We start from the raw sequence: 143,011 nt of genomic DNA on the forward strand, positions 1-143,011 counted from the left end.
AACAGCAGCGGCAACAACAATTAAAGATGCCCACTTGGATTTGTAAAACTTAGTTCAACCGGTTCCTCTTTATCAGCAATAAAATATTCGCACTTTAACCCTCATCAAGGTGGCTATGCAGTGAAAGTAAAAAAAAAACGCATAAATAAACTTTTAAGTAGGTGTAGATAAAATTGTCCACAGCTGTTAACGTTTTAAACATTGGAAGCACATTTACTATTAAAGAACACCACAAAATAATCCACATTTTTCGAATTATTTCAAGTTAGATTTACAATAAATGAACTTAGAATATTTAAGTCTCTTTTAAATTCCAATTTCTTTTGGCAAATAAGATCCTTCTCCAAAATCTTTTGTTTAACTATTTTGATGTCTTTGTTCTCCACTTCAGTTTTATTTGCCGCATCATTTTAAGTTTGTTTTTCATAATCGAAAGAAACGTGCTTTGTGTGGGTGTTTTATGGGATTCAAGAATGTCTAACACTTCGTGATTGTTGATTGAGCCGGCAACAAACAAAACACTTTTAGCTATGAAGAATTTATTGGCATTTTTCATTGTTTTTGATACTTTAACTATTTCCCTATTTTGGCTTAATTAATTGGCACATCAATTATGATTTTAATATAAAGATGAGTACCTATACTTTCTGAACAAGTAAAGAACTAGATTTTGTAGAACATTTTTGTACTGACTTGCAATTTTATCTGTTTTAGTAAATCACATTGTTCACTTGGCAAATTACCAAGAACTAAAAAAACAAAAAAGGAAGCTAGCTTTAACCAGCCGATGTATATATACCCTTGCAGATCATTCCTATTAAATTAGAAATTCAAGAATAATAAAGAATATATACACTTTATGGAGTCGGAAACGTCTCCCTTACAGCGTTGCAATCTTCTGACTGACTTCTTTATACCCTCTGCAAGCCAAATAAAAATATATCGAAATACAAATAATATAATACATTTTTATAAAATTATAATAAAATACAAGGTTTCATAAAATCAAACTTTTTGGGGAATTTAAAGACATTAAAAATTGAAATAATTTTAATATTTATTACACGACAAATGTAAAATCCAAATTTTACATTCTACATGTCTAAGTAAGCATGCCCCAGTAGGCATGCAACAATTACTAAATTATAAAAGTCGATTAAAAGTAGGCTATATTTTTTTAAAAAGACTACTGACAAAGTTAAAGTCACTGCATACTTCCGGAAAATGTATTTAAATATATTACTTAATTTTTATTGATTGGTTCGTTTGGAAAAGAAGCTAGCAAAGTAAGAAATAGGTAGACACATATATGTGAAAAAAATAATTTTTTATTTCCTTATTGCTTATTGCTTTAACAACATTTAAACACTGTTAGTGTACACTTTGTGATCTAAAAATATATCACAATTTCATATCTCTGCGACTAGCTAGGAGATGGCCCTCTCCTACAGGCGCTTCTTGCTCTCGTTAAGTTTGTCGGATACCTCCCCTTTGAGCCACCACTTGTGGACCTTCCTGATCATCCGCCATGGCAGCCAGATGGCGAGGAAGGCACCCAGCAACAGGCAGCCCAAGACGTCGAGCAGCAGATACTGATGCAGGGGGATGAAGGCGCCCTGCGACTTCAGATGCCTGGCCCCGCGATGTCGGATTATGTACTCGATCCAGAAGGTGGCCTCGTCCAGCGGATGTATGGGATTATCGCGGAAACGCTGCGAGACCTCCAGAGCACTGCGTTTGTACTGAGGATCGTTGATCAGAGTCTCGATATTCCGCACCAATTCGTCGGTGGTGAGTTTGGAGAACACCAGGGACCGGGCATAACCCTCCCGCACCGATTTGATCGTGTTCCGGTGTTGATCTCCATAGAGAGGTATGCACAGCATCGGAACACCCCAGTAGATGCCCTCTTGGGTTCCAAAAATACCGCCATGCGTGATGAAGAGCTTCACATTTAGATGGGCCAAAATGTCGTTCTGGGGCATCCACTTCTTGATCATCACGTTCGAGGGCAGATCCCCAATGGAATCATTCTCAAACTTCCAAATCACTTGCTGCTTGAGCTGGCCAAAGGCCTTTAGGATCAAAGCTGTCTTCTCGGGCGGCAAGTCTGTGCTCTTCACATAGGATCCCATACTGAAGTATACCACTCCATTGACGGCATTATCCAGGAAGTTCTGAAGGTCAGTGGGCAGCTTCTTTGGTTTCTGAATGTGCGCTCCGCCCACGTCTATAAGTCCTGGCATACTGGGTCTGGGGAGATCTATACTACGATGAGCATTGATCAGGACAAGCGAGATATTGCGTTCGAGGTCAAGAACCTGAGGTAGAGGACCTTTAAGAAATATTTATTAATTAATAAGAATTCAACCAAGTCAGATGTCAGGAACTCACCCTTAATCGATCCTTTGAAATACTTCTCCGCGAGCTCCTGCATTTTTGGCAAATAAACCCAGCGCCGCATAACCACATCATACAAAGACAAGTAGGCATTATATGCACGCTGGCTGAAGGTCATGCGATCTGTATGCGACAACAGTAGGTGGGGAATCAAGGACCAAGGAGTTACAAGGCCCATTGCATGATCGATATTGTCGGCATAGCCCATGGTGCCAATTGTGACCACCGGACAATTGAACCTCTTGCCAAACATCAGAAAGGCTTCGTGGAAAAACTGCTCCAGTATGACCACATCATAATGGTCATCCTTGCTCTCAATCAGTTTCTTTACTTTGGGATCCTTGAAAGCGTGCTCCGTGGTCATGAGTCCGATGGTCCACCAAAGCTCAAGGTTATTGAAATCGCTTACGAATTGCATCGAGAAGATATTCTCCTTTGGAACTGGAAATTGAAAATGATTTATTTATGATTCCTTGCCATGTTATCATGCGACTTACAATGTTTGGGTATATCAAACGATGGGCTGATTATGATCTCCGTAAGATTTTCGTGAGGCTGCTTTGTGGGATGATTGTTCACACTGGTCACATGGTGTCCTTGTCGCAGAAGATCCTTTTGGAAGTGCTCCAGCCAGAGCCAGTGACTTGGGGCAGGAAAGGGGCCCATGAAGAGTATCCGGTAGCCAGATCCAAAGGCCGGCAGTCCGACCAGGAAGATCAACATCCAACACTTCCACTGCAGCTGCATCTCCATCTGATTCGAAATCAACATTGACAATTAACAGTCTCAATTAAATTGTCAGCCGAGTGGGGTCGCGTTATTAGCGTCAAATTAGCATTAGCTACAGTTTATGTTCGGTGTTTGATTTCGTTATTTGCATAGCGCAAAGTGCTTTTACACATTGTGATTGCAAATGACAGTGTTATTGATGATATTTCTGCTTTGATGGATCTTCCAGATGGAAAATAAATGTGCAGCACATGGATGAAAGGGAAACTGTTACAACTGAATAATTAATCAAACTTTACACCTTCAAGAACCGCTTTGTTCTTTGTTTGCCCGGCATAAATAAATATTTAAATTATAACGCAACTAATATGGGAATCATATCTGATCTGATATTTCTTCGTATTGCATCTGGCTAACTCAGTGTTTTATAGATTCAGTCTATAAAATGAACACACCTTTGGCTTTCTGATTGAAATGCAGCAAGGTAATTTCATCATTTTGAAATTAGCAATTAATATTGAAGTGGACCAGACTGCATTCTTGTAAGTTTACACGCCTTATATGGTAGGTCTCAACTTATCACTATCTTATAAACCTTCACATCCAGACAGAATAAAACTGTAGCAGGTCTTGCAATTTTCATTATATTGGACTATCCTAATCTTTTATTTCTTATCGCTATCTGAAAGTAGGCCAACATGCGTAAATAATAACAAGAGGGAACGTTATAGTCGGATGCCCCGACTATCAGATACCCGTTACTCAGGTAAAGGGAGTGCGAGGGAGATGGAGATAGAGATAGAAAACGTTGATCACGCATAACTTTTTAACGAATGGTCCGATTTGAAAAATTTCTTCTACATTTCGATAGGTATTGATAAACACAATAAAACTGCATTTTTACTTTTCCAAAATATTAAAATTTTTAAAATCGTATATAAGCGATGGTGGGCGTTAGAGGGGGCGTGGCACCATTTTGAAACAAACTTGCGCTGCGTAGGAATTCCTAGAATCTGCATGCAAAATGCCAATCTTCTAGCTTCTATAGTTTCCGAGATCTCAGCGTTCATACGGACAGACGGACAGACAGACAGACGGACAGACGGACAGACGGACATGGCTAGATCGACTCGGCTAGTGATCCTGATCAAGAATATATATACTTTATGGGGTCGGAAACGCTTCCTTCTACCTGTTACATACTTTTGCACGAATACAATATACCCTTTTACTCTACGAGTAACGGGTATAAAAAGATTTCACTGGTTTATCTAGCCTTGAAAAGTAAGCTCGTGCAGCCAAAATAAAATTAAGTTTAATTAGATTTAAATGAGTGCTTTGTCATTTAATCGCATTTAATTTGTTTGTTACCCTGACAAAGGGTACGATGAATAATAAAAAATGTTGCCCCATGGTAAAGTTTGCTTGTAGTTCACAATGTAATATACCCCAAATAATGAAATATTTTAATTGTCTTTACTAATCTTAATTAAACGAAAAATTATAGAGTATTTCAAGATTTGCCTGAAAGTTTTCCCATTTTAATTTCTATATAACTTATTGTTTAGGTTGACGATCTGTCGCAGACAGCTAACTGAAACACAAGTAAACATGCTACAAGTTGTCGTCATTGAGCCGTGCTGATAAATCGCATGTGGAATTAATTTTGTCATCGCAGCTCGCAGTTCGCATTGCATTTTACTGTTATACTTTAATAGCAAAATTGTATTTCCTTATATTAGCTGCCGCTCAATTTAGTTGTTGTATGTAGGTATGTAATTTCATTTGAAATGCAAGCTAACTAAGTTTTTTCGAGGCTTTGGTCAAGGTTGGAAGTTAGGGCATAATTGCGCTGTAATTTGTTTATTGCTAGCCACTACTAATTGTTTATTGTTGGGAATTAAAAATACTTTATTTTTTTAAGTGCTGTGAGGTGGTGGTCTTGTAACAATTTTAAAGATTTGATGGATGAAAAAGTCGAAGCCAATGCTATTTGAAAGTAAAAGTGATTTTTTGTGAGTGCTGTAAATGTGAAAGTTGTTTGTGCCTACGAAATAAATGTTTTCTTTACAAAAAAAGTGTTATAAATAAATTATATTGATCATTTTTAATTCATTTAAAGATTCTTCCCTTACAAATATGTAAATAGCACTACTTATTTTGTGCAATAAAAACTGGTTATGATTTTTACGATTTTAATTGCGACAATTAAAGCTGTTTAATTTAATCGATCAATTATTTTAGCTTTGCTCAAAAATGAAATACATTAAATTCTAGAATTCAGACTTCAGACAGTAAACGGTTTAACTAACTAATCATTTCCTTTTGTTTTTTATTTTAAAATCCTTTAAACAACTTTTAATTATTTCGTCAGTGCACATTTCATTATATTGTTTTTTCCAATATTCATTAACCTTTTAAAAATAAAGTTGACGTTTTTATACAAAAATAGCACTCGAATATATTTACACTTGGAATTCAACAAAATTAGCACGTCCCGAATTCAAACTGAAGTTTAGCGCGAAACGCGACCAGTGGGCACCAATGTGCGGTTATCACTAAAACTCGACGGCACGAAGCGTTGAACACCTCAACTTAATCAGCATTAGCCTCAGCCGAAGTCGCAGTCTCAGCCGACGCCAGCAGATCCACAAAGCAAATAGAAATAAAAGCTTAGCAGTATCTGTGGGATTCGAGTGTTGCTGCCGCCCTGGAAGCGAGATATAAAGATACAAAGGCAATTCAACCGGCGACGCCGTTTGCCTTAATCTTATTGCTTGATTGTCTTGCTCACACATATGTATGTGTACCGTGATAATTACAATATGGTTACAGTTGATTGCAAGTATTGCCAAAATAATTATTAGCTGTCAACTTCACCCTTTATCCATACAGATGATCGTTCACGTGTCGACCGACAGTTCAGATTGTGCAAACATATAATTTTGTACTGCGAAATAGACTTGGCCAATGAACTTTTGACAAAAGTGTTCATAAATTAATTAGAGTGCGGAATTTGACAACAAACAACAACGAACCAGCTTAACAAGACTTTTGCCTTATCATCAAAACAAAGAAATCAAATTCCAAAAAACAAATGAATAAATAATATTATTTACAATCTTAAGCTCCAGATGTACTGAAAAAGCTTTTACTTTCGTTTGAAGGAAAACTTATTTATTTTTCAACTCAGGTATAAATTTGCTAAACAGGAAAACAATGACTAAATGAATAATATATTTACCATTTCCTAAAGATTACTAACAGCAGGAATTCCACTAAATAGATAAGACTATAAGACTAGCAAAGAACAAAATCATACTTTCAATAGAAATCGCTTCAGGATACAGCACTTTGAATAAATCACGAATTTCTATCTAAGAAAACCACTTACTTTCCCAGGGGATTTCCGTAGCCAATTACTGACCGCATTTCCTTGTTCGTCAGAATTAAAACAATGAACTGCACACCGAATAACTTTATTTAAAAACGTGTTTCATATGTAAACGAAAAGGTAAACCGACATTTTTCGTGGGCAAATTACATTTAGTATAACACGTATGAAATGAATGTAATTTGTGCATTCACCTTGGGAGCGGTCAAGTTCACTGGATGATAAGTCATATCATTAAATGATAATTGATGTTTGTTGACTTTTTATGGTCGTCAAACAAATGAAGAGGGAAATTCAAAGATAACGCAAATGTCATAAAGCCCACCAAGAACATGCAACAAATTAATGAAATAAGAAAATACAAAGGAAACGAAACCAAAGCAACTCCACGTCGGCTAAAAAAGGGCACACAACACAAGATGCCGAAACATTTCATTGAAAATTGGCACGCTTCATTGAAGCGAGTCACAAAAAGCTGGAACCGCAGTCCAAAAGGGGCGGAAGGGGGCGCAGGGCGTGGCAGGGCGTGGGCGTGGGCGTTCACCCAAACCGGCGACGATGATGGACGACCATGCTCGAGGCGCTGTTTTGATGGCAACTCAAGACATGGCCAAGAACGGCACTTTTGATGCAAACGATCGCCAGGAGAGGCCACCAAAAAGAAAATGTTCATTCATAAGATCGCAGTGGACATGCCGCAATGAAAATGAATGGCCTGTAACAAAAATGTCGGAGGAGAAAAGCGAGGAGAAAATGGTGGAGGAACAAACAGCTCATTTAAGCAGCGGCAAATAAAATAAAACATAGAATATATTTAATTTTCCAAATGAAAGTCGTCAAACAAGCTGTTAGTGAAGGGGCTTAGAATGATTTAAAGAGATTTCTGAGGATTATAACTAAATGTTTAGGCACTACTGACAGTAATCGTCGACACTAAAACTCAATACCAATATATTTAAAATAGTATATAACAAAACCCTTAGCAACAATTGGCAATGATTCATTCTTGATCATTTACGAGGTGCAAACGACAAATTGCCTAAAACACCAGACCCCATATAAGATTGCTTTGATCAATGAAACTACAAACCATTTTATACCCAAAGCCCAGCCCAAATGAAAATACACCAAAATGGGAATGAAATACAGAGCACTATTTGTTAGTTTGCGCCAATTTAATGTTTACTTTGCACTTCAGTCCACGGGTCCAAATTAGGGTAAATCAAACAAAAACGCATAGGAGCGAGACCTTTTGTAACTCATGATGCCATTAGTCTGTATCTATCTATCTATCAATCAATTAAGGCAACGTGCGCTTTTCCCAGGCGCGCTTTAGATAGAGAGACCACCGAACATAAAATGGGAACCAAACCCCACGATGACACTGATAATTTCCACGGAACGATGGCCTTTCAATTCGATCGCGTTGCGTTGCGCGGGGCAATTAAAAATTTCACCCAAATAGCAAACGCTGCGCATGATTAGTCAACGAATTTGAGAACTTCGATCCGAACCCGCATCGGGAAAACCAGAATCCTTCAGTCAGCGGGTGGTCGGAGTGCCCACGATGGCAGAAAATTGTAGAGACTTGAAGGGAGAGAATCTTGTTTTGGCAGCTGTCAATGTGTCAATATTAATTTAATATGTCGAAAGCAGAATTTAGCAATTTAAAATTGAGTTATAATGTGACAGACGAGATGGTCTCGAAAAGTGTGGTACTCTAAGGGTTGTAAACACAACTCGAGTGGCTGGGGATAGTCGATGGTTCAGTGACCAACCCCGCAATCTCAATTACAAGCTTCTATTTCTGGTAGCCCTAACCTCGACCAATTTGTTAATGAGCAAATTACATGGTCTTTGCATATAAATTCCAAGTTCATTACCTTAACATAACATAAACTATTTAACCAGAGCATCGGACACGCCCTCAAAGTGATTCACTGCCGTAGGAACTCCCCCACATTTACCAAGAATTTCTGGCATTTTCTTTCGTTATAGGCAAACAACTATAAAAACTGCTGAGGCGTAAAAGGATGCACAGTCCCTTTGGAAAATATGTAGTAATGGTGGGTGTACTTACCACTTCCTTTCGAGATAGCGCTATCAGAGTTTACACGGTGGGTTCAAAGAAGCCAAAGATTGGTGATCCTCCATGGTTCACTTGCATCCTTGAGATATTGTGGGAAGTAAAAGAATGGGCTCTTTCCTGGGTGTTTTAAGTGGGTCCGGAAGTGACTTATGATTACCAATATACAATATTTATTTTAATGGAAATACCTTTTAAGAATTGCACATACATCATGTACCTGCGGGGTTGAATTTAGAATTTATAATTTATTAATTTTTCACTTCTAAAGGACTTAATCCCTTCAACAAATGTTATTTCATATTATACGCCGCTTTCGGGGTAAAATTTCAGTGAAGGCCCTATGGGGTTGTTTTTTATCTCCAAGTATCAAGAACTCTAATGTTAATATATGATTAAGATAGACTACGCAAATACACCGACATCACGTTAAAATTCAAGTTTTCCTGCCACAAACACATTATTTTCGAAACACATTTGACTTCGTATCTATCTCACTGGGGCTTTATTGTCGATTTGGTTTCGAATGTTTTTTCGGATTGCGTCCAAGGTATTTTCAGCACTTCTTGTTCTGTTTCCGATGGTGGTGCTCTTTTGCTTCCCTGGAGCAATTAGTAAAAGTGCAGTTTTATGTGTTTATTTTTACATATGCCACAGCTGTGTGGCCTAACCTAGATCCATCCACGTAGACGCTCTCGCAGGCACTCCTCCGGAACACTTTTCCCGAACACAAATTGTGCGTGATATGGAGTCGTTGCTGTCGCCGTTATCAGGAACAGCCCCTAAGGGTTTCCATTCGCGCTGCAGTTGTTCGGTTCAGCCTTGAAAGGGGGCGTGTAATCGATGGAACACAGGGAAAAATTCGTATTACCAAAATTGGTCATCAAATTTGTATACAGTTCATAACATTTAAAGAGCTGATATACACCCAGAAAAATGATGGACAACATTTTAGGTCATGCATAGCCTAAATCATTTTAAATGGACTAAAAGTTCCTTTTTAGGTCATGTACTGCCTAAAAATTTAAATTTTTGGTATATTTGCCCTACTATTTAGGTCCCGTATAGCCTAATATTTTAGGTCAGCGTGGGCCTTAAAATTAATGCCTTTTACCTAAATAAATTTGCACGGAACTCTGATACCGTTTTGGCGACGCTATAATTCCCAACCAGTTATAGCGCGGCTTGCATGGTAACCCACTTCGATCGTTAAATAAGACAGCGATTTCACTGCTGAACTGTGAAGCCTCCTCGCTCCTTTTTGTGTGTTGGCATAATGACGACTTCTTGAAGACTATGCCCGACATTGACCTCGAGTTAGCTATAAACTTTTCTGTATTTACTTTATAATATTATAAATTTTTCAGTACATATTTTTAGGCCAAAGAAGGCCTAAAATTTTGGATAGGGGTTTTCTCATATTTTTAGGCAGCCAATTACCTAAAATCTAGGCCAAAAATTACCCCCATTTTAGGCCTTTAATGGCCTAACATTTTAGGTCATGGTATCCTAAATTTTAGGCCATTCAAGGACTTAGCTCCAGTTTTAGGCCAATTTTACCTAAATTCTAGGCCATTTTTTGACATTTTAGGTCATTTTTTTTTCTGGGTGTACCTAAATTTGTACAAATAACTTATTAATTTATTTAATGCCAGCAATTTATCACAGAATAAGAATATTATGAATAATAATTTAAAATTGTATTAGTTAACAGTTAGTTAAAATTATTTTCGATTTTTCCTTATTATTCTTTTAAGCACAAATAACTGAAATTGTGGCATTTACCCCATATTTTCGTAGAACAAAGAACGGTTTTTTGCCGGTGCAGCTATAGATATGCTCCCGCCCAGCTGTCTTAGGAGTATCCCTAGGTGTTTTTGTGTGATTTTATGCATTTAATTTATTAATGAGCTAACCGCAGCGAATTCTTCATTCGCAGCGCCTGATTTATGTGGCATCTGCTGTCAGTAGGAATTTCTGATGGCTGTCAGGGAGGTCGAACAATTGCTAGGTGCGGGTAGCCGGTTGCTGATTCCTCCTGGTGCCAAAGGGTTCATTAGCACGCCAAAGGATATTTACACTACAGGACAGACGGCGGGCATAACAACAAGCAGGAACCGTGTGACTTATGTAACTTAATAGGCTGATGAAAAATGGTTAAGAGATTTTTATCACTCGACATGCGGAGACAGACAGAAGAAGGCAAACAACATGTGGCAGAGGCAAAGGCGATGCCCCAGCCAAATTGCAGCCACATGTGTGGGTGCACGGAAAGAAATCAGTACTATAATTGATCATTTATTTTCAGATTAATACTTATCTCAGCTATTTCAATATTAATATTTTTCAAAAAGTGCATTGTAAATAATAATGCATTTTAATTTATTTGAAATCTTATTCATTTTGACTTTACAAATTTAAAATTTCATAAAAACTATACATTTTTGTCCATGTATGAGACCCCTGCCATCCGCATTGAAGATGAAGATCATCAGAGAGCAGCGGCAGCAGCGTCCAAGCACCGCTAAACAAATTGAAAAATTTCAAGTCCTCAGCCTCTTGGCGCTCGCAATTGCTCAATCCGCGTATTTTCGCGTGCTGCACAGGAAAATGAAATGGAAAAGGAAAAGAGGGGAAAATGCGGAGAGCACCCAGCACTGAAAATGAGCAGAGGAACAGCAGAGTGTCATCAGCGGGGTCTTAGTGATGAGCAACGAGTCTTTTCGATTTGGTAAAGGGGTGAATGGATCTTCGGAGAATTATTGTATAGAATTAATGATGCCGAAAGCACGGAAAGAGTGTACAATATACCAGCTATGATTCACTTGTAATACCAAGAATGTATGACAAAGAGGCCCATATAGTGGGTGATGGTAATTAAAAAATGTTTCAAAATTAGGTCGTAATATATTTTAAGCAACAATATAATAAACATTTCTTGAAATCCTCCAAAGGATAATTGTTTGACATGCTATTTTATAAGACTTAAAGAGATACAAATTATTACGATTATCAATAATGCAAATGATATTTCTAGAAATATTTATTCAAAAATACACAAAAATTCAAAGACTGAAAATACGTTTTAATACATTTATTTCAAGGGACAATAAGGCACTAAACATGTGTTTTCAGTTTTATATTTTAAGTTTTCCCTTATTAAGCTGTCACATTATTTTGGTGTTTTAATCAAAATCCTTGACTCCTTTAAAGAGTTGGACGATTATATCGGACTCCGGCTGCTTAATCTTTCAAGATATATAATATAAATATATACATAAACATCCTAGTTTTATTGAATCCTTAATTATTTTTTGGGAATCACAAGATTCCTGGGTATTCCTTCCACATCCCTTGGCTCGCATCAGGCAGCTCATCACTGCTATCTAGATAGAGATACATATTGGGCTCGCGTTTGCGTTCGCGCGTTCGCAGAGCGCACAAAAGTCACTCGCGGGTGCGCCATGGAGTGGTGGCATAAAATCGACATCGGAGGCATCTGAGGCCTTTCAGGCGGCCGATGAGGGAACCATGGGGTCTGGGTCTCATTGGGCATTTCGAGCGAGCGCACTACTGCGTGCGGAATTTTCTTTCCTCTCGGCTCAGTCTGTGAGAAATCGTTGGCGTGTTCGGTTCGTTTGCTTATCGGAAAGTCGGAAATTTGGAAATTCGGTTGCTTCTTGGTGCGGGTGGCGGTAAACGGAAAACGCGGAAAACTCTGAGCGCGCCCCTTCAGAGTTTTTCCATCTTGAGTGGGCCAGTGTATGTGTAAAAAATAGAAATTTAATTTATTTTTAAGTTTCTGTTTTTCCTTCCCCATCTTTACGGTCTGCACTTTTCTGTCAAGAATTCCGGCTAAAAACTCATTGTGAATGGAAACGTTTGTTGTTGTGCCTTTGGATATCTTATTGGGGAAAACACAAAAGATACAGAACTTTGCAAATTGACCGTGAGTGCGGTTTGTTCTGATAATTCTGTGAAAATGGCTAAAGGGCTAAGTCGAACAAAATCAGTGATCTCCACGGAAGTAAACGAAAGATGTGTGCGAAAGCAGCTGAGAAAAATTAAATATAAATCATTTAATTTTAAGGCATAAGAGTGTGAAAAATGGGCTGCTGAAATCTTTGGCAGAAAGTCGAGAAAATGAATGAATCAAACTGTGAGAAATGAAAATAAAGGCCGCAAAACAAATGTGAGAAACGAAAACTGTGCCAAATTAAAGAGTGATATAAAATAAATTGTATAAATAAAATGCAAATTTGTTATCTGAAATCCGACATAAAAGAATAGCAAATAAATCGGAAGAATTGGATTAATAACTCAATAAATCAAGTAATACTTTCTATAAATCACAACATAAATTATAAAACTTAAAAGCTTAGTTCTGCTGGGATATTTCAACTGTACCCATTCTACTCCACAAGTGGATACATATTTGCACCAATAAAATTCATATTTGTGACATATGGTGCAGAAATCGCACCAAAGCACAACTCCATTCATCAATCGCAGTACTCAACGACCATAAATCAGAGTGCCCAAAAAGAGTGTGACTAAATCATCGAATGCAACTGAGACGGAGGAAAAAACTCTGCACACCTTGGAGGCTTTTGAGTTAGGAAAGCGATCAAATCGGCGTGGGCAGGCGACGCCTACCAATTTTCCATACGAATACAGCATTTTCATGGCTTATCAAATCAATTTTCGATTTGGTAGAGCGGTATTTTGTTGGCCTTTTGTTTCCCCAAAACTTATGTGTGCCACCAATTTTTAATTACCATAAAAAATATAAACTAGTATCACGGAAAGAACTTTCCCAAAAGTGCATATAGCGGCAGCTGGCAGACTCCGACTATCCGGTAGATACATTTATTAATTTTTATGTAAATGGGGAAACAAGTTGGGGGAAGAAGCGGGAACACGCGTCTGTCATAAAAGGCACCCTGGCGATTGTCACTTTATTTTTTCGGTTTCGGTGTCGTCTGCAAGCGGCAAGGCGTTTCAAATTGTATTTTGACTGCTGCGACGGGCTATAAAAATATTCGAAACGACAAGAACTTGGGCGGTGCATATAAAAATTAACAAGCAGAATTAGCAGAGCGAACTTAACAAGAAGGCAAGACACGACGACTGCGACTGCAGTTCCTGGAGGCTGTGCAATTGACCTCATGATGTCGAACCTGCCGCAGTTTCGTGCTGCATTTTCCCTCAGAAATACATGCATAAACATAGGAGAGTTGTCTGGCGGTATTTTTAGCTACCCCGGCGTAAATAATTCATTTTCCAGTCACAGTTGTTGACGTTTTGGCGTCGCCCGGAGTTTCCTTTTCCTTAGGGGATCTAGCCCCCTTGGGATTACCAGTCCCTCTCGATTTGCATTCTAAACTTGAAAGTGTCCTATTTTTGGGCTACACATTTTCTTGGCTACCCAAAGCCCATGAACTTTGACTGCTGTTGCAAAATCTCGAACTAGAAATTCCACTTTATAAGACAAAATCCCTCATATTGTCGGGAAAAGAGCTTAGGCTACCCGACCACTTAAGGCCACTTTTTATGGTGCGATCCCCCGCCCCGCCAGCCCCAAAAAAATACAATAAATTTTACTCAACTGTGCAGCAATTTCCACTGAAGTGGAGAAGCACACTCGTATCTCGAGCATGCTGCGGCAGCAACTCAATTAAGTCTCCATAAAGTATCTGTAGATACGCTAATCAATGATATATATGTATTTTCATATGTAACCCCAGAGCTTCGGAGGTCTTCGGTACTTGAATTTATTAGAGATTTGTTTGGCTTAAAATCTACGGCAATTAAAATAGCAATGAATGACTCAAGTGGGAGATGTATATAATATCCAAGGAATATAAAATCAAATTGATCATAAAATCAATGAAAACAAATCTTAACGAAACGTGAACGAAACTAAACCATGTGCACAAAAAAATAATTCTTTAAATTCTTAATCGAATTAAATATATTTATAATGAACCATTTTTTAAAGTCGGATATGAATTTTAAAAAATACCCTTAGTCTACCAATCAAAAACTGAAAATTACATTTTCCCAAATACACTTTTTTAAACAAGAAAACTAAATTTAGTGTTCAAATGCCTATCGACACTATATCACAATTTAATATTCCCTTCCAAAAACGGTTTATGGGCATTTAAATTATTTTCCTAACTGACCAATTAAAAATGCATAAAACGTGCCGTATAAATCCCAGTAAAAATTTAAATAAAAAGGAAAGCAAATACGTAAAACCCATAAATCTATTTCCAATTACAGTGAAGTGTAATTGCCAAGAAAAATAAAACAAATAAACGGCTAGGCGCATCAATCGTCAGTGTCAGTGTGTTTATGATAAAACTTCAGCGAAATTGAAACGTAATCGGGCGAAAGTTGGCTGGCAAAGTGCGTACATAAGCGGACAAGGAAATTAAGAGAAGCAGCCGCTTCAAAAGGAAGCCAGTTCGACTGTCAGTCAGTCCGTCAGCCGGCCGGATTCGAGGTGATGCCCCTTCCTGCCTAGAAAACTCATGAGTTCTGTCAACGAAATGACATGCAGCATCTGTCTATGTGGCCATCGGGCCAGGACGTGATGCTGTGAAGCTGTGCCGCTGTTAGAGAGGAAACCTCGATGCCCCGATGATGCTATTTTTATGACACGCAAAATTATTAAAGACGAAAAACAAAAACGAAACGAACGAAGCGCGAGTGGTACTTGGGGTTTCGGATCTGTGAGTCCCGGTCCCAGTCCCCCCATCATTTGATCATCCTTCCCAGCAACCATATATCTTTCGTAAATAACTTCAAAGCAGCTGCAACGGAATGTCGCGCCTCCGTGGATTAGGAAGGCTATGGCTGTTATTGCTCGCCATATTGCAATTGCAAACTGTCGCAGCCATGAAAGGTGAGTTAAAAAAATGAAAAAAAATAAAAAAAAGAGTTAACAAGAAGCTGCGACACAGAACGTACAGTTAATTAAATGTTACGACAGTCAGGTAGCCAAAGATACGTGCCCCAGAACTTAATACCGCGCATAAACATGAGATTTATCATGGCAAATGATCAACGCACGATTTATGCTCATTACAAATATGGCCAGCCACGAATTGGCCAGCCACAAAAAAAGCGGTCCAGAGAGGCAGAAGCAGCTGAAGCCAAATTGCATTTACTTTGGCTGCCATCGAAGCCGACATAAATAAAAGTCAAAATAAAGAGTTGCAAATGGTGCAGTGCCACATACATTTTGGTGTTACTCGCGTGCGCCAAGGAACAGATACAGTGGGTCGTTCTGGTCAGAATCGAGCTTAAAATGTGTTCTAAAACGGGTATAATATATATACATTTTATATTTTAAGATTTTTTTTAGCAATGTTTAACTAAAAAACTTTAATAGAACATAATTTTAGCTCTAATCGAAATTCAAAAATTTATTATGGTTTTTAATATTTTTGAAGTCTTTTGAACAATGAAGTCTCATAGGACAATAGAGAAATTTTAGATAATTCATTTAATGTTTAAATTTTTGAGTTCTTTAACTTAAACTTAAGTATTTCCTGTCATAAAAAAAAACCTACTTATACCGTAACTGTTCCCACGAATATTCCATTTTGACCTCTTGAACTTTTAAAGATTTATTTCAATCCATTTCTCTGACTAATTTGACCAACTGGTCGCTGTCTACTTTGGGCTTCCTTCCTGTTGCTATCTATCCCAGATATATATATATGTACGGCTTTCCCCGTAGTTTGGCATTCGCAATGCTCCATGGTAACCCCGGCCGGCCCATAAAATCCAACTACTTAACTACAATGCGCCGCTGCAGTGCACTTAACGCATTTTTCACGCTTGACATTTGACTTGGGGCGCACTTTTTTCGTTGTCGTCGTCGTTTCTGCTTTTCTGCTGCCTTTTGTTGTTGGGCCAAGGGAAACGCAGAGTATCTAAAACTCAAAAACTCAAAGTATCTGTGCGGTGCACCGCAAAAGCTATCCAAAGTCAGGCGTGCTCTTAATTTCGTTGTATCCGACACACAAGGAGACATACTGAAATGTGTGCGATATATATTTTGGTCTTGGCGCAAATGTGTTTTTAACGATATTTTTAGTCGGCATGTGACGTCACTTGGGGGCTAAGAAGACAAACGTGAATCATCCGCAGCAGGCGCAAATTGTTTTTCTTACTTTTTTTTAGTCTGCCTCATTTGATTTGTTCTACACTTGAATAAATATATAAATAAATTAAGTTCAAATAGGTATTGTTTTTCAAATGAGTTTAAAGATGTACTTGTGATACGTATTATTCCTTACAAAGATTTTTAATCGTTTTTGTATTTTCATTGATATATATTTTTTTTTCTTTTGCTTGAGGTAAATAAAATCTATCGTTAGGACACTTTTTTTTGCCTGTGTATTTAAATATATGTTTTTTATTTATACGTGAAATGTAAATCATTTACACGCGCAAAGCGTTGTGCCAAATTTAACATAGACGTGTGTGGATACAAATGTATCTACACGTTTGTATCCGTATTTGTATCTGGTGCGCGCCATCTGCCGATCTGTGTGTCGCCTCTTGATTATTCATTTGCATTTGCAATATAAATATCAACACATGCTCAATGCTAACTGCAGGCGCAGTAAAAAACGGTTGCGTGCATATAAAATACAACAATTTATTTTGGCGACTTTGTGTGCTCTCCATTTTTCCCCCTGAGTCATGAGAAAATCGTTGTCTTTATGACTTGTCGATGCAATGCTCAATTGTCGATAGTTGCAGTCTACCCTTCGCAGATACATAATTGAATTTTATGCGGCCCCGGAGTCTAATTAGGGCGAAGACGTTAGCAATGGCGACACATGTTCGACCATCGCAATACATTGAAGGCCATAAAACGAGGGAAGCGGCATGGAAAAGTCATCTCAAAGGGGTTCTTCTGTGCGGTTTTTATTTGATTTAGATTGATCTCTTAAGCCAACCGATGGGGCCTTAGAATGTGGCAACGATTGTAAATGGGCGAGGAAACTATTTTGACGACTACTTGGAGATCACAGGAATTACTGCAATGATTATAGCAAGCGAAGAAATTTAAGAAGGCTTTCTTGGAGCATTTGGGGATTCTCTAAAATAAATATTTCAGCCAATGAAATTTAAATGTATTCAATCTGTGGGAAGTGTCAATTGTGGGAAATTCATTGATGCAACCGTGAATCCTACTTTAAAATAGAGAAAAATAATACAGTACATTCAGTCTAAAATACTGATTTGATAAAATCATACTATTCATCATTATTACCAAGCAAACAAAAACATAAAGCTAGAAACCTCCAACATACATAAATCATTCCTAATAAAGAGTTTACAAACTGCTCCATTTTAATGCGCACTCTATTGAAGAGAAATCTTGGATACGGCCAACCTTAGAGAATCGTTTTTAATCCCCGATCACCTCAATTTCTTAGCCAATAAAGCTGGAATCCCATTCTCTAGCTCGACCATCAATTTCCCTACTCACGTCCATAAGCAGAACTCTCAGCTCCATAAATATTAACTGCACGTTGCAACAAAAATCCACTCAAGATCACGTAATAAGCCCACAAATCACAAGCACCACTAATAAACTCTGACATTATTAGTGAAATGAAAACTACGAGTATGAAAAAATAATTTATAAATTGCCAATGTCAGATAAAGCTTTAATGATCGGCGACTTCAGCGGGCCACCAAAGGAGCATTAATTAAAGGCCAAAACAGAGAAGCGAAAAGAAACATGATCATAAAATCTATAGAAAACCGAATAACTCCAAAGCCATGGAGACACCGGGCGACATATAACTCAAATAAAATAAACATTGGCCATAACATAAATATTCGCTGGCTACCTACCCAGCTCCACCTCCGTGCTGCATAAAAGATAAACATAAATTTAGCATTTGATAGGGGAGTTGCATTCGGTGGGGCTTTGGTGGTGCCGAGAGTGGGTGGAGGTGGAGAGGTGCCCAGCATCTGTGGCCATAAGTCTTGCGTCGTGTGCTCGCCTCTGATGTTTTCCCCATTTTTGGACGGACTTTTCCTGATGATGTCTCATTTGTTGCCGGCCGACACTTGAAATGACTTCTGACGCTGATGTTGATGCTGATGCTGATGCTGGGGCTGCTCTCCTCCGGCTGCACCACATTTGGTTGATGCAAATTGCATTTATTGTTAAGCGTCCAACTTCCTGAAAGGCATGTGTTTGCCCTCACAAAGGGGTGATTATATCGCACAAGATTGGCAAGAGAAAAGGAAATTTTTTGACAAGGCTTTTTGATTGTTTTGCAAAGCATTTCTGCAGTTAAGACAGCCGTTTTCACTTAATGTTAGAAATGTATGTGTTAAGTACTTTAACTATTAATTTTCAAAGGAATTAACTGTTGTCAAAAATAATTAGGTCTTTTCAAAAATTTCTTAAGATTATATACAAAATTTGACACCATTTAAAATGAACTATTTAATTAAATGGTGTAATATTTTTTTTAATTTTTAGTCAATAAAAGTAATGAACTCCTTTTAGTCCCATAAAAATGTTGTTGTTCTTTCATGTACGTTTTAAAATAAATAAATGTCCATTTTAATTTTTAAATTTCTGTAAAATGTATACTCTTTTCCATTTACATTTACAAAATTATTTTATTCAAGTTTGCAAATCTTGCAAAAATGATTTTGGAAGAGTATTACCATTTTCGGTTACCGGTCCCCTGACCAATTTGTTATTGTTTAACCAACGATAACGCCTCCACATCTTTGTTCGCCTTTGTTTTGGTTTGAGGCACGCGCATCTTGTGAAGATGAAAAAGTAGCATTTTTTACGGCAGCCGGGCATTAATGTGGGTCAAATGCTTGGGCCCGCAGATGGGAAAGTGTTTTTTCTTAGGTTTTCCGCCGCTTTTGACGCCTGATTGCTGCTAATTGGCGTCAAAATGGTCCGGCCAACGCATCAATGGTTGACTATTTGTTGCCCATTTCGTTTCGTCTGCCTGTTTATCCCGCCGTCTTCTGTTTGTCTGCCATTCGTATGCAACTGTTCCATGTTTATCCTACGTTTTCTATGTGGGTTAGGTCAATATGTCGCCTCAACGGCAGCGAAAAACATACGTATACAAATGGCCAGCAAACATTTTCCCTTTTGCCGCAGAGTTGTGAGAGAAATTCTTAAAATATCTCTGGCGCAAAGTTGAATTCCATGTTTTGACAAATTTGTGTTTCCAAAATAATTTATTGCACAAGCGTACAGCAAAATATAGAAAATCATTAATCATGCAATTTTTTACGAGGTGGAATCGTCTCGAAACCCGAACGAGAAATTGGAAATTATTCAAAGAACGTTCGAAGTCGACACACTCTTTTTTCGAGGTAGGGGAGAGTGGGGGAATTTCGTCACAGGGGCAATTTCGTCACATGCAATATCTCGGAATCCATAAGTCGTAAAAATATATAATTTTTTTGTTTTAGTCCTTCAAGACGGCCAGACACAACCAATGCATTTGTTTTGCACAGAAGGCCAAGATAATTAAGCTATAATATTAAATGTGTTTTAACAGTTCAAAAGCTACATTTAGTTCTCGACGAAATTTTTTCTGTATGCCACAATTCAAAAGGAATAAGATACACGATTTTTTATTTAATACACAGTGCTATAATGTGCATTTCTGCGTTAGTGATTTTTAACTTCGCGCCTAATTTCGGAAGAAAAATAATTATTTCTAAGAAAGTACTGTCTGGGGAAATTTCGCCACCCTACGCTAAGAGTAAATTCGCACCTATTTTAAATACATATTTTTATATTTGACGAGCTGGCTAACGAACAGACTACCAGCAGCAGCAACAAATATAGGACGTCAACAAAAATGGTACGCTTGATCAGTGTAGCATATTTACAGGCGTTAAACTCCCTACATTTTTCAGGTGACGAAATTTCCCCAGTTGTGTGGTGATTTTACCCCCCTGTGTGGTGAGATTGCCCCAGTATATTGGTTTTACATTTTATTTTTTTATAAATCACCAAGCTAATTAAAAAAATAGGGGAATGTCACATTTTAAAGCTTGGTGCTAACCGCATTTAACAATAAAAATAGAAATATGATAACGTGTCTCAAGATGGACAAAAAATAGCTTTGAAAAAATGCTGACGAAATTCCCCCACTCTCCCCTACGAGTATTTTCCAAGCAGAGCACGTTGGACTCAAACCCACAACTAATTAAGCAAATCAAGATACAAAAGATGGCTCTCAATAGATAAATGACTGATAAACTGACTGACTGACTGAGTGACCTCGACAGACATTGACTGGCAGCTCGACAGCTGATGGCCTGATCTCCTACGTTCCGATCTGGACAAATTTGTATACGGGTTGCAATAGAACGCGATTGCCATTCAAATTGGCGGCAGCTCTTGCAACATTATGAGTAGTGGACTGTTTAGTGTATCAATCTCCAGCAGCTGTAACTGTATCTATTTCGTTCGCGTGGATCAGTTTTATGGCCATAGAAATGACTAATGTAATGTGAATTAAGAACATTATTTTTATACCCGTTACTCGTAGAGTAAAAGGGTATACTAGATTCGTGCAAAAGTATGTAACAGGTAGAAGGAAGCGTTTTCGACCCTATAAACTATATATATTCTTGATCAGGATCACTAGCCGAGTCGATCTAGCCATGTCCGTCTGACCGTCTGTCCGTCTGTCCGTCTGTCCGTCTGTCTGTCCGTCTGTCCGTCTGTCTGTCTGTATGAACGCTGAGATCTCGGAAACTATAAAAGCTTGAGGATTGACATTTTGCATGCAGATCCTAGGAGTTCCTACGCAGCGCAAGTTTGTTTCAAAAGGGTGCCACGCCCCCTCTAACGCCCACAATCACTTATATGCGATTTTAAAAATGTCAATATTTTGGAAAAGTAAAAATGCAGTTTTATTGTGTTTATCAATACCTATCAAAATGCAGAAGAAATTTTTTAAATCGGACCATTCGTTAAAAAGTTACGGCGGATCAAAGTTTTTCTCCATCTCCTTCGCACTCCCTTTAGCTGAGTAACGGGTATCTGATAGTCGGGGCACCCGACTATAGCGTTCTCTCTTGTTAAATATTTATTAATGTAGCTAAATCTATTCATTTGTAAGATGTAGGGGAGAGTGGGGGAATTTCGTCAGCATTTTTTCAAAGCTATTTATTGTCCATCTTGAGACACGTTATCATATTTCTATTTTTATTGTTGAATGCGGTTATCACTAAGCTTTAAAATGTGACATTCCCCTATTTTTTTAATTAACTTGGTGATTTATAAAAAATTAAAAAGTAAAACCAATATACTGGGGCAATCTCACCACATAGGTGAGGGAACTTTACGCCTGTAAGTATGCTACACTGATCAAGCGTACCATTTTTGTTGACGTCCTATATTTGTTGCTGCTGCTGGTAGTCTGTTCGTTAGCCAGCTCGTCAAATATAAAAATATGTATTTAAAATAGGTGCGAATTTACCCTTAGCGTAGGGTGGCGAAATTTCCCCAGACAGTACTTTCTTAGAAATAATTATTTTTCTTCCGAAATTAGGCGCGAAGTTAAAAATCACTAACGCAGAAATGCACATTATAGCACTGTGTATTAAATAAAAAATCGTGTATCTTATTCCTTTTGAATTGTGGCATACAGAAAAAATTTCGTCGAGAACTAAATGTAGCTTTTGAACTGTTAAAACACATTTAATATTATAGCTCAATTATCTTGGCTTTCTGTGCAAAACAAATGCATTGGTTGTGTCTGGCCGTCTTGAAGGACTAAAACAATAAAATTATATATTTTTACGACTTATGGATTCCGAGATATTGCAGGTGACGAAATTGCCCCTGTGACGAAATTCCCCCACTCTCCCCTACAAAGCAAATACATTTTGTAAATACTCAAAAGTATCATGTATGTGTATCCCGAAAATTTACAAAATATACCGTAAGCAGATGAGGAATATTAGGTTTTTTCTTAAACTTAAAAAATACACATAAAACACAATAGACCTTGAAACGGTAAAAAACATATGATAAAATTTGTACAAATTTCGTCTATAAAGAATAATACTATTTTTAAAAAATTCCAAATCTCAAATTACCTTTTAAAGCTACAGTATCCATTCATGCCCTAGTATCTCTATCAATATTAATTCTACGATTTCAATTTGTCCTCGCCATCTTTCCACCCACAGTTTCGCTCTTCGGCGATGGCTATGTTTCGATGCCGCTGCAGGAGGCCAAGATGTCAACGAACATTCGCGTCAAGTTTCGCACCAGGCAGGAGAACGCCTTCCTCTTCCTGGCCGCCGGACGGACGGACTACTGCCTGCTGCGCCTGGAGAGCGGGCTGATCAGTTTCAGCTATAAAATCGAACGGGATGTGGTGCAGGTGAGCCATCGATTGACTCCCCTTACATATGAGCGCAATTACAGCGATTCCGGTTACAGTTGCGCTCGCCGAAAAAGCAAAAGCTCAACGACTTGGAATGGCACGATGTGGCGGTGCAACGGTTCGAGAATAATATCACCTTGCAGGTGGACGGCTTTATAATGCGCAAACAGCTCCCAGGCGATCTCACCGCCCTCAATATCCATTTCGGTACACTTCTGGGCGGCGTGGGGGACTTTACGGCCGGCTACTTGAATGATGTTATCGGTTTTCGGGGCTGCATATCGGATGTGAGTATATCAACCTATTAACCTTGAAAATTAAGATATTCTCACTATTTACAGTTTTATATATTTTTTAAGACCGTGCTATTTTAGATCCATTATGAATTCATAATTTTTATATTTTTGTTTATTTCAAATACCATGACAGGTCTTTTACAACAATATCAACATCATCAAGCGGGCCAAGGACCGCACGAGTCACACCACCAGCACTGGAGTTGCCTGGACCTGCAGCACCGAGTTCGATGGTTCGATACAGGATAGCATTAGTTTCATGAAGAACGATTCCTACGCACTGATGCTGAAGGAGTCGCATGCCATTGGAGAAACGTGAGTTCGAGGGAAATAAATCTCAGGCCTTAAACATAGAATTTTTCGCATACACACAAAAAAAAAGCATGTTTCCGTAAAATCGATATGGGCATGTAAATGTCAGGTCATGCAATATCGTTTTTACATGAAATACTCTATTCGAACAAGTAAAATTTACCTGGCCGCATATTAAATTAAAATCGATCTTAAGTAATGTAAAATCGATCTACGTTTCATATATATATATTTTTTTTGGTGTACCTTTTCCAGTCTCTCCTTGGATTTTCGCACAATGGCTAGTGCCGGCGTTATATTCTTCAATGGCGGCTTTGATTTTCTGCTCCTCGAAATAGAAGACCAGCGCTTGAAGGTGACCTTCAACAAGGCCGGCAGTCTGGTGCAGTTCATGACAAATGAGCACATCTCGGATGGCAAATGGCATCGGGTCTTGTTGCGATACAACGCGGCCATTGCGGAGCTAATCCTCGACGATGCCACGAGCGGTTATCGAGGAGCTCACGCTAATGAGACCAAGGCGAGCATAAATCTCGAGAAGAGCGTCTTCTTTGGCGGCGTCCAGGAGGAGATGCGCCGCCGGCTCATCGGCAAGGGACTGCGAATAAACGAGATCAGCTTCAAGGGCTGCATGCGCGATATCCGGGTCAACGATCTACCACTGGGCTTCCCCGATATGGCCATCTCGCGCAGCTTGGCCCTCAACTGCCTGTGGAAGTATCCCTGCGTGGAGCACAATCCCTGCCTGAAGAGCGGCGTCTGCAGTCAGCATGGAGTGGACGGATTCATCTGTTACTGCGACCAGTCCTACTGCATCAAGGCTGATTTTCAGGGACCTTTTAAGGTGAGCATTTAATATTTTTAGGAATTAGTTTTACATTTATTTACTCACAATTTTCTTCTCAGATCTTCACCGAAACAAGTCCAGAACTTGAGCTGCTCTATGTTGCTCCCATGCAGCTTTTAGAAGGTGGCACTGCCTTCCTTTCCCCCCAGTTCATAGACATAATACTCGATCTACGTCGCTATCCCAGCCTCAACGAGCAATCCATTATTTTCCACGTGGTACATCAACCAAAGTACGGACAACTGTTGCAAAACTCAGCTGAAAAAAGAGACTTTGTGCCCTGCCGCACATTTAATCTGGTTGACTTGGCCCAAGATAAGGTGAAGTATGTGCATAACGGCCAGGAGAACTTCAACGACCATGCCACCTTGGATATGCAGGTCTTCGGGGATGTACACAAGATACCGGAGAATATATTGGGAAAACATAGGTTCCTCTTACACGCAAATATAACACCCATAAACGATCCGCCGCAATTGAAGCTGCATTCGCATAAAATCCTGCGAGTGATAGAGGGGATTGAAAGGGTGCTGGATGTGGATTTATTTAACATTGACGATCCCGATAGCGAGCCCGGAAACTTGATCTACACCATATTGCCGGCGAACAATCCCCAGGAGACCTTTGGTTGTTTTATGGTTGGAGGTGCGACCACATCAACCTTTTCGCAGGCCGAAGTGAATGTGGGAAAGGTATCGTATCTTTACAACTCCACAACAACGGAATCCGTTAGCTATCAACTGCAACTGCAAGTATCGGATGGCATCGAGACGAGTGATACGGTCTATCTGCCGATTTCCGTCCATCCTCTGGAGCTTCGATTGGTCAATAACACGGGCCTCATAATGATCCACAAGAGCTCTTTGCCCCTCACTCCGGCCAATCTGTCGATTGGCACCAATGCCGTGGACGAGCACATCGACATTAGGTACGATATCGTAAAGGCACCGCAGCATGGAGTGCTCCAGCGACTGAGGCAGATCGATGGCTCCTGGGTTAACGTGGACTGGTTCAGCGATAGCCAGCTGCTGCTCGGCCACATTCGCTATCTGCACAGCAGCGATTTCCCTTGGCAAGACGAATTCAAGGTGTGTATCGTAAAAACCAAACACGAGTTGGGCTATAAATGGGCAGGGAGCCAACACTAAATTGCATGCTTTGGTTAGGTGTAAGTTTCGGGACCTCAAAAGACTCCCAACATTCTCTAGAGTTGGTTAATATCACAGTAATCCATCATGCGTCAGTACTGTCATCTCAAAATTCTTCTTATCTAAAGTGTTAAGAAAATTTAAAAAACCTTTATTTAAATTTAATGCTTGAACATTTATTTAATTTATTTATATCCTAACAAGAGAGAACGCTATAGTCGTGTACTTCGACTTTTACATACCCGTTACTCAGCTTAAGGGAGTGGGAGAGAGATGAATATATGCACCAGTCAAAGCTACTGGCGCCATCTAGTGGCTGTTTCATTTTTTGGTGATCATAACTTTTTAATGGATTGTACGATTTTAAAAATTTCTTCTACATTTCGAAAGCTATTAGTAAACACAATAAAATGGCGAATACAATATACCACGAGTAATTCCACGAGTAACAGGTATAAAAATCCTAGTAAAATATGAAACCCACTTATTAATTTTACCATATAATATAAAATCCTTCAGACATCTCCCATTCCTCACTGCTCACTGCTCTGCCTAACTTTGCCCGATTTCTTTGCTGTCCAGTGTAGCCAATAAATTTGCATTGATTTCACTTTCACAGTTTATTGCCTCGTTTGGCTTTGTGACCACGCAAACGTTCGACTTCCGCATCACATTCACGCGCCTGCGCATAACGAGCAACCGACCCTCGCAGATATCGATCAATGGCAGCCGGGAGATTCTCCTGACCAGCGATATACTCTCGTACGAGACCACGCCCATCGGGAGCTTTCCGCGCAGCGTGATTTACAAGATAACGAAGCCAACGCGCTACGGGGGCATCTACGTGGAGGGATCCCGAAAGGCGGCCAAGCAGCTGGACTCCTTTACCCAACAGGATATAGAGAAGCGGAGAATTCGCTATCAAACGCATCACACTAGCTACTCCAGCTTTACAGATCATCTGGAGTTTGTGGTCTCCGTTGCGGAATGCGATGATGTGGTGGGAACTCTGGAGATTAACTACAGACCCCCCGAGGAGCTAATCAGCAAGCTGGGCTATCAAAATCACGAGGCTCTGCAGGTTCAGGAGGGAGAAAGAGCTCTAATCACCAAGAATCACTTTGGGATTCGCTTCAACATCTACGAAAGTCTGCAGTTTCAGGTTTCCTCGAGTCCCGAACATGGTGTTATTTGCAAGTATGACGAGCAGACAGGCCTTACAACGCCCGTGGAAGTGTTTACCCTGGAACAGTTGTTCCGAAATGATATATACTACTGCCATGACGATACGGAATCCACCAGGGACACCTTTGAGCTGCTCATATTGTCGGGAGACGAAACAGATCTGCAGTTTGTCTCCAATATGGAAGTGCACATTAAGCTGGTGAACGATAATGAACCCTATCGCACTGCCATCGAGCGAATATTCCATGTGGTTCGCAATGGCATTAGGACCCTCAATCCCACAGTGCTGCAGTATCTGGATGCGGATGTTAATACCAACAACACGGATATCCACTACATCCATGTCTCCAGCACCAATGGAGCCTTCTACAAGAGCGGTCACTACATCGATAGCTTCACTCAGGATGATATTGCGAACCGGAGGATTATGTTCCAGCACACGGGTGCTGATTCTGGAACCGCTGCCTTCATAGTCACCGATCGTGAGCATGAGGTTAATGGCTTGCTGGAGATTCGTGCCTCAGATCCCTTCGTCTCCATGATGGCCACCAATGCCTCCATTGTTCAGGAGGGTAAATTCGTAGTGCTGAAAAACAAAGACTTTATACTGGAAACAAATTTGGATATGAAACTAGATGAGATTTACTACGAAGTGATCAAGCCGCCTTCGTATGGCATACTCATGTATTTGAGTAGCGCAAACGAGGGGGAGAATGGCACTACCATTTATAAGGCCACAAACTATACATCACTGAGTAACTTCACCCACTTGGATATTGAACGGGAGAGATTGGTCTACTGGAACACGGAAATTGCCTCAATGGATAAAGTTAGGTGAGTAACTATTAGCTTTTATACTATTTAGTAACACTAATTAATACAAATATTTAATACAGATATCGGGTGCATATCAAGAACATAACAGCTGAAGGAGAGGTCATGTTCCGGATTTATCCCTCGGCATATTGGGAACCGCTGCAAGTGAAACAGAACCACACTCTTTATGTGGAGGAATCCACTAGCGTACTGATCTCGAGAGATGTCCTAGAGGTAGGTGGTTTAATATCAGAATCCCTCCATCTAACTCTTATTTTCATCTTTAGGTCGTTCATCCCAATATTTCCCCCGGAGACATCACCTTTTTGGTTACCACCTCACCCATGCACGGCTATTTGGAAATGCAATCCATGTCGTTCGATGACGAATACAACTGCAAGGTTTTCGATCAGTCTTCCGTGAATACTGAAAAAATGTTTTACATACAAGCAGGAGTCAACCAATCCACTGATTACTTTGTATTTGATGTTACCAACGGCATTACGTGGCTAAGACAACTGACGATGAAGATCGTGATTATACCAGAGAAGCTGTACATGCACTCGAATATTGTATCTGTGGTAGAGGGAAAAACTGTGCAACTAAATCCCACAGATATGCAACCCTATTCAGAGTACTATCGGGGGAAGATACTGGAGTACATAGTGACCATTACCCCGAATTCTGGTCACATATTGGCTGGGAATTCGAAGGTCAAGAGGTTTACTCAGAAGCAACTAGAACAGGGTAATATACAGTATGTGCACAATGGCAGCGAAAATGCCACCGATAGCATCACTTTGGTGGCCATGGCTAGAAACAAGGAGAGTGTTCCCTTTGAACTGGAGTTCGCGGTGGTCCAAGTGAACGACGAGGAGCCCATGATGGTAACGAACACAGGACTTCAGGTGTGGAACGGTGGGCGCTATGTCATCAGGAATACTGATCTGTGTAAGTTGAAAGATAAAATATTTTGATTTAGTTCTAAAATTAATTGTGTTATTATCAGTGGCTCAAGATTACGACACTCCGCCGGAGAATCTCACCTTTGTGGTGCACCACATATATGGCGGCTATTTAGCTCGGAAATCTGCACCACATCACAAAATTGAGCAGTTCACCCAGGCCCAAATAAATCTCGAAGAAATCTATTTCATGCACGACTCCAACTCGAGGAGAAACGAACTTTCCTTTGTGGTTACAGATGGCCTGTTCAACACCACCACTCAAATGCTGAACATTGAGATCAAGCCCATTGAAATTCTGGCCGAGCACAATGAAAATCTTCATGTGTTTCCTTTAACCAAGAAGCAAATTCTTCGGGACTATCTCCACTTTAAATGTTCCGACGAGGAGCGGGAGATACGCTATAATATTACAGTTCCTCCAAGTCTGGGTCGCATAGTAAATGAGTTTATTGATAATGGCTTCACCAAGGAGGTCAGCGAATTTACCCAAAACGATGTGGATAATGGTCACATATTCTACGAACACACAGCTGTCATCATGGAATTCAGAACCAATGATTCGTTTTACTTTGATGTGGTGGCTGAAAGAAGCGATCGCTTATTGAATCAAAAGTTCAATATAGAGATATCGGTTTCCTCCGGAGGCTTACTAAGATTCCTGCCCGTAAACAAGCTAATTGTGGATGAAGGTGGTTCGGTGCCCATAAAGCTGGATTTCTCCAAGATTTTGGAGTATCTCAAAACCAAGGCCGGCATAAATAATCCAGAGCTGTTCATAGAGGCCGTTCAAAAGCCCACACATGGTAATATAGGCCTGGGTCACGAGTTCAAGCACATGCAGAGATATCACCCCAGTGATTTCTTCACAAAGAAGGTTTACTATATACACGATCATTCAGATACTTTGGAGGATACCATACTCATGTCGGTTTACCTGACACAAGGGTGAGTTTATAACACCTACATTTCTCTAAAATAAACAGATCTTAAAATTTTATATGCTTTTCTATTTATTTTCAGAAACATTTTCCTGTGCAATTTGACAATACCTGTGTCCATAAATCCCATTAACGATCAACCCTTCCATTTGATCACCCACCTGCCCCAAATGACGGTTGTCGAGGGTGAGAATCGTACTATAACGAGGAATGATCTGCTAACCGAAGATGCAGATACACCACCAGAGGAAATCATTTACGAAGTGATGAGTGGTCCTACTTTGGGAGTGCTTAAAAAGATCACAAACGAGGGACAAACCGAGGATCTTTTGGCTTTCTCAAATCAGTTTACCCAAGCGGATATTAACAACGATCGAATCATCTATGTTCACTTTGGCATGCCGCAGTCAACGACTTTTTGCTTCACTGTCTCCGACGGCCAATCGAATCCTGCCTACGAAATATTTACCATCAAAATAGTTGCAATAAATCTGCAACCATCTGCAATGCAAATACCTGTGAAGGTTCAGCAGGGAGCCACTACTGCCTTAATGAAACTAGATCAAATTGGAGTGACCACCAATGTTGACGTGGAGAGGTTGTCTTATAACATAACAAACTCCCCACTTTATGGTATCATTGTTTTCAAACATCAGCCAACTCTAAGGTTCACCCACCAGCAGTTGGAAACATCGCAGATAAGCTACATGCAAACGGATCTAAATCGATCGAATGACACCTTTCAGGTGAGTGCCTACGTTCCGGGCACCAATTATGCAGCTCAAGTCGACGTGGTGATGGAGGTGGAACCCGTTATACAAATCAATAATATTGCAATGAAGGAAGCCGATCCTGTTGGAGGCAAAATAAGGCTCGTCACCGCCTTGGACAACGATAATCCTTTGTCACTGAAACTCAACAAATTCAATCCCAAGTTTGTGATCACTAGGATGCCATCGACGGGGCAAATAAGAAAGATAATTCGCAGTACGGGCCTGACAGCCGATGGCCAGAATGAAAGGTCCACGAATATATTCTCCTACAAGGAGCTACGAAGTGGTGTGGTCTATTTTGTTCCCCATCAATCTGTGGAGGAGACGGAGGCGGATAATGACAGTTTCGACTATCAACTGCTCATAAAGACAGTACAACCTGCACAGGCCACTGTGTCGATTGAGTACAGGAGTCGGGCTGAGGAAACGGAGACGGTTCACTTGGGGAATGCAGGCCTGTCTATCAACTACCTAGCCATAGGATGTGCCATATTCATCGTGTTGATCTGCCTGCTCATCGTTCTATTAATATTGAAAATCAGAAAACTGCGAAAGCACAAAGCGAATATTTCCAAGGATCAGCCGCCGGCACTGCCCTGTCCCCCGGATTTGACATCCGTCAGTCCGCAGCACCACCTGCACCATCATCATAGCCACCACTATGCCAGTTCCGAGGCGGACTCTGTGCCTCCGACGGGAAATTCGACACCTTTGCCGGGCTTCAGCAATATACCCCATTGCAAGATCATACCCGTGGAGTCGTATAAGCACGAGTTTCCCGACTACGATCCGGATGAGGAGGAGACGGACGACCAATGCGATCCGCAGCAAATGATGCTGCCGCAGAGATATAATCCCTATCACATGGAGCACGATGCCTGGAGTTCGTCCTGCGACATGGCGAATGACTTTGCTGGCTATGCCTCCGTGCCGCAAAGTATTTCCGGATCGGTCAGTTCACCGCCCTCGGCCCCGCCCACCAATCCACTGCTAAGGCGGAATCAGTATTGGGTGTGAGTTACGAAAGCCCAGAAGCACTGAAGTAAGGGGATCAAAATATATACATGTTTCCAATTGGATCGAAAGTAGTCCTAGGTTATTTATTTAAGTTTAAGCTTACGTTTAAGGCTGATTTATGAGATTCGTTAGGACAAGTGGAGCATTTTATACACGAAAATATTAATTATAGTATGTAAAGAAACATACAAACATATCTGGCGTGTCATATACAAACGATTAGCAATAAGAACGAAAACAGGAGTTATACTCAAAAAGCCAACTTAACTTAGTATAAGAATTGTGTTTGCCAACGTGGAATACTTTTTACAATAAATGACAGTACCTTTAAGAGTGATTTGATGTTTTATTAAGCATTTAACAGATTTTTGGGTTGATTACTTTTTCCAATTGATAGTTGTCTTCCCGGATGGAAGAGTGGTGAGTAAAAATCAGAATTAAAAAATAAATAATGTATCAGAATTTAATATTTTGTGATGTAGTATTTTAGTTTATTTTAAGGAAAAAGTAAAATTAAAAATAGTTAATTTATCATTCATATTTAAAAAGGTCTACAAAAATATTTACTGATTTAATCTTTTATCATGCCTTTAAGTAAAGTTCGATTTTAAAACAAGAGGGAACGTTATAGTCGGATGCCCCGACTATCAGATACCCGTTACACAGGTAAAGGGAGTGCGAGGGAGATGGAGATAGAGATAGAAAACGTTGATCACGCATAACTTTTTAACGAATGGTCCGATTTGAAAAATTTCTTCTACATTTCGATAGGTATTGATAAACACAATAAAACTGCATTTTTACTTTTCCAAAATACTAAAATTTTTAAAATCGTATATAAGCGATTGTGGGCGTTAGAGGGGGCGTGGCACCATTTTGAAACAAACTTGCGCTGCGTAGGAACTCCTAAAATCTGCATGCAAAATGCCAATCTTCTAGCTTTTATAGTTTCTGAGATCTCAGCGTTCATACAGACAGACAGACGGACAGACGGACAGACGGACAGACAGACGGACAGACGGACATGGCTAGATCGACTCGGCTAGTGATCCTTATCAAGAATATATATACTTTATGGGGTCGGAAACGCGTCCTTCTCCCTGTTACATACTTTTGCACGAATACAATATACCAGTGGTGGCCAGCAGAAGCAGCACACATACAATAAAAGAATGCATTGCTTTTGTGTGAGTGCGAGCATGCACGAATTTGCCTGTGTGCGTGACGTTTTTCAGCTTGACAGTGTACATGTGCGCCGAAAGGCTGCAGCGCGCTGGCAGAGCAGCGGCAGAGAAATTGCCTATCCCGTGGGCCCTGCGCGCTGCCTCTGCTGGCCACCACTGCAATATACCCTTTTACTCTACGAGTAACGGGTATAATTACCTTAAATTAGTAGTACATGTTATACAGCTCGTATTTAATTAAGTATTTTCGGCCGCATTGGTTTTCATAAAGAGAAGAAATAAAACGTGCTTACACCTAATATTAACCAGTATAAATATATACAAATAATCACAAGTTTGTATATAAAGAGCTTATCCTATACACTTGATTGTGTATTAAATATCGAAAGGGGGCTTTTTGCTTAACAATTTACAAGAATATCACTAGTTTCAATGTGGTGCACATTTTGCTTTCGCTGGACTGATTTAAGTTCAAGAGTTCTTTTGAAGTACACATGTTTATGGCTTTAGAAAGCGACGGCAACGGTCGCCGTTGAGGGTTTCTCGGAAATCGGCGTTACTACCATGGCCTGATTATCGTATCCATAACCGATCTCCGTCATAACCGTAGTGGGCGTGGTACTGTTTTCCGCCGGATAGCGAGTGCTCACCGGCGTTGTCATGGTCACAACGGAACCCTCGGCGACACCTGCAATAAATCATGCAAATCATTAAAATGTGTACTACTTGAAAAAACAGACCGGACAGGTAGATCCTTGCACTTACCTGCCACACTGTAGATTTGCGACTGCGCCCGCTCAAGGTCGCCGTGGCGGTTGATGGCACTCATGTTCTGTATAGTGGTGGCATTGAGGTCCTTTCCATTCGAAGTCACCGTTTGAGGATATGCCTTTGATTGCAGGCGGCGCAACAGCTTCTGGAAGAACCGATTGCAACCCACCCACCGAAGGAATTGGAAGGTCCAGCGAACGGCGATCAGAACAAGGAGGATGGTCAGCAGCAAGAGGATCAAATGTTGGGTATTCTGGATGTCCAACATCTCCGCCTTCAGCGGCTCAAATGTCTTGTAAGCTGTGGGTAAAAACACTTTAAATAAATAAGTCGTTAAACAGTTTTGAGCTAACCCTACCAATGATTTAAATTTATGATATAGTAAGATACTTTAACTCTCAAGCATTTCTTGACGAATTTACAAAACCAATTAAGCTCAGCATTTCTTTGTTAAATTTTTAAATCATTTAAAATTGTAATAAGCAAATAAACAGCGTGCATAAAAAGATTTTCATCACTAAGACAAAGTACAAAAAATATATATACAAGCATGATAAAAAAAAGTAGGCGCACTGATAAAAAGAGATGAATAATAAATTTCCGGAATATCACATTGAAATGCGTGCATGCTATCGTGACCAAAACAAAAACCCTTTTTAATCTATCTTTTCAAACTGTACCACGATAGACAAGAAGTGTTTTTCACTCATGATAATAAAATAATAATATAAGTTCTTGTAAATATTAGCTGACTCTATCTTCAAGATTTGCACTTACACAAAGCAAGTGAATCAGAACTGCTCGAACACTAATTATAACTAAGACCTAACTAAAATTGCTAGAGTAAAAATATAATTCACAGTGCGAGTTCTAGCAAATCAATATAAATATATACTATTGATCTTCAAGATACTTAGCATCTTTTTTTTAGCAACTCATGGGAGATGAGTTAATCACCTGCTCAAACCACTGTAATTGCAAAACAATTGAATCCGCCTGGAAAAACCTGATCTCCCATATAACTTTAAAAATTACCCTACGGAACATCTGAGGTAATCTTTGAAGAATCTTTGGGTTTTACTTGCCTGAGCATTCCCTGAGGCACAATGTCGCATCGAAGTTGTGGGTTTGATTATTGCAGACCTCGATGCATGGGCGACAGCGCTCCGTTACAACATAGCAAAATTCATTCACCGGATGACAAATCATTCCATGGCATTCCTTACTGTCTCCATTGGCCGCTGCTACCAAAGAAAAGCTTGGTATCAACGGTATTCCGCCAATGGAAAGCGATAGGGCGCTCATTTTTCTGGACGGCATTTGAAGTATGTTTCGTTTTATTCCGGATATATTGCAGTTATGGCTGAGCGCGGTTTTATGTAACTACTGGGATAAATTGGTTTCCTCCTCGGAAGGTTTTTGTTTTGCTATTTTTAAACGTATCCAAAGTGTGATTCATACACCAATAACGCGGCCCAGACGCTTACTGACTTCTCTTTTAATTGTTGGCTTCTGGAGTCTGAGTATTTTTTGTTGCCTTTATACGTATTCACATGTGTATTGGTGCAAACGAGTTTAGATTGGCCAGGTTTCACAGCATTTTTCGTAGGTTTTCCTTTTAGTTTTTTCACAGCTTTACACGTTTCTTTTAAGCATACTCGAACCACTAATAATTTTATTTATTTATATAATTTAAATACAACAAAATTAATTGATTTTTATCCGTTTTAATATTTTTAACGTTGTTGGCCAGCGTTCACCGAAGCGTTTTGAGCCACATTCAACTCGTTACTGGCTGTAATACCTCGATCGCTCGCTGTTACCAACCACTCAGCACTCACACAGTGGCACCGTACTCAAATACCGACTCATCCGCTCCGTGACTTGACTTTTGTTTACCTTTTTTCACGTCGATTGTGGATGCGAATGTATCTCGATATCTATGCTGAGGCAGGTAACCCAAGTGTTTGTGTATCTGCGATCGTCTGTTTATTTTTTGTTTTGAGTGAAATACTTCCCGACTTCTGAATACTTTGAACCCGGCTTCAGTTGCTTTCATCCCGGCAGCATTTGGACTAATGAATAAAAATAACATCGGGGGAGTAAAATATAAACACAAGTGCCAAAAAATAAAATCTCTCTTACACACTACTATTGCTTAACTATGTTACTATCAAACTATGTGTTTGTGTATCTGCGCTCGTCTGTTTATTTTCTGTCTTTTGTGAAATACTTCCCGATTTCGGAATACTTTGAACCCGGCTTCAGTTGCTTTCATCCCGGCAGCATTTGGACTAATGAAAATAAATAACATCGGGGGAGTAAAATATAAACACAAATGCCAAAATATAAAATCTCTCTTACTCACTACTATTGCTTAACTATGTTACTATCAAAGCCTTGAATTAAAATGATAAATGACTAGCGCTGTAGATCCATATATGTAATTTTCGAGCCAGAGACTTTTTGTTTGTATGTATGTATGTATGTACGTATGTTTGTATGCCTTTTTTAAAGTGATTCAAATTTATTTCAATTTTCTATAAGATTTTTTTTTTGTTTGTAATCTTTGTTTTTATAAAACTATTTCGGATATACATATAGTTAATCTATATTTTCAATATATTTTTATGACAATATTAAATTATACTACTTGACTTACACATATATTTCTCTCAGTATCGATTTTGCGAGGAGAGTCGAAACTCGCTATACCAATTCAAGGGTGTGTGTCTTCGCTAAAGAGCATATTTAATGGCAGCATTGAAGTTCTCTACATACTTTTTTATTCATACGACTGGATTTAATAAAATTTAATAAATGAAATATTTATTTTAATACACAATTTACAAAGAAATATTTAAAAATGTGTTTGTTAAACACTTTAATTAAATTTAAATTTGAATTGTTTTTCAAACTTGGCAGCACTTTTCCCCCTCATAGTTTCCAGCCCTTCCAAGCGCTCTCTCAATCTCTCTGCTCACTTCCATTGCAGTGCCGCTTGCGAGATACTTTTGTATCTGCTTCCAGTGCCCAGCGCCGCTTGCAGTGTTATTGTTACTTCCAGTGTGCTGGACTGGATGGGATGGCCAAGTCAAACAACATCCATTCGCTGAGCGGCTTTCGCTGTTGAATGAGCTGTTTTGGTGTTTTCGTGGAACGACGGCCGCCGGTTTGACGCGTATCTTTGAGATACAAAAATTAAATCGAATCGAATTGCAGCTGTCGTTACGCGCGTGTTGCCGATGGAAATTGTGGAATTATAACAATTATTTCTCGTGTGGAAGTGTGAAAGTGAAATAGTCGCACCAAGAGCGACGCAATTAGATGAAAATATAGTTTGCTCACGCTCTGTATCCCGTGTATTGTTGTATCTTTTGTGCGAGCTCGCTTCAACAAGTAAACCAAAATAAAAAATCACTCGAGTGGAAGGCGGTGCGTCCTTGAGCTCCCATTTTTAAACACCTGCTTTAGAACCGCGATACAGATACTCGATTGCGATTTGATCAACCGAAAGAGACAGCCGCAGCCAGTTAGAAAGAGAGAGAGAGGGGAGCGAGCGGGCGAAAGAGATGAATAATTTCACAACCACAACAGCAGCCGCACCACCAAAGGAAGCGCTGCCCCGATCAGGACATGTTAATGAGGGTAAGCATGGGTTAAGAACCGAACCAACCCGAACCAACGCATTTCGAAATTGGTTGAACATGAACAATTTCGTACGGGGCCTTGGATAATTGGAAATTGATTGGGTTTGAGTGGGGCTATTGAGATGCGGCATCGGGGGAAGGGGCACTGCATAGAAGTGATTAATTCGAGGTCTTTTAGAATTCCTCTTTGACGTTTTCTACCCTTGATTTAAACTCTCTGGGTATTTCTTTAACAAAATTCTCTCGCCTGTGATCAAATGTATTTTTAAAAAGGTTTTTGATATTCCTTTTGCATCCGTATTCCTTAAAAATTCAGATTCTTTTGTTTCTTCAAGAATTCTCAAGCATTATAATTGTTAAACAAAAAAGGGAATTCCTTTCCATTTAGTTTCGACTTTAATATTATTTTTTTTTCAATTATTTTATAATAAAAAAGTATTGCGATGACACATTTTATCTAAAATGTTAATGGTATGGTTAAAAAGTTTATATGAAGAAATAAAAAAGGTTTCTTATTATTTAACTACAAAAAAAAATAATAGGTACTTAAAAAATACATATGAATCAAAAATCCATTACGAAATTCACGAGCCATTCATAATTATGGATTTGCAATCTTTTTGAAGAAATTATTAACGAAAATTATTCTTGCACTTCCTATACCACCATTCATTCCAACGATCCGATATCTTTGAATGCCGACATCAGCAAAAACAAACATTAGAGTTCCCAGAACTTCTTGAGTGTCGTATGTGCCTTGCGGTTCATATGTAAGCTATTTTTCTGTTGATTCAGATGTAAACAAACCCCATCGAGCACGTTTCCCCTTATCGCGTACGACTTGACCTTATGTAACAATCAAAACATTTGCATTGGAAAATATTACAACATGAAAAGCTGGCTCAATCGCCACATTGAATAAGCTCAATTAATTGAAAACCGAATACGAAATGCTCGATGACAAAGAAATGGCTGTTGTGCAAATCCCTGGGACAGCATTTAGTATTTGTTGTTATGCTAATGAAAAAGATTGCCCAAAAGAAGAAAAAATAATACACAGAAGACACGGCTGAAAAAACTTTCTCGACGCTCAGTCACAATCGCAAGAAGTTGGCGAGTTCCCTCTTTTTTGGGGGGTTTTGAAAGTCTTTGTGAGACGATAAACAAAAACAAAGACTGCCAGTCAGCAGCTAAGGAAACCGCATAGTTCAGACCAACGACCGAAAGCGGGCAAAGCTGTGAAGAAAAAAAATTCAGTTGAAAAATAAACAAACACCGAACTCTTATATAGTTTTCTTTTAGACCAATCGAGGGGAAGCCGTGCGATCCCCGCTACAGAAAGGGAAAATATACAGTGTAATTTTTTCTTTTTGAAGGTGCAAAAAATGATTGCCGCCAGCACTTTCCATTTAATGGCTACACTCAACCAAAAAATGAATAAATCCGTTAACTACTGTCAGCACAAGGTTGTAAATCTTTTTTCTTCGTTAAATTATACTTCTTATACATTTAAAAAACATTAAATATGGATATTATTGTTAGTATATACTTACACTTATACACTTTAGGTAAAATACTTTATTGATAAAAAATGTCTTTAACAATCCTAAGGACAACACTTTAATTAATTTTTATTTGAAAATTAAAATTGTGCTTTGACTTTTATACAGCTTTACCCAGTTGTAGACCGATTTCTCTGAGATTTTTCGGCAGTGCAGACATGCAAAAAGGCTGGTTCCGAGCATTTGTATCTTAAAGATACAGCGCGTGCAGCAGGCAACAGCTGACGGTTAGCCGAGGGGATTGCAGCCGCTTCATTTGCGCCCAAGCACGCATGACAAAAGACCCCCACAAAGAGTCGCCCCTCGGTTTGAAATAGCCGTGCCTCCAACTGAAACTCACTCAACTGCTGGCCTCTTTTTTTTTTGCCAACCAGCCTGACTGACAAGTGAAGGGGTTTTTTAGGGGGGGAGCTATGATGGGAAGGGGGTGACGGGGGCACAGCAGCCCCAGCAGCAACAGAAACAGCAGCAGTTGCATGACGAGCCGCCTGAATGCAGTTTATTTCTTTTTGCCTGCATGCCAGGAATGATTCACTTGCCAGGCCACGATGACAGGATGTGCGAGTGCCAGGAAAGAGGGCTCCTCCATTTGGATTTGGCTCTTAACATTTCTATGGGGATAGCACTTAAAGGAAACTCAAACCTCACTCCTTTGTGCCCCTTTTATATCGCTTTGTCATGACTTGCGGTGGCCTATAAAACAACTTTTCAAGAAGCCCAAGTAATGGAGTTCCCAAGGAGTTGGGAGATATTCCACCTCAAGTGCTGCTGAAAGTCTAAATAAACTGAAAAGTATATGCAGAAAATTGCACTTGTATCTAGAACACAAATTTAGGTAATGTAAAGAATACTTGGGGTTCTTATAGCCACTCGACCTATTTTCTTTTTTTTTTGTGTAAAATTGTTGTATGATTTGATGATTCATTAAATGCATATCAATTCTTCTTATATTAATTCTATACTAACACATCCTTAATGGAGTTTATAGTTGGTTAATAGCTATAATGAACAATTTGCCTGGGGCGAAGACTCAGAGCTACTCAATTTGATAATTAGTTTAATATATAAAACTAAATGCTAGCCTTTCCAAAGACTGTGCGTCATAATATTCCAAAAAGGAAACCAAAAGGAACATTATTATAGTAAATATTTAATCAGCCCATTTATTGATATTTATAAAAAAAGATGTAAATGAAGAATTGAAGAAACCAAACGAGGCATTTTAAACTGCTTACTTCCTCTTAGGTTTCCTCAAAAACAGTGAAAGCTTACCTGGCTTAATTCATAAGTATCGTAGCATGAAACCGAAATTAAGTTAATTTTTGGGCTTTGCTTTGCTGCCACAAAGCACAACACTCGAATAGACAATTATTGGCCTTTCCGCTTTGGATATGCATAACTTGGCTTATGAGTGCCTGAGAGGCAATTCAATCAATCAACGGAAACCGAAACTGAACCCGAAATGTGAGTTCATTTGAATGAAATAAGTTCGAGACCGAGACGTTGCAGCCAGGCTAAGGTCAATGTAAGGCTGGCTAAATATACTGCAGTGTGTATCTGTATCTGAGGTGTATCTGTATCTGTCAGATGCAACATTCAAATAGTCGACATTGCAGGCCGCATTTCTCGTCCAGTGGCAGTGGCATGTTCAACAACCTTGAGTCAGGTTTTTCCACTTTCGGCGCCGTGCCTCGTCTTCACTGCCGTTGCAGTTGCAGTTGCAGTCGTCGTCAAGCGTCAACAACATTTTTTCCCGCCGCACACACATATTTTCCTGGATTTTGTTCGGGGGCTCTCTCATAAATTTTCCCGTCAAACTGCTTTCTAATTTTGGCTTTCCACACTTGTTTATAGTTTTTTTATATGCATATATGCATGGGTTTATATATTCATTACCATCTCGGGTTGTGTAACTCTTCACGCGATCGGCGGACCATTCATGCGTGCTCAACCATTTGAACTTGGCTGCCAATCTGAATCGGAGAAATGGGGGAAAACCGAGCTGAAAGTAAGGTGGAGAAGCCCTGCAAATGCAGAAAGACCCAGACAAAAACGCTGCGAACTGTAAATCGACTGGCCAACAAGGTTAATTGAATGTGGCAGGAAAATTTGTAAAGGTTGCAGTGCAAACAGTTTGGCCAAATTGCTGAGAAACGGCAGCTAAACAATTGTTGCTGCCCATATGTAAGTAATTTAGTGCCCCATTTAACTGGGTTCATTGGAAGGGAAAGGGATACGTTGGTTATTTTCAAATACATTTACCCTTTGATTAATAATTTTAAAAATATTTGGGACAATTAGAAATGCAATCTAACGTATTTTCGCTGTAATATCAAAAACATAAAACAACTTAAATAAAAAAACTTAATTAACAGATTAAAATAAATATTGCCAATAACACTATGCAGCATCAAAAATTAACCTCCATGAATGCTATATTTTTGGATTCGTTACGAATTCCCAAGTTAAACTGCGTTTTCCAAAGAGTTCCCCGACGCAAGGATTCTTAGCAAAAGGACCTCAAAGTTCAAAAAATGCTGAAATTGACCAACTTTGCGGAGCTCTCAGAGGCAAATGGATGCATGGCTTGGTTCGAAGTTAAAGTTTTTTAAAAGATACACCCTTTATCTTTCAAACCCCATACATAAAATAATTTTAGGATTTTTTTTAAGGCAGAAATAAATTCCAAAAAGCAACTGAAAAACATACAGCTGCGGTCAAAATAGTAGCAGTGTTGCCGCCTTGTGTTTTTAAAAGTTTCATGTTGTAATTTTTTCTTATCCAATTAGTCTAATAGTAAAATTATAATCAATACAATATTACCAGGAAAAGATCAATTACAACAACAAACTTTTAAATACACCGGGCGGCAACACTACTACCATTTTGATAATAAAGGGTGTATCTTTTAAAAAACTTTAACATCGAATCAAACCATGCATCCATTTGCCTCTGAGAGCTCCGCAAAGTTGGCCAATTTCAGCATTTTTCGAACTTTGAGGTCCTTTTGCTAAGAATCCTTACGTCGGGGAACTTTTTGGAAAACGCAGTTTAACTTGGGAATTCGTAACGAATCCAAAAATATAGCATCCATCGAGGTAAATTTAAAAAGCACTAAAAATGCTGCACAGTGTAATCAAAAGGTATTTCCTGTTTTTTTGTATTTAAAAATTCTATAGAATTTTAAAGCCAACCAATGTCCCCGTATCAACCAACTTTCAGTCAATCTTAACTTTATTCCCAAAATACTTTCCCCTTCCATATTCCACCCCCGTGGAGAGAATTCTTCAGAAATCTTTAGTCCCATGAATCATGCATTTGTTGACTTACTAACCCGTTCTCGAAGCCCCGTTTTTTGGTCAAGTCAATGAAATGCTTTTTGTGACCCACATTGCACCGCCCATTGTGGTGTGAATTTTTGGGCCAGCAAAGGTTAACAGTTGTTATTTTTTGGCGAAAACCCGTTCCAGTGCCAGTTAAATATTTTATTTCCCCCCCAAATGGACAGCCACAATAAGTCAGCTGTCACCGGCGGAGCAGGAAATCGAAAGAATTTCAAATTTGTCGTGTGAGTTTATAGCAACTGGCGAATTCAAATGGCACTAGCAATAAGTTTCCTAGACTTATATGCTGTGCGATTTTTATGCCTCGGTCATTTCCTCTCTCAAAAAAAGAAATACTATTTAACGGGCAACGCATGGAGTACAGTAAGTTAATTTCAGCACAGGTTTTCTTTGTTTTTCCCTCATATATGCATATACATATTTTTTTTTGCTGTGCTGAATGATTTGTTTTCGTATTTTACCCGTTGCCCGTTGTGCATAATAAAAAGCCGCGCTTGCCCGGAGAATTATAAAGCAAAAGCGCAGAGACGTAAGAACAACAAGAAAATCATATACACACATACTGGCACTTATTCGAGACTTTGTAAGTTATATGTTGAAAGCGCAAAATAGCAAGAAACTGATGTTGATTTAAAAAAACCGAAGATTGATCTACACTTTTCAATTTATTTAATCAATTTATTTAAAAAATTAACTATAAACAATGTAAATACTTTTTAATCTCAAAAAATTGTATTAAATTTAATATAATTATCTTAACAAGAAATATATTGAAATATTAAATTAAATATTAATAATATTTCATGTGTACATTAAAATATTTATATCAATCAATAAAGTATTTAAAAATAATAAGTATACCATTCAGTTCGTTTTAATTCTTAAGAATAAATTTTGCTAAGTCAGCGAGATCATATTAAGATGCATGAAACCCCGTGTACATAAAACCCCATTTTTTTCAAATCATTGCAAACAACTGTCTTGAATTACCGCACTCTTCTAGGGTATAAACATAGTGTTGAGTGTGCTGGGGGGAGTTGTAAAAAAGTTGGAGCTGGGGTTTCGAGGGCAGGCGGGGTAAGCAACCTGAGCTGAACAATCAGGCCGAACCACTCAGCAGACCGAGCGGGCCAAGAAAAGTGCGAGTTTGCAAAAAATACTTTGTGTTTCAGTTTATGCAGCGGCACAAAATATTTTTTTTCCTTTAGCAGCGTGCTCGTGCATACATAGAATCCGCTTAGCTATGTATTTACGTGTATATAGTGTTTATGTGCAGTCAGAAATCAAACAACTAAATTGATTATGTCTGCCAGTGCGACGCCCCGACATTTCTGCCCTTCCTGCTGCTCTCGTTGCAGTTTCATTTCAAAGTGCAGTTAATTAAGTGAAATCGCCTCTAAATGCATTAGCTGTTCCGAGAGGCCTAACCATAATTCATTTTCAACTGAAGTGTTCTAATTGCACTCGCCCTGATGGCGTAGAAATCTAGGGTCAGAGTTCAACTAATTGCCAGTTGACAGTTTCAAGTCAAGGAACCTTTAAATTGGAGTCACTATGGGGAGATCTGAGTGTACCGATAAGGAAGTTATGTATGTTGAAAGGAAGAACTCAATAGAGCCACAAGTGTGGGAAGTCAGGGAAGTTATGCGGTCAAAAGTGATTGGGAGCATTAAAATAAGTGTTGAGAGGGAAAAAAATGTATATGCGAGGTACTGAAAAGATCTAATCAGGCACGCAAATTAGCATTAATTTAAGAAAATGTAGAGCGTTACTAAAGAGAAAAAATGATGGTAGAAAAGATAGACAAATTGCAAAACTATTAATCATTATTAGTTATTATTAAAATTTGTTGTTAAAATTACATATAAATATTAGAAACTCAAGAGAAATTCATTTACTACGAATTAGTAAAACTTTTTCCATTTTCCAAAAACAAGCTCTGCTGTCATTGTCAATCAGAAGATCACTTTCATATCTACCTAGATACGAACTATTCATCCGATAACAAGACGTACTTGAAAATACAACTCATAGTCTCATCAGGCCAACAACTTTCCCACTTTGCCACACTTCCACTTTCCAGAGACAGTGACTGAGAGTCGAGGCTCCCCAACTAAATGAAATGATAAATGACAGCAACTCAAACACAGCGCAGAACACCAAACCAGACGGTTTCCATTGCGTGGATCGTCCATTTGTGCACGGAAAAAAATATGTAAAGCATTATGAGTCATCTTGACTTTTTAAGATTTTTCAAATCCAAAATAAGGACATCTATATGTTCAGCTCAAAAGGAATATTTTATTTTAATAATATTAATTTGAAGAGCTATAAACCCAACAGATATTTTCTTCTGTGTAAACATATGAGCACACGACCGAACTCGAACCACAAAGCAAAGTAACAAAAACATATAAATAACCCCAAACGAACCCCAACCAAAATTCTACACACACAATTAAGAGGAAGTTTATACCACGCTTTCGCTTATCAACGAGCTGAGATCGCTCTATGCTCGGTTAAATCGATCAAAATGCTGCCCCAACTCCTTGAAAAAATACCCCACTCCAGCTGCATTACATCTTCAATGGAATTCCTTTGTTCGAGCCCGGTTTTGTCCCCAATTCGAAAGACTGCATCTCGAAGGTGACTCATCGGATTACCGGGGCATCAAGTGGAGCAAACAGAATTTTACGATCTTGCAGGGCTTCATTAAAGATTTGGCCGGTAATCGGATAGGTTCAGCATTAAATATCACTTGTCATTAGATACTGTAATTTAGTGCCATAAAAAGGTGATTCAAGGTACTCATAAATGCTTTTTTCTATCGTTTCCGCATTGCAGTGTGCAAGGAGTGGCTCGTGCGTGAGGATGGCGCTTTGGCCTATAAACTTCAGTCCCAAGAAAGTGAGTACCAGAGGTGGACTAGTGTTCGACCATAAACTAATGCATGAAATCATTTCCGCCAGTCAATGACTTCTACAAGGGAAATCGGTACAGGAACGCAGTGGTTCGCGAGGATTTCCCAACTGCTCTGCACGAACAGATAAAAGAGAAGGAACAGGCCCAGCGAAGGGTGGATGCCTACAGGAGACGTCTAACTGAACAGTAAGTCTTAATATGAATCTGGTTTCATCAAAACCTTTGAAAAAAAATACCTGGAATTCTGGCATTATTTACGAAAATGTTGGAAAATACTTTATATTAGTAATTACTATTACTACTATTATATTACATCTTTAAAATATGTTTTAAATATAATTTTTAAAAAAGACATTTTAGCTATTTCTATTTTTTGACAATATTCAAGCAATAACATTTTTGTTAAATTAATTAGTTGCTTCATTTTACTGAAACATATTTCTAGTCTCTTTATTACCTATTTGTTATTTTGAATACAAATGTTGTATACAATGTGTAAAATTCAAAAAAGATCATTTTTGAAAGTCATTCAAAAACCCTTTTTCATTTTCAAAAGAACTAATTACAATATCTCAACAGGGAGGAGCATGACAAGCGAGTGGCCAAAGAAATTGCTGACAAACTGGAGCGTGATCTGCAGGAGCAACAGCAAAAGGAGCTGCAACAGAGCGAGTTAATAGCCAAGCAAATGCAGGTGAGTGCCCTGGATTTCTTGGTATAACCATATCCCTTGAGTGATTAACTCGATTGCAGGAAATCTATGTTAATTTGCCGCCCGTGCCGCCGCCAGCAACACGAGACAAGAGCCGTCCGCCGCCCCGTCCCGCCAAAGCAAGTATACACCTGCAACAGCAGCAGCAACAATCAACACAGCAGCAACATCAGCCAGAGCCGAGCACCTCACAGCAGGCCAGACATCACCACAGTCAGCAACACCAGCAGCCGCTGCAACTGCAGCAACAACACTTTTCACAAACAGACAACTATGTAGGATTATCGCTTATACCAAATATCGTAGATTTGCCAGCGGCAGCAGCAACATGCACCACTCCCAGTAGAAATGCACAGGCACACAATCAGCTGTTGGTGAGTGATGTCTTATCATCGCAACACCAGCAGCAACAGCAACAACACCAGCAGCAGCATCACTCACGTTTTCAGCCGCAACATCAATCATCATCGCCGGCACGTCGTCCACCAACAAATGCCACCGCATCTGCAGTAACTAACATGCCCAGCACTTCATCCATAACTCAGCACCCACCCACACACACCGCACAGGCAGCTGGCATCGATGAGCTGGTGGACTATGCCGATGTTGCTGACAGCATACGCGACTACAATATCGCTGCCACGAGCACGGCAGCAACATCGGGCAGCGTTGTCGATGCAGCTGCAACATCACTCCAGAAACAGCGCTCCCCGTCACACGAAAATCTCCTAAGAACCGAACCGAAAAAATTTCAGAAATTGTCACCCGAGAAATACGATCAACTGGTGGGCAATTTCGGTTTGGGACCTGCCCCTGGATCTGTTTCTGGATCGGCCAAGGCAGCTGAGAGACACATGCAGCAACACGCCGATGACATTGAACTGTACGTGGATCCCTGCGATTATGCCAGCCTGCGAGAGATCGGACTGCCGATGGAGGAGATTCAGGAGATGAGCAAGAAGCTGAAGCAGGAGCAGAAGGATGAGGTGACTCTGGATACCTACACTTACTCGGAAAATTCTCATAACGTTTTGATATTACAGTTGCTGGCTCGTCGATTGCAGGCCATTGAGTCCAAGGACTGTGTGCGTCAGGAGCACAGGGATCGCCTGCTGGCCATTGAGGCACAGGACAAGGAGCTGGCCAAAATGCTGCAGGACAGGGTAAGAAACTCTGCGATAAGCTAATAATAGGAATCCAATATGAGCCAAATTCGGAGATATGCTCAAAACTAAAAAAGACAAAGTAATCTTTGCTTAAAACTTTTTTAAGTAACGAAGAATTTCCCATTACTATTTTGTGTAATCTAAGCGTAAGCTAAAAAAAAATTTACATATCTCATATCGTAACAGATATAGAAAGGAGTTTCTGGGCTTTTAAAATAATTGATCTAAAATAATAATAACATAATCAAATTACAGATGAATTCCAAAAATTCGTTATGTTATAGATACAACTATTTAGGAATCAGAAAGGTAAATTTAATCCAAAAATGAAATCAATTCAATGTAGTCTTATATTGCGAAGCATATTTTAAATCAAAATCATTTTAGCTCTGTCTTGCTGATGAACTATCATCATTATTATTTTATTTTATGAAATTTTATTGCTATTTTCATGTGTGTTAAGATCATAAGCATTACATTTATATAACAGCATTCTTAAGAATTTTTGATTTAAATTCAGTTAGGGTCTTTCATTTAATTTATTTTGTGTACACCTAGTGTTGAAGTAATATATCGATCTGCCATTTTAGGAGAAGGCCAAAGCCAAGCGGGCCAAGGAGAAAGCTCGTCTGCGAAAAACTCAGCAGAAGGAAGCCGCAGAGGCTGCCAATGGAAACGGTAGTCTGCTCTGTGGCACCAATTCCCATTGTGGTCCTATGCTGCCGCTGCCCCCGGATTGCCTATCCACCACTGCCAATCATTCACAGGCCGACATCGATGTGGAGGCCTACTCCAATCCCATAGACGTGCTCAACAATAGTCGTGAACAGCGGCCCCACAATGGACCTTTGACCAATGGCAGCCTGACCAGAGATGGGGGCTCGGGGTCCAATCACAGTTCCATGCAGAGACAACAGAGGAGCATGGCACCCATTAGGGGGGAAGATGATATCTACACACTGCCAGTGGACAGTTGTAGGCCAGGACCAAGGCCTGTTTCACTACACATGGCAGCGGAGGCAGTGCAACAACTTCAGACCCATAATTCTATGACAAGGTGAGATGGAATTCCAAGCTATTGTATTTATTGTATCAAAAGAAAATAACCAACTATCCTTTGGGATTCAATAAGTTTCAATTTAAATTGTTCAAGTTATTTTAAACTTTGGTCTTTGCAAAACCTATATTTCTTACCTTTTATTTAAATTTATATTTATTATTATTCATTATTATTTCCTTTTTCCCACAGATCCGAGCATTATGGATCCGAGGCCGGTTCGCATGACAGCTCTCATCTGAGTGGACAGGACATATCGCCCCACATGAAATACTCCAAGTCCGGCAATTTTGGTATATATGTATAAAAACACTATTCTGGAAATGTATCGCTATATATTGATGTATATTTCCCATTTCAGATCAAAATGCCAGCCCCACGCCGCCTTACATGCCAATTCAGGGTACTCGACGATCAAATTCAAGTGAAGATCGTAAAAAAAAGTCCAAGGACAAGTGCACGCATCAGTGAACCATAATCACCTATTCAATACAGCACTTATATGCATATGTTTTGTACTCTCTTGACAATGAAATTGTTCAGATCTAAATCATAACTTTTATCGATTTATTCAAATCTTTCTCACATTGTATCTCTAGAACTTAAAAGTAGTTTATAGTTTAAATACATTAAAATCATGTATAGTTTACTCTGTGGTTTCAGTGATTGGTTTAAAAGAAGATATCATTGGGTTTTTAATAAAGATTTTTTATAGATAAGTAATTAAAATTTATTTTATTGTCTGGGAATTGGGGTAAATCAAAACAAAGTTACTACGAGATATATTATTAAGGGGTTACATAGGGTGTTTGGACCAAGCAATCACTTTTCGTGATCTTTTTTTAATTTTTAAAAATTATAAATTATATTCGTGCAAAAGTATGTAACAGGGAGAAGGAAGCGTTTCCGACCCTATAAAGTATATATATTTTTGATCAGGGTCACTAGCCGAGTCGATCTAGCCATGTCTGTCTCTCCGTCTGTCTGTCGGTATAAAGGCTGAGATCTCGGCAACTACAAAAGCTAAGTAGAAGGTTAAGATTTTTCAGACATATTCTTGGGCCTCTTACGCAGCGCAAGTTTATTTCAGCCAAGCAATTTTGTTGTGTATATTTATACCTATCGAAATGTAAAAGACATTTTTCAAATCGGACCATTCATTAAAAAGTTATGCGCAATCAAAATTTATATATCTATCTCCCTCGCACTCTGTTTAGCTGAGGTTCGAATATTAGATAGTCGGGACACCAACCCGACTATAGCGTTCTCTCTTGTTTGAATAGTATTTGGTATATTTTAGCTAAATGTTTCTTTGTTCTCATTATAAAAAAAAATCAATTATATCGAATGCTCTGCTACTAAGTCAATTTTTTTTTTAGACTTCTTCTTCAGAGGCAATACTTTATTAATGCAATTCGCCTATGCAACAATGTCCCACATGCTATCAAAACCATTAGAAGCGCGTCTCAATTTAAATCGAAAATAAAAAAACTGATGCTAGATCAAAATTAGTTGCAAACTTATAATCGTATTATCAAAACAACTTTGTTAGATTTTAAGTAGTACTTTTAAATTAAATTATTACTAATTTTGTTACTCAATTCGATGTGACTAGCGCAATAAATATAAGTTTTTACTTGTAGCGTTAGGATATAAACAAATAAATATGAACTAGAGGGATTATAACACAAACAATTTCGACTTAGTATGCATAGAGCAATTATAGTCATGATTAATTATAAAACAATATTTTTAGATTTAACCATAATAGTAAAGTTTATCCAAAAACCAATTACATTTTTTATAATTTCTCTCGATTGAATAAAAACAGAAATATACACGTGGTTATAATAATTTAAATCATGTATAGTCATTACTGTAGTTCACAACTTAAAATTTTTTTTCCAGGTAAACCTTAAGACCAATTTTTTTGATTAGTTTTGAGTTGCTGATCACGCTGAAAAAACTAAAAATAATTTCCTAAGAACCGTTTTGAAGATATTCGCACAAATCCAGATTTTTGGCACTTCTTTTGTTCATATGTCAAAATGGTTTTTGAGATCTGATAGTTTTTACAAATGAAGTGCCAAAAATATGGATTTTTTCGAATATCTTTAGAATTGTTCTTTAGAAATTATTTTTAATTTGTTTAGCGTGATCAGCAACTCAAAACTAATCGAAAAAAATTGGTTTATCTTTTTTTACTGAAAGCTAGTGTAATCGGATATTTTAAACGGTTCGTAAGTTTTTATAGCATAAAAGTTCTATAATAAAACAGTTTCTGAAAAATGCATGAAAAAGTTCGCAATGTAAACGTCTCCATTTGGCTTATAAAAGGTGTCCGTGGAATCCAATCCAAAAGATCTTCTCATAAATTTGCTGTGTCCTTAGCCACTCATCCATATTCGGCAGAACTGCATAATTCTGTTGAAGAAACTTGAATCTTAGGGTATGTGATTTTCATTAGCTTTGTGTAAACCTTTACCTTCAGAAGAATTTTTCTTTACTTCCGATATTACTGCCCATGGTTAGCTTTGGTTTTTGCCTTTGTTTTTTTACTAACATCAGCAAGTTTGCGTCCAATACCGGAGATCAAAACTTGTGAAACTGGTATTAAAAGTCACAAGTTAGGGTCTCAGGGAATCAGCCATACAAACATTTGCACATGTCACTAATGCCAATATTTACATATGCCCGGTTGCATTTAAAAGTCCAAGGCATTCGTAATGAGATTCAACAAAAGTCTGGCTAAGAACACTATTTATGTTGTCCACAATCAAAATGTCTTGCACTGCCAACTTTTGTATGGCTGGGATTGGGTTGAGTTGGTGGTGCAGTTCGATTGGGAGTTTTAATAAATTGCGGCTTGTAGTCAAGCAAAGAAAGCTAGCACATTGTATAGTATGATTTGTAATTACTACTATACAACCTACTACCTCAATTTGCCAGAGAGAAAAAGGTCCTTGGTGTAGTCCTTTTTGCTGGGTTTTTTGGTTTTTAAAGGATTTTCTGGGTAATTTTATTTGTTCGGTTTTTGGTTAAAATGATGTTGGCAAACAAGAAGAATAATGGGGAGAAATGATATTGATATAGATTTAAAAACGAAATTTGTTAAATATGCTTTGTAAATAAAATACTTTATAAGACTTTTGACTTGTTAATTGTTTGTATTGTTGTTACAATATTAATAAACCTCTTATTGTGTTTATCAGATATTCATTTATAATTTTTAATATCCGTTTAAATTCATGTGTTTTTATTTCAGAAATGATGTCCGGTATTAAACCAAATTAACTTATAAAGTCGGTTTTTGCCACTGTTCAAGTTGTATTATATAATAACTTTTTACGTAGTTATCAATATTTTTTATTTATTAAAATATTTTCATTAAGTTATTATGTTAATTCATATTATTATTTATATTTTTATAATCGCTTTTTAACTTTTAAACCTTACTCCGCCATTATTACATTTGTCATTAGATTTAGTTGCCAAAAACCAGTTGTTTGCATTGACAGACTCCCATAATGCCGGTCTTGTAACAGATATAAAACAGCACAAGTTCGGATTTACGGGTTTCTGTTAATGGTCCATATGTAAGTATGCACCATTTCGTGTCGAATTAGAAGTCATTTCGGCGGTCCTTGAAATTGAATTGGTCTATAGGAATCCAAAAACAACCCCATCTGGGTGCAAAAACGCTTTAATCCATTTGGTAAGGTTGTGAAATTCCATCAGAACAATAAAAACGTTATCTGGGTTCCTCTGAGTCATCTGTAATGTTGGAAATGTGTTAAATATTTCGTTAAATTTTGAATATTATAGTTACGATTATTTTCGTTTCCTTGAGATCAGGTTAAATAGTCAAAATCTGTAATGAAAAAGGTAATATATTATTAGTTAATCCACTCAACTGTTAATTAAATATTTGACCTAATCTTAAATAAATAGTTTTAATTTTAAATAATTCCGAATTTTGTCTTTATCTTTCTTTACAATATCAAAAAATAAATGGTATTTTGTAAATGGAAAAAAATCATAAACATTTAATTTAATGGTTATTACCACATAGTTACGTTTATGGTTATTTCCTCTTTGTGGTCACATCAGTTCAGAATAATCTGCAAAATAAGGAAGAAAGCAAAATGAAAAATAAATTCCGATGAATTTGGCCAAATCCTCAATATATTTTTGTTTATCCCACTTGCATCTAATGTTTAATATTACATATATATTTGTTTATTATTTGTTTCTCTTTATAACCACTCACACGAGCGATAAACTGGAAGAAGAGCTTCGTGAAAGAAACAATTCCACTTGACTTGGCCTAATCCCCGATAGATTTGTCTCTCTGGCCACGTAAGCCGATCGCCCAGTTCGCTGCAGTTCGATTCAATTTGCAACAAAGAAAAGCCAGCGATGGAAAAATTGCATTACATATTCATCTTTTTGCACAGGACAGGGAAAATCACCAAAAAAAAAGAAGAAAAGAGAACATAATAGTTCGACGCGAAGCTAACCGTATAAACTATAAGGAGATGAAGAACGGGGTATATATAGGGAAGGTATATTATGTATGGATGGATGGTTGGTCGGTTGGGTGAGGAAACGTTGCTGCAGCTGAAGCTCAGAACCGAAACTGAGGCTGAACCTGAAGCTATAGCTATGCCACTATGCTCGGCTGAGCGCCGGCAGAGCGGCGACTGCGGCTGTATCTATCGAGTGTTTTGGCTATATGTGTGTTGTTGTCCCGAGTTCCCAGTTCGCAGTTCCCAGTTCCATGTTGCAGCTACCATACTACATATGTACTAGTGGGGGTACCGGGTTCTGGGTTCTGGGTACTGGGTACTGGGCTCTGTGTTCTGGGCACTGCTGATGCGATTCTCTAGCCGTCTTCACCCATTGGCCCTGCCACTTTTCCACATGTTTTCAATGCTTCTTTCGGTGGTAGCAGACAGTCGTCTGGAGCGCAGTTCGTTGGCTGTACCTATTTTCGCGTATTTCAGCCAGGACCTGCCTCAACAAATTCACAGCAGACAGACGCTACACACACACACACTAATACCAGCAAGAGGGGCTGCTTTCTGGTTTCCTTCCTATTAAAAACCGGTAACAGTCCGCAGCAGCAGCAGCAAAGGCAGCAGAGCAGCGCTGCAAATTTTTGCACAACGCTTTTTTTGCAACTCGTTCTCGATTCTCTTAAGCTCTCTTAACCCACTCGGTATCACTCTCTTTTTGTTTACCTTCGCAACTTCATATAACTTAAATTTTTTCAGAAATATCACCCATACGCCGTGTGTGTTACCCATATTTAAATTCATTTATTTGCTGTGCAATTTCATTAAAATTTCGTTATTTATGTGGAAAAAATCACTTTTACAGCATCCTCTGACCCTTGGCTCATTAATCAAAAATATTTTTCATTTGTGTCCAGTCGGCAGGATGCAATCATCTGGAAACTGTTTGCGTTTCCTTCACTCGCTGCTTGTCAAACGGCATTTTTGCCATTAATTTTCATTTATCGCTGGCAGCAGAAAATTAAATTAAAAGTACGACATTGTCAATGGTAATTTGCTGTGATTGAAAATATTCGGGGGGTGGATAGTGGACATTTACGTGGGAAAATGAATAGCTCAAATTAATATTTAATTATATTCAGACAAATCGAAGACTTTTTGTGTCAATATACTGTCTTAAGGGAATTCGTTTTTAAGCCCAATTAAAAGAGATTCAAAATAATAATTTCTTTAGAGAAAAGTTTAGAGTTCATTTTTCATCTAACGGATTTTTAAAAACCCAGATTAAATCATTTAAAATTAAATTATTAAATTCTATAAAGTTTAAAATGACATTACATTAATTTAACCATACAAAATATTGAATTGTATACAAGAAACACTAGCAGTAGTTTTTCGAAATAAATTAGAAAGCTTTTAAGGCTTTTGTAATATTTTAATCAGCCAAATAATTAATCGTTAAACTACAACTTCCATTAACACCAACATTGAGCATTGCAAAAAACCAAGGCCAAAGCTCCTACACACAGACAACGCCAATGCCACGCGCGTACACAAATGCACAAGGAGGAACCTACACACAGACAAACAGCACCCATGTGTGTGGGAGTTGCACAAAATTATGCAATACGCTAAGCTCTTTACTTTCTTCTAACTCTTTGGGTTCTCTTTGAAGAGAGCTCTTCGGGGCTTTGTTGATTCTCACTCAATGCCATTGTCATGGGAGCCAAAAAGGGGGCTTTAAAGGGGGATAAACGGGGAGAGGGAGAAGCGGAGTAAAAAAAGAGTGGAGCAGAGTCAACATCATCCAACCAACCAATTCAATTAGACTCTGCTGCTTGGCCTTCGCCGCTTTACTCCTTTACCCCTCTTTTTGCAAACCCCCTTTTGCCCCCCTTTCTCACCACAGACAACAACAAAATGTGGAGTTGCGCGATGGCAACCCTATATTGCAGATGGGAGAGTCGAGAGTTGCAGAGTTGATTAACCTTTGGGCGTTCTGTTTTGCAACTTCATTCGTGGAGCTGCTCCGATTTAAATGCTGCCCCAAGAGGCATTTGTGTTGGTGTACCACGCTTGTTTGTGTGCCTTATGTGTCTCCTTCTGCAGTGTCTGTTGCTCTTCTTTTGCGTGTGTGAGTGTTGTTCGCAGCCATGTTAGCAGCCATTTTTAATGGCCATATACGACTATACGACGGATCCAACAACAAGCAGAGAGAATCCGGAGAACGAACCTCCATCTGCAGCTCAGTTTATGCTTCATTCACTCTAAGCCGCCAAACTCCTTCTGGCCCACAACATAAACATTTACACAGACAGAAAAGGACTTGGACTTGGAAAATACATTTGTAAAATTTAGATGAATATTTGTTATACAGTTTTCACTTATATTTTTTTGTGATCTGTTGAAATCAAACATTATTTTTCTAAAATTATTATAAGGGATTAAAATACCCTAATGAAAGATTTCTAAAAGTATTTTAAATTTTTTCTTACATTAAATTTGCATGTAGGTTATTATCTTACGGAATTGAACAAAAATGTAAATAAAAAATAAATATTCATACATTTTTGTAATCAATTAAATGTTTCTTGTTTGATCAAAAAGTAGGTAAAAAAAATTGGACTGAAGAAAGTATGCAGCACGTTTTAAACATTTTCGGACTTTATCAAATATTTGGGAATTCTGAATGCGTACATAGGTGATCAATCAATTTACAAATTAAAAAGGGATAGCATTTTACACTTTAAGAAATCTCTGTACAAACTCTGCATAAGCAAAAAAAGTTAAACCAGCACTTTAGCTTTATATTTTTTTATTTAGCAGCTTCTTCTTCAATCCCGTCTTATAAACTTCCTACTTTCCAGGATTTTTCCTTCCTTTTCGCTCGTGTTGGTAATTGTAATTGAAATTTGGCGTTGAAGCGAGTAAATGCTCGCTCTCTATGCATACTCCCCTCCCGCTCCCACTGGATACGGCCCTCTCGTTCGCACAGCGCCTGCACTTTTATTACAGTTGCCGCTTTTTGGCCAAAAGTTGTTTTGGCCTTTCGCTCCGCTCTTCCTGTTTGTTGGTGTGGGTCATGGCTGCCGCGTCATGCTACGGTTCCTCTTAACTTTGCTTTGTTTTTCCCTTTTCTTTTTGCGTTTCTTTTGGCTTTTTTATAATTTTTTTTGGAGTTTGCAGTACATTGACTGCTCCTTTTTATGGCCGAGTCTGGGTCTGGGTCTGGCTTTTTTCTGTTTCTGGGCCTGGGACAGCGGCACTTGCTGTGTTTTGACTGGCCTTTTGTCGCTGCCCGGTTGTTTGCTGCAGGCACCAAATTGTGCAATATTTTTGTCGCCAATTAAATCATATGGCAGATGACGTGTGTTATTCATTTATTTGCTCTTTTTTTATTTTCTAGGTTAAGTTTTGAAAAATAAAAAGTAATATTATTCCATATTAAAATACTGTCAAAAATATATAGGCTTTGCTCAAGTTATACTATGCAGCATCGAATATTTACCTCGATGGATGCAAAATTTTTGGATTCGTTACGAATTCCCAAGTTAAACTGCGACGCAAGGATTCTTAGCAAAAGCACCTCAACGTTCGAAAAATGCTGAAATTGGTCCACTTTCCGGAGCTCTCAGAGGCAAACGGATTCATAGTTTGATTTGATGTTAAAGTTTTTTAAAATATACACTCTTTATCTTTCAAACCCTATACTTAGAATAATTTTAGGATTTTTGTTAATTCCATCGAGGTAAATTTAAAAAGCATTAAAAATGCTGCACAGTGATATTTACAGCATTTTGCTAGGTTTAGTTCGAAAACAAAATCTATTTCGATAAAAAGTGATACTTTTTCCAAACTACTGCTAAAAAATCTAGGCTCAGCTCAAATTATTTCCAGCATTTTGCACAACAAAAAATGTAAATATGTATGAAATGGATCTTAAAGAATTTAAGAAAAAAAAATTAAGTGAAAAAACAAGTTAAACTAAGCTTTTATAAGAAAATTTTAGAATAATTTACCCAGCGCATAAATAAATGTTAGGAAATGCAATTATTTTCGATCTTTCAAAAAATTTAACGGGTTGCTAACAGCTTAATTACAATTTGATTTTTTCCTTTAATGAGGCCATTAAAACTTTTTAATATCGCAAATTCTACAATTTCGTTTTCGAACGATCGGTTATTTCCAAAGCAGAAAGCAGCATACAAATCTCAATTGATCGATCGATCCCAAGGGCTTTGGGTGCTGCGACCATCTCAACCTGTTCCCTTGACTTTTTGCAGTTTCTTTCATTTATCTTCGCCGTCTTCTTCTTTTGGCCTGTTGTGACAGCAGGAGAAGAGTATCTTTAGCTGCGATTTGTATCTGCACAGTCGTATCTCTTATTGGCTGCTGTTTATTTGCTCGCTGCGTTCGCTTATTGAGTTTGCTTTATGTCTGGGCGCAGGCGAAGGCGTTCAATGAACTCGGAAACTCGGAAACTCTGCGACTGAAAGCCCTGAGACAAGACTCTGTAGACAATCGCTGGCAAACTTTTTTCCTTCTTACAACTTGCTTTCGTTTTTGGAGTTTGTCGCGAATTATCCGCTGGATGGTCAATGGGTAAGAGTAGTGGAAAGAGGGTCTTTATTGCTTTTAAGCTTTTCAATTTTTTGATTTTGTTCTTTAATTGTGATTATTGTTTTGGGATTTTAGATAAGCTTTCAAAGACTAATAAAATTCTAATATCAATAAAAATAAATACAAATTATTAAATTTGTTTACCCAATTTGGCTAATTTTAAATTCATATTCATTCTTTCTTTTAAATGTATTAATAATGCAGTTTTAATGAAATTCTTTTACATCTTAATTCTTGACAAATTTGATGATATTGTATTAAAAAGGATTTTTAATAAATAAAGGGAAATATTAAGCAATTTTTGATTATTTGAAACATTATTTATAAATTTAGCAACAACGTCTAATTTTGTTGATGTAGATTAAACACTATTAGTTAGTTTGCTTACAGTTTGTCTTTTAATTTATATTTAAAAGTTTATAATTAAAGCCTTGCATAATTTTTTTTAGTGGAAGATTAAGCACCTAGTTGAAACCGAACAAAGTCCCCAGATATTGGCCGAAAAAAGTGCATTAAAATCGGGATGAAAAAATTGGGAACGAGGAACCCCCAAAGATATTGAAATAACTTTCGGGAGCAACAATGGAGGCGGAAGATAAGCGGCAAAGTATTCCTTCCTTGATATAATTTCGCAATGCGAGAGGGGAGCGAGCGAGACGGGTGGCGCGGCGTGAAAGAGAGGGCGCACGTGAGCGACCAGACAGCAGGCTGCCTCATGTGGCAAAAACTTCAATGTGGCAGTGGCAATATTCCAGTGCGAAGTAGCGTAGAATGACGTAGCCGGAGGAGAGCAGAGGCACACAAGCGAAAAGCGAGGAAACGAAAAAGCGACGCCGGCAGCACAGCAGCAACATGCAATTCCAAAGGTCAATGACACGCAACTTGCAGCGCAGCAGCAGCAGCAGCAACAACAGCGGAACGCGAAAAGAGAACCTAAGAGATACATTCGTATTATTCGCGCTCTTCGAATCTCTTAAGCCAATGCTTTACCCCTCTTTTACTTTCTCACTGCATTTGCATTGCAGAATTTGCAATTTTGTATTTGCACTCAGAGAAGAATCATTTTTAAACAATTTAAAGACTTTTAGGATAAAACGGGTCATCAGTTTTAGAATAAAATAAAATAAAAATGTTTTTAAGCCCGAAAATCAGCATTGATTTTAATAAAATTTTAATTTTGTAAGCTATAAAAACCCAAGTATATTTTTAAAAATTGAAAACACAATTTTCGTAATACAAAATTTAACCTGGTTCATATTCTAACATATTGCGATAAAAAATGTTAAAATGTTCAATTTTATAAATATGATTTTCAGAAGCAAAATTACTATATCTTAAAGAGCTGAAGAATATTACAAACAAAATTAAGATACATATTTCTTTTATTAACAATTTTATATAATATAAATATAATATTTTTTGATCGCCATTAAAAGTTTTAAACTCTTCAAAAAACTCAAAAAAGCTTTGTAATGACCCAAATTGTTTTGTATGGCTCCAACATTTTTAATTCAAGAAGTTCTCTTATTTTATTTTTTGTTTAAGTGTATTTTTATTTGTAAAGCACGCTGACGTTTTCATTCATTTTGCATATTTGCGTACAAACACACTGGCAAACAGGAAATACGCGCAGCTTACACACATTTGTTGTTGGCTTTTTTGTTTGTTGCCTTTTGGTGCCTGTAATTTCTCATTGTAGTTGATTGCATTTCACGCCCCCCTTTGTGGCACCCACAACTGGCATTTGTTCAGAGCCCACCCACATGTGCCACAAATTACTTTTGCAAATTTTCATATGCCAGAAAAGCGGGAGAGAGCATCCGTTGTCTTTGGCTTGAGTGAGTTATGAGTGTGAATGCAAGAGATTTCGATTCTGCTCGACTTTTCTGCCAGTGTGCGTGGGTGCCGGTCATAAATTATGCACAAAATTGCAATTATTTCCATTAAAACGAGATCTTTTTCATGTGGGAGCCGTCTTCTCGCAGTTGACAGGCCAAAGTTTGGTCATAAAAAAGAGGCAGGAAAGTTTGCAAGAATTTTAGTGAGACCACAAGAGGTGGAGAAGTCAAAGATTTAAAGGAAGTTTTCAACGGAAATTTAATTAGTTTCAGTGACGTTGATGATAGTTTATATGAAGGAATATGCATTAGTTTCTTATAAAACCTCTAAGCTTAAGTACCAGATGGTTTCCGTATAATTTATAATTTATAATAAAAGACTAAAAGTATAAGGAATTAGAAAAATCATTTAAATTCGACCTATCACCTAAAATCTAAGATCATTGATCACCTATGTAATCCATTTTATTCAACGTACTTAGCTTGGAAAAATGTCAACAGCTTCTCAGTAAATCGGGTTAATTAAACAATTAACACAGGCCACATCAGATGAGAGATAGAGGCAAATTTCTACAATGAAAAGCCATAAAATATTGTTGATTTTTTTTGGTTTTTATACCTTTTATGATTGTGCGAGTGTGACAACAACAAACAAAACGTGCCAGGCAAACACAAAAGCCGCAACAAAGAGCAGAAAAGGGGAGAAACAAAAAGCTTTGCGCTAAAAAGTTGGGTTAGGTTAGGGACGCCACATGCAATGGCCATGGGCGGTGGTTGGAGGGAGTGAAAGGGGGTGAGCGAAACGGGTTCAAAATCCTATGCAACATGGCAACTAAACAAAAGCCAGAAGGTAGACGAACCAAAGTCGCAGCACATCAGGAATCCAATAGAGCGTGGTACGCGGAGGGGGGACGAAAGGGGTTTAAAACGGGGGTAAAGTGGGGTAGGGGGTTCCGAGGGGAGTACCAGAAGAATGTGAATATATGTGCAGGGGCGGAGGAACGGAGCAAAGAAGCGGCACAAAAAAGCGGGAAGAGCAGTGGCAAAAACTCGTTTTATACCGCTTGCTAAAAAATAAGTGCAACGTCACTGCGAAAAGGGAAGGGGCGAAAAAGGGGTCTGGAACAGTCAAAGAGAAGGCAAGAAATTCTGGCGAGCACCCTAGGGTCGAGGATCGTTTAAAGCCAAAACCTGAATTTCATCATCGTCATTATCAACATCAATGCAATGCCAATGTCTGTCTAGCACTGAAAAAAACCTTAGCAAATAACTAGAAGGGAATAAATGTACGACCATTAAAATCTCCACAGCATTAGGAACTTAACGATCTCATAAATCCACAAACAAGATCGTTAAAGTATTTTATGGAGTAATAAATTTCGTGTTGGTCAAGAAATTAAAGTTATAGATCAAATCCATTTCAATTCAAGTGCGTTTCGGGACTAGGCAAAAATCTGAATAATATTTTGCAATAGACATTTTTAAGCTTCTAAATTAGATCCTTATGATGTCTTAAATATTTTCTACCAGTGCATCTCTTTTCGATAGCACTTTACCAACTTTATTTGCCTCCTTTTGTTAGCTTTCGAGTGCAATGTGCTAGGCAACTTTAGTCCAATTAGCGAACGAAGCTAATGCAAACATAAAGATCTAATTACGCATACGCCGTGTAGACCAAACAAACAAATTTCAACCAAGAAGCTGAGGAAAAAGTGTCTGAAAATCGGTTGCAGTTAATTCACTTCTTCATTAGTTGTTCTGAGTCCTTGGTCTTCCTTTTGGACACCTCAAGGCAGCTGCCAATTAACTGGAGTTCTACCACCATCGTTCCCCAATCTCCGTCCTATAATATCTCTTTTCCTTTCCTTTTTAATCAAATAAAGGGCATGGTAGCTTATCCGGAACAGCTAATATTCTAATATTTAAAAAGACGTAATGGCTATTTTAAATATATAATTATAAATTATTTTTCCATAGTTCTATTTACCCTTTAGAGTTTAATATATTGTTATAAATGTTCTTTAAACTTAATTTCTCAATTATTGGAAAGTTCCCACTATAACTGAATACTTTTAAAAAGAGTATTTGGAAAAAGTTATTTATTTTGTAATTCGTCTTGTCCCTTTCACCAGAACTTTAAAGCTTCGTTGAACTGCACTTGTTCTTCAACTCGAGTTGTCTGTTTCTTTTTTTTGTTTTATTCAACTTTGTTGCATTCAATTGGCTTCTTTGGTGAACTTCCGCCTTGAGTCGAGTTCTGTTCGGTTCCAGTTTATTGTCTGTTTTTCTGACTTTCTTTCGGGCCAATTCTTTAGAAGTTTCTTATTTTGCTGGCGGCATAAATTAGTTGTACCGTTAAATTCAGCGACTTGGACAGCAACAGAAAATCGGAGGAAGGGTTAGGGACAGCCACCATGTAATTTTCGGGCAATTTCAGGAGAGATACTAAGAAACATTGGCTTTTTATACCCGTTACTCGTAGAGTAAAAGGGTATATTAGATTCGTGCAAAAGTATGTAACAGGTAGAAGGAAGCGTTTCCGACCCTATAAACTATATATATTCTTGATCGGGATCACTAGCCGAGTCGATCTAGCCATGTCCGTCTGTCCGTCTGTCTGTCCGTCTGTCTGTCTGTCTGTCTGTCTGTCTGTCTGTCTGTCTGTCTGTATGAACGCTGAGATCTCGGAAACTATAAAAGCTAGAAGATTGACATTTTGCATGCAGATTCTAGGAGTTCCTACGCAGCGCAAGTTTGTTTCAAAAGGGTGCCACGCCCCCTCTAACGCCCACAATCGCATATATACGATTTTAAAAATTTCAATATTTTGGAAAAGTAAAAATGCAGTTTTATTGTGTTTATCAATACCTATCGAAATGTAGAAGAAATTTTTTAAATCGGACCATTCGTTAAAAAGTTACGGCGGATCAAAGTTTTTCTCCATCTCTTTCGCACTCCCTTTAGCTGAGTAACGGGTATCTGATAGTCGGGGCACCCGACTATAGCGTTCTCTCTTGTTTACAATGGCTTTGCTGGTGTTGAATGAAGGTTGTAATTCTGGTTTATGATTATGATAAAATCTTATGAAATTGAGAACCACAAATTATTAGTTGCACATTTGGCGAAGTGATCTGATATGGAGAAAGAAAAGAATGTTCATTTGTAAAAAAAATTGTTAATGTGTTATTGGAAAAAAATGTTAAAAAACGAATAAACTACATTTATTATTTATTTCCGCCAAATACTAAAACATATTTGTGACTTTAACAGCTTTGAAAAATATGGTGTTTATTTAAGCTCAATTTTAATTATTTTTGTTTTGCTTCTTTTTTAATTGGCATTTATATAAACTTTGTGTAATTGTTTTTTTCTTATTTGCTTTTCACATAAATTTAAATTTTTCTCATTTAAATGAGCAATGAGAATTTTTTTATTGACGGCGGTTAGTCTACTTTTCTACCGATTAAAATTGTGTCTATTGTGTCTGGTTCGCCTAGGGAAACATTCCGTAATTTATTGCAATTCACTGTAATTGTTGAGTCAACTCGGATTACACAGTTAACGAATGGATTGTAGCAATGGAGCTAAATTGAAAATTATTTCACAGCCATAGACATTTATAATTTGTAAAGCTAAAGATATTTTTTCGATTTCAATATTATTTTTATTTTGATAAAATTACAAATTTAAAACAATTGTTCCTACTTATTGCTTTATTGAAGCTCAGTTAAATCCATATTCGAGTTGAACAGTAATCCAAGGCGTTTCGACTTCACTCATTTTAAAATATATATGTAAACTCTTGCATAACAAAAACGGAAACAAAGCCTTAATGAAACCGAAGACCAAATGGGGAAAACAGGCGAAGGAAGGGGTCATTTTCTATGGCTAATGAGAAACAGTTGGTTGGGCTATCCATGTTTATATTTACATATATGATTGTATATATAAATACCCATGGGTGTGTGTGTGCGTCTGAGCTGGTAGTGTTTGGAAATGTGTGTCACAGTGGATGACATAATTCAAAGTGAAACGGATGACATTCATTACGATGCATTTGAACGAAGCCAGCGACAGCAGCAGAAAAAAAAAGTACGTACATATGGAAATATTTTGCAAATTGCAATGTAGACAAAGCAAACCCTTTGTACGACCTGGAATGCAATCTCTATATATATTCCCCTCGGTTCCTCTTTTATTTCTTATTTTCCTTCCTTATTCCTTCTCTGCACTTCCCTTTTTCTTATGATGAGGATTCCTCCTTTTGTTTGATGGTCATGCTCTGAATACGTTTTTTTTTTATTTTCAAACAAGTACAGTTATGGGACAAGTTGGGAACCTTTTTTTGCATGAGGGTGATCCTCCTGCACATGCGCATAAAAGTCAACTTAGGGTTAATCTGTTGTCGACCCTCCGGTACTTTCAATCTACCGTTCTGAATTCATCTCCGTTCCAATTGCCTGGCAACAGAATAGTCCTTGGGATATTAAAGGGGGGAAGAGAGAAAAGGAGGAAATACCAGCCACGGGTGACCAGGATTATGGTCGTTAGTTATTGATGACACAGCAGGAGAGCGGGCTTTGAACAGGTGCATCTTCTGTGTCGGTTTGTGACAGCCAACATGGCGTATACGCAATAATGACCAGTCATTTTTGGCCTCAGCAAAGTCAGAGTCTATGTTTATGGGATTAGAGGATTAAATGGCCTATAATAATTGTTTCCGTTTAAAGATGTATTGGATGTGTATATCAATGTTTAATCTTTGCAAAGAAGTTTTAGCAGAATGAATTTAATAAATTTCTACAGCATTGCCTTAAGAATTTGATCGGAAATTTCTAGAGAACTTCCTATCTACACTAACCATTTCCTCTAACATCTATCTCATACCAGCAATATTTTGAAGAGTTTTTTGGAAAGCAATCATAAAATTCTCTGATGAATTTGTAGCTTTTAAGCCCGCCGCCTAATCCGCTTTTATCTCACCAACAGGCAACGTGGCGTATGCGTGATATGTTTTTGCCTCTAATTGAAATACTTTGACTTAAAGTAAAAAAAGAGGAGACAAGGCTTTAATTGTGCACCAAGCTGCTTATAAGCACCCCCACCGCACCTCACCACGTTCTTTCGTAGTTTTTGCAGATGCAGCTGGCTAAAACGTTGAAGAGGAAGACAACTCATTCTATAGATACACAAAAGAGAGCCAAGAACATGGACTTGACTCGATGCAAGATGAGCAAAAGGGCTGCGAGAAGGTTGAAGTACTAGCACTTGCATTGTTGCTGCGGCTAGTTTCTTATGAATTTTGTTCTTCTATTCTTTGAGTTTCTTATTTTATTTTTTACGATTTTCTTGTTTTCCCTTTTTTATTGTATCATCTTTTTACTTTTTTTTTAGCTCAAAGAATTTGTTCTCTCTTCTTAATATTTTCATTCTGCTCTTTGTATTTAATAAAGTTTTTTGTTACTCATTACTTGTTCTGCACCATTTTTCTTATTAATTCTTTTAAAAAGTTGTTTCTTTACTTTCCATAAATTATCACTATTTTTTCTTAATGCAACTTTTTTTTAGTTATTTTCTTTAACATCCATTGACTTTAAACAATATTTGTATTTTTTTGTTTTTATAGTCATTTGTATATTTGGTTATTTTTTGTTTCCCCTATTTTTTTGAATTTTTGGCAAGTGGGATATGGGAATTGGAGAGGAGGCCGCCATTGCTGACTAGGTTCGGCATCTCAAAGCACGACGATGATGCGATGACGTCGTTTCCATGGCTGCCAGAGTACAGTCATAGAAAGAGAGGGCATGGTGGCGAACGAAAGAGAAGGCAGCAGCAGGGCGACAGAGATGGAGGCTGGGGGGGAAAACTTAATGTGGACAACGCATCGCATGCATAAACTACAGAATTCCTTTTAAAGCGTAAAACTGCATCCGATAGATATAGATACAAAGATGCTCACAGACACTAGCTCAGCAACGCAGACCAAAGATACGAGCAGAGAGACTTTTCCTCAGTCTATCCATCTATCTGTGAATGCATCTCCGTACTTGTAGATGTGCCTCTCAGCGGTGTATATGTATGCGCTTTTCTCTGTGTATTTACTTTTCACATTGCATTGCTCATATTTACTTGAAATTCAATTTGCAAACATTTTACGTAGCCCTTTGTTTGCTCAAGTTTCAATTGTACTTCTTGTTTCTTTTTCATCAACCAGCTCTCTTTTTTATCTTGTATATATTTTTGCATTTATTACGCATCAGTTTTGAATAATTTATAAGGAGGAGAAAATGCATTGAATTTCTATAGGCAGACTTTTGCTTGCAGGTTGAATGGATTTTAATAAAAAACGAATAGGCAGTTTTATCTTAAATACGTTAAACTTATCTTGGATTTTTAAGCTAATGGTTTAAAACAAATCAGCTTTTTAATTAAATCCCAATTAACATTAAGAAGCAAAATTGTTTAAAAATTTTTTGAGTATAGGATTGTTAATACATTTTTTAATAAAGCAATGTTGTATTATGTTTTGATCGTTTTGTTTTCAAGTTTCAACATTTTTCCTTTTTTTTTTACTGCAATACCAAGCATATGTGCCTTTGAAGTAGAAAATCAAGGTTAAACACGACACTCGATACTCCTCCTCGTATTACTCTAAACCAATATCAGCTATCATATTTTTCGCTCTTTCCGCTATTATTTCAAAGTGTTTGCTAAACAATCAAATTATTTGTATAAATAAACAGCCATGACATCAGCAACTGCTGACAGCTGAGTTGAGTGGGAGTTGTTTGGATGTTGGTTGCAATGGGCAAGGAGACCCGCACACAGATACAGATGCCCAATACTGATGCAGGATGCACAAAATCAATGTCAAAGCCTGCTGAGTTCAGTTCGGCGAGGCAAGGACATGGGGCAGTGTGAAAGAGCGAGTCGCAAACACAAAATCACCGCTTGACTGGCGACATATGCACTGGATGCCTCCGAGTACCTCCTGTACTGTACCCCCTGTGCCTCCCATATCCCCCTGATATATGTTCCCCAACTGGTTTCCAGCTGTGATGACTGCTGGGCGAATCGAAGGGTATGAGAACAGGACGGGACAGGACTGGAGATACAGGAATAGTTCCCCAGCAATGTTAGTTCAAGGGCGGAATCAAGGCTGAGCTCGGTTTTGGAGCTGCCTGCTATAAATAGCAGCCCTCTCTGTCTATCCAGACGGCATAGTCCCCTCTCTTTCGCTCTGTACACCACACGGCGTATACGCAATAGCTGCAACTCACCACAGAAAAGGAAATTGCACGGCATATCCTTCGGCGTTCGTTCGGTCCTTGTTGTTGCTATTGTTGCATGCGGCTTGGCATCCTCTTTGCACTTGAACCATTGTCCTTTGGCACCGCTACCCATCCCTTTCTCGCTGGCCCCAACAAAAATAAGAAGTTCAAATGGTACGAAAAAAAGGGAAGTTGGAAAAAGTGCTGCCATTTTTATATATTTTTTGCCTTATTGTTTGCAAAGCTTTCAAGTTATAAAAAGGATTCTATAAATTCACATTTTCTTTGATTTCAGTCTTTGAAAACTGTAAACATTTTAGTGCATTTTGGTGTAAAGTACTTTATTAGATAAATCTTTGACTTTAAATTATATCGGATTTTTGGTTATGCTCTCCGATTTGGAAAGATACCAATAATTTAATTCAGGATTCAATACTTTTTTTCGCAATTGATAACCATTTAAAAAAAAGAAATGTCCCTTTTAATACCCTATTTTAGTTGCGTTCTTTTTGTTATGAGCTTTGATTTCTATGGAAATGCTGATGATGAGTAATTCCAGTTGTAGATACACAACATGAGGAAATGGCCGAGAGAGGGACAACCACCAAGTGCAATGGAATGCCTTTGGGGCTCGCAGAGAATTTAATAATTGCACTGCCCATTCTACTTTAAATACTTCACTCAAGGTCGAAAGGAAACGCTGGACTATGAGTCAGAACTAAAATAATAATTGTATGCGATGTAAACTTATTTAAATTAAATTATTTTTTTAACTATATTTATTTATTTAACTTTCAAGCTGTGAAATTTAAAGTAAATATTTTTTCAGTAGTTTGCTTTCCAAATATAAAAAATATCACTCACGAGTTTCGGAGAATATTATGCTGTGTGACTGGGAAGAACATCATCTACTCGTTTTAAATATACATAAATATATTGGAAAAAGCGATTAATCTGTTCATTATCATTATCAACCAAAGGGGAAGCCATTCGAGGCAAAGGCCGAGTGCATTCAACTGCCGTTGGCATGACGCGCATTTTAATAATATAAAATAAAATAACACAAAAAAAGTAGAACAAAAATGGGAAACATTTAGTATTGCAAATCTCCTGAAACCTCCTGGATATTTTTTAAAAGTCTCTTTAGTCATTTTTCAATTTAAACTATATTTTTAAATACTTTTTCCAGCTGCTTCTTCTTTTTTCAAGCGAACAAAAGCGCACTACTACAAATGCAATATCGCTCAGTAAAAGTATCTGTGTGTTTAAGTTTGAGTGTTTGTAAGTGTGCATGTGCATGCGCAGTGCAATTTTCAGTTTGTTGTTGTTGGCTTTCGTAGGGCCCCCCTGCTTGTTGTTTTTGTTTTATTTTTGCTTATTCGCTTTTGGCCTGCACTTTGCTTTTCGGCTTGCATGTGTGCGTGCAACTCGTGTGTGTATGGATATGACTTCATTTCCTTTGTCGTAGGTCATCAATTGCACAGAAAATGCGTTTTAATTGCCTTCAATTGGTTTTCATAATGAAAGTTGCAGCACAGAAATGCTTAACTTTAGTCTTATTTAATTTTATCCTGTTTAAATTACAGTCAAATATTTTATAAATCGTTCAAAGTTGTATTTTAAGAGAAAATGGTCATAAAAGAAGTTACTCTTCACTTTTACCGTGATATATTTTTGTTCAGCTGGAAAAATATTAAATTTAGAACAGACGGGTAAAAAAAAAATCATCCCATTTTATCCAAACTGCAGTATAAGAAATTTTAAAAATTGTATTTCAAATTTATTTTAAAATTAATAAAACAAATATATATTAATTAAAAAATACATGATATTTTAACTTCAACATTTTTAGACTAATTTGATAATTGTTTGTTTCTTTGCAAAAAACAGACAAGGTTTCATAAAGGATTTTGAAAAATGTTCATGAAAAAAATTATAATTTCTATCTCCAAAAGGAATGGTTTTTGGCTTATTATTGATGCATGCTTTATTTAAACACTTAGAAACACAAACGTTTAAATCTTTTAATAATATTCTTTTATAGGGCATTCTTGGAGTGTTTTTTAACGACATCGTTTTATTAAATGTAAAATTGTCAAAAAATATTTGTATTTCACTTTTACACACTATTACACTACAATACATTAAAACATTTTTATAAGTTTATATTTATTATTCTATTGTTGTGGTTTAAATTTTATATATTTTTTATATTATTTTCGCTGCATTACCGCTAGCTGCAAGCATTTCAAAGTCGCGTCCCACACTGACAAAAGGGTAGAGAACTTATTCACCAACGCATTCGGCTGCCAGGGTTGCCACCGTGCCAAAAGCCCCCACAAAATAAGAAAAAAAAAAGAGTGCAGAGACGGGCAAAAATGGTAATAAAAGCAAATGAATCGCACCAAGTGCATCCAATGCACACATACAAAGGGGGGAAGAAGTGGATAAAGGGGAGGGGGAGGAGGAGAGACAAGCCGGCCGCTTTTTGCGTGGCAATTTGTTTGTGTGTATTGCAATTTCTGGCTGCACTCTACTCTCTTGCTCTCTCGCTGTCACAAACACACGCAAATACTAAAGATTTATAAGCTACATATATTTCTTAAATATATTTTCCCCTTTGTAATCTGAATTTTAATAAATTTCTCGCTTACCATCGCTGCAAAACGTAGATGCAACCACACATTTTCAGGTTTTTTTCCCCATTGGTACACTCTATCGCACCTGTCAAAAGCAAATTATTGCTCTTTCGAAAACCACAAAAATCCGTCACAATTTGCAGTGTAGTCCCGCACACACTTGCAGCCAATACGAGTACACCCACACGCACACAGTTGCAGCAGGAAGAGGAAGCGCGATTCGCGAACCGCCGTGTGCAACGAGACTTTTGCAAATGAAATGCAATTTTCAATTCAAAATTCGCGACAAAAGAAAGCGACGCCGGCAGAGGCAGCGGCAGCGACGTCGGCAGCGACGACTGCTGCAAAATGACGCTCAGCGAGGGCAACAACAACAAACAGCAGCAGGAATGAGTTTGCAAATCAAAGAGAGCCGATAAAGCTTGCAGTTTCTCTTAATCAGGTGGATGACTGCTTTTTGTTGTTGTACAAATGTATGTGAGAGTATCTCTTAGTGTGTAAGTGAATGGCTGCAGTTGCAGTGCACCTTTGACTTTGCAAACACAAAATCAGCCCTTTTGTCAACGGGGACGTAGTACACGTAATGACGAAGCACACCAGCAGAGAGTGCAAAAAGGACTACTATAAATCGAAATAAAATCACCTCACCTGCTATCGGCCAAAGTAAAATTTTTTGGATGAAAACTAAAATGGGAAATTAATTTTATTGCAATGTTTATATTAACCGATCCACTAAATAAATGCGTTTTCTTCATTTTAAGTTTTATAGCTTATTAAATGGTGATTTTATTTCGATTTATAGTAGTCCTTTTTGCACTCTCTGCTGGTGGACTTCGTCACTACGTGTACTGCTTCGGCATGCCGAAGCTTAAATACCCTTGCAGTTCATATACAATCTTACCGTTTAATTAGGTTGGGTCCCGTTTCTGGTATATCGGATGTATTTTTAGATTTGGTTTTTAAATTGTCAAAAATTAAAATGCCTACATCAAAACGAAAAACGTATAATTTTTTTAATATTCCTACGAGAGCCATAAGATATAGTGGTCTGATCCGGGTCGTTCCAGAGTATGTACTACATGCAGTAGAAAGAAGACTTTTGCAAGCTGAGAGCTTAGTTTGCAAAGAAACGGACAGACGGACATGGCTAGATGGACTCGTCACGTGATGCTGATCAAGAATATATATATTTTATGTGGTCGGAAACGTCTCCTTCTCTACGTTTGCAAACATCGGACTGAAATTATAATACCCTCCGCAAGGGTATAAAAAATGTGTGAAATTTGTAAGATCCTCCTAGGACATAGGGTCTATACAGTGGGCATTATGTCATTTATGGTAGACGAAAAAAAATATATAATATAAGAAACACGAGGGAGGGTCTACAATTCGGTTACAAAGTTTATCACTCATACGCACTGTTGCCATTGATCAAAAAGGTATTTTAATCTAGGTGGCGTATAATATATTAATATCCTTTTTTTTAATTTTTAACCAGTTAACTCCTAAATCTTTAAATAAAATAGTTTACCTTTTGACTAAACTAACTTAACTAAACTTAACTACCATATTAAAAAAGACAGAAAATGATTCTACATTTGGACCACCCCAAATTACCTAGGGGACTAAATAGTTTAGCTAAGTCTTTCGATATCTGTACTACTGGCACCTGCTAAATAAAGCCGCGTAAAAATTGAGTAGCGCTGTTGTTGCTTGATGCAAAGTTGCCAAACTAAAATCGTTGTCTTTACTAGTAGGTCTTGCATATACACAAATTTTATTTTACCACTTCGTGAAGAATTGATGAAGCAATTGGAGGATTTTTTTTTATTCGGAAACCGCGTGTATTCCGGCGTACAGAATTTTTTTTTAATTTAAATTCTCTTAAAAAATACTTAATTTTAAAATTAAAAATTTTTAAAATTATTTTTCTGAAAGACATGAACATATCCCATAAAGAAGGATACCAAATATTGAAATAACTCAAACGAGTCTCAAGTGCTGAATAACTGCAAAATCAGAGCTAATTTAAACAAATATTTAAAAAAAATAGTTAAAAAAAAATTAAAAACCGATCCTTATATTTCAATCCTCTATCGAAAAAAAAAGTTTCGATTGATACTGAGATTTGACCCAAATTGGCCTGTCACGTTTCACGTGGAATGAGCCTATTGTAGAAAATTTCCATTTATTTAAAATAGCTAAGTCTTTCGATATCTGTACTACTCGCACCTGCTAATTAAAGCCGCGTAAGAATTAAGCGCGCTTAAAATTTAACCACACAGGAAATTGGTTTTAAAAACCGATGAATTAAAATCGGTTTGGATCACAGCTAAATTTGTATGCAGCGGAATATTCCCAAGTAATTATTTAACATTAACGATCTTATATTCTTTAGAGAATGTGGATTTTTGGATTCCTTCGACTTCAAGCTGGAGTCGGCTTTGTTGGACATAAAACGGACATACAGAAGGCGTCTATTTACATGCTGTATGTAGGGGAGAGGTCTGTAGGTTGAGACAGTCTTTAAGTTGAGACACTCAATTTTCTCAAAACTTTTCCACAAAAAAATTTTTTTTTATTTTTTTTTTGTAGTCCTTTTAGTGACAAAACTTTAGGGGAAAACATTATAAGCCAGGCTCTAGCCAGATTTAAGCTGTGAGAGTCGTGTACCATTTTGCACCAAAAAAATTTTTGTCTACTTTTTTCAAAATTCCATTTAAAATTAATAACGTCCTCAAATTAACTTGGTAAGAAATTTAAAACATTAGTATATTAACTGTTAACTAATTAAAAAAAGAATCCGCTTAATGTGACAGTCAGAACAAAAGTTATTAATTTTTTCCCGAAACATCCCATTTTGTGTAAGTTGAGACACCCGTTTTTCATACAAAAAGGCCTGAGGCCAACAAAGGTCGCTTTCTGCCTAGTACATTTCTTTGATATTAGGGGAAAAGTGAATGTTCAAAGAGCCTTTTGATTTTGATTGTTATTTGGTCTAAGTTCTTAAAAAATGGATGGGAAATGATTTAGGACGAGCTAAGATTGATTAAATTAACATAAATAAATAGTTCCTTATAGTTTGGAGTACTTTTTGTGTGAGTATTATTGACTTTAAAAAGTTTCTCAACCTACAGACCTCTTTTTCAAATTGTCATTTTCTGGCACTTTTCAAAAAAAATTATTTTTTAGTTTTCCCAAGGGAAAAAAAAATTTTTTTTTGCTTTATTTTACAGCTAAAAGACTAAGCTTTCGATCGGTACCTAACACGTGAAGTTTCAAAAGCGAATGTCCAAATGGGAGACTAAAAACACAAGGTGTCTCAACCTACAGACCTCTCCCCTAGTCAGTATAATTTTTCCATATCTTAATCATCCCACCGACGTTAAGTCAACTAGGACGAAAAGCAATTCGAGGCTTAAAGTACCTTTAAAAGATGAGCAATTATCCTAGTCATTCTTGCTTTCATAACTTTCATAAATGTCAAAGATATTATTAGATATTTATATTTAGATAGATATAGATATTATTCCTTGTCTAGAAAATACTTGAAATATTTTATACCTTTTTATCAACATTATTTTTAATACATTATTATAATTATTATCTACGGTGCCATAGGCCGTAAAAATAAAAAATGGAAAATATTAAACTATTGTAGAAAAGTTCCATCTACTCGTATACATATCATATCTCAGTGCTTTTAATTACATAACTAAGCCTAGAGCCTGGCCGATTTCATGAAAACGCAGGGTGAAGGGTTAAAGGATGCTGTCCAGGATTACTGGACATGTGATTGGCACCCTGAGCACCGCTGCACTTGATCTGGGCGCCGATCTGGGCAGCATGTCCCTCGTTTCGGGCACAAACATTGTAAATTAAATTAATTAAAAAATTCAAATTCGAGCGGGCAAAACAAAAAAAAAATTGGCAGCTCCGTCATTGGTGTAGAAAAAGAGTTGGCAGCTCCGAAAGTTTGGAGTATCGATGAATGGTGTCATCAATTGTTTTCCACCTCTAGCCACCGCACTCGTGCGAACGAATTTTAATAATAATTTGAATTTATTAATTAAAACCGAGCAATCCCGCAATGGCATCCATCCTGAGAACGGGGAAACTGCTGCGCTACTTCGCTGGCTTCACGAGAAACGTGGTGGTGAGCTCGGTGCGCGAGAATGAGACCAGCAATCTGCTGAACAGTGCGCCCTGCATGTGCGGACAGTTCCAGAAGTGAGTAAAAACCACAAAGTACCGGCATTACGCAATGCATTCGGGCATTTATGTAAATAGTTGGGGATCAGTCATCTTGCGTTGATTGGTATCTGAATAGAAGGGAGCATGTCACTTGAAGGCGGGGTATCTTAGCTGTCGAATGTTTCTAATATTTACATAACCTCATCTGGAATAGGAGACCCATGGGTGGCACCTACATATGTGGTCATCCCATAGTGGACTTAGAAAGTTTAATCATATTACAAATCTTGGTTTGGAAAATTTAAAATATAAAGAAACCATTCATTTAAATGAAATTTCTATTCTATACATAGCTTAGTTACACTTTTAATATATGACTTACTAAATCCTGTAATATTTTACTCAGATACAAAGTTCTATAAATTAAACATGTTTCCAATATTTATATATTTATTTAAATAAAGCTAACTTAAAAGTTCCTATTTTTGTGGCACACTAAAAACTAGTTTGTTTTGGGACTACATTTACCTAATTAGCGTTTAATAAATTAAAAAAAAATATATTATTGTATTTTTTAACTAATTTATTAATTCTTTATGATATCCCTTTAGTGGCTTTGCCACAAATGCCGCTGCAAAAGCTGAGCTGAGTCTGGACAAGCAGATTCGCCGGCTGGACCAGGATGTTCGCCGCATTGGACGCATTTCTCGGCGGGATCTGGAGGAGATACTCGATGAGATTCGCACCCACAGGACGGCCACCAGCTCGCAATCCTTGCTGGTGATCCGCTGCTGCGGAAACCTGGTGCCCGAGGAGCTGCCGGAGGTCAGGACGGCTTTGGTCCAGGAGATCTGGAAGACCCTGAATGCCCTGAATGTGCCCATGGACATCTCGCACTACAATGCCCTGCTGCGAGTCTATTTGGAGAACGAGCACGGCTTCGCGCCCACTGACTTTTTGGCGGAGATCGAGGCCAAGGGAATCGAGCCCAATAGGGTTACCTATCAGCGATTGATTGCCCGTTACTGCCAGCAGGGAGACATAGAAGGGGCCACCAGGATTCTGGAATTTATGAGGGCCAAGAGCCTGCCGGTCAATGAGAATGTCTTCAATTCCTTGATTCTGGGACATTCGCAGGTTGGTGACATCGAAATCAGGGCTCGGAAAAAAAGACACTCTGTAAAAAACTTGTGTAATACTATACATTAGCGGGCTCACCCCCGAAATTCGCGAAAAAATTATCCTCGATGGACCGCGATTTCTTAAGATTTTTCGTGCAAAAAGAATTTGGCGGTCGGCCATGGTTCTCTTGTAATTGAATTTCAAAGTTCCCGGGTTTGCTATAAAAAACAAGTATGCTTTTCTAACGTTTGCTATAAAAATCATATATGTATATATGTACCCTTTTCCTTTTTTGTCAAAATAAGACTAATTTAAAATTCCAAACATCTGAGTAATTGGTATTATAGGGAACTAGTCCTCACAACCGCGTAAAAATGATCCTCGATGGACAGCGAGTTCTTAAGAACTCTCATAACCATGGATGACCACATGCGTATTTTTATTAGGATAATCAAAAGAAATCGCGGTCCAAGGAGGATTATATATTTAAACCTTTCTTTTAGTCTTTTCCACCCAAAACTAAACTTAAAGATTGAATTTGTATTTTCTGAGCGACACACCAACCCTAATTCAGCTATAACTACTAGCTTAATATTGAACAAAAATACTGCGCCGCAGCCAAAAAAAATTTAAGAAAAAATCGCGCGATTTTTTCTTAAATTTTTTTTGCCTGCGGCGCAGTCTTTTTTTAAATTTCTTTTTTAAACGCACTTCTTTCAAATACTTTCTATTCGGGAATACTTCAGCAGGGAGATATCTAGGCCATAAAAGGTTATTAAAAAAAAAACCTGGAACTTTACCTCAATGGTGGTGCGGAAAAGTGTTCATTAAAACTTTTAATTTAAAAAAATTCTCCATTTTTTTATAGGAACTCATTTAATCAATTAAATAATTTGATAGGAACTCATTTAAACAATATATTAATTTTATAGGAACTCATTAAAACTTAATTACGTTGATTGAAAATATGAGAAAAGCACCCTTGTTTTTTATAGCAAACCCGGGAACTTTGAAATTCAATTACAAGAGAACCATGGCCGACCGCCAAATTCTTTTTGCACGTAAATTCTTAAGAAATCGCGGTCCATCGAGGATAATTTTTTCGCGAATTTCGGGGGTGAGCCCGCTAATGTATAGTATTACCAAAACTTGTGTTATTAACATGTTAAATGACAAAGTGTTAAATTCAAAAAAAGTTATTGACATGTGTGTAAAAAATTGTAGCTTACATATGTTGGAAACATAAATAACACACACAGGTTATTTGTGTTATTTACACGACGTGTTTTTTACACAACGTGTTTTTTACACAATGAGTTTTTGACATTAACACGTCAGAATAACAATTTAGATATCCTGGTCCAATATTAATTCTTTAATTCTTCGATTCGTTAATTAATTAAAAACACAGTGTGTAAAAAACACACATTTTAACACTTTTGTTTTTGAACCATGTCAAAAACTTTGCTCACACTGTAAAATACAATTTTAATGTTTTTAACATGTGTGTTAAATTCCGAACCCTGATCGTCTCTATATATTTTGAAATACATAATTAAATTTAATGTTTTGTTATATATTTATAAATTAAACTTTAAAATATCTTTACAGGCCAACGACTTGGAATCCGCCAAGGGCATTTTGGGTGTGATGAAGCAGGCAGGATTGGAGCCCAGTGCGGACACCTACACGACTCTTTTGTGCGCCTTTGCCCGCCACGGAGACCTGGCTGCCCTCAAGGAAACGCTAGCTGAGTGCGAGCAAAAGGAGATCATTCTGCTTGACAAGGATTTGCTGGACATTGTGTACACGCTCACCGTCAACGGCAATGGAGAGCAGGTGGATGAGATTCTGCCCAAGCTGCGCCTCTCGCCTGGCTTCAATCAGGATGCGGTGAATGTGATCCTGCGCCTGGTCAACAAGGGACACGAGGATGTGGGGCTGAAACTGCTCCGCGTGATGCCGAGGAGTAATCGTGTGAACGGCGAACCCGTTGATGTGGGAGCCTTCTTCATCAGGCAGATGGTCAAGGCCAATCGGCCAGTGGAGAAGATCCTGTCCATCTGCAAGACTCTGCAGGCGGAGGGGCTCAATCCAAAGGCTCTGACAATTGCCACTGAAGCAGGCTTGACGAACGGAGTGGTGAACAATGCCTTGCCTTTGCTCCAGGAGATGAAGAACGCTGGTTTGCCCATCAGACAGCATTATTTCTGGCCCTTGATCTGTTCGGCCGAGTCCAATCAGGTTTTGGAAATCGTGCGTCGCATGCAGCAGGAGTTCTCGGTGTTCCCCAACTCGGAAACTGTCCGGGACTATGTGATTCCCAACTTGAAGGAGAAGAACTGGGAGCGAATCGTCACCGCCTTGCGGGATGCCGGAGTTCCCAACTCGACTGCTGTAACCTCGGCTGTTTACTCCGCCCTGGTGACCCACCAAATTGCCGATGCAGCCAAGATAATGGAGCAAAACAGGGCTTACTATGTGCCCTTCTTGTTCAGACAACCCTTGATTTTGGCTCTAAGTCACACAAATGATTATGCCTCCTTTATCCGCTGCGTTCGCCAGATTCACGAGGGTTTGCAGTTTAGACAAGGCAAGGAGGAGGAAGCCGAGGCGGTGGAAGGCGGAGCAGCAGCGGATCGCAGCACTCCTGATGTTGTTGGTGCAATTGTCCAGGAGGCCTTCATTTATTTCCGCCGAGATCGCGCTGCTACCTTGGAGAAAATTCTCAAGGGATTGGTCAAGCAGGGATTGTCCATTAGCAGTGCCAAAGCGAGCCAATTATCCGAGCAATTGGGCTCGGAATTGACACCAAGGATTTCCGAACTTTTGGGCAAACTAAGCTCAGGCGAACTGGAGCCAGTTCCTCTGCCAAACAGCGGCAAGAGAAGTCTGGACTCGCTGTCCATTGATGGTAAGTAATGTCCCCCATTTTCCTTTACTGGAATTCTTTACAATTTAATATTTATTCCCAGAACTCGAGCGATTCATAGTCAACGTAGAAAGCAAGGGAGAGAATGCCAACAACATCAAGCGACAACTTTTGAGCGCCTGTTTCCGTTCACAAAACCTGGATAAAACTCTCCAAGTCATCGAGAAATTAGAGACAGAGAAATTTCAGATCCCGATTGGCATCTATGCTCAGCTCATCGATCTCTATACGCATCACAAGAAAAGCGCCGAGGCTTTGGAGGCGTACGACAAACTGAAGGCCAAGGATGCCACCTTCAAGTTGGATAACTTGAAGGCTGTTCGCCTGGCTGATCTCCTCCTGCAGGAGGAACGTGTTGATGCTGCCTTTAAGGTACTCGAGGATAACAAGAAGGATGCTCCCATCGCCGAAGCCGAAGGAAGCTTCAACTATGTGAGCGCCGTTTGGAGAACTTTGAATTCGCTCGCCGAAGCTGGCCAAGCGGAAAAACTGCGCAAACTATTCGATGCCCTGGTGGCTGCCAATTACGTTGTGCCCACTAATGTGCTCCTGGGACCCCTGATCAAGGTTCACCTGGTCAAGGATGACATACCGAAGGCCATCGAAGCGTTTGAGGAGATTTGCCAGAAGCACAAATCGACGCCTTGGAAAAATGAGCTGGCTTGCCGTTTGATCCAAAAAGAGGATGCAGCGAATCTGCAAAAGCTGACCGATTTGAGCACTGGCATCCATGGTGAGGTGAACAGCCTTTACGATCTGGTCTTCTCGTTTGTGGAGTGCGGCCGCGTGAGGCAGGCCAGGAAGATCCTGGAAACCCCCGGACTGCGTACACGTCCCCAGAGAATCAGCAGTGCCTGTGATCGCTACAAGAACGAGGGACTTCTACAGCCCCTGGAAGGTCTCATAGAAGCCACCAAGGACCTGGGCCACATCGATAGAAACAAGATTTACTACACACTTCTTTTGAGCTACGACAAGGCAGATGAGGCGGAGAAGGCACTTGGTTTATGGACCAAAATGCAGGAGGAGGCTGTGACCCCCAACGATGCTTTCCTCTTGAAATTAGCTGAAATTCTGCGGAGGAAGAACATTGAAGTGCCTTTCGTGGTGCCCGAAACGCAAAAGGAACAAGCTAAGGCTAGGAAAAACAAAGCCAACAGTGAAGCAAAAACAGAAGCTACTACAGAAACTGCTAAAGCTGTAGAAAAACTGAAAGAGAAGATCCCTAAGAAGGAGCCAACTAAAACTAGTCCGCCGCCAAAAACGGTTTCCCATTTGTCCGGCTTCCGCAAAGCCATCCTGGCCAACGATCCCGATGCGGCCATCTCCCATAAACAAAGTTTTCTAAGTGGCGAGAAGGTTGGTGCTTTGGACACCTCCCGACTGATTGAACTTCTGGTTCGTGCTGATCGCTTAACAGAGGCCACCAAATATGTTGAGGAACTCCTCGCTGATAAGCTGCATCCACAGCCCAAGATCTTTAAGTTTTACCTGAACAAAATTGCCGCTGCTGGCGACTTGGAAACGCTTGAGAAGGTTGGCAAGCAGCTGAACGAGGAGCAAAAGCGTCTGGTCTCCTTCGACAATCGGTTTTGTCATGCTAATATAGTGGCCGGAAAGGCGGAGCAGTTCCTCAAGCACTTGACCACGGAAATTGAGGCAGCCAAAACTTCTGAGGAGGCGATCAAGCTGGCCGAAAAGTTCCCGCGCGGCGGAGCTGTGGGCATTTTGGACAAACACCCGGAATTGGTGCCTCAATGTATGTTTTTTTAAATATTTTTTTAAGACTACAAATTAATCCATATTTTTTGCAGACCAATCGCTGGCTGAGAAATTTGCCGCCCACAATCAACTCGGCCCCATGAATGTCCTGTGGATGCACCTCATTTCCAGTGGCCAGGAAGTGGCCTCCAAGCAGATCTGGGATAAGCACCTGTCCAACGCACCAAGGCTGATGTTCCAGCGCGTTTTGCAGACGGCACGGGAACAGCAGGACGAGAAACTCGCCTCCACGGTCATTTCCCAGCTGAAGAACAGCAAAATCTCCGAGGGCGCCATCGGAAATGCCTACTCCTGCCTCATCGACATCCAGACGACCAAGGGCAACTCGGACAAGGCCATGGATGTGCTGGCCAACGCCATCAAGGATGTCTCCCTGGAGAACATCAATAGGACAGCCCTGCTGCGCCTGAAACAGGCGGTGGAGGAGAAGTCTCAGAAGTTCCCCTACACGATCCCCGAGAAGCGAACGAAGGCCGATGACTCCAGCTCCTCGTCGTCTTCCTCGTCCTCCAGCGACGACGATGTGTCGCCACCGATACCCGAAACCGTTCCACCCAAACCGGACAGCAAGGCTTAGTGGCTTTTGGGACAAGTCCCTCTCTAGTTTAACCCGTCGTGATTAAAGCCTATTTTTAAAGTATTTACTATGGATAAACAATTTGTAAACTAAAATAAATTTAGTTGTTTTGTTGCGAAGTTGCAGTGACTATGGAATTATTTACAAATTTTGTAGGGGAATATTAAAACAAATGCATGGTGTACTAAATATTTTTGGACCAATAATTTGTACATTTATGCTATTAAATTTGATAAATGTCAATATAAACATTTTATTTTATTTTTATCTGATAACTATGCAATGTATTAAATAATACTTATAATTATTTTTGCGATAGCTTCAGTTCAGGTATACTTATTTTCCTTTGCAAGCGGCTTCGCAGTCCAGTATAGACTTGAAATTATTTTCGTTTCCTTGACATCCACCAAATAAAAATTCAGTGCACTTTTTGTCTGCAGAATTGTAATAGACCCGGTGAAGCCCGGCTTTGCAAGGCCCAACAACCTTCGGAAGCTTGCAAATATCCGGAGCTAAAAACATTTGACTTGAACAGATCATTACATATAATTTTAGTCTTCATACTTACAATTCCCCATGATCGAATCAATTAAAGGAATCAGAAAGAAGGCAAGAAAAATTAATTTCATGTTTATAGCTCTTAAATGATGTGAGACAACTAAATTCTAAGTGCCGTGTCCCAGAATAAATACACGAACGCCCTTTTTCTAATATCTGTGAAATATTATTTAGATATAATTATAATTTATACAACGTTTAAAAATACACTCAGAAAAAAATCGGTCTGAATTTTGGCTACCAGCTGAACAGAAAAGAATTTTACGAAAAATCAACCCGATATTTCGACATATTTAAAGATCAAGTTTTTCATATCATTTTAATATGAATAACAATTATATTGAAATTATTTTATATTATTTGGCTATATCAAATATCAAACACCACTATTAAAATCGTAACACACTATTTTCTTTTCTTCAAATCAGAGATTTAAGGTTCCTTTAAATTTAAAAATCGGGCGAGAAAACGCCCTTTTTTATTTGGTCCTGTTATTTATTTGATTTATTTGGTCATGATAAAAAAATAATACATATCAAATCAATACTTATTTATTTTTTGCGTTATCTTTAGTTTAACCGGGAACACTTATTTTCCTTTGCATGAGGCTTCGCAGGCCTCCAGAGTCAAGAAATTATTTTCGTTTCCTTGACATCCACCATATAAAAACTTAGTGCACTTTTTGTCTGCAGGATTGTAATAGAACCGGCGATGCCCGGCTTTGCAAGGCCCAACAACCTTCGGAAGCTTGCAAATATCCTGAGCTAAAAACATTTGACTTGAACAGATCATTACATTTAATTTTAGTCTTCATACTTACAATTCCCCTTGATCGAATCAATTAAAGGAATCAGAAAGCAGGCAAGAAAAATTAATTTCATGTTTATAGCTCTCAAATGATATGACAAAACTAAATTCTAAGTGTCGTGTCCAGAATAAATACACGTACGTCATTTCTCTAATATCTGTGAAATATTATTTAGATATACTTATAATTTATACAACGCTTAAGAAATACACTCAGAGAAAAAGCGCTCTGAATTTTAGAAACCAGCTGAACTGAAAAGAATTTTAAGAAAAATCAAGCCGATTAGTGGTGCTCACTTCGACCTATTCAAGGATCCAGTTTTTCATATAATTTTGATATGAATAACGATTATATTAAAATTGTTTTATATTATTTTAAAACAATTACAAAATTTGGTCAAGAGTACCTATTTATACTTCTAATTTATATGATAAAATATCTAACACCACTATTAACATCAAAACACACTATTTCCCTTTCTTCAAGTATTTTCTAGCATTAAAAATACAATTCTAAATTTAAAGTAGAGTATAAATCGTCAGAGATTTCGGTTCCTTTAAATTTAAAAGGCGGCCGAAAAAACGGCCTTTTTTATTTGGTCCTGATTTATAACATAATAAATATTAAATTAATACTTATTACTTTTTTTGCAGAAGCTTTAGTTTAACCGGGAACACTTATTTTTCTTTGCATGAGGCTTCGCAGGCCTCCAGAGTCAAAAAATTATTTTTGTTTCCTAGACATCCACCATATATGAATTTAGTGCCGTGTCCCATAATAAATACACGTATGCCATTTCTCTAATAGCTGTGAAAAATTTTTCAGATGTACTTACAATTTATGTTTTTAAAACAGAAACAAATCAGCTGAACTGAAAAGAATTTTACGAAAGATCAACCCGATTAGTGGTGCTCATTTCGACCTATTTAAGGATCAAGTTTTTGCATATAATTTTGATATGAATAACGATTATATTGAAATTATTTTATAATATTTTAAAAATATTACAAAATTTGGAAAAGTGTACCTATTTATACTTCTAATTTATATGATAAACACCACTATTAAAATCGTAACACAATATTTCCCTTTCTTCAAGTATTTTCTAGCATTAAATATACAATTCTAAATTTAAAGTAAAGTATAATCGTTTGGGAAATCAGGGATTTAAGGCTCCTTTAAATTTAAAAGGCGGCCGAAAAAACGGCATCTTTTATTTGGTCCTGATAACTAGGCAATTTATAAAATAATACAAATTAAATTAATACTTATTACTTTTTTGTGTAAACTTTAGTTTAACCGGGAACACTTATTTTCCTTTGCATGAGGCTTCGCAGGCCTCCAGAGACAAGAAATTATTTTTGTTTCCTAGACATCCACCATACGTAAATAGAAGACACTTTTTGCTAGTTGGATTGTAATAGAAACGTTGGTGATACCCGGCTTTGCAAGGACCTTTAACCTTCGGAAGGTTGCAAATATCCGAAGCTAAAAACATTTGAGTTGAGCAGATCATTATATTTAAATTTAGTCTTCATACTTACGATTGCCCATGATCGAATCAATCAAATTAATCAGAATATAGACGAGAAAAATTAATTTCATGTTTACAGCTCTCAACTGAATTCGAAGTCCCAGAATAAAATAAAGGTATGACATTTTTCTAATATCTGTGAAAAATGGATTTTAAATAAACCCTTGCGTAACTAAGTCGATTAGGATGTACTTGAAATGTACACTGCAAGGTTTAAAAAATATACCCAGAAAAAAAATTACATTTTTTAAAATCGTCATAATTTTGTCTATTGAATTTTTTTTTTATAAAAGTTCCCATATATATAAAATCTGATTGGCGGGAAAAATTAAGTGGTCTTCAGTTTACTTGTTACCATTTGAGATAGAATTTACTAAATTTACAGAGGAAATATTTTTTGTATTGTTTCTTAAATTACTTCATACGCTTAATATATTTTGGAATTCCAATTAACTTAACTTCTAATCTTTAAAATGTCAGTTGGGTGAAACCGCTAATAATGTTTGCAATATTTGTGGTATATTTTTAGTATTATTTCAGTATATATACTACATTAAACCAAACTGCTTATCCAAACAGTGTCGGGTGGGTGTCACAGCTAGCATAGCTGCGTCAACCACCTAACATTTCAGCATGTCTGAAATGGTATATTTCAAAACAAAAAAGGGTATATTTCTGAGCCGGGTGGTATAATTAGGCGCTATTTGCGCGGTCACACTGTTCACTATCGCCGCGTTGTGTTTTTTTTGCCCACGAATTTTCATCGTTGTTTTCCCGAAAATATTCCGGATTTAACCGCGCGATGGGGGAAAGCGATGCCGAGAGCGATTCGAGCAGCAATTCCAGCAGCAGCGGCACTTCCAGCGGCAGCGACAGCGACGCCAGGAGCGAATCCTCCTCGTCGGCGAGCAGCGGGCGTGAGGAAGAGGAAGCAGAGCTGAAGCCGTCCGCCAAAGATGCGAAAAAAAATGATGATAGGGATGGTGGGGAGGACAGCGATAAGGAAAGGGGAGCTGGAGGGGATGAGGATACAGCCGAGCAGGAAAAAGTTCCAGTGGAAGACTCCCGTTCGGAGCCCAAGCAAATTTCCCAATCTGCTGGCGTGGAAAAGCAGCAAGAAGAAGCAGCAGCTGCAACGGCGGAAAGTGAGAAATTAAATGAAGCGGAAAAAGTAGAAACACCTGTCCAGCGGGAAGAAGAGGAAGCAGAAGCCACAGGTGTGACGAAAGAGCTGGAAAAACCGAAGTCCCAGACAGAGCAAGCTGGAGAAGAAGCAGAAGAGCGGGGGAAGGAGGAGCAAGAGGAGCCGGTGACCACCAATGGAAGCGAAAAGGAATCCCCGAAGGAAGCCGCTGGGGGAGCAGTGGAGACTTCCAAGGCGGACCATATCGAGGAGGGCGAAATAACCGATGTAAGTGGAAACGTATTGCTTTGAAAGGTTCATTTCATCATCCTTGAAATTCAAAATTTTGCTAAAATCGTTAAAATTTTAAAAAATAAATCATAAACTTCATATTTAATTTAATAATACAATCATATCTTTTAAAAATTTGGCTATAATCGTTTAAATCCAAAAAATTTATCATAAACTTGATATTTTATATAATAAAACAATCATATCTTTTAAAAATGTGGCTATAATCGTTAGAATCTCAAAAAATTAATCATAAACTTCATATTTTATGTAATAAAACAATCATATCTTTTCAATTTCTCAATTTTGTTGCCAGTCATTCACAATTTTTCAATCAATTTTATGTTTTTAAGTTGAGTATCCGTAAAGTCCATTGTATCCCTAAAATATAAAGTGAAATTGAAAGATTTTTATAAATGTTTTAACAAGATATTACAAAAATCCGTTTACGGAAATTAGTTATCAATTTTATCCTTAAAATATAAAGTAAAACTCGAAAATTTTTAAATATGTTTTTACAAAATATTACAAAAATCCGTTTACGGAATTTATCCATTTTATGCTTAAAATATAAAATAAACCTTAAGGATTTTTATAAAAGTTTTTACAAACGAACTGTTTTTAAACTCAATTCTATTATAATAACGTTCAATTTAATGTTCGGTTTTACTTTCCAATATTTTAGAAAGACGATGATGACGTGCCGCCCACTAAGGAGAGTGAGAAATCCACCGCCGCCGCCCAGAGTAGTCCAGCCAAAGAGACCCACCGTCAACGAAGCCGCAGCCAGGATGCCAAGGGACGTCGGCCACGATCCTCCAGCAGGAGTCTTTCGCCCCGCAGCCGACGTCGTCATCGCTCGCGGAGCAGGAACAGTAGAACCCGCAGCCGCAGTATCAGTCCCATCCGCCGTAGGTCCAATTCCTTGGAGAGACGACGCCTGGAGCGACAGAGACGCCATGAGGAGCGGGATAAGCGGGATGAGAAGAGGGCCAAGGAGCGGGAACAGCGCCATCAAAAGCGAGATAAATCGACCAGCCGGCGTAGAGATGATTCCAGGGAACGGAGGAGGTCTTCGGATCGCAAACGAGATCGTTCCACCTCCAGTCCAGGATCGAAATCATCTAAAACTGCTCGCCAACCAGAAGCCAATAATGCAGATAATGAAACTGTTACCGAACCTTCTGCAAAAATAACTGAGCGTCAAAGGAAAACGGTGGATGTTTTGACCTCTCGGACAGGAGGAGCCTATATTCCACCAGCTAAGCTGCGACTGATGCAGTCACAGATCACGGATAAAGCATCCGCTGCCTATCAGAGAATCGCCTGGGAGGCCCTCAAGAAATCCATCCATGGTTACATCAACAAAGTGAATGTAACCAATATAGCAATCATCACCAGGGAGCTGCTAAGAGAGAATATCGTCAGGGGAAGGGGTTTACTCAGCAGGAGTATCATTCAAGCACAGGCTGCTTCGCCCACTTTCACCCATGTCTACGCCGCTCTGGTGAGCATTATAAACTCAAAGTTTCCGAATATAGGAGAGCTCCTGCTCAAACGTCTCGTCATCCAATTTCGTAGAGCGTTCCGCCGCAACGATAAGTTGGTTTGCATGTCGGCCACCAGATTCATTGGTCACCTGGTCAACCAGCGCGTGGCCCATGAAATTCTGGCCCTTGAGATCCTCACGCTGCTGGTGGAAACGCCCACGGATGATTCGGTGGAGGTGGCCATCAGTTTTCTGAAGGAGTGCGGCATGAAACTGACCGAGGTTTCCTCCAAAGGCATTGGCGCAATCTTCGAGATGCTGCGGAACATCCTGCACGAGGGCAAACTGGACAAGCGAGTGCAGTACATGATCGAGGTGCTGTTCCAGGTGCGAAAGGATGGCTTTAAGGACCACCAGGCGGTTGTTTCCGAACTCGAACTGGTGGAGGAGGACGATCAGTTCACGCACCTGATGATGCTAGACGAAGCCACCGAAACGGAGGATATACTGAGTGAGTAAATTGAAGAAATATTAGTTTTTTTTTGTATCTAATGATGTTCATCTCTTTAAAGATGTTTTTAAATTTGACGACAACTACGCGGAGACTGAGGAGAAGTACAAAGGACTGAGTCGCGAGATCCTGGGCAGCGATGATGGCAGTAGTTCTGGGTCAGGATCCGGATCGGATTCGGATAGCGATTCGGATGGAGAATCCGGTTCGGATGCGGAAAAGAAAACCGAAGCTGGCGGCGATATTATCGACAACACTGAAACCAATCTGATTGCCCTGCGACGCACAATTTACTTAACAATTAACTCTAGTTTGGACTATGAGGAGTGTGCCCACAAGCTGATGAAAATGCAACTGAAACCCGGACAAGAAATTGAGCTCTGCCACATGTTTCTCGATTGCTGTGCGGAACAGAGAACATATGAAAAGTTCTACGGGCTTCTGGCCCAGCGGTTCTGCAACATTAACAAGATCTACATACCCCCCTTTGAGGAGATCTTCAAGGACACCTATCAAACCACACACAGATTGGACACAAATCGCCTGAGAAACGTTAGCAAGTTCTTCGCCCATCTCCTGTTTACCGACGCCATTAGTTGGGATGTGCTCGAGTGCATCCAACTGAACGAGGATGACACCACTTCGTCGAGCAGGATCTTTATAAAAATCCTATTTCAGGAGCTAGCTGAGTACATGGGTTTGGGAAAACTAAATACAAAGCTCAAGGATGAAGTTTTGGTTGAAAGCCTGGCTGGTTTGTTCCCCAAGGATAATCCAAGGAATACCCGCTTCTCCATTAATTTCTTTACCTCCATTGGCTTGGGTGGACTGACCGATGATTTAAGAAGATTCTTGAAGAATGCCCCCAAGGCTGTGCCCGCAATAAATGCTGAAATCCTGGCCACTGCCGGAGGAAATCCTTTCAGAGATGGTTCTGCTCCCGCTGGAAATTCCAAGATAGCCCCACCTTCGTCGTCCTCTTCTTCGTCGTCGTCATCTTCGGACTCTAGCAGCGATGACTCCAGTGAAGGAGAATCTAGTTCCGAATCTTCTAGTGAATCTTCAAGCTCCGATTCTAGCTCAGAACCCCAGAAGAAACGCAAGCGCAAAGACAAGGACAAGAAGAAATCGAAGAAAGCAAGTAAGGAGAAGTCCAAAAAGGGAAAGAACAAAAAGGTGGAGAAGAAAAAGAAGGCGGAGAAGGAAAAACAGAAAGCTGAGAAGGAAAGGGAAAAGGAGAAGCAAAAGGAACGGGAGAAGGAAAGGGAGAAAGACAAAAAGCGCGAAAAAGAGAAAAAGAAGGCAGCCAAAAATAAATCAAAGCGCAAAAGGAAACGCCCGGAGAGCTCGAGTTCCAGCAGTAGCGATGGCAGCGAAAAGTCCACGTCCGAATCTTCTTCATCGAATTCTTCTAGCGAAGAAAGCGAAGCTGAGCCCCAGTCAAAGATTAAGCGCCAGGAGCAGATTCAAAAAAACAACAAATTTCGTGGACAACCGCAAGATAGTGACGAATTCAACCTGGAAGGTCCTGAATCTAGAGAACGCGACCGCAATCTGTCGAATGGTAATGGCCAGAGACGCAGGGACAACTCCTTTGGCAGAGATCGAAATCGAGACCGAGAGAATTCTTCATATGACAGAGAAAGAAACAGGGACAATTCATATGACAGAAAGAGGAAGGTCCAGAAGTCGGTCTCCCACGATAGGCAAAGAAAACGAGATAGGTCACTATCGAATGAGAAACCTCGCAGAAGAGAGAATTCTTCGCCCCGCGAGAGACGCGTTGAGAAGAAGAGTCGTGGTGAAAAAGACAATCGACGCGGTGATCGTTTGTCCAGAGATGAGAGGTCGGATCGTGGAGAGAGATCAGATCGTGGAGAGAGATCAGATCGAGGAGAAAGGTCAGATCGTGGAGAGAGGTCAGATCGCGGTGGTCGTCAAAAAGATCGTGATCGTGACAGGGATGGTGATTTCAAGAGGCAAAGGGGTCGAGAGAGGGAGCGTGACCGGGAACGCGTTCAATCTCGTGATCGTGACCGTGACCGCTCGCGAAGAGAGCGCAGTTCACACCGTTCCAAGGGGCGTGGCTGAAGTTGGAGACTGGACTGGAAACCGAGACGAAACCAAGGCATATACAAAATTGTGTTAAATATTTTACTTTTACATGTGTACAAAGAAAAACCCACTAAGCTGATAAAACAAAAATAAATGTACAAAATGCAACTGTCAAATAGTTGTACACGTTTTATTGCAGGCACTTGCTACAATGAGTTATCTAGCAATCTCACCGGTATATGCATTCTGATAAAAAAAATGTGTGCATCTAATTAGGATACAAGAAAAAATTGTAATATTTTGGCATACCAATTAAATAAATTTAATAGCAACAAAGCACAGATTTATTTTGAAGAACCTTTTTTTATTTATAACATGTTGGGGCTTTATTTATAATTCCCTAAATTCAATCCTATTTTGTACCTACTGACTTCAAAGGTACTTAATGGATCATTATCAGGGGTGTCCCAGAAACCGGCGACGGATTTGGGTTCGGTTGGTTTGGAGACTTCTTTAAGAGTTTCCGAGTATATTTGCTCTGATTTTAATAACATCTGTTTCAAAGTCTACTATTTGGTTGTTTTAAAATCGTGTACTTAATTTTAAAACGATTTCTGTGACACTAAGATTTGCTTTGTGGGTAATTTGGTTGGAGGAGATTTCCGTGACACCCCTGCTAATATTTATTTATTAAATAATTATATTACATAATTTTAATAATAAGGGACATTTTTTTTACTCAAATATGTCTTAATTTGTCTTACTTTAGGTAATAATAATAAACCAGCATAAACACTTTATTGATTATGTGAAAAAAAATATTTAAGATCAAAAAAACGGTTTTTTGAAATTTTTTTTAAAATTTATTTAAAGGAAACTTTTTGAGAAAACTGTCTGTCCTAACTTACAGATCTCTCCCCTACAGTTCTAGAGTTCTTCCGCAGTTAAATTCCCATTGCTTAAAAAAAGCTTAGCTTCCATAGTAAACAATAATGAAATAGAATTGGTAAAAAAAAAACAAAGTTAAACAGTTGAAGTAAAATATATCGGACAATCATGGTTTATCTTTTTTGTAATATTGTTTAACTTATCAGGTAAAAAAATAAACTGTAGCATGCTTTCTTTTAATTTGCTAAAACCCACTTTTAAGTTCACCTCTTATTTTAATATTTATTCATAAAATATAAATATTAGGGGGATTCCCTAAACTGTTGAATTGCTGAATTGTTGAATTTTGGTCAGCTGTTAATCAGCTGTTCCATACAAAGTCAACTTTCAGAAATTTCAGCAATTCAACAGCCTCGGGGCTGTTGAAAATTTTGTTGAATTGCTGAAAAGCCAGAGTTGTCACCTTTTTTTAAAAGTCGTGGCAACTCTGCAACATTTTAGTATCACCAGTACGCATTATTTATTTTAAAATCAACTTAGAAAGCATATTTGTGGTTCTTTTTACCTTGGTAACACTTTTAGACAGTAACTAGCAATAATAAATCAAATTTTACATGCTTTAAGTTCCGTGAAATTTTTCAAGAAATAACAGCTGTTTGAAAATTCAACAGGAACCATTTTGGGTCGTTCCCTTAATTGCTGAAATTTTTTGTTGAATTTTCAACAATTCAGCAATTCAACAGTTTAGGGAATCCCCCTATTTTTTTACCTAAAAGTCCCGCTAGAACCTGCTATATTTAATTGAAAAACCTGGTCACTATGATGTGCGTTGCCAACTATTTATCAGAAAAAAGCTTTTTCTGGCTTAAGAATAGCGTGAAAAAAGCTGGAAAAAAATAGGTAAATTGCTAAATTCTTATAAATTAAATTAAATTAAAGGAACGATAAAGGTACAATTTTTTAGACGTACAACATTTTAATTTTATTTTGTTATAAATTACAAATTATAGTCGATCTAAAAATAGCTAATACTAACGCAATTTAATAGACTCAGGAATTTACAGGTTGTATTTTATGTGGTACATTTTAAAATATGTTTTACATTTTAAAACATTTTAAAATATAAAAATAATATATATAAGAATTAGCTCCCGTTTCATGGCCCTAAAAAATAGCCAGATTTGGCGATAAAATACCCGCAGCCCTGGTTGCCAACCACGCTGCCATTGCCGGTTTGGTATTTTTTAGCCCCTTTATCCGAGTTTGGCCGGGTGCGTCCACACTATTTTCTTTCTTTTCGTTTCCCGAAACGTGAACACACGCGGATTTCGCTGGGCGGATTTTGAAAATCGATAAATAAGGTAATTATGGCAGCCATCCGAGCCGCAAAGCGAGTGATAAATGCTAACCGACGTGCGTACTTCTCCAATCCGTTGAAAAACAGCCGGCAAGATGACCAAGAAGCGCCGTAACGGAGGCCGCAACAAGCACAACCGCGGCCATGTGAAGCCCGTGCGCTGCACCAACTGCGCCCGCTGCGTCCCCAAGGACAAGGCGATCAAGAAGTTCGTCATCCGCAACATCGTGGAGGCAGCCGCCGTCCGTGACATCACGGAGGCCAGCATCTGGGACTCGTACGTGCTGCCCAAGCTCTACGCGAAGCTCCACTACTGCGTCTCCTGCGCAATCCACTCCAAGGTGGTGCGCAACCGATCCCGCGAGGCTCGCCGCATCCGCACGCCCCCACTGCGCTCCTTCCCCAAGGACATGGCCCGCAACAACCAGAATAGGAAGTAGAGATCTTGTCCAGCCGAGGAGCACTGGTTGCAGCCCACTGACATCTCTATATGGAGTCTAAAATCCAGCCGGGTTCCGCCATCCATTCGGATTGGGACCCCGCCAAGTTAAGCAGACGAAATATATGCATCCAGTTCTTTTTTAATTTGAAATAAACAGCGTGCTTCATTGGGAAACAGCTACTACTTACAAAAAACACCTACAATATAGACATACTTATTGTGCGTTTGTTACCACATCTTCGTATACAGTCCGGTTGGAGAAGAAAATCTTAGTCTAAACCAAGTGTAAGTTCACCGGAATGGAAAGTACGTCTCCAAACGCTCCAACTATTTTGTTTTGTACCTGTGGAGGTCGGCATTTTCGCGGGAACTGCCGATAAGAAACTTGGCGAAACGATCTCCATGGACACATCTACTACAGTATTCAATATTTAGTAATTTGTAAGCAGATTTGCGAGAACCTATGTTATCCAGCGAAAAACCACTGCTGACATGTGTGTAATCAATCCGGCTTTTCGTTAGTTTTTCTGAAACGTCCAAACTTCCGACAAGAAACGAGGCAAAGCCACCTATTTATGGAGGATCGCCTGCTACTCTATTATCATATTATCATAATCTTCTACTGAGATTTTTTGTATGTGAACCAGATTACTACTGATAATAATAGCGAAGATATGCAGTTTTTGCGATGGAAACTTTAAGCAGAACCAGTTTTAAGTAAGTCGGGTCCATCATTGAAGATAGCCACTAAAGAAAAAAAGCACATTTCTTTTGTGTTGTACAGAGTAACATCCATTACCACCTCAATATGTTATACGTTTGTAGGAGATGTGCTGATAAGTAAACCAGTCAATTACATGTAATCTCTGGCTTAAATATTATTTATGTTACCTCATTACTTGTGTTGTGGTCCGAGAGAAAGAGATCGGTATACATCACAGCAGCTGGTCTGACTTAAATTAACAATAATAATTAAATTGTATGGTTTTAAGGTAAAAACTCCCGCACCTACTTGTTCATAACTATCTCCCATCATCGACGCCTCCACTTGTTTCCTGTTCGGAGGTAGACTTATTCGTGTGTGATATCTCATTTCCGGCTTCCACCGGCTTCAGGAATCCGCGAGAGGTGGATGTAATGCGGAGATAGAGTTGGGTAAGTGAATTTTTATTTTACTGATTATTACTTATAGTTTTTGGTTCACAGTTGAAATAGATTGTTTTCATTTCAATTTCAATTTTTTTAAAAAATATGTTTGATTCATTTGACTGATTAAGCGAACTTGTTTTTATTAAAAAATTAAAAGTCAATAAACTCTGAGAGGGAAAATGAATTGTAAAAGAACTCTTTAAGAATATGTCACAAAAGTTTTGCGAAGAAAGTCCAAGACCTGCCTTGTGCGAAAGATAAGAAAAAACTTAAAATAGAAATCTCTTGGAAGAATAACTATGTTATCCACAAGGCAAGTCACAAAATAATAGCTCAACTCATACTGTTTTTTATTGGTGAACAAAATTAAAAAACCAATTACATTTTTATGTAGAAATCAACTTAAGCTTTCGTGTTCTTCCGCAGTGGCGCCCCAGTGCAACGTAAAATGTAAAACGCATGTACAATGTATCTACAGTGTACACACGAAAGGTTTATCTGTTAAAAGGCTTACAAATGCCAAACAGGAAAATTCTTTACTTATTTACTATTAATTCATAAATAAATAAATATTTTTTAATGTTTTTTTTGGTTTCGCCACATTAATATAAATAAATTAAAAAAAAATATATTTTTATTTCGAAAATTAAAATTAGTATTATTTTCAAGAGAAATTTTAAGAAGATCGTGTAATGTTAAAATGGTTGGTAACTAGAAAAATTCTTTTAAACTAAATACGTATAATATTTTGTCAGAAATAAAATAATCGGGGGTGTCACAGAAATTATTTCCAACCGAAATCCGTTAAAGTTCTTACGTGCATCAATGCAAAAATCCAACCGTCTTCGGTTGGAAGAGATTTCTGTGACACCCCTGAATGTAACAATATTATTAAGTTTATAATTCGATCGTGAAAATTGTAGTATTCTTATATACCCTTGGTAATTGTGGGCTGCAAGGGTAAATCCTTGCATACTGTTTTTTGGCATAAATTACACAGACGTGAGTGCAAAGGCAAATGAGTGCGTGGGTGTGGGTGAGTTGGGAGGGGTTGCGAGAAAGTACGGACCTGCCTCCAATGGGTCACATGCGTATATATGTATGTGTGCCTGTACACTTCCTTTTCCTGCTTACCCTTTTTTATTTTTTTCTTGAGCCGTAACAATTTTTTCTTGGCTTTCTGCTGTTTCAGCAGCAGCTCGCTGTGCTGAATTATTGTTTTCGTTTTGCCGGGCAAATAAAAATAAAACGTAGACATAAGCAGCAGCCGTTGATCATTTAGCATAAATTAAATAGAGCAAATACAAGTGCTAATGAAAGTTATGATGATGATGTGTGCAGGGTTCAAAGTTCAAGTCTTGATTTCTCAAAGATGGAAAAATCAGCGTGCGTTCTTTTTATGAGTAAAACATTTTTAATTGGGAGTTTAGGACTGAGACCTATTTATTTATTTGTCGTATAAGTTTGAACTGTTTGTAACTTTGAATTTTATGATTTAGTCTTAGCTCTTAAATCACATTTGTTATGAAGGATCCGATATTGAATCACCTCTAAACCGTTAAAAGTTATTGCAGTTTCTTATGTTTCAACCCTTCAAGCAGTAAAAACTCTGACTTAAATAATAGCTTGTTCGTTTTACAATTAATTTTCTCACCTGTGAAACGCCAGGTGAGTTCAGCAAGGACAGCTTGAGCAGACACGCCCACCATTTATGCCCAGTCGTGTATTCGATATCCTGAAATGAGTTTATCCTGTTCGCCCATCGCGGCAGGAATTCCCACGGCGCAAGCCTCTTGGCCAGAGTACAAATGACAAAATCCGCGTATTAATCGCTCCTTGTAAAGATTCAAGGCTGCCATTTCCAAATGACGAAGAGCTAGCAGTTGATAATAGTACCGAAGGGACTCGCATTTATTAAGGGGCACCATCATTTTTGGTCCTTCCAACCACTGATATAGTTCAAAATCTTTTTTGGAGGCGGCTCAATCGTGTTTCATCAAATAGTTCGCTTTTGTCTTGTGGTTCACCTTTATTATTGGCTGGAATTTCATTACTTTGGGAGGTTGTGGGAGTGGTAGATCCGTGTTTGAAAAGTGATTGGATAATGGTAACCCACTCGCAAACATTGCTTTATTTTGTTCTTTTGAAAATACGTAGCTTGTTTAACGTTTAAGCAAAGATGTTAAAGAAGTAGCATTGTGCTTACTTGTAGTGGAAAAGTAATAACAACTTGTTGGTCCCTAAAATCGGGTGAACTTAAACGAAAATTTGGAAATTATTAATTTCCTGCCTATTAATGTTCAAATAAGAAATAAATGTTCTTACTTGTATTGATTTACAATGCTTTTTATGCAAGCATTTGTTGACTTTTATCGCGTTATTGAAATAGAAAAACATATATTTTTTTCCTATAACTTTGAACTTTTAGCACTAACATTGCTTTTTATGCTAACATTTGTTGACTTTTATCACGTTATTAAAATAGAGGAACATATATTTTTACCCTATAGCTTTCAACAATTTTGTTTTATAAGTATTTGTATTATTTATTAAAACTTTTTAAAATAGGCATTTAAATACACGCATGCAAATCCACTTATTTCACTTCAATAGTCATGTTCAATGGTCAGGTACTCTATCCTATATATTTCATAGTTGCTATAACTTTTTTGCACTTGCTCACTTTTTCATTTTCACATTTCCACTCGCAATTGTCTCGCCCTCTCACTTCTAACCCTCAATCGCTCTTTCTGCCATTCAGACTCCTGCCATATTTTAACTTTAATTTCCGTTTTATTTTTTTGCCCGGTTTGAGCCTCCCATTCGTTTGCGATTCCAATATCCTTTTTTATTTTTGTTGTACCTATACATACATATATATATTTCCTTTTTTGCGAATCCCTAATGCCAGGGCCAGAACAAAACACTTTCACTGCCTCCTCCACCAAAGGTCCTACAACTTTTTTTTTTATATCTGGGGTTTCTGTTGTTGGCGACTCGGTGTATCGTAAATAAAAACGTTAAATGTTTTTTTAACGTGCGCCACTTAACACTCGGTACAATTTAAAGGCAATTGGGCACACCAGAGAAACAGCAACAGCATCAACAACAGCCACAGAGCAACAATGGCCACAAAAAGTCAAGCAATGCACATACAATATCTCTTTATATAAATGTGTACGATATATATGAGTCTATGTCATGGGATGCTCTTTACATACTGGGTGTATTTGCTGTCACTGAATCCGAGCAACAGGCAGGAACAGTATACAGATGCAATTATTGTTAATGTTTTTACAATTTTTAATTGATTGTAAAACTTAAAATGTAATGTTTTAGAATCTAATGAGCTTTTTGTGAACTATTTTAAACATTTTATTTGCATAAGCTAAGCTGAGCATTTTATTATTATCTTTTCATCATTAATATTTATCCTCTTACTCTTTGATATTTTATTTTTTTGGAGTTTTCAGATTTTTGTTCGACATTTTTCCAATTTAATTTACAGGGTATTACACCACATTCCATTTTTGTCATTTTTCTTTTTTATTATTATTATTTCGACATTTTGTTAGCCGGCTCGTAATTTAATATAGATTTTTGCCCCGAACCCACCCAAGCTCGACTTACGCTCGCTCATTTTTTATGTTTCAAACAATAAATTGTCAATTGATTTCTGGTCTCCTATTTATGAGTCTGCCATATATTTGTCGACTTTTCTTTTTGCCTCGGTAAAAATGAAAAATTTTTCTTCGGGGGATGGAGCTTTTCTTTGGCTTTCTACTTACATCTTGTTTCTCGTGTTTCTTGATTCCATGTCAAACAAATCGTAAAAAAAACGCATTTCCTTTTATTTATATACAAATAATCAAATGGCGTTGGCTTTTACTTCAATTATGGCAGAGAGGTTGGCGGAGAAATATGCTCCTGTGAAAATTAAAAACGTTTTTTATGTTATTTTTGCTCTTGAACCATATCAAAGTGAAACGAGAACAACGCTTACAGCTTCCTGTGGGGCACATGTAGAACCTATAAATAAATATGATAATATATAAAAAATTGTTTGCATTGAAAAGGAAATGCATAAACATATATTCGCCCCTTCCATTGTTGAGTGTTTATTTTGTGATTGATAAAAAAATTCGCACAAGGGAATATATTTGACTGTTGTTGCTTTTGTTACTTTTCGAGCACTCAATGGGTGTTATTATTTTTATTGCCAATGACAGCTGCGGGTTTTTATTATGCCGACGCAATCACCTCTTCTCACCCCTTCAGTTTTCAATGTACTCACGTGGCCTTGGGCTCTGTCCGCTTTTTCCTTTGACCATGGGAAACGTAGCATGTGTCCGCTGTAAAGTGGAGCAGAAATGAGTGAAAAAAACGAAAAGCAATACTCATATGCATATGAAAATTAAGCCTTTATTTGTAATCAAATGGGTGAGAAGAGCATAATTTGAATCATAGAAAACAGAATTTAAATTTAAGAAAAGTATAAATAACAAACATAATTTAAATTAAAATATTTTGAATACTTCTTATATTTAAAGAGACTAAGATTCAACAGGTTTACCAGTATCTGCATTTTTATAGGTTTTTATTAAAGGTAAATAATTTAAAAAAATTATTTTACAGGATAATTCCATTATAATCCTTCCTTAAGAAACAGCTATCATCTGTATCTTTAGTAATTTCCGCCCTTTTTGGTTCCTTTCCTTTGATCAATTGCATTTATCGCACTCAACTTCCATATTTGCTTTATTCATTCTCGACTCGGTCAACTGTGAAAGTAAATAAGAAAAAATAAAAGAAATGAACTCATTTGTTGGCCCAATTGCCAAATGGAACCAATTCATTCGCAACGATAAGGGGCGAGAAAATGGGGAGAATAGTGGGGAACAGGTGAGCCTTTCTCCCCTCGTTTCAATACAATTAAATTTCCACGCTGCTTGATTTTGAACGCTTGACGCATTTTAATTATTTTCAATGAGAACGCTTTATGAAATTCAAGAGGGGCGACGACCCAATTGCTCAACATTGATGGCTCCCCGATGCTGATGCTTTTCCTCCGCCCTATTTTTACCTTCCATTTTCAACCGCCCAAGTTTTATCCTGGCTGAATCCTTTGGCGCTGCCTTCCTGTGTGTGTGTGGCAAACGGAAGTGCAGCAAAGACAGTGGAAGCGAATCGAAAATGAATGTCATTCATTCGGGTCCTGCATTTCGTGCATGCAATTAAGTCGCTGCCGCCCACTTTTACATGCCGGAGGGGGGATGGTAGGAAAATTGGGCAGGTGGGGCGCGGTCAAGTTAATTACAATCTACATTGTTTATCGGTCTTGAAACCCCCAACCGAATTCCTTGGCCGCTTAAAAGGATTTTAAAACATTTAACTCATCGCATTCTTGCCTGCGCATTGCTTAATTATACGAACATTTTTTTAAATGTTTTACTTTTAATTGTTTGAGGTTAATTAATAATTCAGCAAATTCACTGCAGAACTTTTTACCCAGCTCCTTTATCCTTTGTGTGTGCAGTTTTAATGGACCAGACTTGCTAATGGGCCAAGGCTTTTATAGGTTCGTTTATATTGCTCCACAACCCAACCCCCCCCCCCTCCTTTGTATTGAAGTCTAGTCTGAGGTCAGGACCTGGACATCATCTGCATAATTCTTCATTAACGCGAACTTAATGCGTTTATGGTTAACGCAGACAGCGAAATGATGTTTCATAATTCAATTATCGTGGGGCATGTTGGTCGGAGGCTGCTTGGTTGCTGGGGGGCTGAGTGAGCCGAGGGGCGATGGAAAATTGCGGTTACGGTTCTTAAAGGTGAAAGTGTTTGGGATCGGCAGCAATGTGTTGTTAATTGAAAAAGTTGCAGCTGATTGAGTTACAATGAAGTGGAGTGAAGCTCTTATTAGGTTATTTTGATACCTTTTCTATTTATACGATTTTATGAGTATTTTACAAATTAGTTTATTGCAAGAAGATCATAAAAACTTTTAAATTTTAAAATGAGAATTAATATGGATCAGCAAATTCTACCGACATAAGCATTATATAATATAGTATTTAAATAATTCATTTGATTTATTTATGGTTTTCTGATTCAAAACCAAGTGTCTCTTTAACAAATTAAATTTACCATCACTTAAAAAACACGCAACCACTCGCTATCTCACTTAAAAGGGGAAATCCCCAAATGGCCTGATAAGAATTTCATTTCCTATGCTATTCACACTCTTCCACCGTTAATCCCATCCCACTGCCCATAAAAATTGATACGCACAATCAGAAACCCTTTTCCAGTTGGGACCTTTTCTTGGGGGGTCAGCTTTAAGGCCCAACATAAACAAGTTAGTCAAATAAAACATTTTGTTTTTAATAAAAAGCCAAACAAACAAAAAAAAAGAGAACCATAAATGGATCAAAGTAAAAATTGGCCGGAAAATAATATGCCACAAACACATACATATGTGTAATATGAGTGTGTGTGCGTGAGCTTAACCCAAATTATCCATAGCCCGAGGCCTAAACACCGACTTTCACTTACGATTGCGTATACGCAGTGTTGTGTTAGAGCAGGCAAAACAAAAAATACCAAGAATCATGACATGTTCCGGCCTGGCTTCGAAATCATTTATTGCTGTCCACTTGCTTTTTATACCCGTTACTCGTAGAGTAAAAGGGTATACTAGATTCGTGCAAAAGTATGTAACAGGTAGAAGGAAGCGTTTCCGACCCCATAAAGTATATATATTCTTGATCAGGATCACTAGCCGAGTCGATCTAGCCATGTCCGTCTGTCCGTCTGTCCGTCTGTCTGTCTGTCCGTCTGTCCGTATGAACGCTGAGATCTCGGAAACTATAGAAGCTAGAAGATTGGCATTTTGCATGCAGATTCTAGGAATTCCTACGCAGCGCAAGTTTGTTTCAAAATGGTGCCACGCCCCCTCTAACGCCCACCATCGCTTATATACGATTTTAAAAATTTTAATATTTTGGAAAAGTAAAAATGCAGTTTTATTGTGTTTATCAATACCTATCGAAATGTAGAAGAAATTTTTCAAATCGGACCATTCGTTAAAAAGTTATGCGTGATCAACGTTTTCTATCTCTATCTCCATCTCCCTCGCACTCCCTTTACCTGAGTAACGGGTATCTGATAGTCAGGGCACCCGACTATAACGTTCCCTCTTGTTTGTTTTTTGTTTTTGGTATTTTTTCTGTTTTTATTATCTCATGAATGCTAAATGCCCTGAGCGTCTGTGGGGAGAAATGTGATGGAGGGACATTGCGAGGAAGTCTTAATGCCGCCAGTTATGATTACGCTGGAAGAAATGGTAAATGACTTTAAAACCTAAAATTGCATTACAAGTTCATTTACAAATAAATTAAATAAGGTGTCAAAATTTAATAAAAATTACGAAACTAAGTAAAAAAAATTAAATTAGGTTTTTAAATTTTTTAAAAACTAGGAAACTTTTTATTTGATATAAATAATATTACAATTAAAGCTTATTATGGTGCACCCCTACTATATTTTAAAAAGCTTACAAATCCTGCTTTATTTTGTACCAACTTTTTCTCAGTGTCAAATTATAAAGTACAATGTATGTACATATGCAAAAGAGTCTGCCGTGATATCTTCTACAATTTATCATACTGCAAAGTGAGTTGTGCGTGTTCCAGGACTCGCTCGCCTCGCATTCTCTCACTGCGTGTGGGGGTTTTCCGGTACGAGACATTATCCACCATCATTATCATCACCGACATCATCATCGTGATGGCAGCCACTTGGATATCTTGTGGCTTAGCCTGACCCATTATCCCACTTATGCACATTGAAGGCATTCAGTCAGTCAGCCAGTCAGTCAGGCAGTCTGTTGGTCCTTGCGATTCCTTTGGCTTCATGCTGGGTTTCCCCAGTCAGGACTCGTTTTTGAATAGCGCACGAGTTGAGCGAAGATCCTGTGGAGTCCTTACAGAGAGACAAATAATTATATACAACTAAAATTGACTAAGAAATTATCAAAGTTATTAATTTAAAAAACAAATATGGCGTCGGGAAAGCATATTCAATTGTTTTGGTTAATTGGATTATAAAATTTACTGGTTTATTGTATCGGATGGTCTGTTTAACATATAAACCCTTTAAAATTAAATACAAAAATATAAATAAAGATGATCTTAGGTGATTGCTCATAAAAGTAACGACTAATTTCTTTTATAATTATTATTATTATAATTAATTCATATTATTATTTATTGCCCTTCACTTGACCACATTTTTCTCCGTGCGTGTATGTCTGTGTAGCCTTTCCGTGTCATTGTAATGGCGGCACATCCGTTGCAAGTAAATGCCATTTGTCGAAATAAATTTCCGTTTTATTTAAATCCACGCACAGTCGGACGGAGGGTGGGGAGGGGGATGGGGTTAGTGGTGGTTAGAGGGACCCCACATGTGGCCAAAATACACGCACACAGGCAGGCAGGCAGACAAAACGGGGCTTAAGTGTATATTTTATTATTATTTGGACTGCTTGATGACATTTGTCGTTGTACGGCCAAAGACCGGATGTCCTTCTGTGCAGGCGCTACCTCTCTCTAAACTCCCACCCACTGATTCCCTCATTTTCCGCCCTATTTTGCCACCCTCTGCCTCCATCCGCTTCCCCTTTTTACCCCCCGAAACCTTCTTTGTGCGTGTTGGCTTTTGATTGCCGCATTGCGTATGTTCATTTGTATTTTGTATCGTTCTCTATCTAACTATCTATCTATCCATCTGACTCGCTTCGAGCTTCCCCCCACATCCTTTTCAGTTCTTCTCCCTTTAGGTTCCCTTTTCTGCGGGATGTGCACTGTGAAAACCAGTTTATTAAAATACAGTAATTTTGTCATATCATTGTCACAGTTCTTTATTAATACAGTTAATAGAAATGTTCTTAAATATTTTACTTTATTTCAGAATAAATCATTGTTGAATCACAAATAACTTAAATAAAAATTAGTTTCAGACTGAAAATTTCTATTCGGTTTTGTAGTTTGTTTAATTTGTATTAATTTCATTTTTAAGATTGTTTTAGCTGTGCACAGCAACTGTTGCCTGCGTCCTGTTTGGCTTTTCGTCAGCTGCAAATCATTCGACAGCGTTAAATGGTTGCCTAAAGCCCAGAACCCTTACCCTAAAACCTCTATTTGAAACGTTTAACCTTTTGTCATTGCTTATGAGCTATTTAGTTTCTCTAATGTCATTCATTGAACAACCAGAGCTAAAGAAATATTTTACAAAGTATTTAAAACCATTTAAAAGCATGTTCATAAAATATTTTAAATTATAAATATAATACCAATTTAGGAAACGTAACAAAAAACTTTTAACCACACTTTAATTTCTTATTAAATTGTAAAACCATAAACTTATTTCATAATACTAGATTTAATGAATTTTCATAGCAAAAATTTACAATTTTCGTATAGATGCTAGAGATTCCCAAAATTGTTTACACACGCAGTCCATTTTCGCTACCAAAAATTCACGGGGCCTGTGTCCCTGTTCCTCAACCCTCTCCTTTGAGCGAAATTTCCCCCTCGCCTGATTTTCCGGTTTTCAACATATTCATTTGCATATATGGAAATGACAAAAACATGGCCGAAAAATTGAATTGAACTTGTGTCCGAGCATGTCCCATGTCCATGACAATGTCCATGTCAGTCAGTCGGTCACTCGGCGGGTGTCCTTTTCAGTCTGTCCCTTTCCCACTCCAGCAATATGTCGGTTTTGTTTTATGGTCCTGCCTGGAGGTCATCCGCCCCCCACCCCCGAACGCCCTGCAACCGGCCAAACACTTTGACTTTATCGATGCTGCTGCCGCCTGATGATGATGATGGAAGCCCGAAAGCTGAATTCTGAAACCCGAGACCCTTTCCCCACACTTAACATTAAATGCTTCGTTATTATTGTGATATGATGCATGCCCAAAGGGGGGAAAGCCTTTTCGACCCACTAAATTGCGTATGTCAAGCTACATTTGCCTCGAAACTTGTTCGGCCTGTCCCTTTGGAATGTTTCAAATTTTAATGAGCGGTACATTTAATTTTAATGTCTTGCGAACATGTGTTCATTAATGTCTAATGGTGACCTCAACCCAAAAACTTAAATTCTCTCAGAGTTTGCTTTAAGTTTAGGGTTTACTTCAAAAAGGATCATACAATTTCTTTTAAACTTAAGTTCAGTTAAACGATTCTTAAAGTTTCGTGCTCGAGCTTTTCTATTAGATAAAATTTCTTCATTCCATTTTGGCACACACTTAAAATAATGAGCGCTTAATTTAGCACAAATTCAGCAGCAGAAATTGAAACTTTTTTCTCGGTTGAGGCCAACGCAATCATTACGCTCGATTAGATCCCCGATTCGTTGGGTTGGCTGCCTTTTTCTCTGGCTGAGTTTGGTGATTGATTCGAAATTGGTTGGCGCTGATTTCACACAATCTATCTCAACTTTCTATGAGCGTTTAACGCCGATATCCCTTGGCCCACCAACTCACTTTGTTGAAAAATAATTACGAAAAAGCAATGGCTTCGGCAGGATTAAAAATAGGCAATGTTTAATTGGGCGTATTTGATTTGCGGCCTTGATTGTCATAAAAGGCAACGCAACAATCATGCGACTGATTAGATAATGGAACGGTTATGTGAGTGTTAAATTTATGAAATGGACTAGTAATTATATAATTTCTATTTTTAACACTCATAATGGAGGAATTTCCGAATAATGATTAGTAATTACGTTTTGTAGTGCCTTTGTGCAACTATCGTAAGAACTTCAAAAGTGATTATAAGAAAGTTACTTTAATTTGAAGATTTATTTTATCGCCGTCAAAGCATCTCTATATCTATCGAAATCGATTTTTGACAGAATTCAACAGCTGATGAAAAATAAATAAAACTTCCTTTAAAATGTTTATTTTTCGCATTTGTCTGACGCTGATATTCAGCGTGCAAATTATTAGAACTTCCGTAAGACATTTAAAATTCTGCCAGAGATCTTTGCAAGTACTTATGCTGTTGCTGAAAATGATAAGGAAATTGCTAAAGCGGTTTAAAAAGTGTAAGATGAAATTAACAAACATTTCATTTTATAACTTCTTTAAATTGCAGTTTAAATCCCTGAGCACCGAAAGTTGACAAAGAACATAAAGTGGAGAATAATTGAATAAGTTCAGCGAAATACAATAAAAGCCACTAGCCTTTGACGTCATGCACAAAAACCGCAAAGCGATTAAACCCATTTGCTCCAAGACTTCTTGCCTTATCGCTGTCATCTGTCATGGCCAACAAAAGATGAAGTAAAAAGCGAGAGTCCTATGTGCAGTCACTCAAATATGCAAATTAGCTTCTTGGAACTTCGGCTCAAACCTGGCCTAGCTTTCATCGCTTTGTGTCCCCCCGAAGTATTTGGGTTAATGAATAGACAAACTTTCGACAACCTCAATGTGCCAAAGTTTTGCTCTCAGTCCTCTAGCGACAACTGCACACAGAATCTTTTAGTTACACTGGAAAAAACCCTTTAAAATAAGCCTTTTTTTGCTGCCCTTTCATACTTAATAACTTGTAAAATGTTAAAGTAATTTATTTAAAATAAATATAAATTTTAAGAAATTGTCCTAGTTGGTTTTAATTGTAGGTATTGTATTGCAAGATGCTGTAGGACTTAGGAAAGAATCTTACTATGTTTTTTCTCTGTGTACACATGTGGAAAGGCAAATGCAATTCGAGAGTAGGAGGATAAGGTTAGGCTAAAAGGATATCTGAAGGTGGACTTGGACTGCTTGTCGTGGCATTATCAAGTGAAATATGTGGAAGCAAAGGAAACGGGCCGAGGAAAAAGGAAAAAATCTTGGGGAAAACTTGTGTTTGACTTGCAGCTTTCTTGGCTTACCCACTCCCTCTCTCTTTCTCGCTTGCCTGCCACGAACTTTTGAATATTTCATCATTTTTCGGTTGCAAGGTAGCGTCTCTAAGCCTATTAAGGACATCAAACAAACATTTTGCAAAATTAAATGGCCATGCAAGCCAAGCACATGTGCGCCCTTGGTCCTTTTGGCTCTCTACGTCTTTTGTGTAACTTTGCACAAAATATTTTAGATATTATGTCACACTTAAGGGAGGATGTGTGTAGGTCGTCTTCCATTTATGACCGCACACGAGAGTCCTTGCTAAAAGGATTCCATCGGCCCCACGACTCGGTTTGCAGCGCCAAAGAAAATGCAAAACATTCTCAAATATTTATGAGCTATTAACACTTGGGCAAATCTTTTAAGGAATTTCCCAGCGAGAATGTTTTGCCTACTCGCATGGAAATCTTGCGGTCATTTTAAAATTATTTATTGTCTTTTCATGGCTTTTCCGGTTATTTTGGTTTTAATGGCAGCTGACTTGTTGTGGTTTGTCAGTTGGTTTTGTAAAACTGAAAGCGGTTTCGCTCTCAACCCCTTTCCTTGTTCATTAATATGCAGTTAAATCATGAAATTGTATTTTTGGCTGCGCTAAGCATGTGCTTTTCTGTAATACAGCTAAGCTTCTTCAATTGTGGTTAAGTTTTGGAGAAATATGCAAAATATTAATACTTAAGCTGACAAGTTAATTGTTTGGGGATTTACGACCAAACCATGAAGCTATTAACTTTAAATGCTCTACAAACAATTTAATTACTTAAATGTTACATTATAACAATTTTAAAAGAATGTTTGGTTTATGTTATCTTAGGATATTGAGGCGTTTTAAATTAATAATTAATTCTTTTGAAGGCTTGTTCAAGCCAAAATTTTAATTTTCTCAAAATTAAAACATGATCAAAAAATCTTAGAAATATTAATTTACATCCCCAACCAGATCATTTCAATTTGATTTCACGAATTTTGGCAAGCGAAAAACTTTCACCCATAACACTTTATCACGACAATCTTAATGATCTCTAGACCAAAAACAGATATCCATATAAATATTTCTAAATTCTACATGCTGCTTCATTTAAGCGATTTCTTGGCTGCCCAAAATGTTTCCGTTTGTTCCAGAAACTCATTGAACTTTATGCGAAACCGAAATCAATGTGAAACTGCCCATTTAGATATATGCACTTTCAATGCGATTGTGGGCGGAAAATGGGTGGAAAACTGAGGGAAAAGCTGAAAAGCGTTGGCTAAAAATGCGGTCAATGAACACATATGTATGTGGCGCAAAACCAGCGGGCAACAAAAAAACAAAAGTCATTGCAGTTATCGCGACAAAGGGCGGTAGGAAAGAAAGTCCTGGACACAGGACCTTTGCCTAAAATGCTGTTTATCTTGTCGGCCCGTGAATGAGACGGCGATAGGGTGTGCGAGGGAGATGGCCGGCACCTACAGCTGGTGCCAAGAAATTTTCCAAGCGGCGGCAGAAGCGGAGAAAAGCGGGGAAAGCGTTTAGGTTCGCTGGCGTCGCCTGTGCTAACGATGGAAAATATAAAGCAGAAAATGAAGTAGCCAGCCAACAGGAACCCGGTTCCCCTTTCGCGGGGCATGCAAACATTGTGTGACAGCAGAAGGACAGTAAGCGGGAAAAAGCCAGCAGGGAAACAGGGAAAGCCAGGGAAAAGAATAGACCAAAGCCAAAAAGAAAGTTGAGCGAACCTTTTTGTGGTCGAGCAAATTTTTGGGCTTCGATGATGAAATTTGGCTGCCAAATAGGTTACAAGCAATTTCTACTTGGGGTCGCCCAGTTTATGGAGTTTCGCCCCGCTCCAAATTTGTTGTCCTGGTATTTTTTGGCCAGCGATTTTCTCCTTTTCTCCTTCTGTGCTTTGGTTTTTATATTCGTTTTTGTTGGCCAGTAAATGAAACGGAAATATGTTTTGTAGGCCCGCTGCACATGGCAAACAAACAACTTCGCAGGCCGGGAAATTTGTGGGGAAGCACGCCAACTCGGAGAGCGGGTGAAATTCTCGTTTTCACAGCTTGCCAAAATTCTTCGAAAAGTCTTTAAGACTTGGTCCCAAGAAAATGCCAAAAACTGTTTCGGTAAGCGGCTTAACGAAATCATCTCTGAACTGATGAAGGTAAATCAACGGAAATACTAGGAAAATATATTCAGACGTGGGGGAGGCTTGAAGGACCATAATTTATGGTGACTGATATCGTAACTAGTAGATTTGAATAAAGCAATTTAAATAGTTTTGAAATTCAGAATCGAACGAACAAAATTATAATTTCTTTGCTTAAACTTACTAATTAAATGATGAACAGTATTCGTAGTACTAAGTTGTAATTCTCTAAGATAATTATTATGTTACTTTCAAAAAAATAAAAATTTGGTTGTCTTTGATTAAATAAAGATTGGCATAAAATAATTATTTAAATAAAATAATATAAGTGCAGTACAGGGTATCCAATTTTTCATATTATAAAACAGAACACAAACCAAAACTAAATAAAAAACATTTTTAGCATATTCAGAAATTTATAATTTCTATTAGAGAAAAGTTTTTTGCAGATCGTAAAAATGTCCCCACCACTGACGTTTGGCTGACTGCACTTAGTCTAATTTAACCACTAAACAAACACAAAAAACAGACACAGGAATATACATATATACAAACACGGACATAGTTATAGGCGAGGCAAACATATTCCGTCAGTCATTTGGCAGCCCTGGCCAACCATTGTCACAACATTTGTGCAATCTCTCTCTCGCTTCGCCCATTTCCCCCCACTTTTCTCACCACCTAGTTGTTTGTCCAATTTTCCTCCATTGGCAATTTAAAGTCAGGACGGCAAAACCGAAATTACCGCAAAATGTTTACATTCGTATAAAATTTCATTTGATTTTCCCCAGAACGAGGCAGAGGTGGTTATATAAAATCATTGGCCGATTATTTTGCAGGAAATTAAAAACCACAAATCTAAAATGTTTGAAATATCCGGTGCAACAATTAATTCATTAATGAACAGGACGAAAAAAAAGGAAATTTTACGTGCGCCCGACAGATGAAAACGGAAGTAAAATCAGGCAAAATTTATAAAATATATATAAAATGTATCTGGTTTATAAAATGCATCATCCGATAAACCGAGAGCAATGGTAAAGGTACTTACACCAATACACGTATTTTGTCGTTTTCGATCTGGTGTCGCTGTTGCATTATTAATTTAAATATTGTTGCGTGTGGAGAACTCTTCTGAACGCATATTGATGCACTTTTAAATGCTGCTCTCATACCAATTATAATTTTTTTTCGCCATTTGATTAAGCCAAAATGTTATGCAATTTAGCAGCTCGGGCGGCAGGTGGCCCCCTTTTTTGTCATAATTATTTGATGACTCCTTTTTTTCGCACTCGCATTGTTTATGGCGACAATTTTGCATGTCGGTTGAACGAAACTCTCTTCTCTGGTTATCCATTGAAATGTTTACGCTTCAATTGGCATTGGTTTGACAAATAAAAAATTAATTGCCCATTAATGCACCGTACGATGGCTGAATATAAAAGCAATAAGCATTGAAATGAAAGAATAAATATATAAAAAGCCCACACAGCTCGGGGAATGAGAGTCCCATGCCCACACTTATCGGTTTATCTGGATTTCTCGCAATAATCAATAGAATTGTCCCATAATCAAAGCTGTGTTAATTGCTCCATTCATTGTCAATATGTTATTAATTAATTAAATATTATTTTAAGCCTTGTTTTTTTATTTGTTTACTTCAATTGATGTACAATTATTTCCATTGATCAAAATCAATTAAACATTATTAAAGACGATAGGAAGAGCAGAAGGGCGTGAATGGGAAATATAATTGCGGTTTTCAATGAAAATTTAATTGACAATGTAATCAAAGTGTTGATACCGCAGCGAAGGTGTGTTTTTAAATGGAAAATAAATAATGGGCTTAAAGAAAATCGTTTTGGGAAAAGAAATAAAAACAAAAGTGACCAATTAAGCCTTAATTATATTCTGAAGGATTGTATTTAAAGACATGGTAATATTTAATATTTAAGGAAAAGACTTAAAGACTTAATGTCTATATGATTTTAAATTCTATATTGGGATTTTTACAGCACTTTAAGTTAGTATACGTTATTTACTAAACTAATAAATTGGAAAACCCCAAAAATAAGGTGAAATATACTTATTTAAAAAAAATCGTACTGCTACCTCTGCGAACGCCCTATAAAATCGCCATTTCATACAGCACCTACTTGAACCCATTCATTGTTGTACCAAATTCAATTCTCGCAAATTCAATTCGAGTCGAGCAAAGCAACAAATTTCTCAACAAAAAGCCCTCTTTCGTACCGAATAACCCGAGAAGTGTCCACCGGCAAGAAAAGTGATGCCAGGAATAGTAAAGCCCTGAGTTTTATACGCTGACGTTTGATTATCGACACGGTTCTGGGATTGTTGCTTACCAGTAAAAAGTGCTGCCATGTGGCCCTGGCAAAACAACAAATGCCCAAGAAAAGGAAATCCAAAGATGCCAAACATTTTGTATTGTGCAGGCCAGGCACAAACAAAAAATCCAAAGGAGGAGAAAAGAAAATATGTTGAGATGCCGGGAACTTCTGATTGTGTAGACCGAGCTGGTGGCCGTTTTGCTTGACAGTCATTTCCAATAACTTCATTTTTCCGTCGTTGAGCAGAGATTGTGTTGCAGATTGCAATACCACAAGAAAAATAAGGGATCTGTTCAGATTTTTTGAATTCTTTGGTTGAAAATTTAAAAGAAATTACGATTTTAATGAAATAAAATAAATATAGGGGAGAGTGAGGCATAAATATTTAGAAAAGTTTGGTTAGAGACTGGGATCATCGGAAAGGCAGTTCTTTTGGCTATAACTTTTTGCTACACAATTTTGAAGTCCTTTGCAAAGCCTTAGAGGAACGTTGCAAATTTCGAACTACTGTTATAACTATTCTTATCCCACTCTTACCCCTATGAGCTAACAAAAAATTACGAAAATTATTAAATAGTTATAAGATATTTGATTTCGAAATAAAGTAAATTTAATTTTATAAAAATCAGATCAATAACGTTTTTTGTTTACATTGACGTTATTTTAAAATCACTTTATTTCTTTACCGTGTAAGGCACACTGTCATGTGAATGCCGCAAAAGTAGAAAAAGAAACCACAAACAACAAAAAGCATTGCATTGATAAGGCCGAAATCAGGTCACAAATGTGAATCGTATACGTAATATGAAAAGTATTTCGCTCCGTTCGTGTATGTTTTCTGCTTTCTGTGTGGGTTGAAAACGCTCATTCTTTTGCAGCTTGTTTGTCTCTGTGTGTATCTGAAGCTTGCAGCTCAAACTGTCAAAAAAGGGTTGGCCCCGACAGAGTTTTTGTGTGGAAAAGGAACTTTGTTGGGACTTGGCCATTTGTGCCGCCTGGAAAATGGGTTTCCAGTCGCTGCGGTGGCTGCTTTTGATTTTCTAATTAAATGCTGTGAAATTCGGAGAATATTTTAAACACACACTTTACGTGGTTGCCACATGTTTTAGGTCCTTTTAATTGGATTTTCAAGCGTACTTTGGGAACTGGCTGAATTGATTTGATGGCTTAATTTGTCAAAATATTGTTCTTTTGGCCAAGATCTCTACGGTGATTTTAATTATTTTTGGTACTTTAGTGGTTAGATCAGTAGAACAAGCAATGACATTTTTTTTTCATTCGTGTGGGTAATTTTCACGGGCCAGCTTATTGATGTGAGTGTGTCGATTGTATTTATCCCGACTTTAACCAAACTCTTCCTATTTCCATTTTAAAATGTCAACCACTTTTCCATCTCCTGTCTGCAAAGTTTGCAAATAAATCGAATTGTTTTTTTTGGTAAATTGAAAGCCCGAAGAAGTCATGACAAATGCATAAAAATTGCTAAAAGCGAATCGGGAACTGCACCCCAAAAAGTGTGGGTCATAATATTTGAAAATATCCTGGCCGCCACCCATTTGCCGCCTTCCGTATAGTAAATTCATTTTTGGTTCATGTTTGCATATCTCACGCCAAAAATATTCTTCATTGACATGCATTTTGGCTTACACACAAAAGCTGCCTGGGATCCTGTTGTCGTTTTCCCCCCGCTCTTCCTTCGCCGTTCCCCCTCAGAAGGCAAACAATATTCTGACATTCAATTCGACATTTGTTTTTCGGGCTGTGCAGTTGTTGCAATTCTAAGCGCAGACGCCACCGGATGTTGCATGCCAATTTCATCTGGAGTATGTACGAGTATTTGTATTTGTTGTTTATCGCATGCGTCGGCGGGATGTTTGTGGGGCAAATGTGAATGTGTATGTATGGCTGCTCTGAGGACGTTTCAGATAATTTATTTTGGCATCGGCGGCTGCTGCTTGTATTTATGGGATTTGCGTGTGAAATTTTCGGTGAACTTCCTTGCTGTGCCGGAATATAAAATTGGAAAAGCTACAAACATACACAGAAAGTATAAAAAAATACAGAAAAAACGTCCATGGCACAATGTTTGATTATAACTATTATAGTAAGGTTAGAGACTTTTGTGAATAAAAAATTGTATAAGAGCTTAAAATTAACAAGAATATTTTTTACAGAATTTACCAAAAAATAATATACTTATTAAGGCATATATTTTTGTTTCATTTTTATATATTTATATGTATTTTATGTTTTTGTTTTTTAAGTATTACAATTTTAAGTATATATTTTTTTAAGTTTGCCTTTTTAAAAGCCTTGTTAATTATTTTAATTGCATACCTTATATTTTGTCGATTTAAGAAATTCTTATTTCTTTTATTTCCAAATAATATGGTAAACTAAAAAATGTTATGTCGAAGAAGTTGATTATAGCGGTTTTTAAATTCTATTTTTTTCCTTGTTTCCCTTTTTACCTGTCTGCCTTTCAAGGCTAAGAGAATTTTGTTTTATTTTGGCAATTTACGGAAGAAGCTGACTGGATTACAAAACATTTCTACCAAGAGGAAAGATAGTATATGGGGTTGATAAACGGAGATAAGCGAGGTGTGTTCAGATGTTATGTAAAGGGTGTGCGAAAAAGTGTAGAAATGTGTAAAAGTGCTTGTTGTCTTTGAGGGAAAGTAAAATTTTCGTGTTAAATGACTTAAATTCATCGCAGGTAACGAATTTTGCAATCTAAACTAATTTTAAACAAATGCAAGAAAGGCAGACAAATTTAATTCAATGCGATTTCAGTTCATTTATTTATAAATATTTGAGTTACTCCCTCTTCTCTGGGACTCCAAATCGATGAACTTCTCACCTTTTAGTGACCCAACACGAATTCATCTTCTAAGGTCGGGAAGGAAGAGTTCCCTCATTTCTATCCCCTGTTGCACTGACTTTTCGCTCCCCCCCTCTGCTCTTCTTGCTCCACAATTCTCATTCAATTGCAAATCACGCAACATTGTAAACATTTGTAAAACTGCTTTAAATAGGTGGAGGGGAAAAACAAGAAGTAAAAGAAAACATGGGGGAGAAGAAAACCTTTTATTTTTTTCTTTTTTCCCCAAAGAAAAGAATTTTCTCTTTTGCCAGTTGAATGGTGAGACATCAATCACGGAGCTGCGCGTTTGTCATTCGCCCAAAAATACGCACTGTCAAATTCACTCAGTGCCACGCCCCCTTAAAGTTTGAGCAATTTTCGATTTTTCTTACACTCACGTGAGAAATTTTTTTTCGTATATACATTTTTTTTTTTCAAAATGGATCGCAAGCATTCATTTACCTGCAACATTTTCTAATGACAAGACGCCAACAACGTAAATTTGTTGTTTGTTGCTCGATTGCGACATTAAGATTGATTAGTTTTCTCGCCTTGCAAAAGTTTTTCCCACGAAGAAAACAGAAAATTATGCTCCCGCATGATGAAGGAGTTTTGTGTGTTTGTGAAAATAATAATATTTTTTCCCTATCGTTTACATAAATTTGTGTCAGTCCAGAGAGCTAAAATAGTCGAATAATTTGTTTTTAATAACAAAGCGAAATAGTTACTTAAACAAAGGAACTGAAAAAACGTTTCGTCATCATCTAATTGTTCGAGCTTAAGGGGAAAAGTTAATGGCTTTCGAGTGTTGCTTTGGCTAAATGAAACATTCGTTGCTCGGGTCTGTTAAATGTGTTACAAGTAATTTTGTTCCGCCAGGATATTTTATAAACTGTCAGCAGTTCTCCGATTGTAATGGCACTCGCATTTGTGCCAAAGTTATTAAGTTGTCCTTAAGTTGCCCATAAAGTAGGTCGTTCCTTTTGGGGTAGACGCTGTTCCCATATTAGTCACAAAGAAATGTGGGAATATCACTATGGACGGCAGTCCATGTAGTGACGAAGCGCACCAGGAGAGTGTGCGAAGGCGACTACTATATATACACGAAGAAATGAAAATCTGCTGTGATAATCAGATCGTAATGAGTAATACACCAATCGAAAGGTATTGCAAAAACTTAAAGGATTGCATACCAAGACTTTAAGAAAATCAATTGGATTGGGAGAGAGAGCGGTGAAAGTGAAAAAGTAAAAATTTAGAAATTTGGAGCTGTTGGGGCCGGTGGGGATAAATGCCCCCTCGCAATGATTTACTTGTATTCCTTTTGAAAATACCCGTCGAATGAGGGGTCATTTGTCAAAATCCGACTCTCCGTTCAAAAGTTATAGCCAAAATAAGATTTTCTTCTTCTTCCCAAAATGAAAATTTAATTCTGTTTGTCCACTTGTCCACTTGTCCACTTGTCCACTTGTCCAAAACATGTTTTTTAAGTTCTGAAAATTTGATATGACGTTCATCACATCGATATAAAAAACTTTTGTTCTACCACTTTTGGAAAAACTCGCTAGTTTAGCGGGAAAACAGCTATAAATAGCTAAAATTCGGAAAGCCGTAACTTCTATACTACTAAAGCTACAGACTTGTGCTGCATCTTGTTTGAAAGGTATTTTGAAATGCTATAAACGCCTTCTATATGCAATTTGTGTAAATGTAATAGTTAAAAAAATATGAACAAAAGACAATTTTTTAAAACTTTTTTTTTAGCTTTTTTTTATTTTTCTCAAAAACGGCTCTAACGATTTTCTTTAAATTTTGGTATATAACACATTACTGTAAAAAGTCACGTTTAATAGTTATTTTTATACGAAAATAGCCACTTTTGCCAGCTCGAACAATTAACGCTCCCTGAGTATTGAATTTTGTGGGAGGGTATCCGAACTGTATTTTAGGGTCATGGAATCAGTAAATTTGCACTTAAGAGTTCCATATAGGAATCTTTTGTTCTACGACTTTTGGAAAAAGCCGCTACTTTAGCGGGAAAGAGCTAAAAATAGCTAAATTTCGTTAGTTTGTAAGTTCTACACTACTAAAGGTACAGACATGTGCTATACCTCGTTTAAAAGGTATTTTGAAATACTTCAACGCCTTTTTAACTCAATTTGTTAAAATACAATAGTTTAAAAATTATGATTGACCAATTTAAATTTAAATGTATATATTAGCTCCTATGAGAGCAAAAGTAAACAAACAAAAACTTCTGATATCAAATAAAAACACCTCTTAACGAGGTAAAAAACTAGTGACGACCGCACCTTCAACATACAAAAGTTCTGATATCAACATTTGTGACGAAAAATTATTACACTCTCATTCGGCACGCTGCAATAGAAAATGCCTGTGAAGGGAAAAAGGTTGGAATAGTTTGCTAGGGCGGGCCGAATGAGAAAATATTAGAAAGTCTATTTAATGACGAGTGTAATAATTTTTCGTCACAAATGTTGATATCAGAACTTTTGTATGTTGAAGGTGCGGTCGTCACTAGTTTTTTACCTCGTTAAGAGGTGTTTTTATTTGATTCTAAAAGTCTAGAAATTTCAAAACAAATATTTATTCTACTCTCTCTTGCGTTTTTGTAGGAAATTATCTTTTTTTAATAATAACAGTCCCTGTACTTCAATTTAATCTAGAATGCACTAATACCATATTTGAATAGTAGGCTTGAAAACTAATTAATATTTAAACATTTCTCTAAAAAGAACGCCATGTTTAAACTTGCATATTATTAAAAGTACTTCCTGTTATTTAAAAGTACACAATTAAAAAGCATTCAATTTGTAGTATTTAAATTACCTTATTTGTGTTATTATAATTTTATAGACACAGACTGGCTAACTCTTTTGCAGTTATGGTAATTGAGCTTATAATAAACTATAATTATATGACAAATTCATGTAAAACGGCTTTGAAAATAAATTATTTTTATGAACTCTTCAGTGAACTGAATGGGGAAAAATTAATTTATTTACTCATACAAACGAACTGGCCAAACTCTCCCTAAACCATTCATCTCCGCCCCAATTTCCCTCACGTTTATTTAGTTTTGCGAAAGTTTTTCCAAGCTGTGTTTGTGCGGACTAACAAAATTAATTAATAAATCGAATCTAATGCCCGTACAAATTGAATCACATCGATTGCATTTACAAGTGCGCCATGTGCAGCTCTTGAGGGCAAATTTTTAGCAGAAAAAAAGTGAAAGAAAAATGCACCAATGTTTTACGCTCAAATGAGTTACAAGCAAACAATGGAAACACCCGGGGAGCAAGGAAAATTTATGTTGATAGGGGAACACTTCCTTCTTTTCCCTATCCCTCAGTAAAATTAAAATTCGCGCGAAAACATTTTATGGTCAGTCATAAAAAAGCGAGAGAAAAATAAAGGGAGCGCCGGGAAATTGCAACTACGAAGCTGGCTAATTTGCTCATCGCTTCGGCGTCAAATCAAAGAAACATTTTCGTTGGATTTCTGGCGTGTTTTTATTGCAACATTTCCAAAGAACACGACTCTGGGGGACCTCGCAGGGGCTGGCCGAATACGTGATGGGTCCTTGGCATACGAAATCAATTTCCTGCTGATGCTATAGAGCTCATGCCACCGTTCCCAAATCGATTTGAGTTTGGTTAACCTGGCAAAGTTTTTGTTTTGCTGCCACGAAAAAAGACGGCGAAGTAAAAACTTTTCAACGATTTGAAACAAACAAATTTTAACAGGATTATTGAAGGTGTGTCGGGAAAAAAACGTGGGGACATGCCTAACAATTGCGGCCAATACCATAGAAAATACAAAAAATAGGCAGACACCTTAGGGAAAATAGGACTGCTTAATACAAAAATAAACCTATTTTAAAAATTAAAATCTATTTGTAAATAAATGTGATTTTTAAATTTGGAAGTTTCAAAGAACTGTATATAGTTAGCTATAAATGTATTTATTATTTATATATTTTCCATTAAAACTGCTGAGAAAAATATAAAAAAAATTAATTCCTAGAAAAATTAGTGCGAATACCTTCCAACTATAAGAATCCTCTGATATACCCCATCGTCAGATATAGTATAAGCGATACTAAATAATAAAAGAAAGAAACTTTTCGGCGCTTCTGTTGTTTGCCTTCGCTTCCTGTGTCCCTTTACACGCTCAAATAAATCAAAAATATATTTATATATATTGTTTATCCATTGTTGTTGCATTTGGGGGTAACCACTTGTGCGGCTTATTTGTTACATAATCAAATCGAGAGCTCGAGAGAAAGAGAAGAGACCGCAAGCACAAATAATATTACGCATACGCCACGTTGCTCTTGTTGCTGTTGACCGAACTCATTTGTTTGGCTTTAGCAAAAGGGTTTTACTTTTGTTTGCATTTACTCGGCAGTTGTTGCCGCCCCAATTGTTGTCGTTGTTTTTGCCATAGTTGTTGCTTTTGGGGTATCTGTGTCAGGGCTGGTCAACAATTAGGCAGGCTCTACTGTCGGCCGATGGCTGATGGCTGGGAAAATATCAACATGAATACAAAACGAGCAAATTAGTAGCGTTTTCTTGGTCTGTCATCGTCGTCATCATCATTGTTTTCATTTGCCTTTCGGGGTTAGCTAGTACAACTTAATTTTCCGTTCACTGAGAGCAGAAAAGAAAATCAAAAAAACAAGCAGTAAAAGAAAAGAAACCAAACCAGGACACACTAATAATAGATGGCGAGGTTTTTCTTTTTACCAGACTTTTTTCGGGTATTTTTATTTGGTCCTAAAGTTTGTACTGCTTAAATTTCTACTTACAACTACTACTTACACTATTTAAAAAAAATTTTTTTTTTTAAAACCTTTCTACTAGAAAAACATTTTTTAATATTCAGTATACATACAATAGTGTATATCTTGAGTCTGCTCTCTTAAATAATACTTTACTTTTATTTCCGTCATCGTTTGTTTGTTGTTGTGCCAATCATGATTTTGAGTGCATTCGACTATAATCGACCTACTTGTTGTTATGTAAAGTATAAAGGAAGTAAAAACCTTTAAGAAAATACAAAAGAGGTAAAGCTAGAAAATTCTAAAGAAGTCCAAGGTCATAGGTTTTTGCTTTGAAATATACCAATCACATTTTATATTGAGAAAACTTTTGAGTTTAAGCCTTATCGCATCGAATGTTTTATGGGGCATAAACAGTTTAATCAAGTCAGGGCCACATGCCCTTTTGTTGGTCATTTATGAATGTCCAGGCCAGATTCCGTTTTAAAGTTTGCCGTTATGGCTCATGAATATTAAAATATGTCTCTGACCTTTTGTCCTTTCAACCAGACAGACACATATTTTGTGTGCATTTGAAGAGTTTGGCAGCAGGAAAATAAACTTGTATTTCAGAATGCAATTAAAATGTTCGCCCCGCTTTTCGGAGAAGCCAATGAACTTCGCACATTTTTGGCCCAAAAGCAGAAAGGCAGAAACCAAAACTCTTAAGGATGAGGGATGTTGTTTTCCGCCTGTTCTTGATTTATGAGAGTTTTCCCTTGCCTTTGGAAAATTAAGTAATATAGACACACACACACAAATATGCAGCGTAAAAATTCCATAAACACATAAAACTGACAGGGCTAAAGGGGATTCGAGTGGTAAATGGTAAATGGTGGGTGGCAACTGCAGTTTGCACGTCTTATAAACGGAAAATTATGAAAAGCCGCTTTTCGGCGAGGGGCGGCAGGAGTTCAGCTCGGCTGTTTCTGAAAAATGACGAAGCACAGACAGTGACTGCAAAATGTATATATACACCAGGCAAGGCAGCGTTTTCTTCATGAATATCGGATGGTCAGTGGTTGGCGATAGGATGGAGTGTGGGGTCGTGGAAGGGGCGTGAGGCTAAAGGACAGTTGTGGAAGGCTTAAGTTGCCGCGCCAACCGAAATGAGCTGTAGCCGAGAGAAAAGGCTTCGCGATAAATACACGCAGAAATAATAAGGGATCTGCGACTACTTATAAATAACTAAATCAGAAGTAAAAACTCTACTTGAAAACTCTAAATAATAATAAATTGTTTAAATCGTGATTAAAAACCAATTTATAATTTCTAAACGTCATTTAAATGTTAAATTAATTTAGGAAAACGTTTTTAATATTTCCTTTGTTTAATTTAACATAATTTCCGCATTTGTTTTAAATCTAATATTAAAAAAGTTAATATAAAATATAGGGGAGAGTGGGGGAATTTCGTCACAGGGGCAATTTCGTCACCTGCAATATCTCGGAATCCATAAGTCGTAAAAATATATAATTTTTTTGTTTTAGTCCTTCAAGACGGCCAGACACAACCAATGCATTTGTTTTGCACAGAAGGCCAAGATAATTAAGCTATAATATTAAATGTGTTTTAACAGTTCAAAAGCTACATTTAGTTCTCGACGAAATTTTTTCTGTATGCCACAATTCAAAAATAATAAGATACACGATTTTTTATATAATACACAGTGCTATAATGTGCATTCGCGCCTATTTTCGCAAGAAAAATAATTATTTCTAAAAAAGTACGGTCTGGGGAAATTTCGCCACCCTACGCTAAGGGTAAATTCGCACCTATTTTAAATACATATTTTTATATTTGACGAGCTGGCTAACGAACAGACTACCAGCAGCAGCAACAAATATAGGACGTCAACAAAAATGGTACGCTTGATCAGTGTAGCATATTTTCAGGCGTTAAACTCCCTACATTTTTCAGGTGACGAAATTTCCCCAGTTGTGTGGTGATTTTACCCCCCTGTGTGGTGAGATTGCCCCAGTATATTGGTTTTACATTTTATTTTTTTATAAATCACCAAGCTAATTAAAAAAATAGGGGAATGTCACATTTTAAAGCTTGGTGCTAACCGCATTCAACAATAAAAATAGAAATATGATAACGTGTCTCAAGATGGACAAAAAATAGCTTTGAAAAAATGCTGACGAAATTCCCCCACTCTCCCCTATTAAACTAGTTATTTTATAAAAAAAGGCTTTTTTAAAAATTTATATTTTGGACAAGGTTAGGTTTAATAAGGTAAATTATACGTTTTTATAAATTCTGTTAAAAATATTTTTACAGTCGCAAGCAATAAACCTGGTTAATTCCAATTTATTATGATTTAAAAATCCACATATATTTATTTTTCCTAGTGTAAAATTCAACGATTCAAGTCCGCCGCCTGATGGGAAGGAAATGAGAGGTAGTCTCCTCCAGTCGGAGTCTGGAGGCCATGCGGTCGGCATAATAAATAATGACCGGCATTCCTTTGTTGTAATTGAAAATGTTGGTCATTCCGAGATGGGGCAGCATGGAGATGGAGTCCGTAGTCCGTAGTCCTGAGCCCAGGAGCTCAGCACGAGCCTTAAAGCAAAAATGATTGCCATACTTTGGTGCAGTTTGGTCGTGGGCAATGCAGTCGCCGATGGGAGGGGTATTTGATAAGGAAGAGCGAGTGGGCGGAGGGAGTCCTTCACGTACTTTTTGAAAATTCAAAACAGGCGCCAGTCGTGTTGGCATTAGCCGGGCAACTGAAGCGACTGGGCGCTGCTGCCAATGACGCTGATTGGTGGCTTAAATGGTTGCAGGGGGAAAATAATGTGGGAAACGGGAATATCACTTCAAATAAAATTGTCTTAAAATTAAAAAAATCGCAGAAGTTTTAAATATTTAACGTGCTTTTTATATTGATATTTTTTTGTTTTACAATTACCATCATGCGCCACTCGGGTGAAAAATGAAAAAAATATTGGAATTCAAAAAGTTTGCAACAAAAAATTTGTTCTGATATCACCACACACAACAAAATCCTAGATTCGCCACTGCCTACAATACATTACATTTCTTTTAAACGCTTTTTAATATCAAAACAACTAAATAGAAACGAATTCATATATTTTGTTAAAAAAAAGGGTTTTATACCCATTTTATTACATTTTGACAGATATCAATTCTATTACAGTTTCAAAATAAAACCTTGAGATGTCTGGAAAAACTATCCAACCTTAATATTTTTCATAGCTTTTTATTTTTTTAATAATGTTTTTAGAATTATTTTTAATAATTTACATTATCTTTAAGGAAGCCTACTAATTTTCCTGCGGTATATTTTTCTAAGTGTATGGCTGGTAAGGGGCGTGGCATCGTCGTACTCGACTCAGGATCATGCATAATTATGCAAGCGCGCTGTCGTCGCGCATTAAAAATGAGCCTGCCCGGCAACACTTGTTTGAAGCCTGAAATTGATATTGGTTTCGTTGTCCGGCGGGGGATTGGAGTTCCGGATTACTAACTTTGACGGGGGGCTCGAATAGATGAGGAAATGGGAACGGACGGAAGGGAGGAATTTCGCCTTGAGCTCACTACTTTTGCACTGATAGATTGAAAAGCTTTCTGTTTATCATTGCAGACTGACAAATAGGGTTGGTTAAAAAAAATTCCATTTGTTATAGTTGTTGACTTTTTGTATCATTTAATATATGACAATAATATATAAACAATTAATAAAATGTTCTAGAAACCTAAATAAGTATTAAAGAAATATTTATATTTTTACATTTTAAGAAATGAATTATCCGAAACGATACTAACAGTAGTTAAATCAAAATCTATTGGTACCATTACCATTATATCAAAAATGAGTTTACCCTTGTATATTTGTGTTGATTTGGCTGTCAATTAAATAAATTCCGTCAAATATTAAATATTCATTCGTTTAAATGGGCATTTCTTCTGTTGATTTGCACCTGTCACCGGCAAATGTTTCTCGAAAATGCTGCCGCGATGATTGATCGAAATTTGCTACCTGCAGACGCGTTGATATTTGCCCAGCTTGGAGAGTCCTCCTTTGTCCACTCCAGACTCTCGCCTCAATGAGCAATTCAATCTTAGACATTCTTTGCATAGCTACTTGAAAATCAAATAAACCTTTGGCTAATTGTGTTTGTAATCAACTAAATGACAGACATTTGGCTTTTACGAGCCAAGTGAGCTTGAGATCCAGACTCCAGAGCAAATACCGATTCGAAGGTACATAACCTTCTTCTCGGCTGACGGCTGCCACGCCCCCAACTTCAGGTTACCACCCACATTGGCCGACCTTCCAAAGCGTGTAATTAATGACGTCGAGAAAAAAATAGGAGAAAAAGGAAAATTTACATCCCACAGCAAAGTCAACAAAACAAAGGAAACATTTTTTGGCTTCCCTGTTCACCACCCACCCCATATCCTCCCGATTTTCGTTGGCCGCTTTGTCATCATTTCATTACCGTGCAGAAAGTTGTCGCTGGCCTCTTCCCTCATTTTTGATAATTTGTCTTCCAGGTGCGCCTTGAAATTTGTCAACAATTTGGCCAACGAATCTTGTGATTCTTTTTCCTTTTGACCATCCTCGCCAACAAAGTGGCATCTATTAGTGATAAAAATAGTCACCAGACTTGGGGGAGAGTAGAACTTCTGCCGGACAAATGAGCCAGAGCCAGCAGATGTCTGGTGACTCAGCAGCTGCTCTAATGGGGAAATCGCTCTAGCACGGAGAAAAATCCAACAAAAAATTTAAAATGTATAGCAACAAATACTTTTAATATCAATTTAAGTTTTTTAACCTGAAGACTAGTTTAAAAATGAATAAATTGCATAGACTTCTACAGAAATCAAAATTATTTCACAAATGTAACTTCAAGAAAATTTCATTGAAATTGTCGAATATTTTTGTTTTACTTTCATTAAATATAAGGTTAATTTATAAACTAAACTATCAAAATGTATCTCTCTGTGTGCGCTGATATTGCCCAAAAGCGGTTACCAAAGAAAAACGCCTGAAAAATTATTGGCATTTTAAATCAGGGTTTGGCAAGGAGTAAATTTCTTTTGATTACGGGGGGTTAGGGTATCTTCAGTCGACCGTCTGAGACATTTGACAAAGCTGTTGGCCACCTCTCTAATACCGTCAATTTATGGCTCAGACATAAAGACAAGGACACAAGGCCGTCGGCCACGTTGCTTCCCCCCTCGGCCAACATTAAATTATAACTGAAATCATTTTGGCGGCCATAAATGGGAATGGTTTTTGTATGGCCAGTAAAGGATTCTCCACTAATAAACCAAGTTGGAAGATGTGACCCCAAGGTATGGAATTAATAGGGGGTGCTAAAAGCCTTTTACTAATGGTTGCTTTGGCTTGAATATATTTTGGTTCAGACTTTGTTTGATTTCTCTTTTGGTTCTTTTTGTTGATACATTGAAGGTTAATTGTAAACTTTTTAAAATTTAATAAAATTTTGTAATATTATTAAGGTAACTCTTGCCCAAAGTTGAAAATGATTTCGCTTTAAGTACATTTTTTGCCATATACAATGTAGATTTTAAAATATTTGTAATTAATTTGCATGTGTACATTTGATAACCACAATGTTCATGTGTCATTACACCGAGTTGTGCAGCTTATTTTTATGTAGTGCAATTTTTTGTTTAGCCACCAAAAATTATTGTGGTCTATTGAATTGGCAAATTGTTTTTTTTATAGATTAATATCGACTCGATTTAATTAAATCCACATTTAAAATAATGTATATTACTGCCCAACGATTTGTTTTTGCTTACTTCTTGGGTTTGTGTTTAATGCAGCGCGAAATGTGTGAGGACATTTAAGTTTGTGTGTGTAAATAATGAACTGTAAATTTAGACTAAGGACCTTCATGTTTTTTGATAGTTTTTATTACCACGTTAAGGGAATGGTTTCCTATAGGGGAATAGCATAAATATCTCGGCTCTCTAGAATCTTTTTCTTACTTTGATGGGCTTCATTATCTGCATTTATTATCATTTCACTTATTTCCTTTGCTTTCATTTAAACAATCGATTTTCCCGTCAAAAGCCAGAAGGACTTGTTGAATCTGCATCCTTGATTCGTCGTCTACCTTTTCCTCCTTTTTCGGAGACAGAAAAAATTGTGTCAATTTCCTGTCTGGGAGATAAACATATTTGGGGAAATTTTCTACCTTTCCACTGCTCACGACTCGCCTAATTGAAGTCTTTTCACGCAACCCACACACACGTACAAAAAGATGGGAGGTGGGTGGAAAATGGGAGGATTCTTCATCATTATCTGCAATGAGGAAAAGAAGCGAGTGGGACAAAAAAAAAGTAATATTTGCAGCTGATGTAGATAAATGCGTAGACTTCGTGTTTCAATTAAAGTGATTGAAGTGAGCCAACGTGTGTGCCTGTCTCTCTCTCTTTCCCGCACGCTCTCGCCATCTCTCTCTCTACCTGTCTGTATCTTTCATCTGCCCCTCAAAATGTTTTAGCTGACAAAAAGTTAGTCCGCCATTTCAATGCCATTTAAACTTTGCTCAGCAGCTGCTGCTCCTCCAGCTTTCCTTCCTAGCTGATGCAAATTAATAAGCCAAGTTCTTAGCCAGATCAATCTAAATTTGCCTGTAGTAGTGCCATGCAAAACTTGTGTCAAGCTAAGCGAACTCGAGCATAACAATCCATCAATGGTCTAAAACTAAATCGTAATATCTTTTCTATAAAGTTTTTCGACTTGGCCATCTGAGTGTGTGTGTGTGAAAAAGTTTTCCCTCTGCACAGTTTCCTCTATCTTAGCGCAATTGTTAAGCGGAACATTTGTGCTTAGCAAAAGTTTGCTTTGTGTCTCATTGATTGTCATTGGGGTCAATGCGGGTTCGGCTAATGGAACACCTAAAAAAACTTTCAAAACTTTATCATACTTGGGTCTTAAAACAGAGAGCCACAAAAACGTCAAGAGAATATCTAGTTCATTAATTAATCATCAATCAGAGTTTTTTGTCGGCCCTAAAACGAGACCATTTTATATATTATACCTTTTAAGAATCTGAAATTTCCACAAAATTATTTTTAAGGGCTTTATATATTTAAAGTAATTTAATTTGGTTAAATGCTATTAAATTTGCAATGCATTTTCTGCTTATATTTTTTTCCAAGTTCTTTGATAAGCATTTTTATTAAAAGCAAGTTTTTCCCAGTGAAATAGTTGCGGAATACCTGCAATTCTGTTGGCTGCCTTTCCAGCTCCTCCTTCGCTCATTTGCGCTGAGCGACTCCTGTGAAAGTCATTTTTATCTGGCATTGCAAACATTTGCATGCGAAATGCATCTAAAATTTTCCACCTACCTGCCGCGCGCACTCCATCTTCAGCCGGCTTTCAGCTTTCAACTTTCAACCTTGTGCCCGGGTCTTTGGGTCTTCTAGCGTTGTCTGCTCCATTGCAGTCGTCGTCGTTGTCATTATTACCCTGCTGCTGTCATCATGCATCAAGTGTCGTTGTCACTCTCTCGCTCCCACTATGCCAGCTATCTCCCTTCCCCTTTCCCCGGTAATAAATGAGCCAACGCTTTTCCTCTCGTATTTTCAGTTTTCACAGAATTTGTGTTTTTATTTTTATTTATTTTTTCGCAGTTGCGTTGCGCTTGAAAAACTTTGCACATAATAATAAAATGGCTGTTGGCTGTTTCAGTCGCTCGCGCCTTGGCTTATGCAATAGAAAATGTAACACAGTTATGTGCATGTGTGGCAGTGTTGGTTTCTACAGTCGAACTTCTTTAACTTTACTTACGATCTTAAGGATAACAATTATTTAAAAATAATTTTTAGGTAAGCTTCTAAGAGCAAAACTTAAAAGCCAGTGACTCAAAATTTATTTTAATTTTTTACTAATATAAATTTATTATAGGTATTTCTATTTATATTTATGGTTTTTCCCAATTATCAAAATATTTGATATGATATTAAAAAAAATACTCAACCTCGTAAATAAAGAGCTACTTCCTTTACTAACGATTATTTGAAACACATTGGATAGGTTTATTTTTGGGGACACAAACCTGAAAAGTTTTTCAGTTAAGATGGATCGACACAAGACATTTTGGGCCATAGATGTTCGACTGTATCTGTGTTTGGGTCGCAGCTGTTGTTGCCCTGATAAGCAGCCGCGTGTTGAGGTCGCTGCTGTTACTTTTGCTGCTTCGCTCCTGTTTCGTTGCCATTTCAATGTTGTTGTCGCCTGTCAGTGTTTTAGGGCTTTAAAACTGTTTTTGGCCGAAGCTGTCGGAGGACGGCAAAAGGCAAAAGTGGCAGGTGAAGTACGTGAGTTGTGTTGGTAAAAAGCAGCGCCAAAGCTGATGAAATGTTGGCCAAATGGATTATAAATTCAGGCGAAAGAGATTGCCTTGTATCTTAATATTTTTTTCGCTAAAAGAAAATAATTTTCCTTGGAATTTTCGGTTAAATAAAATGTGTAAGAGGTGAACCAGATTTGACACTTATTTATCAGTTCACGCTATCCTGTTTAGTTTTGCTTATATATTTATCTAACTTTAAAATGTATCATAATATTTGATCTTTTGGGCAACACTATATCGATATTGAAAATACAAAATAAATATTAAACCAAAGTCTTTAGTACTATATCTTGCCGTAAAAGCCATTTGTGATCTGCGCCACAAGAAATTTTTTCTGTCGTGAAGTGTTCGTGACGTGAATAAAAATTTGGCCACCTCGTATATGTATACATATCTTCCTGTGCCTGAAGCATCCCAAAGATCCTTGATGCTCATTGTGTTGGGATGCAATTTCAATTCAAAGCAAACATGCAAATTGGCAACTAGCTAAAATATCTCAAAGCAGCTAACTGAAATCTCAAACTGCATCTACGTATCTCAGTTGGGGAAAAGGGGAAAGTGGAAAGATTCGGCTTTGTCTCGGCTTTTGCTAGAGTTAAATTGTGCAAAGCGTTTTAATTTCTCTAACTGACGGCCAGCTAAACAATTTGCACAGCACTCAAAGGCTGATCCCGATGTCTGTTAATACTCCTGCCTCCCCATCCACCATTTAACCCCCGTTTTTTGCGGACCCACCTCCTCTTTTAGCCGGTATTTGCTGAAGGCCTCTGCTTTTCACACAAACATTTGCTTTGTGTCACATTTTTTCCCCTTTTCTACACTCTTACCACTCTTTTTCATCGTTTCTCACCTGCTGCAAAATTGCTGGCAACAATTTTTGTGTTCAAATAGTTTGCCTCGGGGCAATTGCTTGTTGGCTGGCCCATGAAACCACCCAAGGACCGCCCACTTAACCATCACCCACTCAACCATCCATCCATCCATTCCATCCATCTCCTATTTTCCAACCTCTTTTCTGTCTGCTGCTTGGCACATTTACCTTTTTAAATTGAAAATAAATTAGAATCTGGCTACGTATTTCGCACCGATTTGTGTTGTTAAGTGATAACAGCTAACACACACAGATGGATGTGTGTTGGAGTGTGTGCGTCTGTCTACACGTGGCACGCAGCATGGGGAGAAAGCAAGGGGAAATGGAGAAATGTGCCTGCGGGACAGCAACATGTGTTGTGTCACATTTCTATTTATGACGTGCGAAGGATGCACCGTACCGAACATAAAATAAATTCTTCAGTCCTAAAAACGTCGAGATTAAAATATTATTTGCATAAATTAATTACTCAAGCTCTGAACTTTAAGTGGTATTAACATAAATAGTAATGTTATATATATTTTTCACTATTATTAATTTCTTCCTTCCAAAAAATCTATTTATTTATATATTTTTTTACAGTGTGTAAAAACCACAATGATAAAATTTTGTAGTGCTAAGAGATTTTCCAGGTGCACCGTGTTTTTTTCAGTGTAAAAAAGGAGCTTCAGAGGGCGGAATGAGAACCTTTTCGCTCATTGAGTTCTGGACTCTGAACACAATTTTTGCATGTGAAAAGAAAATGGGCTATGAAAAGCAGGCAGGAAAAACATTGATGATGGAGTTGCTGAAGAATTCTAAAAGCGAACGACTGAAATGCGAGTTGAAGCGAAAGGGGAAATACCGGGGAGGCAAAATATGAAATGTTCATTACAGTTGACAAATATTTGCGCTGGCTGTTTGTTGGTTTTTGATTTTTCTGCATTTTATGCCCAGATCGCATTCTATTTTTCCTCTTCTATTGCTCGGGGCAACTATGTAGGTTGACTTGCACCCGAAATCCCCTCCCGGCTTTGATTCACTCCCGTTCTATATAGGGGGATATTCTGTACTTCTGTACAGTTTTTTTGAGCTCTTGCATGTTTGATTAAACGCATTTGTTGCTTTTCGACGCGCGTTTGTTTGCCGTTTGTTTATGGAGGGACGGAATAGCCCTGCTTTATTTTAATTGAAAGTGTTGAATGGGTCGTGCCCTAGTTGCCAGTTAGTTGCTATAGATTTTGTTGAATAAATATCCAATATTTATTTATCCCAGGTGTAAGAATCACAAGCTCTATGTAGCTTTGTACAAAATTATTTTTAGAAATTGTCCCACAAGTCAGTGAAAATATTTAATTCCTTTATTTGAGTTGGGAAAAAAGTAAAGTTCCAAACCAAAACGCATGTAAAACTAAGAATCTTTAAAATATAATGGCCGAAAATCTTAAAAGATTAAAAAAAAGATTATTCCCCTGCCAAATTTAATCTTTTGAACTCAAATTAACCCATTAAACTTTTAAGACTGCCAAACTTCGTGTCCAAAAAAATAACAGCAAACTGTTGAACCCAAAACTATTAAATCCAGCCATCCAGAAACGCCTCTTAAACTCCACAGGAAAATGGCTCAAACATTAAATTGCAGAGTGACTTGGGAAAAACTTTTCTGTTTATTCTCGTGCCGTCAAATTGCCGGGACAGCTTTAACCCATGGTGGCGATTGTATATTGTGGAGAATGTACAAGTAATTTTTAATAGACTTGCAACGCTTGGACGCATAATGCAGCCAACTTTTTGGAGCACACGAGAGGTACGAGTTTGAACTTTTTAATACAACTTCAAAGTTGCATTTGCATGACTTAGGCAAAAGTTTTGTTAGACCCCCGGAACCCCTTAACCCCCTACTGCCCCGCGGCGTTGACGATCTCTGGCAGTTGTTCGACTCGGGCAAATAAACAATTTTTCAATGAAGAAAATTCTCTCTTTGCCAAAATGCAAAAATCTTTATAAATATTCAAATTTCTGTGCAGCAAGAGTCAACTCGAACTTCCTTTTTATAAACTTTATATATACACGGTGGTGATCAACAAAATAGTTGTTATATATGTTAATATATTTCCATTTGTGTTTCTTTGATATTATTTTATGTGTTTAATAATATTAAACTATAAATTATGAAATTTATTATGTAAGTAGACTAGATAGATAGTTATTTCTAAGAAAAAGTTAAATAAATTTCCAAGAGCTGGTCATGCAAATGCTCTTATCTTGACCAGAACTGTTTATATGCATTTCACAGGACTTGCGATGTTTATTTTAATTCTCGCTCTCTTTCTCCGGTCTGCTTGAAGGAAGAATTATTATATAAAAATAGTCAACGGAGGGAAAGGAGTGAACTTCTGGCAAAAGTTTTTCTTGGCAATTGAAAAGCCAACTTCAATGGCATTCCCATACGATTGTGTGTGTGTTATTTTTGTGTTAGCTGCAAGTGCTGTGCAAATATCTTTTTGTGTCACGTCTGGAAGCCAGTTAAGAGGTTGAGGTCAATACGAAGTCGAAAGCGACGACAGGTGCAACGAAAGCAGGTGAAATTCCTTGCGATTCCATTCCATTCCAAATTCCATCATAGCCTTCTGCTGCCAATAATGTTGCACATTATCTCTGAAATTTGTTTCATTTGTACCAAATATTTGGCTTGTGCAGGTGATTTATTTGATATTAGGGTTCATTTTCGGTATATTACGGGAGATATTTAATAGAACAAAATGTTTATTTTTTCATTATGATTTCAAATCAGAGTTTTGGGAATGCAAACCTTATAAGAGTTGTTTTTAAACATTTTCAATTGCTTAAATTCAAATCCGCTAGTCTTTCCCCCAAGCCCCACCTGCCGGAACTCTTAGCCTTCCGTCGCTGCGGTTGCCCCACCCAAATCTAAACCACCATTATCAGCACCACCCCACCACAGCCAGCACAGCCAGCACTTACAACATGTGGCCATGTGAAGTAAATTGGTGGGGCAACCACCTGTCGCGAGCGGAACCCCAATAAATAAGTCCCAGACAGTTGGCGAGAGTGAATGAGAGAGAGAGACTCGGGGATTCAGGGCTGGCACATTTTAATAACTTTTTGACGCCCTCTTCTAACACACACGGCCCCCACCCATCCCCATCCCCAGCCACGCCCCTCGCCTCAGTCCGTAGGCGCGTTTCATGTTATTGAAGTCGTAAATAAAAAGGTTGCCGCCCGGACGAGCTCAAATGTATGCTACATTAAATTGCGGTTGGCATGTAAATAAGATTTCGTGTTAAGTTACACGAAAGATGCCGTTCGAATTTAATTAAAAATCGTGTGAGGTCCCAGACGTGATGGGTGAATTATACACATATATTCAAAATATATCCGAAAAATTATTGCGTTTCATTGTAAAATTGTTATAAATAGACTTTGATCATTATGATTTACAAAGAATAAGATATATAAGATATTCCTCAGTTCTCGTAAATATCAAGCTTACAATGTCATTTCTACTTGTGCCTTGGAAATAAACCTAATCAATTATTCAATTTGAATTTCTTAGCTATATTTAACTGATGACAATTAAAGTACTTAGAATATTTAAATTAATTTAAATAAAATAAATTGCACTTTACTTTCAATTCCTTTCATTGATTTCATTTGCCTGGCCAATCCCTTTAAGTTATTTATTTAATTTTGATCCGGGCTAAAAGTTTTGTTGACTTTCTCCTTGCCAGTTTCTGTGACTGCAGTAAACCGTTTTTCCAAATTAATTTATAAGGCCTGTGTGCAAGGACACTTTGCGACTACGAGCTGCACAATTGGCTTAAATTGTTCATGAAATGCAATGAAATGAAGTAAGAAAAGTCATTTTAATATTGCGGCATTGCGGCGGGGCTGCAAAGAGCGGGCAAAGCGGGTCAAGGATGCGCCAAGAAGAACAACGCCGGTTGACAAGGCTCGGCTTTGGTTTTCCCACCCATTTCCCGTTTTCCATTCGCCATTTGCCATTTCCCCTCCGCCCACTCGCTATGTGGCCTCTGTGGATTTGCAATTAATGTTGCCTTCAACTTTAGCCCACGCCCCATCGACCTCTGCGCCTCCTTTTTGCAGTTGCCACGCCCACATTGTAAATTTGCTTAAATGAAAGTGCGAGCGCGAATTTAATTAGAATCTGCTCCTTGGGTTTTGGCCTGGCTATCTGGCGGATCTGTTTCACTTGGCCTGGTCCCGTGAGACCTTATTTTTCCCTCTTTTTTCAATTAGTTCAATTTTCCACTTTGTACAGCAACACGTGATGCTAATTGTTGTTGTTGCCGCCACTGCAAGTGAAGTTAATGTAAACTTAACCAAATTAGTTGAATCAACTAAATACGGAAAGCGGAAACATTCAAGGCGGTTTAAACTAAAAGCTTTCGGTTTTGCTTTTCGCTGTTTATAAGCCGCTTTAATTTGTAGCGTTTTAGTTCAAATTTAAACATGACTAGGAAATTAATCAGTTTAGTCAATACTTGTATGGCTTAATTAATTACCTCATTTAAAAACTAAAATTGCCCCATTGCGTGGAATAACAACTATTATTTATCTATTCGTTTGGTGAAATAAATTTCATCCAAATTTGTCTTGTAAAGTTTACAATGTAAACATATTCAACTTTTAGCCAATGTTTTGTTTTTATAAACCTGAAAGGCACTCGGCTGATTGATTTAAATGCTACATGTAATCCCTTCCTGTTTTTGATAAATTTTGTCAATATTCTTTGATTTTCCTTTTCTGCGGCCAATGTACAACAATATTTCCACAGCCAGGGCAAACATCGATTTTTTTTTTTCAAATGGTTCTGGTCGACAATTGAATAATATATGCTATAATAATAAAAACTAACACCAGCAGAACGATATACGACAACCGAAGGCAGAAAACAGTGAAGACGGAATAACATAAAACATAAATAAAATGGGAAAACGCAGCAAAAAAACAAGGAAAGAATGTGGGGGAAAAATATATTTACAATGTTTATTGTTGTGCTTCGTAGAGCGCAAATACATTTCCCATGCAAATATCAAATGTGATTCCGTATGCAGCTCTGTAAATGCGAGAGTGTGTCACATGCATTGAAAATAGGAGTGAAAGTGGGAATGCAACATGATTTACATGGTCAGTTTCAGGGAATTTAAAACTCACATTCTAGCCAAATCGAAATGGGGAATTATGGCAGGAGCAAGGGAATGAAAGTCCTTTCCTCGAGTTTCTTTGACAATTTTGCGTGTGGCTGGTTTGGGTTGTGGCTAATTGCTGCCATTCAGCCGGCTTGGTTCGACAAACATCCTTGCTAGGATCCTCCGCCTCCTTTGACTCTTCTGACTTTCCAACTCACTCAGTGTTAATTCTGTGCACGTGTTGAACTCACCCTTTGCACTCTGGAAAATTATTGAAGCTCAGACTTGTCATTTTTAAAATATTAAAATCATATTACTCACACTACGCACCATCACAATATTTTATTTCAGTTTATCCAGGAACTATTTTCGGTTTTTTATTTTTTTTTATTTTTTATACATTTTTCTTACCAAAAAAATTGTGCTTATATAAAAAAACTACCAATAGTTTTGTTAGACTCTGTGCTTACAACTCCGTAATAATTTTTATTTTTTTAGTTTGATAATAAAAATAACTGTTAATTGTGTAGTTTTATAATAATTATCGCAAAATAACAGTTATTCCTTGACATTTTTGCAAAGTAAAATAATTTAAAAAAAATGGATCCCTTTTTTCATACAATTTAATAAAAATCTTATAAAAAGCCAACAGCGCAGATTGTATGACTATATTTTCATGTAATTTATTTTACTCACAGAATCGTAAAAAATAAAGTTTGAGTTTTATTTTTGATCGCAAGGAATAACTAATATCTATCCACTTTTATGATAATACTTTGAATTTAACATTACGATCCCTGAGTTTATCACTATACACAATTCTTATACGAATATTCAAATGTAGAGCTATATTTACAAAGATTGGCTTGGTGCCCTTTTTTCGAGTGTAACTGGGAAGTGGAACACAAACCCAGAACTAGATCTGGAACCCGAACGAGACCCTTCACCGCCCTTTTCAACCCAGTTCCCCCGCTCCCAGTCACAAGTTGTTAAAAACTAATCAATCTTTCAAACTTGACTAAAGGTTTTGCCTTCGCTTTGACTGACTTTGACACGCCACGCCCACTAGCTCTAACGCCCATCCGCCCCTTCCAGCCTTTGACTATGGATGCGTATCTGAGAAACGGTTGTGTGTGAGTTTGTGTATGAGTTGTTTCAGTTTTTCACGCGACTGGCGTTCTTCCTAGTTCCTATTTTAGTTTTCTCTTTTTTTTTTTTTGGATTTTTGAACTGGAAAATCCAGTAGTAGTTTGGCCTTAAATCAAATTCAGTTGGGGTCCAAAAAAAAATAGCAAGGGTGTTTCCCCCTCAGAGTGTCAGTTGAGCTTTATGGAATGTTGCCATTGACACTTCAGCGATGCCATCGCACTCGAGCACTTCCCACATCCGTGGACTTCCTTCGATTAGCCATCGATTGCCACAACCAATTTGTGGTTGATTTCTCTGAAGGTTGCCACTCGATTGTTGTTGTGTTCCCTTTCGATTCGTTGGTTGAATGATGTGGTGTGCGTGTGTTGTGAACAGGTGCGAGTTAACCTGTCGCTCCCAAGTGGTTTAAAATAGTCGTGGCTTAAATCTAATTGACGAATATTTTTCAACGTTTTTTTTAAATCTGTTATTTCTAGTATGAATTTTAAAATATGCTTACTTTCTATCAACTGTAATTTTTCGTTCTAACTATAGTTAGTCATCTAAAGTAAAAATCTAAATTGATAAAATATTTAAAAATGAATCAGATAGTTAAACATCGATCTAAAAATACTTCAACATATTTAAAATGTGTTTTTTTGACACATAATTTTATTTTATTTTTGTTCTAATGTTAGCCATGTACATTCTCTAACCATTTTACAAGAATCACTTACCTCCCGAAGAGAAAATGCCAGACTTCACTTTGCTTCCAGCTGCGTTGCATTTCGGAGCGCATAAAATATTATTTTTGTCATAAACATGAAATTTTATGAGCGTAAGGGCCACTTGAAACAATGGATTAGCAACCTTTATCCCTTGAACGAGCATATTAAATCTTTTCCCATAAATACTTAAGTGCATCCAGGTTATCCTTGGGCTTGGATCAAGCGCATTTTTTTGGCGAGTTTCACATTGCAATTGGCAACTGCTTCGGCTTTGGTATGGTATTGTAAATTGCTCAGTGAGCTGCTAAACATGCCAAACAATGCTGAGAGTTGCAAATTGAATAGATATGATGCTACATGAATCTGTTTGTATACACGTGCGTACTAGCAGCTGCAGAAAAAATCGAAAAAGTAAGGTTCAAGATTGAATAAAAGTCTTGAAAAAGAAGTGCCCGTCACAATTTTAATTTTTTAGCCCAGTTCTCTGAAAAGTGTTTTAAAACTTAAAAACATTAAATTTGTTTTCTCTTTTTTTTTAATTTTTTTCCTTTTAATTTTCACTAATATTTTGACCTCAATTGTATATGTAGTTCATTCTTATTCGATGCTTATGTGCAGATAAAGAAATCTGGCAACAACACATCGAAATTGTTGCCAAAGCCGCGATTGTCAGATTTTTTGGGACTCAGCTTCTGTCTGTTTCTCGGTTTGCAACCGGAGCGCTGTGCATATCCTTGAAATAACAAGTTTAAAGGCATGCGCCATTCTCAATGCCAGGATAACTGGATTCCCTCTTTGGCGCCATGAATTGGTTGATCGAACTGGGGGAAGTGGGTGGGGGATGGAGGTGGGGTGTTGGTGTGAAGGTGGTCTACTGATTGAGGGATTGAGCGTAAAAATCGAAAACAGCGGCGGCAATTTTCACGTTTTTCACGCATGCCACTTTTGCTTTCCCCACGTAAATACCCTTAATTCTGGCACTAAAACTTTCGGGAAAATTTGTTTTAAAATTGGTAATCGAAAAGGTTTAAGTCCTTGATTTGAAGTAAATTTTGACAGCTGTAAAAACTAAATAAATATTTAATTTTTTTTAGAATTATAAATATTTTGTTTTGTTAATAAGTTACTGTTAACTTTAAACCTTTTCAGAAGACTTGTAAAACCCTTAAATTTCTTTACAAAATTTGTATAAAATATTTTTTATAGAATATGTGTTAAAGGTCTTTTTTATTTAAATATAATTAAAGTGTCCAAGCAATTGATTCGACCAGAGCAAACGCAATTCGTAGCTTTTTTGTCCCTATTCTGAAATTGTAGCCCTTGTTTTCCTTTATTTTGCTTCATCGCATTTCGCTGGGGTGATTGGGCGGTGGGAGGGAAAACAAAAATTACATTTCGTTACCGTTCGCTCCTCAATGGTTTTTGGGTTGGTTTCTCCGCGTTTTTGGGCCTGGGTGGCGGTGTGGATTGCGATGTGCGGTATTCGAATATTGACAGACAATATTTTTGTGCGACTCGGAAAAAGCGTAGCATATTTTTTTGGGGCTCGCGCTATCTGCGCGAGTGAGGATGATGCACGTTGTAAAACTACAGTCAACGTTGGAGGAGCATGAAATCAATTTGATGCACGCTGCTTGGTTAAGCGTTTTCAATGCAATTTTTATTGGCAACTGTTTCGCCGGTTGGCTCTTCATCTCTTCCTCTGTTGCCTGCATTTTATACTCCACCCCCCATGGGCTCCCAAGCCCCCACATTTTCCGACCCCTGACACCCATGGCATACCCTCAGATGTTCCCGGCAAATGAAATAAAATCAAAGTATCGCTGCAATTGCGTCAATTGTGCGAGTGTGGAGCCTGCACCGAAACTAAAAATATAATGCAATACCCGAGTGCCATTTAAATTTTTAATAATAGGTTTTTACTACCACCATTTTAATAAGAGGTGTGATAATATTTCCGTTTAATTGTTTTTATCATGTTATGTTTTATTTAAGTGGAAATTCTTAGATATATGCAATAATCTAGATAAACTTGTCGGTTGACGTAATAATTTTCTTTGGGTTGTCATACCAAATTTCCCATTAAATCGTCTAATCACAGACTCTTAAAAGATTATCCTTCGAAGAGTCGGCATCACAAACAATTTAACTTGGTTAACTTTCTGCGGCAGATAAAAAACCAAAACCATTATTTGTCATTAAGAAATCGGTCCTAAAAGGAGTAGCCATAATTTAATATATTAAATATTAAAACCTTAATTTAAAAAAAAATAAAACACCGTCATCATACGATATAAGCACCTTCATTCTAGGAAGTTATTACATTCCGCGTTCTCGAAAAAAAGAGGAGTTAGTTAAAAGTTTAAAATGTACTTTTTCAAGTTGTTATAATTACCAAGTACAGTAAATGAACCTAGTTATTTTACTATACAGAAATTATGCCCAATTTCCGTTAAATATTTTCTCTGTGTGGCTTCAGCTTGCTCTTAGCCTCATTCATTCTTGTTCGGAATGTCCTGTCCCCCGGCCCTGAAATCGTTACCCTTTTCCCTCAGCCCCTTGCCCTTAACTATAGCCGACTTGCAGCGACTTAATTTCAAAAGCTGTTACGGCAATCAACGCAGCTGCCTGGAGTAATAGGAGGATGTGGAGGGGGTGCTGCCAGGGGGTTTGACTGCCAGTAAGAGCCAGATAGATGGGCTTTCAATAAGCGTAAAGCTTTAAGTTGCCAGCGACAGTGTCCTTTATTGATCGCATTCGGTTTAATTGGAACACTTTATTAGTCCTTTTACAGTCCATCGATTTCCGGAATGGAAGGCGTACAAAGAACTAGGGAACTTGGGGCAATCTAATAAACTTTATTATCAATTATTTTTTAAAAGTTGTAAAAATAAATATGAATAAGCCTTTTTGGATTATTAACTCCTTTTCTGAAATTGCATCAGCTTTTCTACTAGCTTTCTAAACCACTAGTTGGGGTTGAAAGGCATCCATCACCCGAAAAGCGAAGTCAAACCATCTTCGACGACATGTCCCTCACTATCACCATTTCGTTTCCACTTTGTCAGTTGACAATTTTCAAATCAAGCAATTGCGCTTTTGAGTAAAATATATAACATGGCACTATATAACGCCCAGAAGAGTTCAGATCCGGAGCACATTCAGCCAACCGCAACCGCAACAAAGATTACCCTCCCACCCACTGGCGCTTCCCCTTTTGGCAAACCCACCCACTGTGCACTCCCATTTTCCCCAGAATCCCAAGTCTGGTTAAGGTCAAATGACAGTTGTAGTTGGTTGAGGTTGTTGGCTGCTGCTGCCGTTCGCTTTTCGCCAGGTGTAAATTATAACGCGCATTGTGAAGCTGCCAGTAACAGATCCAATTCTCCGCCAATCGAGACTGGAAAAAATACAGTGACTGTTTAAAACATTTGAATCTAGAAAGCTTTGGAATTTTGAAATCATTTCTTTTTATTTCTTTTTGATGGTTCTTTATTTACGTATCTGAAAATTGCAAAAACAAAATCTTAAACGACTTAAAATATCGTCAACATTGTAATAACTTCTTAGTTTTAAAATAAAGTTGTAGAAAAATATTTTCAATATTAGAACCACCTTTCTATGGTAAATAATGTAATTTAAATTGAATTGTTGTATTTGTATGTTGAATAGATGGACGATTTTTGGTTTTTTAAAGTGTAAAACTCCCTTCATTGCTACCTTGCCACACCCCCTTCGCATTGAAACCGCCCCTGTTGTTTGGCCAGGTAAAAAGCCATCCGAACGTCACAAAAAATGACACTTAGCGCGCCATGATGCTGATTTATGGCTTAGGCAATGAGAATTTATTGACTTGGCAGCGGGTCAACGACGACATTTGCCCCCTATATTTTCCACCTGACCTCACCTCACCACCTTCGCATATAAAGGATATGCGTTATAATGCAGACAAATCCTTAAATCATCAGCAGCTTTAATGGTTTAAGTCACCACGAAAATTGATTTGAATGCCAGAGAAAAACAGTTTCGTAGCCAAAAAAAAAGAAATAAAGAAAAACCAATTGCCCAACGAAAACTTTCGTTGAAAACTTTCGAAAGTCGCTGCACAAAATGGCAAATTTTGCTATTTATATTTATTCGCAGAGGCAAAAGAAAAGGAAACTGGAATGGAAATGATTTGCAAGAACCTTTTACTGGCCTGTCTGCCTGCCCTTTTCCCCAGATGTTTTCCATCTCTCTTTTCTTTGGCGGCACTTTCTCCGCTCGAAACGTGACAAAATTAAACCAATAAAATGGCTGAAGCGTGGGAACTGAGTGACAGCATATGAATCAGGAACGCAGAATTGAATAGTGAAGAAGGTAGAGGCTCTGAAAATATTCCTAGCTGTTAGTGGAGTAAAATAAATTAAAATCCTTCCAGGAATACCAAACAACAGGTAAAAAGTGTCTAAAGTAAAATAATCTCTTTATTTCATATTTCAATCTGTATCAAAGCTTAACTATATCGATTATGCACAGATATTTAAAGAATGGACAGCCATTTACTCGTAAACTTTGTATTGTATTCATTGTTATAGTTTTCTTACTTTTTAGATTTACTTGCAAATATGTAAAACAAACAAAATAAAATTTTTTAAATTTTTCGATCCTTCCTATGAAATATTAAATATTAAAATAAATAGAGTAAAGTGGAAGAAAATACAATAAAAACCAATTCACTTGCTATTAATTTAAAGATTGTTCTTATGACTGCTTTACGATATAGTAGATAGATTTTTTTTAATCTATTTCAAAATTCGGAAATATTTAAAAAATGGTATTTCTAAGAGTAGAAGGCAATATGTTGAAGAAAAAAACACTGAAGCTTGTATCCTTTTTCCATTATTTTTGCGAACATTCCTACCTGACACGGTTAAAAAATTATGGAGTAGTATAAGTAATAATTCGTCTGTATTTCTGTAAATTGGTGTTATTTAATCTAAAAAAATAATTAATATTTCACAGTTCAGTTTGTATTTATAGCCAGAACAAATATCATTTGTTTCAATTTTATTGAAACACATTATTCTCATTTATTCTCATATTTTTTGTTAGTTATAAATTGTTTTATTAAAAAGTGTCATCGACGTCTTAGAAAAAAATTAGCATGAATATTATTATTATATCTATAACGTATTTCTTATATCTACTGTACACGTGTCTGGGATGGCAGAAGAGTCGTAAGTGTATTAACTTTTTTTATGGTGCTTAATAAAAGTTTGTAAAAAAGTCTTTGAGAGTTTGTACACAATACCTTTACTTTTTTTATTCCGCGATTAACAAAATGTAATGCCCTTAGACCTGCATATTTAAAAAATTCAATTTTGTTGAACAGATTAATACATATTTATATAATTTATGTCACATCTAATATAATAACAACTTGTATTATTTAGGAGCCTGCTTAGAGCCGATTTTAACGGGCCAATGTATTGGTCGGGATATAAGATTTGGTTACAATTACAAAGACAACAAGTGCTACCGATTTATTTACACTGGATGTGGTAGAAACGCAAATAATTTTTATAACTACAGTATGTGCTTAAAGAAATGCAAGAAATAATTAATATTATGAGTAGTAAATTATCTTGATGCTGTTTAGTTAAGTACAGACTATTGAAGTTCTTGTATGTATGTATTTATTTACCAAACGAAACAATAAAATATTAAACATAAGTTAAACATAATAAAATTGATATTATTATTAGTTGGGTCAGAGGCCAACGTTCTATGTTCTGGTACTATTTTGTGCTCGGGAGTACAAAGTTCAACTCACAACAAATCTTTTTTTTTGTAATTAGTAATCTAACTTACTTTCTAATACAAAATTGTTTTTAAAAAATCTTATTTTCCCTGTATACACAAAAAAAATCAGGTTTATAATGTCATTTTAGTGGTTTTTAATTCCATTTTTAATTTTAATTATTTTTGGTTTTAAAAAAATTCAAAAAATAAACAAAAAAGTAAGAAAAATAAAATATTTAAATTTTAGATCTATTTCTGATGACATTTACAAGCAGCGCAAAACTTTTTCTTCTAAAAATCTTTAAAATTGTTGAAGAAATACTATTCTTTAGTTCAGGGGACACTCCTAAGGTGTTCATATTTTTGGGCCAGTGCTCATCTTCAGCTGAGTTGAATGGACCATCAGCCGGCAGCCTTCGCCTTGGCACACATTTTATGCTTTCGCCCCTCATTGTTTGCCTGGGTGGCCGTGTGTATGATGTGGAAATTAAATACTTTGCTTGAAATGCTACACTGACGACTGCCGAGCGGTGGGCGGTCGATAGGGGCGATGGGGGCGTGGCAGGAGGCAGGAGGCGTTTGGGAGTGACAGTGGGACAGAAGGACAGGCAGCCCATGACAAGGCAGAGAGGCAGCAACTTGTTAGCGATGCTCCCTCCGTGCTATTTTCCTTTTCGTTCTCGTTTTCGTTTTCACTCTCGCTTAAATTGTGCAACATTTCCGAGATGCCTTTCTTCCTCTCGAGCTGTTGTTGAGTAATTAAAATGCAAAGCAAAGTGCAGCAATTTGAGCCTAATTATAATGGCAGCATAAAAGTTGCGGGCGAGCGGCGTGGGGTGAAGGAAATCAGCAAACAGAATTGTTTAACCGACATGCCCGAACAATGTCTTGCCGCATTTCAGTTTTGTGTGTGAGACAGCAAAACATTTTCAATTTCCGCGCTCAAAGCCGCAGCGTTGGTAGCATTTTGAAAATTGAATGTCACTGAAAATGGCCAGAGAGGAGGGGAGAAATCATTTGACCCACTCGGAACCCCAGTTTCAGCTGCTCTAGATTTGTGGCCCGCTTTCCAGGAGTTTCCGAGTTCATTATAAATATATTTTTAGTAACCTCAAAAATGTAAATAATATTCCATGCACTTGACTAACACTCGACATTTGCATATATGTAATGAAAAAACCAACATAAAATTCGTAGAAAAAAATCACCCAAATACCGCAAATATGCGGTTGCCCTATGAGGGTCAAACATTTTTGGGTATAAATATTTAATGTGCCATGAAATGAGTAGGCGACACACACAGTGAGCGAAAAGGGGAAAGGGTTTTCCGAATGGCTAACGAAAGTTTCAGTCGAGTTGAACGATGACCCCGGAGAATGATTCACAGGATGGATTCACTTAAAATTTGATAGAGCCTAGTAGAAATTCAGAGGGCCGACTATAATTAAAGGTAAAACATAAACATTTCTAGCTGGCAAAAAATGTTACTAAAAAATGTTATATTATATTATATTTATTTATATATTTATTTTTTTTAAATTAACAAATTTAATATTTGTAATATATTTTAGAAATCAAAGTCATAAAATAAGTATTTGTATTCAGGGATTAAAATTATTTGAATTCTTATAAATTCTAAAATTCCCCCGTGTATTTCTTTGGACTTTTAAAAAAATATATTTTAGCTTTTGCTTTTGAGTTTAAAACGAAATAAATTCTTCTCAGTTTACTTCAGATAAATTTTCATTAGTTAAAATATTTTTCAAAAAAGAAAACCCATACAATAAGAATTTACTTTTACCCACTGAAATATTAATATACAAAAAATATTCACAAAAATCGAGACCCACTTAAATTCGCACCTTTTGGCAGGCAACAACTTCTTCATTCAAATTCAACATTCTTACTCCCACCTTGTCGCGTTTTGGCCCAAAAAAGCGAAAGTTTATTTGATACTTTCCCAACAATTCTGTTGTTTCCCTTTTTATTTGCATATATATATATTTATATGTAATACATTTGCACTGACCAAACTTGCCAGAAAAGTTAAACTTGTTGCACAGTTGGTGGATGACTGTTTCTTGACTTTTCTCTGGGATTTTTTCTGCCAACCAGTAATTAATTGTGTCCCTTCTGCAAGGCACTTTTTCTTTTATTTTGATTTTATTGAAACCACAATTTTGTAGAAAGAAGAGTGAGTGGGAAAGCGGAATATAAACAACTCGAATTATAATTAAGTATCCGCCCTGTTGCCCTTTGAGAGGCAGAAGAACAAAAGTTTGTTGATTTTCCGTTTTTTTTTATGAGAGCTATTTTTTTGTTTTTCCTTTCCGCTATATTATTTTTCAGTATTTCAAGAGTTTTAATTTACGCATTTTTATGGCGTAATTGCAGGAGGACTGAAAGAAAAATTGACCTAAAAGTTTTGATAATTTGCATTGGATTGCGGTAAAGGGGGTTTGTCTGGGAGTTTTAGCCATTTATGTTTCATCTGCATTTATGGAAAAGGAAATTTGAAAATCAGACCTGTTGCTGGCGAATAAATGGCAACCAGTGAAAATTATGAAGGACACTGCCGAAAGCTTGTTGACTACTCAAGTGGGACAGTTCCTTGATAAGTTTCACATTTCTCCAGCTAAATCTCTTTCTTTCTGACTTGCTCTTCGCACAGCTATATGGAACTTTAAGAGCTTATTCAATTCGGTGTGCCTGCCACAGTAATTGTCACAATTGTCCAAATGGTTTAGTTTTTTTTTTTATTTTTTTTAGCTCTATTTACTCACTTAAAGTATTTCAGTTCTCTTAAAAGCTCTGCAAGTAAGAGAAAACATCGGGAGAGCTTACCGTCCACACTGCCGTTTCAAATTTCTCTTAAACTTTCTCTATATTCAGCGAAGAGAAAGCTGTTGTGGATTCTAAGCTTCTGATAAGGATTTACAGGAACAGCTGTTTCCTAAAAAGCTTTGCACGTTGACCCCCACGTTTTGAATTATTAAATCGAATTTGATATGAAAAAAGACAATATTTTGCATTAAAAAAATGTGAAAATAATAAATATTTCTCTCTTTAATTGCTAGTTCCAAAAGTTTTTTTTTTTTCTTAATTTATTTAGTATAATTTATTTACTCCCTATATAAGATTATCTTTTTTTTGTTTATTTTTTTATAAACTTTTAAACATTTTTCCGGTAATATACCGGAACGAGTACCACTTTTTTTACATCTGCCAATTAAGCACAAATATTCTCAAACTAAATATTAATACTTCTGTAATTTAGGCAATTTATTGAGTGGCAATTTACATAGAACTTATTTATTAAGTCAACCTTTCTTTAATATGTATGGGTAAGCAGGATTCCCGTCCAGCAGCAAAAGCGGCCCAATTAGTCAATTTTTAATTTTTTATGAAAGATTTATAAAAAAACTCTTTTTTAAAAACAAAAATCCGTTTTGAAAGGTTTTGTTTTGCTTCACCAGTAACAAATTTCTTTGGATTTCGGCAAGTAGCCGAAATATAATTAGCTTTTATTTGAGCCTTAGATTTTTTTTATCCAAATTTTTTTTTAAACCTATTTGGCTCGGTACTTCCGTCTTGCAGACTGGTCTACATTAACTCCAATAACTCGATACCTACTACAGATTTCTTGTACGCGTTTTTAAAATAAAAAAAAAAAATTAAAAATTAAAAATTGCAAAAAAAAATTTAGTATAAAATTTTACATTTTAAAGAATGATTCTTTTAAACTTTCCTATTTCGATTGTGTGCGTATCCGCACCGTTGCCAACTAACTGGTATAGAACATAAGAAAACTGCCATTATTCTATAAACAACTTTTTGTTGTATATTTTTGGGAATTTTGTTGATTCCTCTGCTGTCCCTTGAGTTTGCAAGACTCTTGATTTTTGATTTTTGTTTGATTTCTATTTGACTTTGCACGCCTTCTATATTTTCATCCTCCTCCTGAGTTTTGTGTGCTCTTCTAATGACTGTTGTTGTTTGCATTATTGTTTCTGAATGCGAAAACTTTACACTAGTTGTAGTACCGAAATTGTATGCAGATTGAAGGGAACTGCAATGTGTAACGCCTAAATCGCACGCCAAAGGAGGTATTCGCATTCGGTTAGTTAGTGGACAATAAACTAGCGTTGTGTGCATATTTATGAGCGGTTGTAGGTTAACTGGTAATTGAATCAATGCCTGGAACATTGTTTATTAATATGCAATTAGAGGCTGAGAACGTGGACTGAAATTCAAACCTGGTTTCTAAACAGCCGACTGCGAATGGCAAACTAATTAAGCGAAATTAATGCGTCGCGGATTCCTAAGCCTGATTACATAATTAACAAATCTGCCTTGTGGCAGGGATACAGATTATAGGTAAACGGATAACCAAAGGATATTGAATTGAAAATGTTCTATAGATACTTTTGAATGGGAAATTTTAACATCAATTATGAAGTGGTAAGCGAGAGGAATCTCTCTTATTAAAGGTTGCAAAAAAATATTAAAATGACAAAATTTAATAAAAACAAGAGAGAACGCTATAGTCGGGTGCCCCGACTATCAGATACCCGTTACTCAGCTAAAGGGAGTGCGAAGGAGCTGGAGAAAAACTTTGATCCGCCGTAACTTTTTAACGAATGGTCCGATTTAAAAAATTTCTTCTACATTTCGATAGGTATTGATAAACACAATAAAACTGCATTTTTACTTTTCCAAAATATTGAAATTTTTAAAATCGTATATAAGCGATTGTGGGCGTTAGAGGGGGCGTGGCACCCTTTTGAAACAAACTTGCGCTGCGTAGGAACTCCTAGAATCTGCATGCAAAATGTCAATCTTCTAGCTTTTATAGTTTCCGAGATCTCAGCGTTCATACAGACAGACAGACGGACAGACAGACGGACAGACAGACAGACGGACAGACGGACATGGCTAGATCGACTCGGCTAGTGATCCCGATCAAGAATATATATAGTTTATAGGGTCGGAAACGCTTCCTTCTACCTGTTACATACTTTTGCACGAATCTAATATACCCTTTTACTCTACGAGTAACGGGTATAACAAGAGAGAGCTCCGATTAGACTATGCAACATCAAAAATTTACCTCGATGGATGCCATATTTATACCCGTTACTCGTAGAGTAAAAGGGTATATTGTATTCGTGCAAAAGTATGTAACAGGGAGAAGGAAGCGTTTCCGACCCCATAAAGTATATATATTCTTGATCGGGATCACTAGCCGAGTCCGTCTGTCTGTCCGTCTGTCTGTCTGTATGAACGCTTAGATCTCAGAAACTATAAAAGCTAGAGGATTGGCATTTTGCATGCAGATTTTAGGAGTTCCTACACTCATAGAAATTTTTACCCTAAATCGCCCTAAAAAACTGACTTTTCGCCCGTGGATTTAGAAAATCGCCCATAAAT

The 143,011-nt window shown here is 37.6% G+C and overlaps 8 protein-coding genes and 4 long non-coding RNA genes across 22 annotated transcripts; 6 read left to right on the plus strand and 6 right to left on the minus strand.

Annotated features, from left to right (window-relative positions):
* Positions 1–1,340: 1,340 nt before the first annotated feature.
* Positions 1,341–8,726, minus strand: Ugt301D1 (UDP-glycosyltransferase family 301 member D1). Of its 2 annotated transcripts, none has more exons than XM_070211533.1 (4): positions 8,604–8,726; positions 2,898–3,153; positions 2,395–2,841; positions 1,341–2,335 (listed from the first exon to the last, which is right to left on the minus strand). In XM_070211533.1, exons 2-4 carry the CDS (start codon positions 3,151–3,153, stop codon positions 1,446–1,448), a joined length of 1,593 nt encoding a protein of 530 aa, XP_070067634.1. In that variant the 5' UTR covers positions 8,604–8,726; the 3' UTR covers positions 1,341–1,445. The 2 variants fall into 2 exon arrangements, with proteins under 2 accessions (XP_070067634.1, XP_017012278.2); XM_017156789.3 differs by lacking the exon at positions 8,604–8,726 and adding an exon at positions 5,544–5,700.
* Positions 8,727–12,227: 3,501 nt separating this feature from the next.
* kon (chondroitin sulfate proteoglycan 4-like protein) lies at positions 12,228–31,349 on the plus strand. The gene is made up of 12 exons (XM_017156774.3): positions 12,228–12,371; positions 14,898–15,522; positions 22,848–23,044; positions 23,104–23,334; positions 23,477–23,658; positions 23,911–24,499; positions 24,562–25,590; positions 26,270–27,669; positions 27,732–27,885; positions 27,939–28,602; positions 28,661–29,564; positions 29,640–31,349. The coding sequence occupies exons 2-12, from the start codon at positions 15,441–15,443 to the stop codon at positions 31,345–31,347; spliced, it is 7,140 nt and encodes a 2,379-aa protein (XP_017012263.2). The 5' UTR covers positions 12,228–12,371; positions 14,898–15,440; the 3' UTR covers positions 31,348–31,349.
* Positions 31,350–31,391: 42 nt separating this feature from the next.
* Positions 31,392–35,104, minus strand: grnd (grindelwald). The gene is made up of 3 exons (XM_017156776.3): positions 34,388–35,104; positions 33,297–33,602; positions 31,392–33,219 (listed from the first exon to the last, which is right to left on the minus strand). The coding sequence occupies exons 1-3, from the start codon at positions 34,620–34,622 to the stop codon at positions 33,038–33,040; spliced, it is 723 nt and encodes a 240-aa protein (XP_017012265.2). The 5' UTR covers positions 34,623–35,104; the 3' UTR covers positions 31,392–33,037.
* A 1,256-nt stretch (positions 35,105–36,360) lies between these two features.
* On the plus strand, positions 36,361–48,388 carry LOC108067652 (basic-leucine zipper transcription factor A). 6 transcript variants are annotated; one of them, XM_070218123.1, is made up of 10 exons: positions 36,363–36,950; positions 44,703–44,765; positions 44,828–44,966; positions 45,360–45,474; positions 45,534–45,866; positions 46,248–46,478; positions 46,536–46,655; positions 47,249–47,715; positions 47,908–48,016; positions 48,077–48,385. In XM_070218123.1, exons 1-10 carry the CDS (start codon positions 36,875–36,877, stop codon positions 48,191–48,193), a joined length of 1,770 nt encoding a protein of 589 aa, XP_070074224.1. In that variant the 5' UTR covers positions 36,363–36,874; the 3' UTR covers positions 48,194–48,385. The 6 variants fall into 6 exon arrangements, with proteins under 6 accessions (XP_070074211.1, XP_070074216.1, XP_070074224.1 ...); XM_070218129.1 differs by having other exon boundaries at positions 45,534–45,767; positions 48,077–48,384; XM_070218136.1 differs by having other exon boundaries at positions 36,365–36,950; positions 45,534–45,611; positions 48,077–48,381.
* Positions 48,389–50,927: 2,539 nt separating this feature from the next.
* LOC138911901 (uncharacterized) lies at positions 50,928–69,008 on the minus strand. Of its 3 annotated transcripts, none has more exons than XR_011417535.1 (4): positions 51,986–52,078; positions 51,781–51,836; positions 51,545–51,586; positions 50,928–51,489 (listed from the first exon to the last, which is right to left on the minus strand). It is a non-coding gene; the product is annotated as an uncharacterized lncRNA (long non-coding RNA). The 3 variants fall into 3 exon arrangements; XR_011417534.1 differs by lacking the exon at positions 51,986–52,078 and adding an exon at positions 65,971–66,740 and having other exon boundaries at positions 50,929–51,489; XR_011417533.1 differs by lacking the exon at positions 51,986–52,078 and adding an exon at positions 68,616–69,008 and having other exon boundaries at positions 50,931–51,489.
* A 3,596-nt stretch (positions 69,009–72,604) lies between these two features.
* On the plus strand, positions 72,605–79,344 carry bsf (bicoid stability factor). The gene is made up of 5 exons (XM_017156756.3): positions 72,605–72,830; positions 73,406–73,931; positions 75,528–76,830; positions 76,892–78,607; positions 78,663–79,344. The coding sequence occupies exons 1-5, from the start codon at positions 72,691–72,693 to the stop codon at positions 79,205–79,207; spliced, it is 4,230 nt and encodes a 1,409-aa protein (XP_017012245.2). The 5' UTR covers positions 72,605–72,690; the 3' UTR covers positions 79,208–79,344.
* Positions 79,345–79,430: 86 nt separating this feature from the next.
* On the minus strand, positions 79,431–80,031 carry LOC108067636 (uncharacterized). Its single transcript, XR_001770420.3, has 2 exons — positions 79,776–80,031; positions 79,431–79,719 (listed from the first exon to the last, which is right to left on the minus strand). It is a non-coding gene; the product is annotated as an uncharacterized lncRNA (long non-coding RNA).
* A 1,719-nt stretch (positions 80,032–81,750) lies between these two features.
* Positions 81,751–82,246, minus strand: LOC108067637 (uncharacterized). The gene is made up of 2 exons (XR_001770421.3): positions 82,118–82,246; positions 81,751–82,061 (listed from the first exon to the last, which is right to left on the minus strand). It is a non-coding gene; the product is annotated as an uncharacterized lncRNA (long non-coding RNA).
* Positions 82,247–82,774: 528 nt separating this feature from the next.
* On the plus strand, positions 82,775–87,917 carry ncm (pre-mRNA-splicing factor nucampholin). The gene is made up of 3 exons (XM_017156757.3): positions 82,775–83,518; positions 84,207–85,521; positions 85,583–87,917. Exons 1-3 carry the CDS (start codon positions 82,910–82,912, stop codon positions 87,610–87,612), a joined length of 3,954 nt encoding a protein of 1,317 aa, XP_017012246.2. The 5' UTR covers positions 82,775–82,909; the 3' UTR covers positions 87,613–87,917.
* Positions 87,918–89,696: 1,779 nt separating this feature from the next.
* Positions 89,697–90,460, plus strand: RpS26 (ribosomal protein S26). Its single transcript, XM_017156793.3, has 2 exons — positions 89,697–89,825; positions 89,909–90,460. Exon 2 carries the CDS (start codon positions 89,917–89,919, stop codon positions 90,259–90,261), a length of 345 nt encoding a protein of 114 aa, XP_017012282.1. The 5' UTR covers positions 89,697–89,825; positions 89,909–89,916; the 3' UTR covers positions 90,262–90,460.
* Positions 90,461–90,488: 28 nt separating this feature from the next.
* Positions 90,489–108,119, minus strand: LOC138912038 (uncharacterized). Of its 3 annotated transcripts, none has more exons than XR_011417675.1 (4): positions 95,986–96,189; positions 95,707–95,764; positions 95,416–95,441; positions 95,230–95,339 (listed from the first exon to the last, which is right to left on the minus strand). XR_011417675.1 is itself a non-coding variant. In XM_070211803.1 (4 exons), the coding sequence occupies exons 1-4, from the start codon at positions 108,071–108,073 to the stop codon at positions 95,307–95,309; spliced, it is 330 nt and encodes a 109-aa protein (XP_070067904.1). In that variant the 5' UTR covers positions 108,074–108,119; the 3' UTR covers positions 95,230–95,306. The 3 variants fall into 3 exon arrangements, 1 of the variants encoding a protein (XP_070067904.1); XM_070211803.1 differs by lacking the exon at positions 95,986–96,189 and adding an exon at positions 107,861–108,119; XR_011417674.1 differs by lacking the exons at positions 95,230–95,339; positions 95,416–95,441; positions 95,707–95,764; positions 95,986–96,189 and adding exons at positions 90,489–91,096; positions 91,155–91,212; positions 91,272–91,527.
* A 28,562-nt stretch (positions 108,120–136,681) lies between these two features.
* On the plus strand, positions 136,682–137,528 carry LOC138914815 (uncharacterized). The gene is made up of 2 exons (XR_011420626.1): positions 136,682–137,016; positions 137,233–137,528. It is a non-coding gene; the product is annotated as an uncharacterized lncRNA (long non-coding RNA).
* Positions 137,529–143,011: the final 5,483 nt, after the last annotated feature.

This window comes from Drosophila takahashii, chromosome 2L, assembly GCF_030179915.1.
Source record: "Drosophila takahashii strain IR98-3 E-12201 chromosome 2L, DtakHiC1v2, whole genome shotgun sequence".
Classification (NCBI taxonomy): Eukaryota; Metazoa; Arthropoda; class Insecta; order Diptera; family Drosophilidae; genus Drosophila; species Drosophila takahashii.

What these genes read in the sequence shown, in the direction of transcription:
- kon (XM_017156774.3), top strand. Translation starts at nt 15,441, where the DNA reads ATGTCGCGCCTCCGTGGATTAGGAAGGCTATGGCTGTTATTGCTCGCC. An exon ending in TCGCATGCCATTGGAGAAAC is followed by an intron (nt 23,659 to 23,910) that starts GTGAGTTCGAGG and finishes TACCTTTTCCAG; the next exon opens with TCTCTCCTTGGATTTTCGCA. An exon ending in GCCTCAATGGATAAAGTTAG is followed by an intron (nt 27,670 to 27,731) that starts GTGAGTAACTAT and finishes TATTTAATACAG; the next exon opens with ATATCGGGTGCATATCAAGA.
- LOC108067652 (XM_070218110.1), top strand. Translation starts at nt 36,875, where the DNA reads ATGAATAATTTCACAACCACAACAGCAGCCGCACCACCAAAGGAAGCG. An exon ending in TAAACTTCAGTCCCAAGAAA is followed by an intron (nt 44,766 to 44,827) that starts GTGAGTACCAGA and finishes CATTTCCGCCAG; the next exon opens with TCAATGACTTCTACAAGGGA. An exon ending in AGGAGACGTCTAACTGAACA is followed by an intron (nt 44,967 to 45,359) that starts GTAAGTCTTAAT and finishes ATATCTCAACAG; the next exon opens with GGAGGAGCATGACAAGCGAG.
- RpS26 (XM_017156793.3), top strand. Translation starts at nt 89,917, where the DNA reads ATGACCAAGAAGCGCCGTAACGGAGGCCGCAACAAGCACAACCGCGGC.
- Ugt301D1 (XM_070211533.1), bottom strand. Translation starts at nt 3,153, where the DNA reads ATGGAGATGCAGCTGCAGTGGAAGTGTTGGATGTTGATCTTCCTGGTC. An exon ending in GTTTGATATACCCAAACATT is followed by an intron (nt 2,842 to 2,897) that starts GTAAGTCGCATG and finishes TTCAATTTCCAG; the next exon opens with TTCCAAAGGAGAATATCTTC. An exon ending in TTTCAAAGGATCGATTAAGG is followed by an intron (nt 2,336 to 2,394) that starts GTGAGTTCCTGA and finishes TATTTCTTAAAG; the next exon opens with GTCCTCTACCTCAGGTTCTT.
- grnd (XM_017156776.3), bottom strand. Translation starts at nt 34,622, where the DNA reads ATGCCGTCCAGAAAAATGAGCGCCCTATCGCTTTCCATTGGCGGAATA. An exon ending in GTGCCTCAGGGAATGCTCAG is followed by an intron (nt 33,603 to 34,387) that starts GCAAGTAAAACC and finishes TTTTACCCACAG; the next exon opens with CTTACAAGACATTTGAGCCG. An exon ending in GCAAATCTACAGTGTGGCAG is followed by an intron (nt 33,220 to 33,296) that starts GTAAGTGCAAGG and finishes GATTTATTGCAG; the next exon opens with GTGTCGCCGAGGGTTCCGTT.
- LOC138912038 (XM_070211803.1), bottom strand. Translation starts at nt 108,073, where the DNA reads ATGAAGTTATTGGAAATGACTGTCAAGCAAAACGGCCACCAGCTCGGT. An exon ending in CATGGCAGCACTTTTTACTG is followed by an intron (nt 95,765 to 107,860) that starts GTAAGCAACAAT and finishes TCCACTTTACAG; the next exon opens with CGGACACATGCTACGTTTCC. An exon ending in CATGTGCCCCACAGGAAGCT is followed by an intron (nt 95,340 to 95,415) that starts GTAAGCGTTGTT and finishes TAATTTTCACAG; the next exon opens with GAGCATATTTCTCCGCCAAC.
- ncm (XM_017156757.3), top strand. Translation starts at nt 82,910, where the DNA reads ATGGGGGAAAGCGATGCCGAGAGCGATTCGAGCAGCAATTCCAGCAGC. An exon ending in AGGAGGGCGAAATAACCGAT is followed by an intron (nt 83,519 to 84,206) that starts GTAAGTGGAAAC and finishes CCAATATTTTAG; the next exon opens with AAAGACGATGATGACGTGCC. An exon ending in CGAAACGGAGGATATACTGA is followed by an intron (nt 85,522 to 85,582) that starts GTGAGTAAATTG and finishes ATCTCTTTAAAG; the next exon opens with ATGTTTTTAAATTTGACGAC.
- bsf (XM_017156756.3), top strand. Translation starts at nt 72,691, where the DNA reads ATGGCATCCATCCTGAGAACGGGGAAACTGCTGCGCTACTTCGCTGGC. An exon ending in GGACTCGCTGTCCATTGATG is followed by an intron (nt 76,831 to 76,891) that starts GTAAGTAATGTC and finishes ATTTATTCCCAG; the next exon opens with AACTCGAGCGATTCATAGTC. An exon ending in CCCGGAATTGGTGCCTCAAT is followed by an intron (nt 78,608 to 78,662) that starts GTATGTTTTTTT and finishes TATTTTTTGCAG; the next exon opens with ACCAATCGCTGGCTGAGAAA.